Below are 121,896 nucleotides of genomic sequence, written 5' to 3' on the forward strand. Positions count from 1 at the left end.
GCCACCACGCCCCCCAGAGGTAAGGGTTCATGAAAGCAAGCCACTTACCCTTTCCAGAAGTGACATCGAACACCACCCCCTTGACTGCCATGTAGATGGGCTCATCTTCCTAGAAAGCAAGAGGGAAGGTATGAGGAGGAAGCAGAGAGCCCTGCTCTTTTGGCTCAAGTTAGTAAAGTCTCTTCCCATCATGGGCAGCGCAGGGGGCGGTGGGTGAAGTTACAAAGCAGCCGCTGTCAGCCAGCCCTCAGCCAGCATATGACCCTACCCGCAGAAGCACGCCCACCCACAAAACCTGGGAAAAGTTACGAAGCTTCACGACAAGTCTATGGCAATACCTTTCTTTTAAAGAAAAATCGGGAGCTGAAGCAGCTCTATTCAGATAAAAATTCAAAAGAATATTGAAGCTACTTAAATCGGTTTAAATTTCCTCTCATTTTCACCACACGTGGATGTAATCAGTGCAAATGAGCTATGATATGTTTTGCTTCTTATAGGTAATATTAGTTCATACAAACATTGTCATGTGTTGAAATAACCAAAACAGCTGTCACTTAAACAGCTCTATCGTATTTTAGTTATGCTGTACCTGTTTGTTTACTATTCTTCTATTTTGGCTTATCTGGATGGTTTCCAATTCCTTAGGACCATAATGGCAGCATTACGAATACCTTTCAAGTCACTTTCTAATGTGTTGAGCTATTTCCTTGAGGCCTATTTCAATATATCGAATTCTGGGGCCCAAGTAGATGAACAACATAATCACTTTTTATATTTTACCAGTTTGTCCTTCAAAAAGCCATCTATGGTGCTAGAAATATACAAGCAATGCCGTTTCCTTGCAGCTGTAACCATGGGTTTTACATTTTACTTTTTGCTATATTTATGGGTATTCAAAAGGAAGGACAGAAAATAAAATGTAGTTCCTAAGTGACAGGTAAGGACTCTGGAGGAATTTTAAGTTAAAAACAGATATTGTATATTAACACATATATGTGGAATCTAGAAAAACAGAACATGCTAAGTCTCTTCAGTCGTGTCTGACTCTGCGTCCCTTTGGACTGTAGCCCGCCAGGCTCCTCTGTCCATGAGGATTCTGCAGGCAAGAATACTGGAGTGGGTTGTATGCCCTCCTCCAGGGGATCTTCCTGACCCAGGGATCGAACCGGCATCTCTTGTGTTTCCTGCGCTGGCAGGCCAGTTCTTTACCACTAGTGCCACTTGGGAAGCCCCCAGGACACAGTAGGTTCTGTGAAAGACCCCAGCAGCTGGGACCCCTGTCTTTCGAGATCTCCAATCTGAAGCGTCCACCAAAGATTCTGTGCAGCTCCCTGCCGGGAGTCCGAGCTCTCAGCACAAAGTGCACCGCAGAGTCTGGGACACGAGGGTCTGCCCTGGCTCTCATCCAAAATGACTATCATACAAATGAGACTCATCACTAGATGTTTCAGAGAGACTTGTTTACAAAGTCCACCATCCCACAGCAGAAACTCTTGGGAGTCAGATGTGTTTTGCAATTCAGAATTTGTCAGATTTAGAAAGGTGTCATGAGGCACATACCAGAACACCTACGGGGGTCTGAGGAAGCACCCTGTCATCAAGGATATCAGCATTTCACAGTAAAGCATAAAGGTGAATAGTCACACTAAGTAGGATAAATAAAGTCTATAAATAGACTTGCGTAGCTCCAGCAAGGTTCCATTACGAAAAGCGTTCAGATCAGGCAGGGTTTCGCTGTCAAATGATATTAAAAAAAACCTTCTGCTTTTCAGAGCTCCTTTTCTTCGATTTCTGAACGGCATAAGAGGATTACGGGTCTGTTATACAGCCTCTTGTTTGTATCTTTAATAATAAACTAATAATAATATTAATACCAGCTAAGATTGCCTAAGGTTTACTGTGCTAAGACTACTCCAGGCCTCAGCTAAGCACTTTGCACACCACCATCTCATTTAATTCTCACAAAACCCCCACACAGAATAGGAACTCTTATTATAGCCAATATGATGGCCAGTTTTATGTGTCAATTTGGATCGGTGACAGTATCCTTATTCAGTACTTATCTAGGTATTGTACAGAGGTATTCATGTAGACGCGATTAATATATACAACTGTTGACTTTGTGTACAGAAGATTATCCTGGATAATCTAGGTGAGCCTGATACTATCAGTTGAAAGGCCTTAAGAGCCTTTGAGGCTTCCCTGAGGAGGAAGAAATATACCACCAGTGGACTGCAGGATCTGTTCCTGCCCAGAGGTTTCTCGCCAGCCCTTTCTGACACCCCGACCTACTCAATTTAGACTTACCTAGCCAGCCTGCATGATCACATAAACCAATTCTTGCAATTAAAAAAAAAAAAAAATATATATATATATATATATATATATATATATAGGGACTTCCCTGGTGGTCCAGTGGTTAAGAATCCAAGCTTCCACTGGAGGGGGCATGGATTTGCTCCCTGGTTGGGGAACTAAGATCGTGCATGCCATGTGGTGCAGCCAGTATATACATATTTATACAATAGATACACACACATACATACATAGATAATTTTTTAAACTGGTTCTGTTTCTGATGGAACCCTGACTGATAACAAGTATCACAGATTAAAAAAAAAAATTGAGACTTTAGCTATTTGCTCAAAGGGACTCAAATCCAGATATGATTCAAACGTCTAATGCTCTAATGAGCATTATACAAACAGTTAACACTTCTGAGAGTGAAAGGCGATGCTATTAATAATTATCCCGGGACAATAGGCATAAACCAGAACTACCCAGGGCAAACCTCAGCACAAGGCAGTTAAAACCAGCTGCACTGAACTGCCTCTTTCCCCTCTTACTACAGACATCCTCTGGGCTCCATACCCGAAACAGTTTTTCCCTTAACCTGCTACCATCTCAAGTTTCCCTCTCTCTTTCCCACAGCTGAGCATCCATCAATAATACCTGCATAAAAAACCAAGGGTCTTTATCTTGCAGCCTAGGCATGGCTGCTGGATATGACAGCCACTTAGAACTCCTTCTTCCCTTGGGTTCTGTGCTGGGGGTCCCTAGGATCACCCCTAGATTTGGAGATTCATGAGAAGGACTCAGAGAATTTGGCAGAGTTGGACTCAGAGCTAGTTTATTACAGCAATGTAGCAAGGATACACCGCTGGATCTTAAGGGGAAAGGACACAGAAGGAGCCTAGAGGAATCTACCTGTGGACTTTCTTAGGCTGGCCCTCCCAAGAGGGGGTCAACAGAGCATGTTCTTTCCCTGCAACAAAATGCAGTAACTCATGTATGTTTCTGCCCAGGGAAGCCCTGGAGAGCTTCAGAGCCCAAGGTCTTTACTGGGGGTCCACCATGCATGGTGCAAGCCCTGTCTGCCCAGCACTGTTCAACATGAACACACAGTTTGTACAAAGAGCCCAGACTGAGCCCCCTTCATCTGTTAGGGAAGTACAGAACACCTTGGAAATCCAGACACCAAGCCAAGAGCCACTCTTGCAAGCGGGCCTATCTAAGGATGGCAGGCCTGCAATGTTAACTCTTCCCTGCACAGATTCCCTGTTGCTCCAAACGGGGGTCCTTTAACATCCTGCCACATCTTTGTCACACTCCTTTCGCATTCTCAGTGACTCAGGCTTCTAACCAACCTCTATGTACAGTGATATCCAAACTAGCACCATTGCCTAGGGCCCAGGTTTCTAAGTCCCTCTTGTGAACCTAGGCCCGCTAAGGCTACTAAACTTGGGGGTTAGGGAGCCCACAGCAGAGGGTTTTAAAGAGAGAATATTAGGTTGCTTCCTTCTTCTACCACTATCTGGTGGCATGCCTCCCTTTGCTCACAGTATAAAAGCAGGAGGTTGATTCCTATCTGCTCTGAAACGCTATCCTTCCCTGATTTCCCCACCTAACTCTTCCCGCATCTCCTGACCTAATTCCAGCTCCCATGGTCCTTCTCCTGGGCAGCACCCTGTTCGCAGGCTCCACAGCCATCACACTGGGCCCCACCAACCAGAATGGTCAGGTGACTGTGAGGGGTATCCTGGAGTGCTGACCGGCTGACGGGGTGGGATATCTCTGTTTCTAACCTTGGATCTCCCCCTCTGCCGGCTCCCCCAGCTCTGGTCTAGCCCTAAGAGCACCAGTACTAAAAGCCAGTTTGAGGAGTCCGGGAATAGGGAGGCTGGAAGACAGAAGAGCAGGGAGAGCCTGGAGCAGCCCTGGGCCTGCCCCCACGCCCGCCTAGCCCAGGGGCAGGCCTTGCTGCCCCTTCTCCCTCCCCGGGAGGAGGCAAAACTGTCTGTCCCCAACTGAAGCTCACACTGAAAACAAAAAAGTTTCTCCATTTACTGTACTGACTGAGAGTCAAAATGCGTCTCAAGGAAACAGCTCCAGGAAAGAGAGAGAGTGAGAGGCGCGGGGTGGCTGTTCCGGCCTGGGAAGCCGGGAGCCAAGCGCCCCGACAGCTGGGGACCTCCCCGTGCCCCCAGGCGGCGATCAGGCCTGGACAGAAGGTCCGGGCAGGCCTCGCGCCCCGCTCGGGGCCGGGACTCCGGGAGGAGGCGCTCCCCGAGGCCTGCGCCTGCCCCCCCGCACCCCGAGATCTCTCCCGCGCTCCGCGGCCTCCCGGGGGGTCTCTGCCCCCGTCTCCGCTTGGCTAGACTCGGCCCAGTCTCCCGGCCCGCGCTCACCTCCTCCCCGCTGTAGCGGGCCAGCTCCTCCTCCGTGAAGAGCCGCACCGGGGGACCTCGCTCGGCGGGACGCGGCGCCTGCCCGGCCCGGGCTGCGGGGAGCCCCGCGGCCAGCGCCACGACCAGGGCCAGCGCGACCAGCCGCCGCCCGGGCGCGGGGCCCGCCATGGTGAGCGCGCCGAGCCCGGCCAGGGTCGGCCTGGGCGGCGGAGCCCGAGCGCGCCCGCCCCGCGGCCCCGGAGCCCCGCCCCCGCGCGCGCCGACCCAGTGGCCGGGAGGCCCGCGAGCCTGGAGCCGAGAGCCGGACTCCGTGCCTCCCGCGGGCGGCGTCCCGCGCTCGGCCACCCGGACTGGAAACTTGGAGCTGGGATGCTGGGGTCTACAAACTACAGACTGAAAATTTCGCCAAAGAGTGGCACGTGTCGCAGCAGTCCCTTGTGTTAAGATTACAGGGTTGACTCAGCCCAGCATTCCAGCACCAAGGAAGATGTATTTATAACCTAGGACCCCAACTTTCTAAATTCATTTTTACTTTGGGCTGATTTTTTTCTTCCCAGTTGTGTTTAAATTTCGGGTCTCCAAAGGATTTTTGCAAAGGTGGGGCACATCAAAGACATACCCTGAAATAATAATAGCTAACATGGGAAATAGATGGGGAAACAGTGGAAACAGTGGCAGACTTTATTTTGGGGGGCTCCAAAATCATTGTTGATGGTGATTGCAGCCATGAAATTAAAAGACGCTTACTCCTTGGAAGAAAAGTTATGACCAACCTAGATAGCATATTCAAAAGCAGGGACATTACCTTGCCAACAAATGTCGGTCTAGTCAAGGCTATGGTTTTTCCAGTGGTCATGTATGGATGTGAGAGTTGGACTGTGAAGAAAGCTGAGTGCTGAAGAATTGATGGTTTTGAACTGTGGTATTGGAGAAGACTCTTGAGAGTCCCTTGGACTGCAAGGAGATCCAACCAATCCATCCTAAAGGAGATCAGTCCTGGGTGTTCTTTGGAAGGACTGATGCTGAGGCTGAAACTCCAATACTTTGGCCACCTCATGTGAAGAGTTGACTCATTGGAAAAGACTCTGATGCTGGGAGGGATTGGGGGCAGGAGAATGGGACAACAAAGGATGAGATGGCTGGATGTCATTACTGACTCGATGGACGTGAGTCTGAGTGAACTCTGGGAGTCGGTGATGGACAGGGAGGCCTGGCATGCTGTAGTTTATGGGGTTGCAAAGAGTTGGACACGACTGAGTGACTGAACTGAACTGAACATTTGTGCAAGGGTGTCTTAATTTATTCAGCAAATGCTTTTTGAGGGTTTCCACATACCAGGTCACTGGAGACACATTGCTGAAGAAGGCAGATCCATGCCCAGCAGAGTCTACGTTCTATGGGTGAAATAGACAAAAGTAGTGTGAGGTGGTGATGGATGCTAGAGAGGGGGGAAAAATGGGCAACTGAATAGGGAGCATTGGGAATTGGAATTTTAAATAGGCTGAGGGGGGAAAGCCCCAGGGAAGACAGTATTTGTATAAACGTCTAGAGGACATATGCTCAGATGGTAAAGAATCCACCTGCAATGCAGGAGACCTGGGTTTGATCCCTGGGTGGGGAAAATCCCCTGGCAAGGAAATGGCAACCCCCTCTAGTATCCTTACCTGGAGAATTCCATGGACAGAGGAGCCTGGCAGGCTACAGTCCATGGGGTCGCAAAGAGTCGGACACGACTGAGGAACACACATGCGCACTATGGGAAATGAGGGAGGTAGCTCGGGGGCGCGGGGAGCAATCCTTACAAAGGGGAAACTACAGAAATGCTGAGGAAGGAGAGTGTCCTGCTTGTTGGAGGTACAACAAGGAGGGAAGAAGGGTAGATGGTGAGTTTGAGGGGTAAGGGGGTACAGGGAGCTGGAGGCAAGGGGCAGATCTTGTGGGGCCTCACAGCTTTTTTTTTTTTTTAATGACTTTGGCTTTTAGGCTGAGTGAATGGAACAGAGGAATGAGTTAAAATGTTTATGGAATGACTTTGACTCCTGTGAGGAGAAAAGACAGAAGTGGAAGCTACTGTTAGAATCCAGGCGAGAGATGATGGTGCTTTGGCCCATCAAGGGAGGTGATGAGAAGTGGGTGGATCACGGATTTGTTTTGCATATGTGGCTCACAAGATTTGCTGACAGATGAGATATGGGGTCTGAGAGACAGAGAGGAGCCAAGGATGACCCCAAGGGTTTTTGGCCTGGGCAGCTGAAGGATGGAGTCTCCACTTACTGAGATAAGGAGAGACAGTAGGAGGAGCAGGTTTGGGTGAAGATCAAAATCAGGCTTGTTCACTCTGAGAACACTTAGACAGCCAGGTGGAAGTATCAAATAGACCGTTGGCTGTATGAGTCTGGAATTAGAGGGAGAGCTCAGGCTAGAGAGAGAAAATTTGGAACCCTTGGCATTTAGTTTGTATTTAAAGCCACGGAATGGATGAGATCATCAGGAAGGGCATGTAGATTGAAAAGAGGCAGGAACAAGGACTGAGTTCTTGAGGCTTGCCAACATTTTGTGGTTGGGAGAACCAGCCACCAAAGATGGGCGTGCTGTGCACTAAGCACTTTTACGTGTATTAACTCATTTAATCCTCACTGTAACTCTATGAGGCTCCTCTGTCCATGGGACTTCTCAGGCAAAAATACTAGAGTGAGTTGCCATTTTCTTCTCCAGGGCATCTTCCAGACCCAGGAATCCAACCAGGGTTTCCTGCATTGCAGACAGATTCTTACTGACTGAGCTACGAGGGAATCCTATTCCATGTAGTAAGTAAGAGCTGTTATTATCACCCATTTTACAAATGATGAAACTTAACTGCACAGACCTTAAGTGCCTTGCTCAATGTCACTCAGTAGGTGGAAGAGCTAAGATTCAAGCACTGGCCCTATGTCCCAGAGTCTGCCCCTGACCACCCGTCTATACTTCCCTTCCCTGATTGTACCAAGTTCTCAGCTCTGTACTTCTTCAACAGAGTGGACTTTGATTACAGAGCAGCCTAAACAAGACCTGTCCACAAACCATCTGAATCTTAATTTCCACATCAGTAACATACCAGCCTACCTCCTAGATAGGACTGTGCTGAAACTAAAAGTGATGCAGGTGTGAAAAGCTGCGTAAGCTGTGCAATATCCACGTTACACCGTGTCACCACGTCTCCAGGTAGGAAGAGGCCCTGCTAAGCCCTTAGAATATCACCCCTTTCCTGATGCAGCCTGTTCCTTGGCATACAGAGTGCAGCATCTCTACTTGAGCCCTTTTCTCTCCCGACAGTTGTATTGTTAGGAACTGCTTTGGGCCCAAGGAAACTCCCTATAATTTCTACTGATCAGATCTAGCTTCCCCGTCCCAGAGACGCTGAGTGTGAGTCTGTAATGGAATAGCATGTTCACATGCCCTTGGATTTCTCCAGGCCTCCTCCTGATGGCTCTCCCCAGATTGAAGAGATTTCTACTTGAAATTCAGAGGTTTCTGCTTGAACCCAGATTTGTTTTCCCAAACGAATCAGTTACCTTCAAGGAAAACAGAAACTACTCTATGGCTGTGCTGTAGGGAGGTGGTTATACAGGTGATGGAAGAGGCTAAGAAGCAACCCTGAGGGAGCCCAGAGATTAGCAAAACAGGAAGATTGGTAACATCCGGGAGTGTTTTAGAGCTTAGGAGCCTGGGTCACCTGACTGAAGCTAGAACCACACACACACACACACACACACACACACACATACACACACACACAACGTTTGCCTCGGGGCTAGAGCTGTGGAAGGGAAGCTGCTAGGGCAGAGCACAAGGGAGAGAAAAACCGTGGCTTCCCACTTGCCCAGTTCTGCTCCAGGCTTCCAGCAGAGCTTCCTCTTGGCTGAGCCCAGTGGAAACCCAGCCTTCAGGACCAGTCCCTGTAACCCAGAGCAGGAGAGGCAAGAATGGGATCTGAGAGCAAATAAGCCCAGGATCAGCCCAACCCAGCCTCCACCGACCTGGCTTCTACCCGCTCATCTTGTTACCAAGTCCAAGCTCTCTTGGCTCGCCGCACGACAGGCCAGTGAATCTGAGAGACCAGAGATTGAGGCATGGAAGAGACTTTAATCAGGGAGCCAGCAGACGGAGAAGATGGCAGGCTAGCACCTCAAGATAACCATCTTATGGGGGTCTGGACGCCAGGTTCTTTTGTAGATCAGAGAGAAGTGTCAGGTGGGTGTATGCTCCTCAGTTCTGTCTCGTCACAACAAAGATTTGCAGTGACGGAAATTAAAGCCCCCCTCGGCGTGTCACAGCTCTCGGGTCTTGGACAGACTGTGTTATAGCTCTCCGGTCTCAAACGGACCATGTTATGGCTCTTAGACAAATCAGTGTTACAGCTCTATTTTATTTAGATAATAGCAGGAAAATCCATCTTCGAGGCGTGATGGCACGTCAATCCAAAGATGCAAAGAGAAGAACGCTCCAGTGCGCAGGAGAGAGAGAGAAAGAAAAAGTGTATGCACGCGGGGACGGGGTGGGAGTGGGGGGAGAGCCCTTTGGCTCCTCTTTTTATATGTTTTTTTCTCCCCCCTGGGCCTGCCCTATGCAAATTGGGCTTAGCCAGGAGTGCTGTTCTGCTTGTCCGGTCCTCTGACCTTCCTTTGACTTTCCTTTGTTCTATTTTCGCAGGCTTTTCCCTTCCTTGTCTTTTAGCCACCGCCATTTTGGACTCCTCCTATTCTAACTACCTAACAGAAAGAAGCAACGAGGAACTAAAGTCAAAAGGCAGAACAGAGAGGGAGAGGCAATGGGGCAGTAAAGTGAAAGGGTCTCAGTTCAGTTCAGTCGCTCAGTCGTGTCCGACTCTTTGCGACCCCATGAATCGCAGCCCGCCAGGCCTCCCTGTCCGTCACCAACTCCCGGAGTTCACTCACACTCACGTCCATCGAGTCAGTGACGCCATCCAGCCATCTCATCCTCTGTCGTCCCCTTCTCCTCCTGCCCCCAATCACTCCCAGCATCAGAGTCTTTTCCAATGAGTCAACTCTTCCCATGAGGTGGCCAAAGTACTGGAGTTTCAGCTTCAGCATCATTTCCTCCAAAGAAATCCCAGGGCTGATCTCCTTCAGAATGGACTGGTTGGATCTCCTTGCAGTCCAAGGGACACTCAAGAGTCTTCTCCAACACCACACTTCAAAACCATCAATTCTTGGGTGCTCAGCTTTCTTCACAGTCCAATGCTCACATCCATACATGACCACTGGAAAAACCATAGCCTTGACTAGATGGACCTTTGTTGGAAAACTAATGGCTCTGCTTTTCAATATGCTATCTAGGTTGGTCATAACTTTCCTTCCAAGGAATAAGCATCTCTTAATTTCATGGCTACAGTCACCATCTGCAGTGATTTTGGAGCCCCCCAAAATAAAGTCTGCCACTGTTTCCACTGTTTCCCCATCTATTTCCCATGAACTGATGGGACCAGATGCCATGATCTTCGTTTTCTGAATGTTGAGCTTTAAGCCAACTTTTTCACTCTCCTCTTTCACTTTCTTCAAGAGGCTTTGTAGTTCCTCTTCACTTTCTGCCATAGGGGTGGTGTCATCTGCATATCTGAGGTTATTGATATTTCTCCCGGCAATCTTGATTCCAGCTTGTGCTTCTTCCAGCCCAGCATTTCTCATGATGTACTCTGCATAGAAGTTAAATAAGCAGGGTGACAATATACAGCCTTGACGTACTCCTTTTCCTATTTGGAACCAGTCTGTTGTTTCATGTCCACTTCTAACTGTTGCTTCCTGACCTGCATATAGGTTTCTCAAGAGGCAGGTCAGGTGGTCTGGTATTCCCATCTCTTTCAGAATTTTCCACAGTTTCTTGTGATCCACACAGTCAAAGGCTTTGGCATAGTCAATAAAGCAGAAATAGATGTTTTTCTGGAACTCTCTTGCTTTTTCCATGATCCACCAGATGTTGGCAATTTGATCTCTGGTTCCTCTGCCTTTTCTAAAACCAGCTTGAACATCTGGAAGTTCACAGTTCATGTATTGATGAAACCTGGCTTGGAGAATTTTGAGCATTACTTTACTAGCATGTGAGATGAATGCAACTGCGTGGTAGTTTGAGCATTCTTTGGCATTGCCTTTCTTTGGAATTGGAATGAAAACTGACCTTTTCCAGTCCTGTGGCCACTGCTGAGTTTTCCAAATTTGCTGGCATATTGAGTGCAGCACTTTCACAGCATCATCTTTCAGGATTTGAAACAGCTCAACTGGAATTCCATCACCTCCACTAGCTTTGTTCGTAGTGATGCTTTCTAAGGCCCACTTGACTTCACATTCCAGGCTGTCTGGCTCTAGGTGAGTGATCACACCATTGTGATTATCTTGGTCATGAAGATCTTTTTTGTATAGTTCTACTGGGTCTACAGTCTTGCAAAACATCTCCAAGGGAGTGGCCAGCCTTTGGAAGGGGTGTGTTAATCTCTTCTGTTCACAGATGGGCAGGGACAAACCATCACTCCAGGAGCTGAACAAAAGCACTTTAGTTTACAGTCAGGCCGAGGGGGCAGGGTCCTCCAGGAAAGCCAGGAAGTATAATAACAAAAGCAACAAAAAGCAAGTCAAAGAAACAGTTTCCAACACAGGAGTCAGAATCAGCTTGCTTCCTGCAGCCATCTGACTATCTCCTAAGGGCCCCTACATCAGCCCCCTCCAGCAGCCCCCTCCAGCCACACCACCTTCTGTTTGGGTCCCAACCTGGGCCTCTGTACTGGGGTACAAGTCCTCATGGGCTTGGGGCGCAGGTCATCATGACCCTGTTGTCACTCAGGTCTCAACTCACAGGAATCTACCATCTTGAGGCCTTTCTGGACTCCCCATGATCAGCACCTCCTCCCACAGCCACCCTGGCACTCGCTATGCCATCCCATATTCTCTTTTCCTTTATTTAGACCTCTGGTCACTATGTGCAATTACTTTGTTCATTTCTTTATTCAACTACACTGGGTACCAGCAACTGCCAATCATATCCTTGTTGGAGGCCCTGGGATGCAGAAATGAGCCAAACACGTAAGCACCTCATCTTCAAGGAGCTGAAACAGTACAAGGAGGCTGAAAATATTGGTGGCCTAAAAGTTCGTACGGGTTTTTCCGGAAGCTGGTACAGAAAAATTCTGTTGACTTAAAAGTACTCACAACCTAAAAGTTGAGTTATGTTTTATTCAGTGGGACTTTTTAGGACTTCCAGCCCAGGAGATAGCATCTCAAGTGACCCTGGGATAGCTGCTTTGAGGAGGCGAGGGGAGGAGCCAGGTTATATGGAAGTTTTGCAACAAAGGGCAGGTAGTCTGAACATCAAAAGATGATTGTTAATTAAAGAAAGCCAGATAACCCAATTAAGGAATATAGCTCTTTTCTATGTATGGGAAGATGCGAGATCTGGGCTCACTGAAATCATTCCTTTCATATGCACCTCAGCTATCTGGGGCAGTTTCGGTATTTTCATGTCCTATGCTTTCTTTCCTCAAGGTTTATCGTAGGAAGAGGCTGCAGTGTGATGGCTGCTAGATGGCAGACATTCTTCTCTTTCCTGAGTTCCCTTAGAGCTTACTGGCTCATTTGGGAGAGCTGGAATGGCTGATGACTATGACATCCTTGTTGTTTACTGATATAGCAGGAAATATTCAATTTTTCAAACCCAATATAAGAAACTCAGAAGGTGGTACATACTAGGGCAAAATGTAAAGCCGCATAGGGGGATGAGCTGGCAGTGGGGTTCGCTGTTTTAACAGGGTGCTCAGAGGAGGTGATACTGATATAGATAAGGAGATATTGGGAGAAAGACCTGAAGGCAGTGAGGAAGTGAGTCATAGAGCTCCCAGGATTAGAGCAGTCCCAGAACAGGGAGGAGCCACTGCCAGTCTCTAATGCTCAGCATGTTAAGATGAGGAGAGAGAGAGTGAGGGGAGGAAAAACAGAACGAGGTAGGCATTGCAGGACAGATCCTATAGTGCCTGATAGGTCCGTGTCAGGACTCTGGCTTTGGAGGAGGCGAAGCAGAGGAGTGACATGATCTGCCTTTGTCTAGCAGGCTCTTCCTGACTGCTGTGTTGGGATGGTTGTAGCCAGGGTGGAAATAGAGAGGGCCAGCTAGGAGGCAACTGAAAATAACCTATGAGAAATGCTAGTGGTTTGTACCACGATGGTGATGACAGAGGTGATGAAAAGGGGCCACATTCTGAATACAGTAGAGCCAGCAGGATTTGCTGATTTAGATGTGGAGTGTAAGAGGAAGAAAAGAACCAAGGATGACTCCAGAGTTTGACCAAAGGAAATGGGAAGATGGAGTTTATGACACTGAGGAAGCCTGAGAGGGGACTGGGTTTGGGATAGGAAGATCAATAGTTCCACTTAAAGCTTGCAGTAACCACTGACACTAATACACCATATCCTTACAGTGTGCCTGGTGGCATTCCAAGCACTTTCCAACTGATGACTCAGTTAATCCTCTCAGAGCTGTAGGGATAGGTATTAATACTCCTAGTTTTCATGGCAGGTAATGGATGCACAGAGAGATTAAATAAAGTTCCCATTCAGTAAGTGGCAGAACCAAGACTTAGAACCAGGCAGTTTGGTCACAGCTACCCTCTGCTGTTGCCAGGTGGACATCCAGTGAAGAAGTTGCTTAGGCACCCGGACGGGTGAGCCTGGGCTCAGGGGATAGCTGGAAGCTGGAGATATGCATTTGAATTCACTTGGAATACAAAATTCACACTAGAATTGTGCTCTGGTCCTAAGGCTGCTATATCAAAATGCCACAGACTTGGTTGCTTAAAATAACAGAAATGTATCCTATCACGATTCCGGAGGCTGCTGCTGCTGCTGCTGGTAAGTCACTTCAGTTGTGTCTGATCCTGTGAGACCCCATAGACGGCAGCCCACCAGGCTCCCCCGTCCCTGGGATTCTCCGGGCAAGAACATTGGAGTGGGTTGCCATTTCCTTCTCCAATGCATGAAAGTGAAAAGTGAAAGTGAAGTCGCTCAGTCATGTCCAACTCTTCCCGACCCCATGGACTGCAGCCTACCAGGCTCCTCTGTCCTTGGGATTTTCCAGGCAAGAGTACTGGAGTGGGTTGCCATTGCCTTCTCCTTATGGAGGCTAGAAGTCCGAAATCAAGGTGTCAGCTAGATCATGCTCCCTCCAAGACTTTAGATAGAATCCTTAATTGTCTCTTCTTAGCCTCTGGTGGTGGAGAAGGAAATGGCAACCCACTCCAGTGTTCTTGCCTGGAGAATCCCAGGGACGGAGGAGCCTGGTAGACTGCCGTCTATGGGGTCGCACAGAGTCGGACATGACTGAAGCGACTTAGCAGCAGCAGCAGCAGCAGCAGCCTCTGGTGGTGGCTGACAATCCTCGGGATACTGCCCATTGCCAGGCTAAGGATGGAGCCTGGCCTCCTGAACCAGCAGGTGAACTACAGCTTACCATGGACTACAGATGCATTGGGCATTCTCCCAGTATGTGTATCTTAATATCCTCTTCCATCATCTTGTAAGGTCATGAGTTATAATAGATGAAGGGATTGCCTTGCTTAGCACGACCTCGTCTTGATTACTGACATCTGCCACAATCCTATTTCCAAGTAAGGTTACATTCTGGGATACCAGGGGTTAGGACTTCCACGTACATTTTGGGAGAACATGACTCAACCCATAACAGGAATTCGCAGGGTATAGGTGGTAATTCAAGCCATGAGACTACAAGAGACCACTTTATTAGTTCCTTGGGAGTGAGAAGGAAGATCAAAGACCTAGCTTGAGGAAGGCCATCCTGTAGAGTTGAGGGGATAAGGAGAAATCAGCATAAAGAAGTCTTGAGAAGGAGCAGCAAGTGAGGTGAGAGGCAAAATGGGAGTACGTGGTGTCCTGAAGCCAGAGGAATAAAGTGTACAAGGAGGAGGGTGGAAGAGCTAGGCCAATGTAGTCGATAGATCAAGAGAGAGGAGGATGGGAAAATGGCCATCTGATTTGACAACTCAGAGGTCAAACCTTAATCAGCACCCTTTCAGCAGAGTGGAGAACATAAAAGCCTGATTGGTGTGTGCTCATGTGGAAATGGGAGGAGAGGACTCAGGTGCCGGGAGCCAGCGTGAGGAATCCTACCCGTGGCAGTGGTATTGAGGAAGGAAGCCAGACAAAACGCAAAGAAGTGATCTAGCTTCAGGGGTTGCCCCTGAGTTTTCCTGAGCATGTACCCCAAAAACCAGAGTCGGCCTGATTTTATTGTTCTGTGCTTTCCACTCTTCTGACACTCTCTGGAAAGAGTTAACTCAGGGCTTCAGGCAACAGTCTCCTGCAAAAGGAGTGTCTCAGCTCAAACCCCTCTGATGGCTCTCTAACTTGCCTGACAGTTAGAGACTTTTACAATTTGTGGATTGTTTACAGCCCCCCAACTACAAGAGGCACAAAGCTTAAAGCATCTTAGGATACAGAGCCTTTTCTAAGAGCTAAAAATCATATTGGTGATGGGTTTTCACTGTTGACTCAATGACTGCTGCCAGGCCTCCATATTCTTTATCTTTTAGACACCTGAAGGATATTAATCAATGTAATAGGGATATAGAAATAGGAATGTAGTAGTTTTGATGTTAGCAACACTAGACTTTTGAGTTAATTACTTTTCTTTGTTATATATCACTGCACTCCTCTTGTGTCCTTGCTATGTAAGAATGTAACTTTATTTAGTGCTTTCTGAGAGTGGCACCAGACTTTGGGAAGAGCAAGACAAGTCTTCTGGTTGACAAACCCTTATGAGAAAAGGGCTGTAAAATGTTAATTGGCCCTCTGGCCAGAAGATGATGTAAATCACCTAAGACTTATGTATACAACTAGGTATGCAAAAAGAAAGCCTGGTTTTGATAAGAGTCAGGGCTGCTGATGCTGCATAATTTTATATTATCCATTGATGTCTATGTACAAAAAAAGGTATAAAAGGCCTTTCTGGACAATAAGGGGTGGGCCAGTTGCTGGACTAGTTTCCCCCGTGTCTCCTCTTTACTCTATTTTCTGGCTGAATTCCCATCTGGGGCATGGAGGCTCGCCATGTATACTTACTTGCCCTGGCTTCTAAGATCCACACAAGAGGGAGCCCAATGTGGGGCACCCCCCGCTATTCAAGAGGACGCTGGTGGCCTAACGTAGATGGTGCAAGTTTCTTGCCTGAAACTTTATTGGCTTTCCACGTAAACCAAGTTATTCAGCATCTTTTCTCCACTAAATTTTACTGCTACACTATTTCTTCTTAATCTAATCTTATATTTCTAAATAAATAAGCTTTCCTCGCCTATGCTGTTCACGCGTCGAATTCCCTAGATCCACCAGGGCAGGACCCTGGCACTCAGGGACATCAACTATGGAAAATTCCATTTACACGCACATGGTCTGTTTCTTGACTCTAGCATGGAAGAGCCACGAGAGCAAGGACTTTGGAGTACCCTATTCATGTCTATATCCCAGTGCTGACCACACTGTATTTAAACCATGTCAAATATTGTATTCATCAGTATCTCCTTCGACTGCAGGAACCCATCATTTTCCAATTTGGTCATACCAACAGAGTAAAGAGAAATGATAAGGCTGAACTAGACTTCTCTGGTTCTTTCTAGTTCTAAATTTCTATGATTGCATGACTTGTTCTATCAACCCCCCTTGTAGTAATGTAGTAAGGCATTTAATGAATTGTTTATTATTGTCCATTTGTTTTGGTAAGCAACTGTTAAATGAAATGGCTGGAATAAGTGTTCCATTCATAAACTTAACACGTTTTTGCTGATTGCCTATTATGTGTTAGGTGCTATATATATTGTCCCATTTAATAATGTGAGAGGGGAGTTAGTGATGGACAGGAAGCAGGGCGTGCTGCAGTCCATGGGGTCTCAAAGAGTCAGACACAACTAAGCGACTGAACTGAACTGAGAGGGCCTAGGCTGGGATGGAGCGGTCAGAAGAGGTGGTGGAGGCCTCCCACTAGGAATACTCTGGAGATTCAGGGCGCTCTGATGTGGCTGGTGCCACGATGGTTGCCACTGAGGAGGGAAGAGGCCCTGAGTGGCTGCGTGCAGGGGTCTGTAGAGTTGCAGCTGCATGGAACACAGAGCAAGCATTCACCAAGGCATAAGCAACCTCTATCTGCTGCACTGCTGAGTAGCCCAGGGCACCACGCAGAACAGCTGTTCCGGTAGTGGGAGGAGGGGAAGATGTGAGTCCGCCCCGCTACAGGGCAAATACCCAATTTTCCACCACATTCAGGGCAGGAGGCTTTTTCTGCTGCAAACAGCACCTTTGGGTTTTGCTGCATGACCTATTTTGATTCAAAGAAGGCTCTAGGAAGCAGGTAGCATTTAGCAGTTGCATTCTAAGGCGAACAGAGGACAGCTCAGACCTGCAGGATAGGGGCAGAGAGCCAGGATGAGGAGCTAGAAGTCCTGACTCCAAGGGTCTGGCCCAGCAATAATGAAAGAACTGGGTTCTGTCACTTGTCTCTGGGTTAAATAATCTTCATTTGTTCATGGCCTTCTCCCAATCCTTTCCGAAACAAAGTACCTCAGTTTCCTCATCTGTAAAACGGAAAGAAAAATGCCCTCCTTTACCGGGTTCCTCCTGGGATAAAAGGCGTAATGGCCGTGAACTTGCTCGGTAACAAATTGCTCTGCAGATATTGACAACAGTTATAAACCACCAGGCTAGGCTTCCTCTTGCAATTATAGATTAGGATCTCCTACCCGTCTGATTTGGCCCCTTTGTTCCACTTTCCACTCATCTTCTCCGTCCTTCCCCCTCCAATAAAGAGAGGAAGTAAGAGATGAGGAAAGCACGTGCGTGGCTCGGGGTAACCCGCAGGCATCGCTGTCCCAGGAAAGCGGAGCGCGGTCCCCTGCATCTGGTTCCATCACTTCATGGCAAATAGACGGGGAAACAATGGAAACAGTGACAGATTTTATTTTGGGGGGCTCCAAATCACTCCAGATAGTGACTGTAGCCAGGAAATTAAAAGACGCTTGCTCCTTGGGAAAAACAGTTATGACCAACCTGCTTTATTAAAAAGCAGAGACATTACTATGCCAACAAAGTTTCGTCTAGTCAAAGTTATAGTTTTTCCAGTAGTCATGTATGGATGTGGGAGTTGGATTATAAAGAAAGCTAAGAGCCGAAGAACTGAGGGTTTTGAACTGGTGTTGGAGAAAACTCTTGAGAGTCCCTTGGACTGCAAGGAGATCCAACCAGTCCATTCTGAAGGAGATCAGTCCTGAATATTCATTGGAAGGACTGATGCTGAGGCAGAAACTCCAATACATTGGCTACCTGTTGCGAAGAGCTGGCTCATTAGGAAAGACCGTGATGCTGGGAAAGATTGAAGGCAGGAGGAGAAAGGGGACGACAGAGGATGAGATGGTTGGATGGCATCACCAACTCAATGGACATGAGTTTGGATAAACTCTGGGAGTTGATGATGGACAGGGAGGCCTGGTGTGCTGCGGTCGATGGGGTCGCAGAGTCGGACACCACTGAGCGACTGACCAGAACCGTCCTCCGCCCAGAACTACATTTTCCAGCAGGCCTTCCGCGGCTCCGGCTCCCGTGGGGCGCGAGGCGCATGCGCCGAGTGCGGCTCCGCCTTGGTCCCGAAGCCGCTCCTCCCTCCGAACAGGTTTCGCGTCGCCGCCGAGAGCCGGCGGATCTCGGCGCTGCGGCGGCGGTTCTCGGGGAGCTGCCTCTGGCGAACTCGAGCGGGCTCAGCTGTGCCTTAGCTCCGGTCAGGGCCATGATCCGCCAGGAGCTCTCCACATCCTACCAAGAGGTACGCGCACGGCAGTGGCGGGGAGGGCGCCACAGCACAGTTTGCCGCGAGGCGAAGCGGGTCTCGAGGGTCCGGGCGTCTTCTGGGGTGCCCGGGGTGGGGGGCTTCCGGGTGGGCAGAGCGCGCCGCCGAGGAGCGGTCGGGGGAGGGGTCCCTCGGCGTGCTGAGCTGCGGCGGAGCAGGAAGGAAGCGGGGCGCGGAGCCTCCTCCGGACGCGGCCGTGGCTGGGCCGAAGGATGGAGCCCCGGGGCCCCGGAGCCGCGACCCGTAACCAGCCGGTGACTGATTAAAAGCCTCGTCCGGACCCGGGCGGCAGCGCGGCCCGCCGGGCAGCACTCCGGGTCGCCTCGAGGACCGTGGGGTTCTTTGCAACAAGTGGAAGAACCCACGCCCTTCTTTCTCCCCGGCCGGAGTAGAGGCTCGCTGGGCGGCAGCTCACTTCCATGCCCAGGGCCTCGTGGCCCCTCAGCTGCTAGCGGTAGCGATCATCACAGCCCGTTCGGATGGCCAGCAGGCTTTGAAAATGTGCTTTCTCCCACAGAGCTGCTTCTCGCTCCGCTCCGTTTCTCTCTCCTGTCTCACCTCCTCCCACGACTGTAACTCTCACTTTCCAGTTCTTTGTCTTTTCTTGCCTGTCCTGAGCTACCGACGAGCGGTTCCATCTCTTCCCCCAGACCAGCTTCTCCTGACTCCAGCTCTCCTGTTCCTCCTCGAGGGTCCCAAACCCTGGTCATCTCCGGTGCTCTCCCCTCCCCTGTGCCCCTCACCGTGCCCCCCCTCCCTTGGCAAGTTCAGGCAGCTTACATCTTCCATCCTCAGGTTTGAGTCCCTGATTCTGCCCTGATCACTTCTCCCTGTTTGGTGTCTCCCATACTGTGCACATTTGCTCAGGGTCCTACCTTAATCCTGGGCTTCCCTTGTGGCTCAGCTGGTAAAGAATCTGCCTGCAGTGTGGGAGACCTGGGTTCCATCCGTGGGTTGGGAAGATGCCCTGGAGGAGGGAATGACTACCCACTCCAGTATTCTGGCCTGGAGAATTCCATGGACTGTATGGTCCATGTGGTCGCAGAGAGTCAGATACAACTGGGCGGCTTTCACTTCACTACCCTGATTCCAGAGCATCCCTTTATACGTACACCTGAAGCTGCCACTGGTCTGCCCAGAACGGTCCAGACTTCTTCACAAGCTCTGACAGCCCTGCAGCCCTATCCTGTCATCATCTGCTCACCCGCCTAGGTTCTGACCACACTGGAAACTCACCATTTCAAAATGTGCTCCTGCTATGCTTGTGCTCACACTGCTGCTTCAGGTCCTTTGGTTAAAATTCCCTTATTTTACAAGGAGGGATCTCAGATCTCACGTATTCCATGCAGTCTGACTTTCCAGAGTAGTCTGAAGTTTCTGTCAGTCCCTCTCATGTGAGCTGCTGCTGCCTTGAGCAATACTGATCAATACTCATGTACATTTCACCCTTTGTAAATGATACTGTGTGGAGTCGGTAAAGCAGATGGCTTCGCCCTATAGTAAAAAGGGAAGTCAAGTTGAAAACAGATGATATATTTGCCTGAGGTTTGCCATTTTTTAATGCAGGATCTGAGCTAGAATCTGACTTTGGGACAAATTTCTGTGTTTCTCCTACCATTTCCTTTATCCCAGAGGAGCCTGTTGGATTTTAGCCAGTGCCTGGGATTTTGTGGCCCCTAGATTCTGTACCCAAGACAGTAGAGGAATCCTGGGGAATGAGCTGTGACTTTTCCTGACTGCAAGTTTTCAGGTTTATAGGGAATAGAGCATAATGGATAAATACTACGACTTTAAAATTTTTTGATTTATTTATTTTTGGCTCTGCCGGGTTGTGGATGCGCGGGCTTTCGCTAGTTGCGGTGAGTGGGGGCTACTGCTCGTTGCGGTGCACAGGCTTCTCATGCTGGGGCTTCTCTTGCTGCTGGGCACAGGCTGTAGGCCGTGAAGGTGCCTTAGTTGTGGCTCCTGCGCTCTAGAGCACAGGCTCAGCACCTGTGCACGGGCTTAGTTGTTCTTGGCCTGTGGAATCTTCTCCAACCAGGGGTCGTACCCGTGCATTGGCAGATATATACTTCACCACTGAGCCACCAGGGAATCCCCAAATGCTAGGACTTTTAAGTCAAAAAGCCCAAGTTCCTATCCTTGCCTCACCTCTTGCCATTTGTGTGGCTTTTGTCAAGTCACTTCTCTGAGCCTCCAGTTCATCTGTAAAATGAAGCTAATGTAGTCCTTATCTCATGGGGCTGTGAGGATTAGCTGAGTTGGTATGTAGGGTGCTTAGCTCAGTGCCTGGCAGTAGTGGCCCCTCAGTGAGTGCTAGTTCTTGTTAACAGGGTGTGGGCAGCTCCTGCTTCTGGGAAGCACTGGGGTCCTGGTTTACAGGACCCTGTCCCTCATCTGCGCATAAACTCTATCGTCCTCTTCTCAAGCAGGGCTCCTAACACGTTTGCTAAAACATAGGCAGTTATCCTGCTTGCAGGGTCAAGGCCAAGGGTGGATTCAGTTTCTGTTTCCCCATGGTGGGAGATACTGGAAGGACCCCTCCCCTTGCCTTCCTCAGTGGCCCATTCTGAAGGTCCTGTCTCTCACCTTCAGAAGACTGCGGCCTCCTGACTCTTTCTTGCAGGCGTCATGCTGGAGAACTTGGCCAGGGCCGGGCAAGGAGGTGGGTTTATTATGGCTTCAGGTAGTCAGGAGGGGAGCTGGGTTAGGACCCTGTTAGGGTTATAGGCTGAACCTGTGTGAAGCTTGGATCCGAGAGTGCTGGGCCTTTCCAGGACTTGTACCTCCCTTTCCCTTTGGCCAGCGAGAGCCCTGGGGCCCTCTTGGTCTGTGTTCCCACTGGGGTCCTGGCTCTTGTGGTATGTTCTTTAAGCTCCTAGCCCTCTTTCACGTGTTGGTTTTCCTTTTCTTTTGGGCTTGGAAGACTTTAAACTAGAAGTTTTCCCTGATTCTAAAAGGTCAGGCGTGGAGGAGGAGATGGAAGAGTATTAGGTACATAGAAGCTTTATTTTAGCTCAAGGCTCCTAGAAATGAATTTTTAATGAAAATGTCTTGAGGGACTTTCCTGGTGGTCCAGAGTTTAAGAATCCACGTGCCAATGCAGGAGACACAGGTTCAGTCCTTGGTCTGGGAGGATCTCACATGCCAGGAAGCAGCTAAGCCCACGCACGGCAAGTACTGAGCCAGCGCGCCTGGAGCCTGTGATCTGGAACAAGCAAAGCCACCGCGATGAGGAGCCCCCACTTGTTTCAACTAGAGAAAAAGCCTGAGCAGCAGTGAAGTCCCAGCACAGCCAGAAATAAGTAAAATTATTTTTGAAAAAATGAGAAAAATATTAAAAAAGCAGAAAAAATCTTGAGACCTTGAGTGTTGACACTGGGAACCTAAGAAAATACTGGGAAAATCTATCCCTGCCCCCACCCTTCCAATCCAGGGGACTGCTGGCTGCCACCTGGAGTGAGACACTCTGGTCCTGGTGTTTCTTGCTCTTCTTAATACTGTGGAGCCTTGTTGGTTACCACTGTTCATTGTCCCCATTTGACAGGTGAGAACACTGAGGAAGTGAGGTGGAGGTTGCCTGCTATTAGGCTGCTAATTAGCACCTGTCTCTGGGGTGGCCTGCCCTCCCCACTTTGTTCTGCATTTGCAGCCTGAGTTGGTGGACTTTAGCTCTGATGCCAACTTCACTGTTCCATCGTCTGCCTGAGCAGACGCTAAGCTTGCATTTCCTCCTCTTCCGGAAAGTGACTAAGAGCGTGGGTTTTGGAACTAGACTAACTTGGATTTGGCTCCTGTCTCTGTGGCCATGGAAAGTCTTGTGAGTTGAATTGTGTTTCCTGAAAAGATACATCGACATCCTCACCCCCAGCACCTCAGAGAGTGACCTTATTTGGAAAGAGGGTTATTGCAGATGTACTTAGTTAAGACGAGGTTGTACTGGAGGAGAATGGCCCTTCATCAGCCTGCTCGGTGTTCTTATTAGAAGCATGACCGTGTGGAGACACAGACTCCATGTAAAGGTAGAGACGGCCTGGAGAGCGGGTGCACCTAAAAGCCAGGAAGCACGCGGAGTTGCTGGCATCACCTGGAGCTGGAAGAGAGGCATGGGAGAGGTTCTCCACCTCAGCCTTCAGAAGGAACCAGCCCTGCGACCACCTTGACTTCAGCTTGCTAGCCTCCATAACTATGAGGGGATAAATTAATTCCTGTTGTTTTCAGCCAGCTAGTTTGTGGTACTTTGCTGTGGTAGCCCTGGAAGACTAACATATAAGAAGTTATTTGAAATTCCTGAACTTCATTGTGTTCATCTGTAGAGCTGGTATAACATACCCTGCATCATGGGCTTCCCCGGTGGTGTTAGTGGTAAAGAACCCACCTGCCCGATCAGGAGACGTAAAGAGACATGGTTCTATTCCTGGGTATGCAGGAGACATAAAGAGACATGGTTCGATCTTTGGGATGGGAAGGTCCCCTAGCGGAGGGCCTGGCAACCTACTGCAGTATTCTTGCCTGGAAAATCCCATGGACAGAGGAGCTCGTCCGTGGGGTTGCAGAGAGTCAGATAGGACTGAAGCGACTTCACGTGCATGCATGCACATAGCCTGCAATGTATGATTTTTTTTTTTTGATAAGTGAGAAGCAGCCTCTGCTTTCTTGTTTTAGTCTAGAAAGGCAAAGCTGATGTAGCTGACTTCTTTGTGCTCTTTGTTCCTCCTTTTAGCTGAGTGAGGAGTTGGATCAGGTGGTTGAGAACTCAGAGCAAGCGGACGAGCGGGACAAGGAGACGGTCAAGGTCCAGGGTCCAGGAATCTTACCAGGTGAGTGGACTCAGCGCTGGGGGTGGACGTGCCTGGTGCTGAGCCATTGCTGCAGCTGCAGGCCCCAGTCCAGCCAGACACCTGTGTCAGAGGGGTGGTCCTGCCTGGTGTTGGATCTCCAGTATCACCGTCATTTTGCAGCCATGCATATTGGATACAATGGCAGGGACTTTGGGTCTTTGCTTTTCTGTTTCTTTTTCCCTGGGAAGCTGTCGGCAGTTGAGCCTCTGATACCTGGGTCACTTCCCAGGGCCCTCTGGGAGATTATCTGGTAGGCTCATGTCTCTGACAAGAGGCCTCTTCAGTTTCGTTGCCCAGCTAGCTGGTCTCATCAGTAAGGTGGCATCCTGCAGAGCCTGGCAGTGACAACCTCTGGTACCTCCACCACCTCTTCCTCCTGCCTACGCTCTGCTCCCTTAGCTTCCATAACATGACCCTGTGCTTCTCAGACCACTCCTTGCAGCCTCTTTTGCAGTCACCCTCCCGCTCTTGGGTGTTAAATATTCGTCAGAGGCCTCCTTCTCGCAGTCTCTGGTGGGTGGCCTCGCCCAGGCCCCCTCCCCTGCCTCAGTCACTGTTTGCACACACGTGTCTGCTGTGGTTTTATCTCTGGCCTAGAGGTACCTTTTTACATATGCTGTGTACCCTGATTCCCAGGAGATGGCTCTGCCGAGATGTCCCAAAGTTCCCCCGAACTCCACATGTCCAAAATTGACCTCATGGTTTTCCCACTGCCAGCTTGACCCTCTCCCAGTGTTTCCTGTTTCCAGGAACAATGCCATCACCACCCAGTTGGACCTGAGAGTCATTCTTTTTTCCTTCCTTCCCCGCTTCCCCGCTTTCACTGCCCCTTGACCCTACTGACGTTTTTCTTCAGGCCTCGCTCCGGGCTTTTTGGTTGTTTTATTCCTCTGCCTGGAGTTCTCTTCTGTCTGTCATTTAGTTAATGCATAATCATCTTTCAGCTGTCAGCTCACTCTTTTTTTTTCCTGCAAAGCCTTGTCTGACTGCCTGGCTAGATCACATCCACTGTGACTGGTAACCTCTGCGTCTCTGGGCTTGGAACTGTGGCTGATGGAATGGTGTAGGAGTTTGCCTGACTGTTGGGTTAATGTCTGTGTAGTCTACTAGACTATAAACCCCACCAAGGTGGAGACCAGTCCCTTTTGCTTCCCCATTCAGCTCTGGCCGTGCAATAAGGATTTGTCGAATGAATGCCTGAGTGAGTGAGTGAGTGGAGTCCTGCCTGACTCCAGCTTCTTGGGTGGATTGAGGGGGGTGGGGCTCTGCTCCTCTGGATTCCCATATTTGGAGGGGAGGGGATGGGATTGGAAATTCTGTGATTGTGCCTAATCCTTAGAGAAGACTTTGTAGAAGGAAAGAGGCAGGAAGGGTGGCTAACATTTACTGCTTCCCCTGGGCCAGGCTCTGTCATCCCCATGGCCCATCTAATTCTCATGACAGCCCTGTGAGGCGGTCATCCTCTTGATTCCACTTGAGGCCCTAAGGCTCAGGGAGATTAAGTGCATTGTGGGAGAATCTTGACGCTGGCCTGCAGACTGACTGCATCAGGTGCTGTCTGACTCCAGATGCTTTCTACTGCACCTGTGATTTAAAAAAAAATAACTTATGAATCCTTCTGTTAAAGTCCAGTGTGCTAAAGCTTGTAGCAGGACTGCCCCGACTCTGACTCTGGACATTGCCTCCGAGGGAGACAATGCCCTAAGGTCCTAGGGAGAAGGTTTTGAAAGCCTTGTGTATTAGTTTCTATCTTTTCTGTAACAAATTACCACAAACATAGTGACTTAAAACAGCTTAGTTTTGAGTTTATCTGACAGTCCTGGAGGTCAGAAGTCCAAAATGAGTCTCCCTAGGCTAAAGTTAAGGTGTCAGCAGGCCGCAATGCCTTTCTGGAGGCTCCAGAGAAGAATCTGTTTCAGTGCCTTTTCCAGCATCTCAGGGCTGCCTGCCTTTCTCAGCTCATGTCCCTTCTTCCACCTTCAGGTCTTTCTCAGATTTGCTCGTTCTGACACTGACTTCTGCCTCCCTCTTCCATGTTTAAAGGGCCCTTGTGATTATACTGGGCTCATCCAGGTAATACAGAATCATTTCCCTGTTGTTGTTTTTTTAATTAGTTATCTGTGCGTTTTTTGGTTGTGCTGGGTGTTTGTTGCTGCGTGTGGACTTTGTCTAGTTGTGGCGAGTAGGGGCTACTGTTCACTGCACTGACAGGCTGACGCTGCGGCTTCTCTCGTGTTTGAGCATGGGCTCTAGGTGCATGAGCTTTCGTAGTTGGCGGCTTGCAGAGCCCAGAGCACATGGGCTTCAGTAGTTGTGGCGCACAGGCTCAGTTGCCCCAAGGCATGTGGGTTCTTCCTGGACCAGGGATTGAACCCATGTCCCCTGCATCGGCAGGTGGACTCTTAGCCACTGAATGGAAAGTCCCTTTTCCCCGTTTTAAGGTCAGATAATCAGCAACTATAATCGCATCTTTGCCCTGTAACTTGCCGTAATTATAGGTTCCGAGCTTGAGGACGTGGACACCTGTGGTGGGTCATTATTTTGCCTGCTGCACCCTGCACGGCCCTCTTGCCCCGAGGCTGAAGAGGATGGATGGAGGCAGCAGGAAGAGGATGGAGGCCAGACTTGGAAGGCGAAATTTCCTGTTGTGTTTCCTTTCAGAGATAAATGCCAGGCAAATGAGGACATGGCCATGATGACCTTCAACCTTAGCAGCCTCTCTTTCTGCCTCAGATTCCTGGGGCCTCAAAGCCCGAGATGAGGCAGAGCAGGAAGCCAGCCCCCAGGCAGAGCGGATTTTGGGTAGTTTGTTGGCCAGCAAGAGCCTTCCCTGATTTTGGGAGACTCGGCTGGATGCGTGTCCTGTTTAGACTGTAGACAGCCCGGTGCTCAGAAGTCCCTTCAGCCGGTCTCAGCAGTGACTTTGACGATGTGGGGTATAACTTTCCGAGCCCGTGCTGTAGCCTCTGAGTCCCCTCACGGTAATAAAACTGATGGTACTGATGATAGCAGCCACACCTGCTAGGTGCTTTCCTGTTCCAGGCCTGGGCGGGGCTTTCTGTATAGACTGTACCCCTGCTTTATAATCCTCCTAGCCACGTTCTGAGGGAGATGTTTAGTCCCAGTTGATAGACAAACGGGCACAGAGAAGCACTGTGCTCCGACTGAATGAATGGCAGGACTCCCGATGAACCCGGGCCTGTCTCTCTGAATGTATTCTGACTCTGGCTCAGTTGTTCCTGGATGAGGGGCTTTCTTGTCCCAAACTCCTGCCTGACATCCACCAGAGTCACTCACGGACTCCTTCATCTTTGCACCAAATGCCAAAACCGCAAAGAAGGGGAGTGAGACGTGGCCTGCTTCCAGGAGCTCAGGCCACGTGGAGAGAGAAGGCAGGTTACCCCGAGAAGGACTTAACCCTCCTGCAGAGCCTGCCCTGAACAGCCGAATGGGGTCTGTTTCTCCCTGTCGCCTGCGTTCCTAGCGTTCATTACTCTTCTTTTGTAGCATTTAGCACAGCTGAGAGGGCACGTCTATCGACTGTTTAATTCTTCAGTTGTGTCAACCCCTTGGGCCTGCCCCGGAGTTCTGTGAGGCACGAAGGTCTGTCTCGTCTCTACTCCCGCTGTAATTCCAGTGCTTAGTAGCCTGGCCCTGTCTAGGAGCCCCGTGTATATCAGTGCTCTGGGAGAGGGAGGTGGGGCTTTAGAGCAGGAGAGCACCATATCTAAGCCAACTTGAATGAATGAGTGAACAAAGGCCAAAGAAATGGTAGAGACGGGGCTTCAGGAATGAATGAGCAAGGGCTAGTTGGTGAAGGAAGTGGGATTAATCCAAAGGAAGGGTGATGTATGGGTGGAAAAGAAGGGCTGGCCAGGGAGGAGGGGTGGCATGTGCGAACACATAGAGGTGGGAATGAAAATAGGACATTTCAGAATCAGTGGGAAGCACGGCGGTTGGAACAGAGGGTTGGTGAGAGAAGCAGAGGGAGGTGAGGTAGGAAAGCCAGGCTGGGCCAGACTGGGGGTGCGGTTTCAGCATTGGCGGTTTGGCCTTTCTCTAGAGAGCAGCAGTATTTAAAGGAATTAGAACAGAACAGTAAGGAATGAAGTGGGCATTTAAGGAAGGTGAGTGTGGCAGGGTGTGGGGCTGGATTAAGCTGAAGCAATCCAACTGGAAAATTCTGAAAGAGATGGGAATACCAGACCACATTACCTGCCTCCTGAGAAATCTATATGCAGGTCAAGAAGCAACAGTTAGAACTGGACATGGAACAACAGACTGGCTCAAAATTGGGGAAGGAGTCCATCAAGGCTATATATTTTCACCCTCCTTATTTAACTTATATGCAGAGTATATCATGCAAAATGCTGGGCTGCCTGAAGCACAGCTGGAATCAAGATTGCTGGGAAAAATATCAGTAACCTCAGATATGCAGATGGCACCACCCTTATGGCGGAAAGTGAAGAGGAACTAAAGAGCCTTTTGATGAAAGTGAAAGAGGAGAGTGAAAAAGTTGGCTTAAAACTCAACATTCAGAAAATGAGGATCATGGCATCTGGTCCCATCACTTCATGGCAAATAGATGGGGAAACAATGGAAACAGTGAGAGACTTTATTTTGGGGGCTCCAAAATCACTGCAGATGATGACTGTAGCCATGAAATTAAAAGACGCTTGCTTCTTGGAAGAAAAGTTATGACCAACCTAGACAGCATATTAAAAAGCAAGACATTACTTTGCCAACAAAGGTCCATCTAGTCAAAGCTATGGTTTTTCCTGTGGTCATGTATGGATGTGAGAGTTGGACTATAAAGAAAGGTGAGTGCCAAAGAATTGATGCTTTTGAACTGTGGTGTTGAAGAAGACTCTTAAGAATCACTTGGGCCTCAAGGATATCAAACCAGTCAATCCTAAAGGAAATCAGTCCTTGAATTTTCATTGGAAAGACTGATGCTGAAGCTGAAACTCCAATACTTTGGCCACCTGATGGGAAGGACTGACTCCTTGGAAAAGAGGCTGATGCTGGGAAAGATTGAAGGCAGGAGGAGAAGGGGATGACAGAGGGAGAGATGATTGGATGGCATCACTGACTCAATGGACATGAGTTTGAGCAAGCTGAGGGAGTTGATGATGGATAGGGAAGCCTGGTGTGCTGCAGTTCATGGGGTCAGACTTGACTGAGCAACTGAACTGAACTGAAGGCAACTGTGCCATGTCAGAGGCAGGAGGCTGATATGATAGCCTGTTTTGATGTGGGGGAGAGGGAGAAGGAAGAATCAAAGAAGATTCTGAGGTTTGAAGCCAAGTGGCTGGATGAGAAGACAAGCTTCAGTGGGTGTGGTGTCTGGGTGGAGTTGGCCCAGAGGCAGTGAGGATTGACAGGAGAGAGTTGAGGACTGGACCCATAGCAGGAGGTTTAGGGGCCTGGAAGAGAGCCAGGGACACAGAATGTGGAATAAGCAGGGAAGGGCCATGAGCTTGGGAAGCGTCCTCATTTGGAGGCCAGAAGAGGAGGTGGGCTGGAGCTCTGGGTAGCAAGACAGGAAGACAGTACAGAGCAGCCGAGGTTCGAGTTAAGCACCTGGCGTTCAGGATTGTATTCCCAGTGTTACTCTCTGAGGGAAGCAATTTGATGCCATAATGTGGTTAAAGCCTCAGTCTGTTCATTTCCTCTCTATCAGGGGAAGCACAACTGCTTATTATTCTTTTCAAAGGAAAAGATGAGACCGGACATGCTAATTGAATAAGCAGTTTATTGTATTAGGGATGTAATCAAATTGAGAACATTTGGTTAGTTAGTTCTCCACGGAAACAACTGTATATTAATAGAACAGACAAAGATAAGCAACCAAAGAAAAAGTAAATTGAACCTCATTAAAATGAAAAACTTGCACACCAAAGGATATTATCACGAAAGTGAAAAGATAGCCCACAGGATGGGAGAAATTTTCAAATCATATATTTGATAAAGGACTTGTATTTAGCAATTATAAAGAACTCTTATAACTCAGTAATAAAAGACAACCCAGTTAAAAGTGGACAAAGAATGTGAATAATGTTTCTCTAAAGAAGGTATACAAATGACAGATAAACACATGAATAGGTTCTCAACATTGTTAGTCTTTAGGGAAATGCAAATCTAAACCACAATGAGGTGTAATTTCATACCTACCGGGATGACTACAATCAAAAAGATGATGATAAGCAAGTTTTGGTGAGGATGTAGAGAAATTAGAAACCCCAGATGTTGCTGATGAAAATGTATTAATAAAATGGTACAGCTACTGTGGAAAATAGTCTGGCAGTTCCTCAAAAGGTTTAAATATAGAGTTACCATATGACCCAGTGGTTCCACTCTTAGTTATATATCCAAGGGAAATGAAAACTGTTATGTCCACACAAAAACTTGTAATGAATGCTTATAGCAGGATCGTAATAGACAAAAAGTAGAAACCACACGAATGTCCATACACTGATGAGTGGATAAATGCTGTGTTCACGCAATGGAATATTATTGTGCAATAAATAGGAATGAAGGACGGATACATGTTACAACATGGATGAATCTTCAAAACATTGTCACGTGAAAGAAGTCAGACACAAAAGGTCACATACAGTATGACTCCATTTATGAGACTTGCCTGGAATAGGTAAGTCCATAGCAACGGAAAGTAGACCGTTGGTTGCCAGGGACTAAGATAAAGATGGAGTGACTGCTAATGGGTATAGAGTTTCTTTTTGGGTAATGACAATGTTCTGTAATTAGATAGTGGTTGTGACTGTACACTTTGTGAATATTTTAAAAACTACTATATTCACTTTATAAAGGTCTGTTTTATGGAATATAAATTATATCTCAAAAAAAAACAAAATGAAATTAAAACAAGAAACCCATCACATCACTAAAAAGAAGAAAAGGATAAACAAAGAATTCATTTCTTCTTCTCAATCTGAATGCATCTTAGCCCAGTGCTGTCTGCAAGGTAGAGTTTTGCAGAGTTATGGTAGTCAGCCAGTTTCCTTTCCTGTGAATAAAGGTCTCAGCGATGTTTTCAGAAGTTGAGTTGCTCATCACACATCTTCTTAATGGACTGACTTACCAGTACATTCTGGGGCACGTTTGGTTTTTGAAACAGTTCTGTTATGGGTTTTACAAAACTCATAAATTAATTTTCTCAAGAAAGTCTCGTACATTCTTTTTGTCTTTCTCATACTGTGAGTTTGCGTATATATGAAGGATGCATGGGCTCCCCAGGTGGTGCTAGTGGTAAGAACCCACCTGCCAGTGCAGGAGACCTAAGAGGCATGGGTTCAATCCCTGGGTCAGGAAGATCCCATGGAGGAGGGCATGGCAACCCACTCCAGTACTCTTGCCTGGAGAATCCAGGCAAGAGGAGCCAGACAGGCTACAGTCCATAGCATCACAGAGTTGGGCATGACTGAAGTGACTTACCACAGGCACACATACTTTTGAAAAGCATTCATCCAATTTGCCACAGAATAGCCAGTGTTTGGTTTTTCTGACTGAAGAGTACATGGGACATTTTATCAAATATCTAGCACCTTTTTAAAATAATGGTAAAATGTAACAGTGTCTACTTCTAGCATTCAGTGAGTTCAGTCACTCAGTTGTGTCCGACTCTTTGCAATCCCATGGACTGGAGCACACCAAGCTTCCTTGTCCATCACCGACTCCCAGAGCTTGCTCAGGCTCTTGTCCATTGAGTCGGTGATGCCATCCAACCACCTCATTCTCTGTTGTCCCCTTCACGTGCCTTCAATCTTTCCCAGCATCAGGCTCTTTTCTAATGAGTCAGCTCTTCGCATCAGGTGGCCTAAGTATTGGAGCTTCAGCATCAGTCCTTCCAATGAATATTCAGAACTGATCTCCTTTAGGATGGACTGATGTGATCTCCTCGCAGTCCAAGGGACTCTCAAGAGTCTTCTCCAAGACCACAGTTCGAAAGCATCAATTCTTTGGCACTCAGCTTTCTTTATGGTCCAACTCTCATATCCATGAAAATAGCTTTGACTATGCGGACCTTTGCTGGCAAAGTAATGTCTCTGCTTTTTAATATGCTGTCTAGATGGGTCATAACTTTTCTTCCAAGGAGCAAGCGTCTTTTAATTTCATGGCTGCAGTCACCATCTGCGGTGATTTGGAGCCCAAGAAAATAGTCTGTCACTGTTTCCATTGTTTCCCCATCTGTTTGCCATGAAGTGATGAGATTGGACGCTACCATCTTAGTTTTTTGAATATTGAGTTTTAAGCCAGCTTTTTCACTCTTCTCTTTCACTTTCATCAAGAATGACAATCACTTTCACTTTATCACTTTCATCAGGATGAACTTTAGTTCCTCTTCGCTTTCTGCCATAAGGGTGGTGTTATCTGTATATCTGAGGTTGTTATTTTTCCTGGCAATCTTGATTCCAGCTTGTGCTTCATCCAGCCTGGCATTTTGTATGAAATACTCTGCATATAAGTTAAATAAGCAGAGTGACAGTATACAGCCTTGACGTACTCCTTTCCCAGTTTGGAACCAGTCCTTTGTTCCATGTCTGGTTCTAACTGTTGCTTCCTGACCGGCATACAGATTTCTCAGGAGGCATTGGAGTGTCACACATAGCATGTGTGGATGATAAACAGTTCCATGGTTTTTTATTTACATTACATGCCAATCTGTAGATCAATGAAAGCCCTGTAAAGAAGTTAAATTTGGAGTCTAGGAGTCAGTATTCCAGGACCCTCATCCGATGTCCATTGATGACTGCGGGGCCAGGATCGCTGCACAAAGTATGGAGTTGGACCAGATGGCCTTTTAGGTCCCTAACAACTCTTAGAAGATTCTGTTCAGATGTTATTATGCACCAATTCAGTCATTCAGAGTTCCTTCCCTCTCATCTTGTGATCTTAGGATATAGCACCCTGATTGCCTGTTGCCACCGCAGTTATGAGCCACTCAGACAGTGAGTGTGCTTTTAGCTGCCTTGTTCTGAAGTGAACCTGTGGTCCCACATGGACCGTAGGGGCTGGGGGTGCCTTCCAAGCAAAACGGCTGCGGGCAGGCCCCTGTGCACAGACCACCGTACTTCCGGTGACCGATCAGGGACCAGCACCTGAGCGAAAGGAAGCCATCTGCAGTTGAGTGTGAAGAAGGGCCGTGTCTGTGACATGCCCAATGGGGAACCCTTTCCTATACACGATACTCTTCAGGAGAAGGTCTGGATGCGAGCCTGAGAGAAAGACTTTTGAGAGTAAAATGGAGCAGAGTTACGAGAGAGGCATGGCGAGAAGGCAGGTTGCAAAGCTGTGAGGGAGGAGAACTGACACAGTCCCTCGTAACAGGAAGCAGCAGCAGTAGACTCAGAGGCAACAGAAGTTGAGAGCAGGAGTTGCCTTAATTCCTTTCGGAGAACTGGAGCTGCTCTGTGCCTTGGCTTCACTCTCAGCTACCCAAGGGGTTTCCTTGGGGCTTCCTGCTTCCTCTTAAAACATCCATTGGCTAGAGTAACCTGCTCTTCACGACCTGAAGGAACCACACAAACCCTTCTGCGAATTGGCATTCTTGTAAAGGAAGAATTTTTTAAACTTTTTGCCATTAATAGTAAGGCACATCAATTGGTTTCTAGTTCTGTTTGCCTGAAATGTACTGACCAGTTGAGAGGTAGCTAAGTTGGCATTGCACAACTTAATTCATCTGTTTTTTGGGCTGTTCATCCATTTAACAGACATGAAAACAATACATGCCTATTATGTGAAACACTGTATTCTGTCCCACCTCCATTTTATCTTCTTGTATTTTTTCTCATTAATTATTATGAGATAGTTGTTTCATGGTCTTCATCTTTGTTATCTTCATCGCTGAGGGCTTCATTTTTTGAGGGGTAGAGGGTACATTCTCTCTCTCCAGTGACAGTAATTCATGGGGCAGGTACTCTGTCAGGCATTTGAAGCAAATTTGTCATTTGCTTCTCAGAAATGCTAGAAAACTGAAATGATTTCCTTTTCACAGGCAGCAGGTGAGCCCTAGGAGCGCCAGATAGCTTGCTGTGGGCCACAGAGCGGTCATAGTCAGCAGCAGAGCTGGGTTTGCAGCCCATGCTGCTGCTGTGCCTCTGGGCTAGAGAGCTGGTCTTCAGTTCACCAAACACGTGAATAGTGAACAGCAGATGATGCCTTCCTCAGAAGCCTCCTGGGGTTTTAGTCCCAGAGCTAACACAGCCTCCTCCACAAAGCCTCTGCTGACCTCTGCCCTGCTCCCTGACTCCCCTTCATCCCTCTGAGGAAAGGAAATCTCACAGTGTCCACCTGCAGGGCCTTCAGAGTTCTGTTGCGCTTGGAGCACAAACCATCGATCCTTCTTCCCTGGGTCCTCTCTCGGTATCTCCCTGAAGCCCGCAGCACAAAGTGTTGCACGTAAAGCTGGTGCTCGATGTTGGATTGTGGGCGTAGAGTGAATGATTTCCTTCTTTCTGACCAGCTAGGGCCCTTTGTAGTTCTGTGCCCCTCTTGCTTTTGTGCTTTCTAAATAAAAGAAAATGAGATAGTTACAAGCAAATACTCTTGTGTCTTTGTATTTAAAGTCCATCTCTTAATTACGGCATTTGGTTGGGTCTTGGGTTTAATCCAGACTGGTGGTAGTCTCTGCCTTTCCACTGGTATCCAGTCTGTTTACTGCAGGTGCTGGTGCGGTCGCCTGTGGCTCCACCGTTTTATTGTTCTCTGTTTGTCTCATAGGTTTGTTGTTTCTCTGTTGCTTCTTTCCTGAAAGTTAGAAAATTTGCAGTATTGTTGTATAATTTTTGCATTAGATAGCCTTAAGTTTTAAAAATTATATAAGTGGCTTTTTATATTTACCCACATAGTTAACATTTCCAGGGATCTTTATTGCTTCGTATACATCTGGGAGTTGCCATCTAGTGTCATTTCAGAGTTTTCTTTAGCATGCATTCTAGTGCAGATCTATTGGTAATGAATTCTCTCTGCTTTTGTGTTTGAAAATACCTTTATGTCCCCTTCATTTTTAAAGGTTAGTTTGCTGGAATTTAAACATTCTTGAGTTGATGGAATTTTTTTTTCTTTCAATACTTTAAAGATATTCCCTTGTCTTGTAGTAGTGGTGTCAGTTGCTCAGTCGTGTCTGACTTTGCAACCCCGTGGACGCTAGCCCACCAGGCTCCTCTGTCCATGGGATTCTCCAGGCAAGAAGACTGGAGTGGGTTGCCATTCCCTTGTCCAGGGGATCATCCTAGCCTGGGGATCGAACCCGGGTCTCCTGCATTGCAGGCAGATTCTTTACCATCTGAGCTACAGGGAAGCCCCCATTGTCTTTCGGCCTTCATTACTTCTGATTAAACATTAACCTGTTGTTAGATTTAATTTCCTGTATGTAATATGCTCCCCACCCGCCTCCATTTTCTCCTGGGTGCCTTCAAGATTTTTTTTCTCTTTGCATTGGCAGTTTCAGGATGATTTGCCCAGAACTGGTTTATTACTTATCCTGCTTGGCATGTATTGAGCTTCTTGAATCTATAAATTGATATTTTTTTCTCCAGTTTTTGGGAAGTTTGGGCCATTCTTTTTTCAGATATTTTTTGCGATCTATTTTCTCTCTTCAGTTACCTTTTGTTAGACTGCTAGATGTCGTCCCACAGTTATCTAGGCTCTGTTAGATGTTTCTTCAATCTTTCTTTTTTTAGATTGGATGATTTCTGTTCATTTAACTTCAACTACGCTGTTTTTTTGTTGTTTGTTTGTTTGTTTTCTGCCATCTTTTGCTGTTAAAGACTACATAGTGAGTTTTTCATTTTATTTATTTTTCTTTTCAGCTCTAGAATCCCCATTGGTTCTTTTTTTATAGTTTCTATACTTCTCCTCTGTTCATTCCTTATCCATACATTTTCTTTTAAGTCCTTTAGGTGCTGTAAAATTCCTGTCTGTGAATTGCAACATTTGGGGTCATCTTGGTGCTGGTTTGTATGTACTACTTTTTTCCTCAAGTGTGGGTCACATTTTCTTATTTCTTTGCATGTCTAATGAGTTATTTTATTGAACACTAGACATTTTCAGTGACATTATAGAGGTTCTGAATTCTCTTATGATCCTGTGGGAGAAAAAATTTTTTTTTAAGTATAGCTTCCATTTTATTGTCTTTTCAGAGAAACCAATATTTCTTCAGTCTTTAAGGACTTGGATCCTTACATGGGCTTGGGTGGAGGACGTGGGGCAGCACCCGCAGGCCTAAATCAGGGTGGAGGTGTTCGGTCCTTCCAGGCTTCCCGAGAGTGATTCCTGACCACCTTGCTGTGAATCGCACAACTCACGCAGTAAGGTAGTTTCACATACAGCTTGGGAAGCACATGGGCGTCGAAAACACTCGCTTCAGAAATGTCCCTGATGGCTGCGGCCTCTACGATGTTCCGAACGATGAACTTCTTAATGGCTTTCTCCTTGGGCACGCATGGGCACAGTTGGTACAGTGAGTAGGCTGCATGTGGCAGCGGCCCTTTTTGGCACGACCGTTGTTCCTTCTTTTCTTGGTCATCTTGGAAGCACTGAGGTGAGAGAGCCTCTGAAGAATTTTTTTTAGCAAGTAGATAAAATAGCAAGACTCAAGTTCTAATCGCCTGTATTCCTTGCATGAAGAGCAGCTGAACTGTATTCTCAATCTTGCGGTTTCTAGCTGCTGCTTTTTCCTGGCCCTCCTAGGGTCTTCAGTGAGAACTGGAGCATGTTTTGTTTGCAGCTTTGGGAGTTCATTCGCCCATGTAGCTCCCTCCCTTTCAGAGTTTTCCCCTAACTTTCTGGCTGCTTCCCCAGCCTTGGACTTTGTCCACTGTCTCCCTGCACCACACCTTACAGAGACTGTTCAGAGCCCTCAGGCCAAAAGCTGCAAGTTTACAAATCTCACCGGACGCAGTTTATTTTTTTCCAAAGGGGTAGATTCTCTTTTAGTTTCAGCTTGCTTTTGATCATTTTCCAGCGCCTTCAAATAATTTTAAATTATTTCGTCCAAGTTTGTAATTGTGTTCTGTAGAAGGGTGATGTGACCGCGCAGCCTTGTCACTGTTGGAAGCCAGAAGCCAAGCTCGTGCCTTCTGGGGCTTCCATTCCAACCCGGCTTCCTCCTCAGCCTGGTGCTCAGCTGCTGGGGAGGAGACAGGCTTTTCCTCAGGGAGCCCACGGTTTCAGGAGCAGAGACCCTCCAGGAGCACTGTGGGAGTGTCTCAGCTCGGCCTGTCCTCAGCAAGTACCTCAGGCTGGTGGCTGAAGCAACAGAAATGTTTTTCCCGGTTACGGAGGCTGGAAGTTCAGGGCCCCGGCGTCGGCAGGTTTGGAGTCTCCCGAGGCCCCTTTCCTTTGGCTTTCAGTCGGTGCGTTCTCATGTGTGACTTTTTCTCTGAGTGTCTGCACCTTCTTGTCTCTCCCTCTTCAAAGTATGGTTAATTTACCGTGTTTTGTTAGTTTCAAGCATACAGCAAAGTGAATCAGCTATGCATATATGTTCTTTTTCAGAGTCTTTTCCAGTGTAGGTTGTTCCCTGGTGCCAAGTACAGGTCCCTGTGCTATGCAGCAGGGCCTTGCTGTTCACCTAGTTTTTTTACAGTAGTGTGTATATGTTAATCCCACATCCCTGATTTCTCTCTCTCCACACCCCCTCCTGCTCTCTCCTTTGGTATAAATTTGTTTTCTAAGTGTGTGAGTCTATTTCTGTTTTGTGAGTAAGTTCATTTGTATCTTTTTTTTTTTAGATTCCACATATTAATTATGATTGTGTTCCTCTGTCTGACTGATTTCACTTAATATGATCATCTGTGTGTCCATCCACGTTGCTGGAAATGGCATTGTTTCATCCTTTTTAATGGATGAGCCGTGTTCCACTGTGCGCGTGTGCCTCGTCTTCCCTGTGCATTCACCTGTTGGTAGACTCAGGTTGCTTCCATGTCTTGGCTGTTACAAACAGCGCTGCAGTGAGTACTAGGCTCCATGTTATCTTTTCGAATCAGAGTTTTCCAGATGCGGGCCCAGGAGTAGGATTGAAGGATCGTATAGAATTCTGTTTTTAGTTTTCTGAGGACCCTCCGTAGTGTTCTCCATGGTGGCTGTACCAGTTTACATTCCTACCAGTAGTATGCTGCTAAGTCGCTTCAGTCGCGTCCAACTCTGTGCGAACCCATAGACGGCAGCCCACCAGGCTCTGCCGTTCCTGGGATTCTCCAGGCAATTGCCATTGCCTTCTCCAATGCATGAAAGTGAAAAAAGAAAGTGAAGTCGCTCAGTTGTGTCTGACTCTTAGCGACCCCATGGAGTGCAGCCTACCAGGCTCCTCCGTCCATGGGATTTTCCAGGCAAGAGTACTGGAGTGGGGTGCCATTGCCCATAGGCCCTCCCTTTTCTCCACACCCTCTCCAGCATTTATTATTTGTAGACCTCTTACAATGATGGTCATTCTGTACAGGTGAGAGGTGATTATGTTGTTGTGGTTTGATCTGTGTTACTCTAATATCTCCTGAAGAAAGAAATGGCACCCCACTCCAGTATTCTTGCTTGGAAAATTCCATGGACAGAGGAGCCTGGTAGGCTACAGTCCATGGGGTTGCAAAGAGTCAGACACGACTGAGCGACTTCACTTCACTTCACTCTAATAGTTAGCGATATTGAACATCTTTTCATGTGTCTTCTGGCCATCTGTATGTCTTCTTTGGAAAAATGTCTGTTTAGGTCTTTTGCCCATTTTTTGATTGGGTTTTTTTTTTTATTATTAAACTATATGAGCTATTTGTATGTTTTGGAAATTAATCCCTTGTCAGTCTTGTAGTTTGGAAATATTTTCTCCTAGACCATGAAATTGTCTTTTCGTTTTTAAGCTTTTAAGTTTAATTCAGTCCCAATTGTTTACTTTTGTTTTTATTTTCATTACTTTAGAAGGTGGATTTAAAAAAATATTGCTGCGATTTATGTCAAAGAGCGTTCTGCCTATGTTTTCCTCTGGAAGTTTCATAGTATTTGGTCTTACATTTAGATCTTTTATCCATTTTGAGTTTATTTTCGTGTATGTTGTTAGAGAATGTTCTAATTTTATTCTTTCACACGTAGCTGTCCCATTTTCCCAACACTGCTTACTGAAGAGGCTTTCTTTTTTCTTTTGTATACTCTTGCCTCCTTTGTCATGGATTAATTAGCCACGAGTGTGTGGGTTTATTTCTGGGCTTGATATTCTGTTCTTCTGACCTGTGTTTCTGTATTTATGCCCATATCATACTGTTTTGATTACCTTGTAGCGTAGTCTCAAGTTGCTAGGAAAGGTAGAAAAAGGGAGGAGAAGGGGACGACAGAGGATGAGATGGTTGGATGACATCACCGACTCGATGGTCATGAGTCTGAGTAAACTCCAGGAGTTGGTGATGGACAGGGAGGCCTGGCGTGCTACAGTCCATGGGGTCACAAAGAGTCAGACACTACTGAGCGACTGAACTGAACTGAACTGAACTGATGGTCTCAAGTCCGGGGGTGTGACTCCTTCAGCTCTGTTCTTCTTTCTTAAGATTGTTTTGACTGTTCAGGGTGTTGTGTGTGTCCATACAAATTGAAAATGTTTTGTTCTGTTTCAGTGAAAAATGCCACTGGGCTCTTCCTCTTCTTTATAGTCATTCGTGCGATTGGATTAGGGCCCATCCTTATGACCTTCTTTAACTGCCTTAGCTCCTTGACTGCCCTGCTCCAAACACTGTCACCCTGTCTTAAGTCTTCACCTTAGGGCTTTTGGGGAGGGGATGACCTCAGGACACATGCAGTCATTCACCATTTAGTTACAGAAGGCCTGCCGTATTCCAGGCGTCGCATGAAGGGCTAGGGGTGCAGTGTGGACAAGAATGGCCCCATATCCACCCACGTGGAGCTCACAGCCTGGGGGATAAAAAGACATGTAGACAGTGACATTGCAGAGTGATAACAAGGGCCATAGGGTGTCCTGGGAGCACTGGGAAACGGGTGCCAATCAAGTTATGGGGTCGAGGGGGCTTCCTTGAGAAACATGCCTTTCTAAACTGAAACCTGAAGGATGAATTAGGAGGCAGCCATTGGGAGAACAGTGCTTCAGGCCAGGCTTGGGGTGAGAGGGGCTTCAGGGCAGAGGAGGGCACACTGATTCGGCTGCTCAGGGGTGGGCAGCGCCCATGCTGGCTTGAAAGTGTCTCCTGGGGGAGTCTCCTCCAGCTCGGGTCCCCATCCTGGCAGAGCAGGAGTGTGGTGTATGTTGACGGGTGCCAGGTGTTGGGCTTTGGGGTGGGGGGGTTGGGTGTGCAGACAGCCTTGCCTCTGGGGTGAAGCAGGTCAAGGGCCTGGAGACGTCCTCTGGGTCATGTGTGTGTTGTTGTTGCTCAGCCCTGGACAGTGAGTCGGCCTCCAGCAGCATCCGTTTCAGCAAGGCCTGCCTGAAGAACGTCTTCTCAGTCCTGCTCATCTTCATTTACCTGCTGCTCATGGCCGTGGCTGTCTTCCTGGTCTACCAGACCATCACGGACTTCCGCGAGAAGCTCAAGCACCCTGTCATGTCGGTGTCTTACAAGGAGGTGGATCGCTACGACGCCCCAGGTAGCGCCTGCCCCGGGACAGGCATCGGGTCCCAGGCAGTGACTTCTAAATACCCCCCAAGCCTCTGTTGCATTCCTGGCACGGTGCCAGCCACCATGGGAAGGGCAGGGGAGTCTGAGACAGTCTGGGTGTGGGTTGCCCCACCCCATGAGCTGCTGTTGGTACCCATCCAGAGGGTCGTGTGCCGAGGAGCAACGCAGACCAAGCCTGGAGTGCTGGCTGCAGGGCTGGAGTGGGCACCGAAGACTTCATTCACAGCAGGATTTGAGCTGGGCTTTGGCAGATGGAAGAGTTTCTCTGGGAGGCGGGTCCATAGGAGCAGAGATGAACTTAGGGAGACAGGGCTTCTCTGGGAAGATGAGTCTAGTCTGGCTGGAGCTGGGCCTCAGTGACCAGGGGAAGTGGGAGTTCCGGGAGGCAGGGGAGGCGCGGCCATCCAGAGGTGGCTGGGGCCTGCCGGGAGAGGGGACCCCCGGGCCACATCACCCACTGGGAGCCATCTCTACCGAAGAGGGGACTGTCCGCTCCAGGGTGGTGGCGCTGGTGCTGGGTTCTGGTAGCGTGGTGTGAACGGTGGAGGGGGCCGTGGCGTGAGGTCTGGGGGCTCGGGCTCTGCCCGCCCAGCCTGTGCCTCCGTCACTCTGCCCATGGGACACCCCCGAGTGACCCTCAGGACGGACTGTTCACAGTGCAGAGCCGGAGTCTCGAGTCCCCTCTCCCGGGGGCTTCTTGACAACATGTGCCGGTCCTAGCCTCTTCGCCCGCTTCGTGATTGTCCCTCCTCTCTCTGTCCGCTGTGGTCTTTCTCTCTGTGGGTTTTACTCTGTATCTGGTCCCTTTGTCTCTCTGACATTGCCGGTGTCCAGGGTCCATGTGCAGCTCTCAGTGTGGTTAGAACAACTGCCATCCTTGCAGCTTGGAGTGCGGCGCCTTGGCTGGGGAAGGGGAGGGACTTTGGAGATGTGACTTGCACACGTGGAGCTCCCAGTCGGAGCAGGAGATGAGAGACGGGAGACCTGGGGAGTCCCACCACCGAGGGCCGCCCGGTGAGCCTGCAGGCAGGCAGCGGTCCTGGGGGCCTGGCCTCCTGGCTTGGGGGACCTCCTGGGAGCACGTGGAGCAGGGCTCTGAATGGGGTGGGTGTTGCTATAGGCACCGGGCTGACTGCATCCCCACCCAGGAGAGGGGCTAACTGAGAAGGCCCTGGCTGCCTCCATGAGAGCGGGGCTTTCTGAGGGCAGGGCATGGGGCTCCCCACCCTCTGTAAACAGCCCTTTTTTTCTTCCTCCTCTGCAGTCACCCCGGGAGTCCTGGGCTTAGGTGATTGATGAGTGTGAAAAAATACGCATGACATGCGTGTGTTCACTTCTCCCTGTCCCGCCTCCAGGCATCGCCCTGTACCCCGGTCAGGCCCAGCTGCTCAGCTGTAAGCACTATTACGAGGTCATCCCGCCTCTGAGGAGCCCCGGGCAGCCCGGAGACGTGAACTGCACCACCCAGAGGATCAACTACACGGACCCCTTCTCCAATCAGACCCTGGTAACGCTCGTCTCCTGGGCAGTGCGTACCCCGAGGGTCCCCATCTTCTTTCTGCCAGCTAGCCTCCCTTGCCCTTGGTGTGGGCCCTCACCCACAGCAAACATGAGGCTGTCCTCTGGGGTCTGGCCGTGGCTGGCTCGCCTGCATCCAGGGCGGCAGTGGGGCCTCATCCTTCTCTGAGGGACCCTCTGCGGTTCCCTCAGTGTGGATGGAAGGAGGCAGGGCTGCAGAGTGGAGCTGGTGTGATGTCGCCAGGCGGGCCCCATTTCCGAGTGCTCAACAGAACTGCCAGGATCGTTTCTGATAATACAGATTCCAGGTTCCACTTGGGCCCACTGGAATTGTGGTTCCTGGGGTCGGGGCCTGGGAATCCGTGTTCTGGAGTAACGGGGCCCCCTGTGAGAAGGAGCGCTGGTCCGGGAACAAGGACCCTGGCCCGGCCGTCACGGAGGCTCAGCTCAGCAGGATAGTGGATGACAAGGGTACTGGAGGCAAGGAAGGAATTCTGTGTATATTTACATCCTCTCCTTTGCATCCCGTATCCTTGTTTCCAAAAGGACAGGGCTACGTTAAGTTTTCCAGCTCGAAACAAGGAAGGAAAGGGTTTCTAGGCAGAGGAACTCTGCACCAAAACATAAAGGGAGTTAGCAGCATGCTTGTTTGTTCCTCTGAGCAAAATTTCACAGGTGGGTGTCTCTGGAGAGCCAGGGGCCCCCAAAGGGTAGCAGATGGCGAAGCTGTGGACAGAAGGACCGGCTGGATGAGGCAGCTTGCGTGTCGAATACGGAGCAGGACGTGCCCCTTGGGTAATACAAAGGCCCCAGGTGGACCTTGAGATGAAAGAATTCCTCTGAGACTTTTTGTTAATATGTATTCTAGACCTCCTCCTGAAATCCTGCTGAAATAATTCCCATTCCTGCACATGATAGAGTAAGGTACAATATTGATAATAAGAACGGATAGGAGGACTAGAGATTTTGAGGAACTGGTGTAAGGTATAAACAGCCCGTTGGATCAGATCTATGGAGCGGGGCCAGGGAAAGCCCATGCCTGAAAGCAGGGGCCACGGAGTCCCTGTTGTCGTGGTGAAGGCTTTCCTCCCACTCCCAGCTCTCTTTCATCACGAAGAGCCAGGCTGCCCATTGGGCAAGTTGGGATCCTGGCTCTGGGCCCGGCGGCCCGGCTTGCAGCCTTCGCAGGGCTTCTGGGGACAGTGTTTGCTCTGGGCGAAGGCCCCGGGGCCCTTCTCTGCATAAGCTCGGGGTGGGGGTTCCTGCCTGGGCACTGGGTTAGCAGAGAGAAACAGTAGAACTCGAGACGGGATGTCCGCGGCAGGAGGAGGAGAGTGCTGGGATAAAGGACTCTTTATGGGAGATAAGGACGTGGAGCACCTGGCCCGCCGGCCTGCACAGCCCACTGCCTCGGGGTGTCCTCCCCATGAGCCCCAGGCTGGGGCCAGCCTGCAAGAGCCCCACCTTAGGAGGAAGCCCACACCCCAGACCCATGCTAGTCAGCCCGACCCTACACTCAGAATGGAGAATTCAGGGTCGCCAGGAGACCAACAGCAGAAAAGGCTGGAGAGGAACTGACAGAATTGACTCCAGGAAATGGGAGCTAATTTAAATGAAAAGAACTGTAAGAAATTTGAACGAGGAGCTGGATAGTACAGTGCAGACACCATCCGGATGCCGCTCTGTCTTAGTTCCCTGGGTACCAGCCTGTGCCCACTTAGATGGCGCTGTGGATACTGGCTCCCTGGCCTGCCTTCCTCTTGGCTCCCCTCTGAGTGGGACGCTTACCAGGAGTCATCGTGGCCCACACCCATCCAGGCCGGTTGGATTTATTGTAATAGTCAGAGTTTAACTGAATATCATAGAAATTCATGAAATGAGGGCTCAAAAGGAGAGTTGTTTCTGTGCAGATGGAAGCTGACTACAGTTACTGCCTCCAGCCCCAGGTGGCTCCTTGCCATCCACAGCCGTGGACTAGAGAGGAGGCACCTGATCCCCGGGCCCCGCATCCCTCCCTGCACCAGGCAGAGCGGTGAAGGAGCGGAGGCCGCGGTGGAGCTCCCCCGAGAGGCACGGCCACCTGCCGAGGCCCAGTGACGCCCCTGGGGTGGGACCTGTGAGGTGTGTCCTACCTTGGCCCTGGGAGGAGACCCCTGCGTCCTGGGTTGCCCGGGCCTGGTCCACTGGGGAGCCCGCGTCGGTGGGTGGGCGCGTGTGCCCGGCTCCCCAGGCTGGCACTCTGGGCTCTCTGTCTCTGCAGAAATCCGCCCTGATTGTGCGGGGGCCGCGGGAGGTGCAGAAGCGGGAGCTGGTCTTCCTCCAGTTCCGCCTGAACCAGAGCAGCGAGGACTTCAGCGCCATCGATTACCTGCTCTTCTCGTCCTTCCAGGAGTTCCTGCACAGGTGCCCTTCAGAGCCCGCTTGACCCCCAGGATCTCACTCTAGCCGTGTGCATCCCTGGGCTGGGGGTGGGGGGCAGGTGCAGGGAATTGGGACGCTAGGCGGCCGCCGGGCAGACGGAGGGCCCCCTGAGAAAGTCCGGGGAGCCTGGGAGGGTGTTCTGACCCCACATGCAGAGCTGGATGCGCCCCGGAGGGTGGGCACTTGGGTCCCCCACTCCCTGACGGCGCTGCAGAGGATAGGCTGGAGCTGCCCGGTTTCTGTAAGGCCCCAGGCGGCCAGCCTCCGCCTGGGGCTGCGTTTCCCCCGTGTCCAGGGACGGGGGGCTGGCCCTAAGGGAGGGCCCAGTGCCCCCCTGCCACCCATTTCTAGCGAGAGGGTGAAAGTTCTTGTACATCTTGGGACACCCCTGTTGCGCCATCTCTGGGGCCCAGAGTGGTTGTGGGTGGCGGGAGCGTGTCCTGCAGGGGGTCCTGAGGGGCTGGTGACTTGGGTCCTCCAGGTGCGGCGGCTCCGTTTCAAGGAGCCGTGGCCAAAGGGAGGCTGCCCCTCCACCCCCGGGCTGACGTGGCCATGAGCTGCCTCTGCTGGTCACACTGTGGCCCTTTTCTGGGGCTCAGGGCCTCTTCTGCCCCTTCTAGCTGGAGCTCCCCTCCTTTCCCTGCAGACATGGGCTGCGTCCCCTCCTTGCCCAGCGCCTCCCTGTACCCCTCTGAGCGTTCTCAGCGCTGCGCAGCGGTTTCCTCTTGGCCCTGGGCGCTCTGTGACCCTTGGGTGGGCGCTGCAGATGCCTCCTCTGGCTGAGAGCTCCCAAGGGAACCCTCCTCCCCTCTCCGGGCCTTTAGGGAGGCTAATGGCCAGGGAGGGCACCTCAGGGCTGCTGAAGCTGAGTTCTCCAGGGTGCTGGGGGGCCCAGCCCAGTCTGCAGGCCTCTTTGCTGGGAGCAGGTGGTGGAGAAGACAGGGAGAGGGGTGGGGTAGGGGGCTTCTGCTGGGAGCTCCAGAGACCATGCTTCAGCCTTGAGGCAGGCGGCAGCTTCCCCTCCAGCCGTGAGGAAGGAGGGGGTGGGCCGCGTCCTGCCAGTACCAGCAGAGGAGCTGGCTGCCGGTAGGGGCTGGAGTTTGTCTGGCTAAGTTGGAGCCCTGCCTGATTAACGCGGACCTTCCTTCTCTGCTCTCCAAGCCCAGACAGGGCCGGCTTCATGCAGGCCTGCGAGAGTGCCTATTCCAGCTGGAAGTTCTCCGGGGGCTTCCGCACCTGGGTTAAGATGTCCCTGGTGGAGACCAAGGAGGAGAACGGGCGGGAGGCGGTGGAGTTCCGGCAGGAGGTAGGTGGCGCTGGGCTCACCTTGCGCCGTCCCTGGGTCCACCCTTGAGTCCTGCGTGCAGGGAAGCCTCTCGGAGGGGTCAGCTTCACCCCGGGGTCTTAAGGGTGAGTGGATGTTCGATAGGAAGTGAGTGGGCCCGCCGCCGGGGGATTCGCTGCGTGTTTCTTCTGCAGGCCCAGCCTGTCCCAGACCCTTTGCTTTTGTCCCAGTGGCTCCCAGAGCGCACACGGTGGAGCATTTCACAGAGCAGTGCCTGGTCCAGCTGGATCTGAGCTGGTTTGTAGCTCTGCTCCACTCCCTCCCACATAGCTGGCAGCTGCATTTGAAAAAAAAAAAAGACTTCGCAGGGCAGAGGTCAGATGCAGGGAGGGGCTCTGAAGTGTTAGGTGCGTGGTGACCCATTGGGACACAGGAGGAAAATTTCTTTTTATATTTTTAAAATCTCATTCTAATCTGTTCGGTTTAAAAAAAAAAATCTCATTCTTTTTGTCTGAGTGTTTTAAAACACAGGTACCGTTATGATAGTGATAGTGATGTCACTTGTAAGAGTGATAAATGTGTTGGGTACATGCTCAGAACGCTTTGCTAATGGGAAGGAAATGTGATAGGAAAGCTTTCAGCCCTCTGACCTGCAGCCAGAAAGCATGCCATGATCCAGGCAGGAGAGTGAGAGGCTCTTGGGAAAAGGCGTGGAGCTGGGGTGGAGGGAGGGGACCCTGGGGTTGCCTCGGCTTCAGCCCCTGCGGGGGCTCAGTCCTCCCGCTGGCATGCACGCCCAGGGCCCGACCACCCCGTGTGTTGTGTGTCGGTGGTTGGGGGTCTGCAGGGGCGTGGAGAAGGCTCTGTTCTCGCATCCTCTGCTCCCCCATGGAGGAGTTCCATTTGGGCTGGGCTCCGAGGGGCAGCGTTAGGAAGGGGCCAGGTTGAAGTAGGAGGACCCACTCCAGCTGACGGACGGGCCAACGGAAGCCAGGCACTCAGGGCCTCTCTGGGTCTGCCCCTGCCCGCACCACGGTCCTAGGACTTCTCCAGGTGGGAGGCCTTTGGGAAAGGCTTGAAGCCAGTTTCCTTTAAGAGACAGGATTCTTTTTTTTTTTTCCTGCCATAGGTGGTGATGACCCCCTGGCAGTAGGTCCTTAAAATATTTCTCTTTTGCAAGATGGTTGTCATCGCCTAGATTTTTACACCACACTTTTCTGCCAAGAACTCTACAAGTTCTTTCTTATCTGGCCCCCAAATCAGCTGAGAAAGGAGACTCGGCGTGTCCACCTTACGGTTAGATCTTCACAGGCTTCCCTGGCTCCCCTGGGAGCTCCAGCTGTGATCTGAAACCATGGGGCCAGCCCCCTCACCCCGAGAGCCTGTGCGCTATGGAAGGCGCGTGTGCCTTTCAGCATTGTCTGTATGGGAAGTCTTTGGCAAGGGATGTGAACACTCCTTGGAACAAAAATGTTTTAAAAATTATTTTCTTAATGTTTTTATATCATGTTGTAAAGTTCAAAATGCTTTTCCTGTGTGTTTTACGAGAGCCTTGCTACAGCTCAGTGAGATGGGCGTTTTGTCCTGTTAATGATTGCAGAGGAGAGCTGACTCATTTGAAAAGATCCTGATGCTGGGAAAGATTGAAGGCGGGAGGAGAAGGGAATAGCAGAGGATGAGATAGTTGGGTAGCATCACCGACTCAGTGGACATGAGTTTGAGTAAACTCCAGGAGTTGGTGATGGACAGGGAAGCCTGGCGTGTTGCAGTCCATGGGGTCGCAAAGAGTCAGATACGACTGAGCGACTGAACTGAACTGAACTGATGAGTGCAAAGGAGAGGCTCAGAGCAGATGATGGCCCATCCAGGCTTCTGCCCCTGGGACCTGTCTGCTCTCCATCTCACCTCCCAGCCTCTGCAGTTGCTGTAACCAGGCCTCACCAAGCACGCCTGCTAACTGTTTACAGGGAGTGCTCAGCTGGGCCAGTCTGTGAGGCTGCACTTTGTCCTGCAAGACTGGAAGGGTTGTAACACTCAGCTCTTCAGGTCAAGTATTTTGAAATGTGAGATTTTTATGTTGTGAGTTGAGTCTTACACAGTACTTTGAAAATGATTTAATCAGGAGTAGAGATATCTGGCTTTTCAGGAGGCGCTAGTGGTCAAGAAACCCGCCTGCCAGTGCCAGAGACGTAAGAGACACAGGTTTGATCCCTGGGTGGGGAAGATCCCCTAGAGGAGAGCATGGCAACCCACTCCAGTATTCTTGCCTGGAGAATCCCATGGACAGAGGAGCCTGGGTGGGCTATGGTCCCTGGGGTCACAGAATCGGGCACGATGGAAGTGACTTAGCATGCACAGGTATCTAGTGACAGATTTCAGTGACAGTCCAAAACACCCACTGTATACTTCAGATCCTATGGGAACCAAGCTGAAGCCTGGGCTCTGGGACCAGTCTCAGGACATGGTGTAGAGGAGGTTTTTGTCTCTCAAAAGATGGAGCGAGGGGAGCCGGGGTGTCAGACCCCCTAAACTGCCCTTACCTTCCCTGGAGCCCCGGCCAGGGCGGCACACAGGTGCTAACACTGCTTTCTCTCCTCTGTACCTAGACCAGTGTGGTTAACTACATTGACCAGAGACCCGTGGCCGAGAAAAGCGCTCAGTTGTTTTTTGTGGTCTTTGAATGGAAAGATCCTTTCATCCAGAAAGTCCAGGATGTGAGTATCGCCTAAGGTCTTGACCGTGAGCTTCCTACCTGAGCTGTTTAGGCTCATCCTCGCGGGCTGCCCTCATCTCCTTCCATAGCGCTGATCTGCTGCTTGTATTTGTGACATGCACGTTCTCTTTCATTTGTGTTTAATTTCGTCTTCAGCGCTGGACCGTCTTCCCTGTGAACACGGGGGCTTCGTCTTTGTTCACTGTTAAAAGTGTGCGGCACGGTGCTTAGTCTGGAGTAGCCACTCTGCAGTGGTGATGAGTGACTGGAGTAGAAAGCATGAAGTTAATCGTCTAGTCACTGCTGCTGGAAGCCGTTGTTGTTTGTTTTATTGCTCTGTAGAATAAGAATCTTTTATTTGTCATCAGTCAAAGTAGAAAGGTACTCCTCAGGGGACTTCCCTGGCAGTCCAGTGTGGTTAAGACTCCATGCTTCCAATGCAGGGGGTGACGGTTTGATCCCTTGTTGGGGAACTACTATCCCACCTGCCCTGTGGCGTGGGGCCAGAAAGAAAAAAGAAATTAAACTAATCAGAAATTAAAGAGAGCATCAATTAATGTCAGATTCTAGACTCACCGTCTCAGAAGGGGAGGAGTAATGGGACAGCTTTGCCAGAACATTCCTGAGACACCATCCCCCAGAGCTAGTCCTGTATCTGATAAGCAGTTTTTGTTTCAAGATCATCATAAAGTATCTTGATGCGGTTGTGGGCTGGGGGAAGACATCGCAGAGCTGAGGCTCAAACCCGGAGGGTCTCTGACGTGGTGCGTGATCCCACCACGCTGTTAGTTGTGGGCCTGGCTGGGCCATGCACACATTAAGTGTGTGCGGACCCCCTGAATAAAAGACGCTGCATAGAAGAATGAATAAAGCCCTGAGCTCAAGGTCCCTTGACTTAAGTTATCCGTCAGGTCCACAGGCATCCTGAATGGTGGTGGTGGAGTAACCCCTTTCATAGATGAGCCCGAGGTCCCCCTGCTGAACTGGGACTTAGAAGTGCTATGTGTTGACCAAACGGGGAACTCAGACGTACAAGCCGTGACCTCGGCCTTGAAGGAGTTTCAGTGGGTCAGAGGACCACCTAAGCCATAAAGGAAGTAATTGCAGACCGCGAGGAACTGCCAGGGCAGACTGTGGGAGAAGTCTCTCTGCTCACATTGAGAGGGTTAGGCTTAGTGGTCATCGGGAGCTGTGAAGGGCCTGAAAGCATCAGTGACTCGGGGAAGCGGCCAGGGCAGGTGAGTCGGGGGGTCCTGGCCTGCAGGCCATCAGTGTTGTTTGGAAGCAAGGTCGCATTGTGAATTAGGCCAGAAATTTAAAACTCAGCACTGATTATCTTATTTGTGCAGAGCTTTTTTGAAAAATTTTTCTTTTTCTTTCAGGGTCACTTTATTATCAAGAGGGGCTAGTATTTTTCTCCTCAAACTGGAGCTGTGAACAAAGTATAGAGTTATGGCAATTTAATAATTTCTTGGCTGCACCAAGTGGCATGCCGAATCTGTTTCCTGACCAGAGATCGAACCCGTGCACCCTGCTGTGGAAGCACGGAGTCCTAACCACTGGACAGCCAGGAAGTCCCAAGTTATGGCAGTCTTAAAAACCGGTTGTTTTTCTCGTTGTGCCAGTAATCTGGGGGGCTCTTTGACAGTAACACTGAGAATCAAAAATGGAAGCCAACTGAGAAACTTGTGTTTGTTTCCATTTCACAGATAATCACCGCCAATCCTTGGAACACAATTGCTCTTCTCTGTGGGGCCTTCTTGGCATTATTTAAAGCTGCAGAATTTGCCAAACTGAGTGTGAAATGGATGATCAAAATTCGGAGACGATACCTTAAGAAAAGAGGTCAGGCAACAAACCACATAAGCTGAAGTTGCCGATGTTCTTCGCAGAAACTGCCCGAGTTGATGGAAGTTCTCATCACTTCCCCTTTGGTAAACCAGGCTGCCAACGATCCAGTCCTCACTTGAAGAAAATGGGCTTTGCCAGGGGCTAGCCTGTCACACTGCAGCTTCTAACCTGGCCCCCCAGCGAGACTGTCTTAGAGCCCAGTGGAACAGATCCAGTGGATGACCTAAACGCTATTTAAGTATTTAAATTATTAATGAACATTTTGTGACATATGACATGAATATGTCAAATGGAAGATGGACTCAGATAGAATCCAGTTTTCTGAAAGTTTGTGGAAGCCGTCTTCCTTCTTCCTTGGTTTGGTGTATAGTTAAGGTCCAACAGGATGATTAAGGTTCTGATCGTAGGTTTTCTCCTTGAGATTTTTTTTAAATGAACAGAAAAGTGTGTGACTTTCTTCTGCCCCACTGGTGACTCTCCGGCGGTGATCACAGTGTGGAACCAACCAGTGTGCTATTCATGAGAAACACAAAACCCCTCATATCTCTGGTGCCATGTGCAAGTCTCTGACACACTCACTCATGTGTTAAATATTAAATGAGACTGTTTTTTAAAACTACTGTGGAAACTATAGTAATTAGATCACTTGGACTGAGCAGCCACCTACCTACCTGTCTGGCTAGAATACTGACTGATGCATGTATGAGTTTGGCGTGATTAACATGCAGAAGCGCTAGGACATGTGTGCAGAGTAGGTCCCTCCTCAGTGATTTGATGATTTCATTAACAAGTGAGTAAAAGTTAGGTTGATACCGAAGGAATCAGTGAGCCAGTGTGTGCATCTGCTCCATCAGTAGGCACTGGTATGCTTTTATCCCGTGACCTCCAAATAAAAGGGGGGGGGGGTGAGCCTGGACTCCCACAGTACATCACAAGCACGTGCAGGGAAGGGCAGGGTGGGCAGGAAGTGGTGGTGAAGCTCTGTGAATAAGCTGTGTTAACTCTTCTGTCCTGCAGCCCACCCATCTGAGAAAGGCACCCTCAGCATGGACCCTCAGAGCTTTCAGCCTAGCCTGAAAGGAGTACCGTCTGGGTATTTTTCACATGATAGCCATTGACTGATTTAAGGTTTTGGAAATTATTTTTGGGAGTTCTAAACTGTTTACATGACCTTTGCATCCAGAGAGGACTTGGGTAGTATTTCAATTTTGTGGGTAGCACTTCTTCAATTTCATAATTTGGTTTTAGGTAATTCAAAGAGAAAAACTCCAATGTATGAGGGGGCCAATTTTAATCTCATGTCTAACTTAGCAAGAAACTGGTTTTTGGTTGAATTATTAAAAGTGAACTTGTGTAAGGAAATATTCTGTGCTATTTTTCTGTGGCACTGAAGCAGGCATACCAACTTTAACCAAGGTCTTGTAACACTTTTCTGTAAGGCAAATACAAAGCCTGGCATAGAAGCTTACATTAACAACAGTATTGAAAAACAAGTGTGTGTATTTTTAAAGTATTTCTAAAGTTGACACACCATTTTCATACTAAGTATCTCACAAAATTGGCTCCAATGAACATACTGAAACTGCACTTCCTGTTATTTTAGGAAGTTGAGAGACCTCTTGAATATGCTTTAGAGTGAGTACCTAGGTCAGAAGTGAGCGTTTCTAGCTCTTTTAACAGCTGTTAACTGCAGCCTGTCAAAACCTGCTCTAGCTGCTCTTAGTAAAGGATATATGCTTAGACCGGCAAAATAAGACATTAAGACCCAGCCTTCTCTTCTAGGGGGGCTGGGTTTGCCTTTTGTGGTGTTCAGTAGTAGGATGGATCCCTTTTCTTCTGCGTGTGCTGCCCCCAGCTGTCAGTAATCCTAGCGGGCCTTGGGTTAGCGTGGAGCATTGGGCAAGAACACTGGGTCTGGATGGTTGTGGTAAGGCTGCCCCTTGGAAACAGTGTAAAATATGAGCCAATTCCCGAAAGGAAGTTTCTCCTGGGGCCACAGTGAGTGGAATGAGCTGCCTTCGCAGTGACCTAGAAGAAATGTGCTAGAATTTCTGCTCGAGTTTTTTATGGTTGTGAAAGAGCAGAAGCAGGTATCAGTAGTTGAAAGCCTGGTAAGTTTCTGATTCTGCCACAATCTCCCTGCCCCCCATAAAAAACAGTGCCATTACTTACAGATTTTGAGATTTTGCTCCTGGGTCTGTTTTAGTTAACACTGTCTATGTATGTATACACATTTAAGGTAAGTTAAACCCATCCTGTGAACATAAAGGGACATGAAGGAAGATGGAGAGGTATCCTCAAATTTAGAATTTTATGTACAAATTCTATAAAATAGAAGACTTTGGGAAATGGCTGGAACACTCGTCTCCAGCACACAGTCTTTCTGTTCTTTAACTGGCATACAACCTGCAGTTTGCCTTACAAGTTTTCTGTGTATACATGTATGTACACATATATGAGTGAATGGAGGGGGCGGGCTTCTGGATGTCTCAACTCAGTGCTGAAAAAAGCAAAGGTGACGTAAGGCAAAATACAAACATAGACTTTATTAAATGCTGCTCAATCCCCCAATAAAGATCTTTCATTACAAAACAGTTTTCCACACAACTGCAAGTTAAGAGATTGGAATGGTACTCTGATAATAAAATGTGAGAAATACTTGACCAAGTAAAAACATACATGACTTCCTACAGGCCGCCTTTTCAGAACCCTACAGAGGAAGCCTACTGCGTTTCCTTTAAGTAAAGCCAGGCAGTGACAATGCGCGCTCTGCACCACCACACCGTGGGACTCAAAGCCTCCGTCCCTGTCAGGAGGAGCCGGAGAAGGGCAGGCTGTGAGGACTGGGAAGGCCCTGCCTTCAGCCTTTGGGAGGAAGAGGAGGAATGAACGGAGAGGCAGGCTGTGTTCACCATGCTGCCTCCACTAGTCTGTGCTCATCACCCTGGGGAGTTGCAGATGAAGGGGGAGATGCATAAGGACTGATCTGAAATCTGGTTTACTTTCCCAGCTTTTATTTATAATTTGTGCTTTTTAAAGCCTGGAATTAAGTTTTTGCTCAAATTCCAGAGTACAGTAATATATCAAAAGGAAGGCTTAGGGCAAGTAGTTCCCTCCATCATACTTCTGGAAGAGATGAAGGGAAGGATAAGAATTACACCTTAGTTTTAGTTTAGGAAATAGTCTTTTTTCCTAGGATGTAACTAAGGTCTGCAGCGATGTGAAAAGCACATTATCAAAGGGAAAAATATACAGAGCAGACTACTACGCCTATGTGCAACACAACCAAAACCAGGATTCAAGCCATGATTCCTACCAATCCCGTAATTATTTCACTCATCACATTGATGAGAAAGTTCATTCATTTCTGTGAAACTTCAGAAGTGACACAAATCAATGATTAGACAAGGGTTACAATATACTGTGGCCATGATACAGCATAGGGCTATGTTTAGTCCATATATTTTTTCATTTACAGTTGCCAGAAAAAAAATTGGCCTTTTAATTATACTGATGAGGTTTGTTTCATAATTTTTACATATTTCAAAAAAGTGTACAAAACTGCCTAGCCAACAGAGGTGGCAGGCTTTTTTTTTATCCATCATTTGTATTGCTGAGAATACTGTGCATGTTGTAAGCACTGTTCTGCTTTTCTAGAGCTTTCTTTAGCTTTAGCTCCTCCAATTTTTTCCATAATTCTTCTCGTTCCAATTCCTTCTTTTTCTCCCTTTAAACAAAGCAAGAATTTTGTAGTTAGAAATTTATTTCATAGCTTGAAGAAACATGCTGTTTGGCAGTTTGCTGGAAAACAGACTTGCTGACTCACATTTCACTTAAACCCCCCCACCTAAAGCATTTGAGAGTCAGGTCTACCTAGGGCACTGCGTTATTTGCCATTACTCTCCTCAGCGAAATTAACCATGTCCGTGCGTCTCCTGCACCAACTGAAATGTATTGCCATCGCCACGGCCACTGTAAGTGCTTCATGGCTGACAAACCACTCAACGTGGACTCAGTCATGTAAACCCCATGCAGTGGCTGTAGTCGTCACGATCGCTCTTTTGCCACGAGTCGGTCTGGGGTCGTTTCCTGGTGGATCTGCATCCTTCCGCATCCCATCTCTAAGCTACCGACCAGTCTGTGTCTTACTATCTCTTGTCTCTTGCATGTCAGATGGAAACTTTTAAAGTGTGAATAATCTCTTAACCCCACAAAACTCAAAACATGTTGCTTCAATTATTAATACTTAATTTCAGTTCTAAAGAGAACATTTTTGAATAATGTGGACACTACTATTCTGAAGGGCTATATAAATGTGTGAAAAACCCACAGGTTTACAGTTCCACAGTTACATATGCTTTAAGGGGACAAAAGTGCTGATTCACGCAGATAGTGAGATACAGGATCAGTCTTAGTTATGTGAAATATGCATTTTTCAATGTAAGTTTCATATGATCCTAGTCACCTCTTCCTTGTTCCTATTGCTTCCAGAGCTCTTAACTACCTACTTTGTTTTCCTGCCTGAAAGGTGCTATTTAAAATAAATAATGCATTGAGTTAGTTATTGATGGACTAGGATGACTTTGAAGAAGAGAGATCCTTTCCCTACTTGACACCAGAAAACCAGGACTAAGAACTTAAAGTAGATCAGTTTTTCCAAACATAATAGGTGATACAATTATTAGAAATAAGTGGGCTCAGGTACATCAGTTATTGTCCACCTTAAGTTTAAATATTGTGCAAGGAACAGTTAAAGAATAAGCTCACTATGGAAGCCCATGTGGACAAAATCAATTCTCATAAATGTAAAAATAAAACTGATTAAAATAGTATTTAAAATTTAATATAAAATGTATTTCACAATGTAGATATTACCAAGACTGATGAAGTCTAAGGCTCACAATGAGATCAGAATTTATGATCCACATTAAAATCATAATCTAACCATTAGGAGTTTACCTGCATATGACTTTAAAGTATTTATTATTGTTGTTATTGTTTAATCTCTGAGTCCAACTTTGCAACGCCCTGGACTGCCAGGCTCCTCTGTTCACACGCACTGGCAGGCGGAATCTTTCCCCTGAGCCACCGGGGAAGCCCATCAAGTGTTCATTATGCTAAGCCGCTTCAGTCGTGTCTGACTCTGTGACCCTATGAACTGTAGTCCACCAGGCTCCTCTGTCCATGGGATTCTCTCCAGGCAAGAATACTGGAATGGGTTGCCATTTCCTCCTCCAAGGGATCTTCCTGACCCAGGGCTTGAACCCGTGTCTCTTGCGTCTCCTGCATTGGTGGGCAGGTTCTAAACCATAACACCACCTGAGATGTTCAAATTGTAATGGCGATGTAATTGGCTTTTTAAACATAATTTTAACTTAGAATACCTTATTGGACTGAATCACATTCAAGTAATCTAAAATGTACAGTTAACTTTGTAATTAAAAATGTCAAATACCTTTGTCTTTCAGCTTTGTATGAGCTAGTAAGGTCATCGAAAAGCTTGCCGTTCATCTCCATGAGGGTTTTCAGCACATTGTACACCAGTGCTACAATGGTCCTAAAAGGAAATAAGCCAGTACTGGGTTACTGATGCTACTAACAGATGGGAAATGTATCACTATCATCTCTGAAATGGGTTTGACACTGACTGACTCAGTCAATCCACTAGTGAGGATAAACTGAAGCTCAAGAAGTTCAGTAATTTGTTGAAGGTCACCCAGCCAGTGGTAGCAGAGATAGTCTATCTGATTACAAAACTCATGTCCTTCCCACTGTGTCATGCTTGAGTTAAACCCTAAAAATGTTATGGCCAGCTTCCTGTCTGCTCTAGAGTCTGATTTGATGATTTAGTCACCAGGTCGTGTCCGACTCTTGCGACCCCATGGACTGTAGCCTGCTAGGCTCCTCTATCCATGGGATTCTCCAGGGAAGAGTACTGGAGTGGGTTGCCCTTCTCCAGAGGATCTTCCCAACCAGGAATCGAACGCAGGTCTCCTGCACTATAGGCAGATTCTTTACCAACTGAGCTATGAGGGAACACAGGGACTACTCTAGAGTCTACTACCACAAATCCTGAATAACAGCATTAAAAGCAGCTGGAAAAGATGCAATTACTATGACTTGTAAGAAGAAAAGTAGACAACAGGATAAGGATGTTACAGAATTTAGAACATACGCAATCTAAACATCACTGACGTGACCCTGAGCACTGACGCTTCTCCCTGGGCTAAGCCAGCTGAGATGTGAGCCTGGATACTGGCAGAATGTCCTATCAGACAGTCCTTAGATTTGCAATTCTAAACAAAAATTAAGAACATGCAGGAGTTCAGAGTTTTTAAAGATAAGCCACCCCATTCATTTGGCCCTGCAATAAACCTTTCTCTGCTACAAACAAACAAACATACAGACCCACATATATGTACAACGTCATAAAACTCACTGCACAATAGAACCATGTGATGTTAACCTTGGGAGTTCCAAATCTGTATAGGTTTCCTATGTATGGGTTATGAGATCAAATGACAAAGACGTTAGAAAAACAAAAATGACACAATCAACATAAAAGACACTTACGGATTCCAGTGTTCTTTGGAGATTTTGTACAAACTGCCAAACATAATCGGCAGAATTTTATCAATATTCTCCTCAATCAAACTAAGAATATATTCATTGTTCCAGAAGTACAGTGCCCTTTCTGCAACCTAAAAAAGACATTCAGAAACATCAAAACTAAGAAAAGTAATAGTGTAAAATAAAAATGGCTTCACTGAAAACACCATACCTGAAAATGAGAACTGGATACACACTTGGATATCTGCTTAAAAAGGGGCTCTTCAATTTTTTTGAATTGTGTTGGTTCAATGACATCTAAGATTTCTTCAATTTCTCCTAAAAACATCACCTAGGTTAAAAAAATTTTCTTTTAAGAAACATAATATGACAAATTATATGATGTTAATATAGAAAACACAAATGAGAAGGTTAACAGTGGACGAAAAATACCTTGACAGTATATGCAACTTACCATAATGGACAGCTCTTCCACCAAGTTTCTCTAAACCCCACAGAACAGTGCCTGCTTGGTAGGTAGTGGTGGTGATACCCGCAACCCAAGGAAGCACAGGGTATAGCCCTCAGATTGAGAAGTTCTAATAAAATGCACTGTTTTTGTTAAACAAAACTCACCTCTTTCTGACTGCATGTTTTTGGCCAAAATTTCAGCAATCCTCTGATCACCTTCAAAAAAGGGAAAAATTTGGCATGAATTAAGCAATGAAGCTGGCTAACCTCAGGAAATTTTAAGTAACTGTGATAATATCAATATTCATTCTGAAGTAGCAGAGTATTATTCAGTACCTCTGCATCTCCCCTCACTCTGCTCAGCTTTATTTAGGCTTTTACCCTTTCAACAGATGCCTGCTGAGTGCCTCTGTACCAGATACTGCTCTAGATCAGGGACACACTGATGGACAAGACCAAGATGGTCCCTGATTTTCATGAAGCAGGAAGACTGACATAGTTAGCAATTAAACTTATAAATAATTTTAAGAGTAGTAAGGGCTACTTCCTACTAAGTATGAGCTAATGACTTGGTGGGGTGAGGAAGGGAGGTTATTTTATGGAAAAATTAAGGAACAGATAATTCCTATTTTTCAAACCATCATGAAGCATCCCCCAAAAGCCAGAAAGCTTCCAAATTTGTTTCATGGCTAGCACAGTTTTGATAAGCCAAATACAGTGAGACAAGAAGTCATGAATTCAAGTAAACACAGTTGTAAAAATCTGTATTAAACTGAATGTAACAGTATATAGGAAAAGGAGTATGTACTGTCACCCTGCTATACGCAGAGTACATCATGGGAAATGCTGGGCTGGAGGAAGCACAAGCTGGAATCAAGATTGCCGGGAGAACTATCAGTAATCTCAGATATGCAGATGACAAATCCCATGGACGGAGGAGCCTGGTGGGCTACAGCCCACGCGGTCACAAAGAGTCGGACACGACTGAGTGACTTAACTTACCACCCTTATGGCAGAAAGTGAAGAAGAACTAAAGAGCCCCTCGATGAAAGTGAAAGAGGAGAGTGAAAAAGTTGGCTTAAAGCTCAACATTCAGAAAACTAAGATCATGGCATCCAGTCGCATCACTTCATGGCAAATAGATGGGTAAACAGTGGAAACTGTGGCTGACTTTATTTTGGGGGGACTCCAAAATCACTGCAGCTGGTGATTGCAGCTATGAAATTAAAAGACGCTTACTCCTTGGAAGGAAAGTTATGACCAACCTAGACAGCATATTAAAAAGTAGAGACATTAATTTGTCAACAAAGGTCCGTCTAGTCAAGGCTATGGTTTTTCCAGTAGTCATGTACGGATGTGAGAGTTGGTCTATAAAAAATTGATGCTTTTGAACTGTGGTGTTGGAGAAGACTCTTGAGAGTACCTTGGACTGCAAGGAGATCCAACCAGTCCATCCTAAAGGAGATCAGTCCTGGGCGTTCATTGGAAGGACTAATATTGAAGGTGAAACTCCAATATTTTGGCCACCTGATGTGAAGAGCTGACTCATTTGAAAAGACCCTGATGCTGGGAAAGATTGAGGGCAGGAGGAGAAGGGGACGACAGAGGATGAGATGGTTGGATGGCATCACCGACTCAATGGCCATGAGTTTGGGTAGACTCCAGGAGTTGGTGATGGACAGGGAGGCCTGGCGTGCTGCTGTTCATGGGGTTGCAAAGAGTCAGACATGACTCAGTGACTGAACAGTATATTAACAGAATAATACTATCTACCCCATAAGTTATTCCAGAAATTCCAGAATGATTCAACTCATTATAGGTTAAAAGGGGTGAAAAAAACCTCAAAAACTATATGATCATCTCAAAAGATTTTGAACAGTTGTTTGATTGACTATATATTTTGATAACAATTTTGTAAGTCTGAACTAAGAATTTATCAGAAACCATCAGTAATCAACTTACATACTGATTCCTGGAAATAGGCAGTAAAACATTGGGGTGCTTTGGTAGAGGTAAATCTTTGACAGCCTTTTAAGTAAGTTTATAGTTATTGGTCTCATCCAATAATGAACACTCATTCAAATTAAAACTGGGGAAGAACACTGTTCTGGAGCCGATCTAGTAAGAAGAATTTGATAAATAATGCTGGAAAGGAATACCAGAATTATACTTACTTGCCTAAGTGTATATATAAATATTAAAAGAACTGAAAAAGTACTAAAATGAGTAGGAAAATTCAGTATGTGGTTAGATAAAAGATAAATATATAAAAATCAATACCTTTTAAAACAAAATATCAGTTATAATAATCAGATAATAATTAAAACAAGGTATTACCAAGGAAACTGACAGAAAAGATATGACATAGAGGAGTGTCTAAACAGACTCAAGTATATACAAGACTTAATATATGACAAAGGTGGCATTTCAGTTCTGGAAAACAGCTAAATTAGTCAGTGAATTGGTGGTAACTTGAACCAGTTAGAAAAAAAAAAATGTCGCTCCTGTGGGAGGCAGATGCCTGAAAGAATCTCCTATGGTCCTGATTTCCTGAACTCATCTTCTTGTGTAGTTGAGCCCTTCCCTTAAGTGTGCACTGGCCTGGGGACTTGCTTCTGACCAACAGAATGTGGCAAAAGGGACAGAATGTCATTTCGATGGGAAAGTTAGAAAAGATGTGACTTCCACCTTATGAACAGATTCTCCTGGGCCTTCTTGTCTTGCAAACTTTGATAGAGCAAGTTGCTATGCTGGAGAGGCCCATCATGCTAAGTTGCTTCAGTCATGTCTGACTCTGTGTGACCCCATGGACGGTAGCCAGCCAGGCTCCTCTGTCCACAGGATTCTCCAGGCAAGGATACTGGAGTGGGTTGTGCTGCCCTTCTCCAGGGGATCTTCCCAACCCATAAATCAAACCCATGTCTCTTACATTGGTTGCACTGGCAGGCAGGTTCTTTACCACTAATGCCACCTGGGAAGCCAGACAGGCCCAAGTACCAAGGAACGGAGGGTGGCTGCTCGCCAACTCCCAGTTAGGAGAAGCAGTCCAACAGTATGTGAAGAACTGGATGCTACCACCAACCATCACGTGAACTCAGAAGCAGCTCCTCCCTCATCTGAGATTTTACCCGGCCAACACCTTGACTGCAGTCTTATGAGAGACCCTGAGGCAGAGGACCCAGCTAAGTTGTGCCTGGATTCCTGACTCGCAGAAACTATCCAATAATAAATGCTTGTTGTTTCAAGCCACTAAACTTCATGACAATCTGTTACACAGCAATAGAAAATGAATACAATTTCTTACCCTTGTCACATGAAAATTTCAGTTTCCAATAGTGTGGTGGGTTGAATGGTGGCCTGCAATCAGATATGTTCATGTCCTAATTTCTATGAAATCTATGAATGTGACTTATTTGGAAAATGGGTCTTTACAGATATAATTAAGTTAAGGATCTCAAGGTGAAATCATTCCAGGTTATCTGGATGGGCCCTAAATCCAAAATGACAAGTATCCTTATAAGAGATAACGTTGGAGGAGAGACAGAAGAACGGGCAGCAATGTGATATTGGAGAGATGCAGCCACAAACCAGGAATGCCTGGAGACACCAGAAACTGGAAGAGGCAAGGAACCGAACCACCCTTAAAGCGCCTGGCAGCCCTGCTGACACCTTGATTTTGGACTCTGGCCTTCAGAACTGTGAGAGAACACATTTCTGTCATTTTAAACCACCGAGACAGTGGTAATTTGTCATGGCAGCCCTAGAAAAACACTATAGATGGAATAGTTTTTACATGTAAAAACTAAATCCGTTAAATAACTAGAACATAATACTAGAGAGTGTTTTTATAATCTCAAAAGGCAGAAGGATTTTACTTAGCATGACACCAAAGCCAGAAGCTATAACGATGAATAAATTTCCCAACATTAAAAATTTTCTTTAGTTCTTTAAAAAAGCAAATATTAAGAACAGTATATTCAAGTTAAAAGGAAAACTCCAAATGGTTAAAAAAAAATACTTGCAAAACACAATAGGCAAAGGCTTAAAAGTAGGGAAAGGACACAGAAATATAAATGACCAATAACTTTATAAGAGTATGGCTGTGATAATTTTTAAAATCCAATTAAAATATTTCATGCTTATTGGACTAGCAAAAATTTAAAACAGTATTCAGTACCGGCTGATGTGGGGAAACAGGCACTATCACACACTGTACTCTGACCCAGAAACAGGTTTTAATTTCAATAACTTGGTTTATTAAAAATGTTACATACAGTAAACCTTATCTTTTTTTGGTGTGCAGTTCTGAGGATAATTTAATACACACATTAAGATTTTTTTTGTAAGCCAACACTACAGACAGGACAAAGAATAATTTCAACACACTAAAACATCTCCATACCCAGCAACATGTTAATAGCAACAAAAACGCCAATAACTCAAGTGTCCATGAATTGAGGATGAATTAAATATGTCAATCCATACAATGGAATTTGATGCTACCAACGAAAATATGAAGCAGACTAATATGGCAAGATATCCATGTTATACTGAGAGGTGAAAAAACCCAGTCAGCATTTCCCACTGTTTTAACTACACACAAACATACATGCAGAAAAAATTTATAGCAATGTATTCACCAATTTGTATGGTTATCTTTAGGGGAATTTCAAGGAATTCCTTCACCTTATGCTTTACGGTTTTGTCTTATGTGAATCAAATTAACACATTATTTTGATAAATGGATATAACAATAAAGTCATTTCCATTCTGGAAAATAAAATAATTTCAATACAAGATCTAGGAACACGAAGAATGTAACAAACCAACCAAACCTCTGACTTATTTACAATTTGTAGGAAGCTTTGATATGAATGCCAGGCTTCTAGAAAATGATTATTAGGGCTCAAACCCAAGTACTATGGCCATAATTTTGGTGCTAGGATGGCCTAGAATAGTAATTGCAAGATCTCTATTATCTGCAGATCTTAATGTATTAAAAAATATTTTCCTTTGTCAACTTGGACGTTTTACCTCCTCATGCTGCTCCTATCGCTATTAACTCACCTAACTCAAATGTCTGGCCCTCATCCCTCTCCCTAACCTTTCACTCTTTAAAAAGAAATCAGCAATCTCCGAAATCCACTCCATATTAACTTAACCATATTTAATGCATATCTGTTTATTAGCCACCAAGCATAAACCATATTATGGGCTTTCTTTTTCTAAATTCTAATATGTTATCATGGATTTCTATTAAGTTTTAATCCACTTTAGAGGTTAATGTGGTTTCATGTAAGTATTGGGCTTCTAATTCTATTTGTCTTTAAAAACTGTTTTTAGCTATTTCAGAAAGAACTGCAAATCTAAAAAGTCTAAAGCTCTAAATATCAGCGAGCGGAAAAATACCTTTTGTTCCTTTACACACACAAAACTCAAGTCAAAGGAGGACCAAGTATGTAATTTTTGCAAGTGCCCCTTGCCTCAGAAAGTTCTAATATGAAGAAAATTACATAATTTAAATCCTTCAAACCCTGTGCTGTTCGTCAAGAACTCTTTAACTATTTAGATTTAGAATACCTAGAAAACACTCTCTCAGAATACTTATATTCACCAAGGTTAAAACGTTGTTTTCTAAGTGTTTATCCTTTTCTGTTTCTCCCTAAACTTATCTCTTGTTTTTCTTCAATCTTCAATTTTCATGGTAAAATTTTTGTTCTCTCCTGAATCTTTGTATTAATAGATAATTAGTAAGCAGGAGAATTCTAAGACTGAATTGCTATGCTGATTCATAAAGTAAATAATCTTTACTCCAAGATTATAGCTCAGTCACTCAAGACAAGGAAACACATGGTTTATCATAACTAAGAGGGAAAATCCTATTTCTAAAGATAAAACAAAATTCAAGGAAATATAAGGAAAATTCAAGGAAATTTGGAATCCTTACAGTATGTTTTAATGTTTTAATTTTAAAAGGTGAATGAAGATGAAAAGATTACCACTGAAGATAATAAATGTATAAATGATTTCACTGTAGTCATCTGAGCCTGTCATCACACATCTTAACTACTATATATTAATTTTAACCTATATTTAAGTTATTTAAGACACATAATTCATGAGAACTTGCCATCCCATTCTTATTCTTTAAATACAGATTAACCTCACTTTTCTTCTTCCAAATGATTTTAATTTAAAATATATTACTACGACTGTTTGGTAGAGCTATAAGAGTATAAAGGAAGCTAAAATAAAATGCTATGATGTAGACCAAAAACATAAAAATAAGTAAAACACTTACAGGTTCTGTTAGTGTTGTATCTTTCTCCAGGAACTGTACAACACAGTAGGCTAGCTAAAATGAAAGGGACAGTTTATAAATGTTACTGAATGAAGTAACATTTAGTAATGCAGGATTTTTATATTTAGCTAACAAAACTACTTCATTTTAATAAACTTCAGTTTATGGCAATATATAAAAATAAATAGACCCATAATTATGTAAATAAGTTCTACTTAAAAAAGATGTCCTTTTTTAGTAGTAACTTCTGAATATTAAGTTAACTGAAATATTAAAGAAAATGTAGTTGGGCATATCAATCTTTCCATATTACTGAGGCGGTAGAGCAGTTCTTTGGGGAATTAAAAGTAACTGTCTTTGTCTTATAAATCAAAAATGTAACCATAGCCCACTAAACAAACAGATAAATAAAGCTGAGTGAAATAAGTCTAGCGCTAACATTTTAGTTTTTTAGCATGTTTCTAGCATGTATGCCTATACTGATATGATATTCTCTGAGTGTTAATAGAAGAAACCAAAATCATTCTCTAACTAGGTCACGGAGGCTAGACAGAACAGTCTGCAAATATGTGGGATGTATTCAAAGTCACACAGTTAATTAGGTCAGGGCCTGGACTAGAAAAGAACTTGATTTTTCCTATATCTATACTTAAAATGCATTGAGCTTATTTAAGAATACTAAATATCATCATGCTTTAAAAATTATGATATAATTAAAAATTTGCTTTGGGCAACTTACAAAGCAAATTGCTTAAGTATACTTAAAATTGCCACCTCAGTATTTCTCAGTTTCTCTGCCTTTATATCAGTTTTTGAAACAATGTTCATTTCACGTGAAATCTGCTACTTACCTGAGCATGAAACAAAGCTAATCCTTTTGCAGTATGCATAGGAATAAGAACCTTCATTAGAAATTGTTTATGTTCTGCTTTCAGTGGCAATGCAAAGCCATTGATAATACTGGAGGGAAAAAAAGGCAGGGGAAGGGTTACGTAGTTACTACTTTATTTCTAAGTTAGTACATCCCCAAGTACATAGGAACTGCTTTGCTTCAGGCCTGGTGTTGAATGACTTACTTATCTGCAACCTAAGTTAGACAGACTATCACTAGGAAGCCTGTTCCTCTAAGTCACACAATGGTCCCAAAAGAAAATGAGAACTGCCAATTTAATGTCCCAGTAAGAAATTTTACATTTTCTATAAAGTCTATCACTTATTGATGCCTTTATTTTTCTTCTCTAAAGTACAGGAGAGTCAGTATCACAATATTGTTAGAATTTTCAATATATTCTGAAGTAAACGGGTAGTTTCTCTTACTTTATTGAAAGTTCTGAAATTAAGAACAGTTCTCTCCATAATCATGCCCTAAATATTAACAGAGGAGACTAAAACCATTCTTTAAATAGAGGGTCTAAACTCTCAGGTTAATACTGCTATGTGGTGAACAAGAAGGCAAAAAAGTTCATAGAACTAAAATCAAAGGCTATAGATTCTTCTAAAAAGAACAGATGTACGGGAATGGTTTATCAACATTGGAACAAGAATGTAACTTCCTGTAACTTCATCAAAAATTCACTATAGCTTATTTCATCTCTTCCCAATCAGATCCTGGAAATTTCTGAGGCGGTCTGGCAAGATTAGGCATAAAATATGCCACAGTTTCAAAAGCAGGAAGTCTACTCTGAAACAGATGCTTTGTGTGGCACTACTTTAATATGCTGACCCCCTAAGAAGTTACAGTAAGAATTCAGTTGAGAAATTATGCCTTATACTGTATATTCAAATTATAAAATGTGAAATAATTTCTCTAATCCCAGCTAATATATTAATACACAAAACATTCAAAGTTACTTAATTCTTAAAAAGAACAAAAAACTGACTTACCTTCCTAAAATTTCAAGGAGTTCAGCAACACCATTGAAATGTTCTGTTTCATATATAAACCTGAATTTCAAACAAAGATATAAAGAAAAATATCAGAAAACTAAACTGAATGAAAGATGCAGGAAGGTACAAAGATTAAAGCAAAACCCCCTAATCGGAAGCACCTACTTAATGATTTCATTTATAAAGTAGTCAAGATAGGGCCCACATATATTTAATTAGCTTTGTCAGAACATCAACTGAAAATACTTTAAGAGCTATTGATTTAAACAGTATTTATACAGGATTTTTTAAAATAAGTGCTCAAACAGACAAGTTCTTCTCTCAGTAAAATTTAACCGTGAATAACATTTGTATTATCTATTAAAAACTGTCATTAGTACTATCCACTTAGATGAGAAGTTACAAGAAAAAGTTAGATGCAATCAAATGATATCCACAAAATAGGCTAGAAATGACTCGACTACTATCAGTTAAGTTCATAAGTTTCAGACATTAAAAACTAACCTAAAGAAATTGGAATAAAAAAATATGGAAGGGAAAAAAGTGCTATACATGAATATACAAATAATATACCTGAGGAAAATGTTGTTAATTTGTTTTCTGATGAATGCTCTTAATCCAAGAAATTTCCCATAAATTCGATGTAGAACAGTCTTCAGGAAGTCACGTTCTCTGGGATCTTCACTATCAAAAAGCTCCAGGAGCTTTAAAAAAAATCTGAGAAATTACTTTGTAAAAATAATTGAGCTAACACTTCACTCTAATTTTGATTCCCAGAAAATCTTTAAATTTTTTACAAAGACTCTGCACCCTATCAGATTGACTTTATTATTGCTAAATAATGGCACTAAAGAAGTGGCACTAAAGAATGGCACTAAAGCTTACGGAGTTATTTATTTTATTTCATTTTGAAAAAGAACGCACAATAAATCAAATGAACACTTCAAAAAAAAAGTGCAATTTTTTTTTGCCTTCCTACTCAATTTTAAAATTCTGTCCTACTCCTGGCTACTAAACATAGCTTATAATTTTAAACTGTTGAAATCTGAGATTTTTTAAAAATGCTTTTAGAATCTTAAGCTTGTAGATTGCAAATTGTTAAATAAATAAGTTTATATTACTGTGTTTTAAATAAAAAGTTGGATTTTCTTAGCAAAAAATAAAAATCTATTTATAAAATACAATTACCTATGAAGTCATCAAGGAATTTCATGTTCTGTACTTTGGGATTGTTATTAGATTGGTGCAAAAGTAATTGCTGTTCTGCACTGTTGAAGCCTGCTGTTTGGTATTGACATTGGAATACATTTTTAAGTAAATGTGGTTATGCTATACATCATTTTAATGTGTGTTTCTTGCTTTATGCTTTTTTGCTAATAAAAGCCCAATGACTTTCAGACTATGGAAATGATGTTAGACAAAAAGCAAACTTGAATGATTTTTCTATTTGAGTTCAAAATGGGTCGTAAAGCAGCAGAGACAACTCACAACATCGACAATGCATTTGGCCTGGGGACTGCTAACAAATGTACAGGCCGTGGTGGTTCAAGAAGTTTCACAAAGGAGATGACAGCCCTGAAGATGAGAAAGACAGGAGCTGGCCACCGGAAACTGACAGCGACCAGTTGAGAGCAATATTGAAATGGATCTTTTTACAAGGACATGAGAAGCTGCTGAAGAACTCAACACTGACCATCATACAGTCACTTGGCATTTGAAGGAAACTGGAAAGGTGAAAAAGCTCGGTAAGTGGATGCCTCGTGAGCCGACCATAAATCAAAAAGATCATCATTTTGAAATGTTGTCTTCTCTTATTCTATAATTCGTCAACAAACCATTTCTCGATTGGATTGTTGATGTGTGATGAAAAGTGGATTTTAAACGACAGCCGCTGATGACCAGCTCAGTGGGTGAACTGAGGAAAAGCTCCAAAGCATCTCCTAAAGCCAAACTTGCACCTCAAAAAGGTCATGGCCACTGTTTAGTCTGACCCACCACAGCTTTCTGATTCCCAGCGAAACCATTACACCTGAAAAGTATGCTCAGCAAATCAATGAGATCACCAAAAACTGCAATATCTGCAGTCAGCTTTGGAACAAAAAGGGCCCAATGCTCCATGACAACGCCTGACTGCAAGTCCCAAAAGTTGAATGAACTGGGTTACAAAGTTTTGCCTCATTCCCCATATTTACCTGACCTCCTGCCAACGCACTACCATTTCTTCAAGCATCTCGACAACTTTTTCAGGGAAAATGCTTCCACAACTAGTAGGAGGCAGAAAATGCTTTTCAAGACTTCGCTGAATCCTGAAGCATGGATTTTTTAGGAATAAACAAACATATCTCGTTGGCAAAAACGTGTTGATTGTAATGGTTCTTATTTTATTAATAAAGATGTGTTTAAGTATAGTTATAATGATTGAAAATTCACGGTCCAAAACTGCAATTACTTTTTCATCAATCTAATAATTACTGTCATGATAGGAAGCTCTGAACCTTGAAGTTTTTTTTCCATTTTGTCTTTAATTATATGTAATTGTTAATTTGTGTATCTCTTCTACACAAGTGCGTGTTCTTTGAGAATAGTGATGACTTCAGTTATAATCCTAAAGTGTCTTGTTTATTGTCTGCATTTGGTGTTTGCCAGATTAAGTACTGCATGAGGCTCCAGCTAAAAATATCCATAAAGCATGAGAATTTGTATTATTATACCTAATTGAGTCACTTCAAATTATTCTAATAACTATTCACTTAAGACACTCAAATACAAGTTTCTGATGTTGAGTTTACTTGGAAGATATGTTTTGAAATTAATAAAAGCAATCCTTAATTATTCAGGTCACTATGTCTAATTCAAGAACAAATATAATACAAGTCGATCCTCGGGGTCAATGTGAAATATTAGAGAACAGTTGTTAGCTAAGTAGAAAATCTATTTAAGTAAATATTTTGAAATATTATAATCTAAATAAAATAATTTGTTTTATATAATCACATTTATAACCTATTATATATAATCAAATCCTGATTGTGTCATCTTTCAGCTCTGTAAATTTGGACATGATCTAGCTCTTTATGTAACAGCAGATAAGGGCAGTGCCTGGCACATAAAAAGCACCAAATAATTCTTAGCTTCCTCCTTCAGGAAATGATTTGAGCACAACCTGGAATTACATATTTGTTTTCTTCTCTTGCAATAACAAACGTCCAAATTTATACTTCAGATTTTTCTCCTATACCTCTACATCTTAAACTTACCACCTAATTAAATAATTTCAAAATATAAAAGCTGAGAAATGTCACAGTAATATTTATTGAAGCAACACACTAAGAATACCTCAGAGCAGTGATCTGTGAAAGCACAGTGATGTAAACTGTTAGAAACAAATAATGAGGCCTTGGCTTCTTGGACAGTTCAGGCATTTAGAGTAGACGGTAGAAAATGGGTCCTATCCTACCAGTTTTCTTCCTGCTGCCCTCCAAACCCACTGAATAATCCACCAGCCAAAATACCTCAAACTCCAGGGTGAAGAAGCCCTACAGCAATTGTTCCACTCAACCTATTATCTTAAATACAATTTAACACAGCATTACTAAAGTTCCTTCGCTACTGCTAAGTCACTTCAGTCGTGTCCGACTCTGTGCGACCCCACAGACGGCAGCCCACCAGGCTCCCCCGTCCCTGGGATTCTCCAGGCAAGAACACTGGAGTGGGTTGTCATTTCCTTCTCCAATGCATGAAAGCGAAAGGTGAAAGTGAAGTCACTCAGTCATGTCCAACTTAGCGACCCCATGGACTGCAGCCTACCAGGCTCCTCCATCCATGGGATTTTCCAGGCAAGAGTACTGGAGTGTGGTGCCATAAAGTTCCTTAATACACTGTATTTCTTCTATAGCACAAGAGAGCTACAGAAGGAAACGTGCATTCATCTCTAATACCAAAATAACAGAGCTCCATTTAATGACTGTTTCTAACTTGGTATTGAAATGAAATCAACATTTTACAGTTAACACACATCTAGTATTTCGTCATAGTTTCTGAAGAACTACATGAAAGGTTAAAGGACAATGACAATGTTCTTCATTTATCAATACTTCACAGCACTAGTGAAAATACTTTACGTGGTAGCTGTAGCAGATGATCAGAAATTAACTCCAATACGTGGAGCTCATGAGCTTTATCCTAGGGGACACATAATGGTGGGAAGAAGGCAGCAAAGGTCCTTGTAATGATCTTTAATCCTGGCCTCAGCACTTCGTTACTGCCCTTCCACTCGTCCTCTGCCTTTCTTTAAAATGCTAATTACTTTAGAAAAGGAGAGTATCAAATTCCTAATGAGACCTCACTCACAGCTAAGTACTTCAAAAGAGAAAATGGACCCAGAGAAGTTTGCTCTACTTCACAATTTTGTCTAGGGCCAGTGAAGTCCTTTGTATTTGGAAGATGCCTGTAAGTTACTGAAAAGATTTTGAAAATAAAAATGAACACATTCTAAGAAACGAATTTTAAGTATTAGGCTCCAAAATAAAAAAAAATCCAGCTAACAATCAACTTATAAAAAGAAAGAAGGTATCACATATATTTAGCTCCTTTCCTTCTTAAATATTTTATCTGTGGTTTAGGAACTGGGTGGCTAGAATTCGTAAGGTGGGAAGGAGTAAGGGAGAAAAGGTAGTGACATAAAGCCCAAACTTCTGAAAATAATTTCATATTTATTTTCCCCCTCTCTGTCACAGTGCTTAGAACTATATGTCAAGTTCAAGCTCAAAGACTAAAAATTTTTTTAAATGGTTTTCCCCTTAGTTATACCAAATTTTCTAAGTTACACATTCCAACAAGGCTTGCTTTTCTGGTCTTTATAAAACAACTGTGAAAATTTAGGATTTAGACAGGATAATTTAATTGATATAACAGAAGGCAAACCTTGATTAAAAATACTCCTGTATTCTCAAAGCTACTTTACTTTTAGTTCTCATCATCTGGCAAGAATATTAGGTGCTGTTAAAAAGAAATCCTTAAACTTTTGAAAGACTATTTTAATCACAAGTTAATAAATCACTGCTGAAATGAATATAAGGAAATTTAAGACAGAAGAATTCCTTACCTGTTGTACAAATTTCTGATCAATGTATCGCTTTGCAATGCTAGGCTGGAAATCAGGGCTCTCCAAAAATCTCAAGAAGAATTCATACACCAACTGTAGGACAAAATGAAATAAAAGCCAAGATGAAGCCTATAAAATTTTACTGCATGTAAAATTCATATAAAAAACATACCTCCCTTAACAACTTAGTAATGAGATTTCAGATCTCATTATAAAATGTGATGAATTGGTAACATTTTTTTCAGAACTAAATATATACACACAATTTGTCTCCCAAGTTGGTACATTTTGGATTTATTGCTTTGCATCATTCATTGAAAATATTAACTTACAGGAGCCAGAAAACAAAGACGATGCCTATAAAATATTTAAGTTAGAAGACGTTGCACTCCATACTCACTGGGAACCTTTCTTCAGTGGTCTCCTAAACTACTTCACCTTAATTTCCAGAGTTACTTAAATGCAGGATCAGAAACCTCCAGATAAGAATAAACTGAATTGTAAGGAACAGTGTATCAGTATCAGTTTTAAAAAAGAGAAAAAGTTCAAGTCCTTCTATAAAACTACAGAGGGAAAAAAGTAACTAAATCGAAACCAGGATATCTTATCCACACTTTAGAAATAATTAACCAAATCCTCTACGTGCAGGGCTCAGAAATAAATGTCTGTGCACCACAGTGAATAAACTAAAAGCCCTAATAAGCCTTTACTTAAAAAGTGCTAAGCATCTTAAAAATACAGTACTGCCCTCTTAACCTCGAGTGCTAAGTTCTAAGCACCACCTCCCCATGACTGAATGGCACTGGACCCTTTTCTATTCATGGTTTCCATCCACAAATTTAATGCCTTTTCCAGCTTAACTGAGCACTTACCACGCACTGTGGCCATACCTTTTGTAGTCTGAGGTGTAACAGCAAAACCAGCGTGATTTTTTTTTTCCTTCCTCAGAATTTCACAGATAGAAGATTTATTACCACAAATAGCAATGTCAGCATATGCTTTTTTTCTTTCCTTATCCAGTTGAGAACTTTTACCTTTTCCTTAAAGTACTTCACAACTTCTCTCTGGCATCCCTAAAGGTTGTTGTTGTTTAGTCGCTAAGTCGTGTCCAACTCTTTTGCGACCCATGGACTGTAGCCTGCCAGGCTCCTCTGTCCGTGGGATTTCCCAGGCAAGAATACTGGGGTGGGATGCCACTTCCTTCTCCAGGGAATCTTTCCAAGCAAGGGATCAGACTCCGGCATTGGCAGGTGCATTCTTTAGCCCCACATCAGGGTTTCTTGAAGACAAGTGTTGCAATGCTGTGACAGTCAGCTTGGTAACAGAGGTAGAGTTGGACACGACTTAGCAACTGAACAACAATCGTCACCACCTGGGACCATCAGAAACCTAAGCACAGGAGTCTGAAGAACTTCTGGGCTGGTGAACACATCAAAGTGCTAAGAGGGTGGCACATGGAAAACCCGAGCCCTTTGCCACACCTTACCACATGCCTCGCTTCTATTTGGCTGTTTCTGAGTTTTATCCTTTATAACAAACTGGTAACAGTAAGTAAAGTGATTCCTTGAGTTCTGTGAGCTCTTATAACAAATTACTGAACTGGAAGAGTGGGTCATGGTAACCCCATATTTATAGCCAGTTAGTTAGACGGATGGGAGGCCCAGAATCGTGACTGTCACCTGCAGTGAGCAACAGTCTTGATGGACTGAGCCCTTCACCCTAGAGGTCCCTGCTAACTGTGGGCAGTCAGTGTCAGAATGAATAAACCGTAGGACACGCAGTGAGAATTGGAGAATTTCTTGGTATAGAAAATCTATGTATTTGGCATCGGAAATGGGGGTAGAAAAGACAAGTCTTCCTTTAGCTATGTTTAGTATGAATAGATAGTAGGCACTGTAAAGCTCATTCACATATTGGGGAAGTAAGACAAAAATAAAAACATAAAATGGTATATACACAAGAACTATATGGCAAAACTATTGAGTGCAGGAGACATTTAGAAAAGGGCTATATCACTGTGGGATAAGGTCAACAGGAAAAGTTTTAAGGACACACAATTTGAGCCCTGCATTAGACTTAATTTTGGACAAGAAGAAAGAGGAGGGCTTTTTATAAGATAAGTAGAAGAAGACAGTGTAGGGTAGAAGCTGGTGGGTATGGAATCAGAGATGCGGAATATTTACACAGATCCCGAGTTAAAAGCAGTGGTAAGGTGGGACCAAGTCAACCCTGAGTCAGAAATGGAGGGCTTAAGGCTTATTAATTTTAACAGCAATAGCATGTCTTCTGGGAAACTTATTTGACATCAAGCTCCAGATCAAAATGCACCCTCTAAATCACATACCCAGTTGAAACCTGCACCTATCACAGATATGACATGTATTTCTTACAGAGCTTTCATCAGCACTGTTTACCTGACACAGTGACCATTAATTAAGTGACCAGTCAGGATTAGCAGCGAATTGCTTTTATGCTACCAACTTAGCACCACTGAAGAGATGACGACGAAAAGTTAAACACATGTTGAATAATCCCAAACGGGCAGAATAAATACGAGTGATCTACAGAGCTAAAAATCTTCAATGTGGCACAACTAAGACCACATTTCTATAAAATTGCATCCTGTCTCCATTCACTCTCTCTATACCCTCTATCCTGCACTATTGTTTTTAATTCTATCTATCACACCCTGACATAGTATTAGTTATTCTTTCCCCCAAGAATGTAAGACAGTTTGCTTATCAGTTCAATACTTAACCCCCAATATTTAGAATAATGCCTAAAAACAACAGATGACCAATAAATATTTGCTGAATGAAATATCACAGTTGTTGAGAAACTGTATTTCTGTATTAAAGTTTCTCTATCTTATTCCACATGAAAAACTGATTTGCCCCAAGAACCTAAGAAACCATGCTGCAAAGGACAACAGATACTTTCAGCAATGAGTTTAACTCTTTAATAAAATGGCAAACTTCATGCATGAGCGGTGTATGGCTGGTCTTCCTATTCCTATAAGCCAAAAAGCACCCTAAAAAATGATAACTAACATAACTAAAAACTATAAGGAATGAAGGATAATCTTTCCTTTCTACTCAGTACTCACTGTGTCTTTCCTATGGTAGGTAAAATAAATAAAATTCTGGTCTTTACCAATAAAAGAGCTTAGAAGGCACAACACAAAACAGCAAAGATTCTTAATGTATTTGTAATATATTACTGTATTTGAAAATAAGACCTATACCAAAAGCTAAAGGAACTAGAAATGTTTGACCTAGAAAGGCAAAGATTTAAAAGCAACTTTAATGATTTACAAATATACAAAAGGCTCTTTTTCAAGGAATATGTTGACTGAATGTTTTCCAACCTCTATTAAGAGGAAGCTAACTCAAATGGAGTTTTAAAAATTCATCTAATATTTGAAAGAATTTATATAAGAATTAACATATACTAAGCTAAATGAGAGATAGTAAGTGCCTAGAACATTGCCTGCATGCATGCTAAGTTGCTTCAGTCATGTCCAATTATGTGCGACCCTATGGACTGTAGCCCACCAGGCTCCTCTGTCCATGGGATTCTCCAGGCAAGAATACTGGAGTGGGTGCCATGCAACCCAGGGGATCTTCCTGACCCAGGGATCAAACCCACATCTCTTCTGTCTCCTGCACTGGCAGGCAGGTTCTTACCACTAGTGCCACCTGCTGCCTAGGACACAGCAAACAGTAACAAAATCTTAGTTCTGTAAGAATCTTTTTCTCTCCTCTGTAATCCTTTTAAAAATAAGACATATTCTGTGTGAACCCTGAATAGCTTATATAGGATCAACCTGTTTTCCCTCCTGCTCTTTTAACTATAATAATTAAAAAGATAATTAATAACAAATAACTATGATAAAAAGGTTAAAGTAATAAAAATGTTTCTCAATCTTAAATAAGGATAAAAGATGTTTCTTTTCTATTTCTGTGTATAAGTGTTAGTGCATTAAGCTATGGTCCCTATAATTTTAGATTCTTGGAACATGCAAATATTTAAAATATAGTATCTGGTCAAGAAGTATTTGAACATGAAGGTGTACATTATAAAATATATATGTCCCCAGTTTAAATTTCTACTTATACAGATCATAAAGAAGAGTCTCTAGTCCCTAAAGCCAAGTTATCTTAAACAGGTCTATGTTCTATTCAGTATACTACATAATTGCATCTTAATTATCTGTGCCAAAAAGAGAACTGATAAAAGAAAACAAAAATACTACATAATCTGCCTGTATTCCAGGCTAGTAGAGCAGTCATGCCTCTCTATCTGTAACTACCTACATAGAAAATTATGTATCTTTTTGGTCTTCAATAAATATAAAGCAATAATATTTAGGAAAGAAAAATTTAAAATAACATAACTGTTGTATATTAATAATTATCATATAATATTTAGTAAATTAAAAGATATGACCAATCCACCAATCCCCTAGTACTGAAATGGCCTTTCTTTTGTTCTTTTCTTCTGTGTTTCTTTATTCCACTGTTCATTAGTATTTCCATTACAGTGTGGAAAAAAAAGTAAAAAGAAATTGTAAATTAGCACATTTTAAGAAAACTCATGAAAAGGTTGAAGAAACAAAATTTTGAAAGGTTTTGAAATTATCTGAGATTTTTCCCCTCATTGACTAAATTTAATGTTTTTTTTCACCCTACCAAGTTAATCTCTAGCAGCAAAGATCCAATAAGCTAAATGTATTAATAAAATGCAAACTTAGTACCAAACAAAAAATTTCAGGTGGATTCAAATAATATTAACAACCAGGACAGAAATTTTAATTGAGCAAATTTCATCAGTGCTACACTATAATTTCACTCATCAGAACAGCTTTAACATTTTACTGTAAAGAAAATACGATGACTAAATAGTAACAAATCCTACCAATCAGTTCACTTCATATTTAGCAGGCCATCTGACTGCCAGATTTAAAAACTGTATATCAAATTTAATTACTAGAAATATTTTAAACTATAAACACTTATATTTAGAGCAGAGCCTTTTAATCAGAAGACTATGAATGTATATTTCTTGTATGTCTCTGTGAATTTATCTCAGTGAACACACACTTTTTAAAAATCATATTTTGAAAGTAACTCACCATCCCCTAAAATTTAAGAACCATTAGTTTCAGCAAATTTAAGTGAAATCTCAGACCATACCAGTGAAAAACCAAAAGCACATTGTATGTATGGCTGAAATTTTAGTTAATTCTCAAGGGCATATAAAAATGTCTTAATGGAAAAACTATTTTTCAAAATTCAAAGACTGAAGAGATTCTTTTGAGATTATCCAACTACATGTGATCAAAAATATGTACAACTTAACAGCTAACGAGAATTTCATGCTTTTAAAACCTCTTTATTATTAAACCCAGTATTGCTGATTTTACAAAAACCATGGTATAAATTTCAGATGAACTGTGTGCAGTGCTACTAAAAAGTAGTTTACCACTTCAGATTTTCTATTCTATAAGCGCTAATGTGCTATTAAATCTTGAAAGTTTTATCAATTTACACTAATCCTAGAATTCTTCTTTCATTCTATTTGGATGTATAGGTGCTAGACAGATCAAATAAATAATGAAGCAGACTACTGCTTTAAAATGTCCCAAGTAGTTTAGAATATTAATTTCTTTCTCTTGTCTTTTATAATAAAATATAAAATGAAATGTCACTAAAAAATTCAAGTCCTTGCAAAATAAAAATCAACAATATAATCTGGGGGAATTCCCTGGCGGTCCAGTGGTTAGGACTTTGCACTTTCACTGACAAGGGCCTAGGAGGAACTAAGAGCCACATGCAAGCCACATGATGCTGCCAGAAAAAACCCAACCTTCCCCAAACTAAACAATATAATCTGAAGCAACACCGAGCACCCATATATGAAGCACGGTTCTTCTCTATCTCCCAGGGACTATGTAGAAAATAGCTGATGTTATCTATCCTATTGTCATTAACAAAGCTATCATTTTTCATTTTATTCAGGACAGACTCTTGTCTCCAATGGTTCAAGCCTGTGGCAGGCATTATAGATAAGCCAGTATAACACCCATTCCCTTCCCCCCGTATGTCTCTACTACTGAAGCTGGAAAAACTAAATATTCATTCCGTCAGTCTGCCTTTCAACTACAGTAATGGAAAAATTAAAGAGTAAAGAAAAAAGGGAAATCAGAAACAGTTCAACAAAATACAGAAAGAGATGAGAAAAACAAAAAGATTTCAAGGGAAAAGATACAGAGACAGAAGAACAGAATCAACATGAACAGCAGAAAGAAGAAGAAAAACGTGGTAGAATGAAATAAATACTAAAAAGTATACTGAAGAAAACGTTTCAGAAATAGAAGTGGGCTTTTACAGTGAAAGAACACCATTCAACTAGGAAAACTGATGTGAAAAGTCAACACTTACATATAGCTCAATAAAAGCAACTAGCCGTTAAAGGAAAAATATCTTTTGGGCATCCAAGCAAAACCACCAAGAATTTGAGAGAAAAAAAAATCAGACTGAAGACAATGGAATATTTAAGGTACTTAAGGAATTTAAGGAAAGAAGCTAAACCAAGGATTTTACATCAATTCAAGCTGATCTTTAAACGTGAAGGCTACAGACAAACTGCTATGAAATATGCAAGAACTCAGAGACCTTCTACTAAAGAATGAGCTTCAGATTACCAAGAAATGATCAGAAAAAATTTTCATAAGGATTGACAGTAAATATTAAATAAGTTTCCTACAGAACTAATGACAAGTGATGGGCATATAGGTATTTACTGTGAGAGTAAAAGTGTATTACTTATACTAGATGCTAGAGAGGCAGGAAGTAGAGGAAGAAAAGACTACTTACTAATTTCAATACTGTTCACTCTGGAGAATCAATAAACTAGCTACAAAAGAAAGCACCAAGGGTATTTCTTAAAGGTATCAGCATAAAGGCAACCATTATATACATATATATATATAATGTGTGTGTATATATGTATATATATACCTCTTTCTAAATATCAAAAGTACATCTTTTTTAAAAAGGGAGAATGAAAAGAAAACAGATACTATAGTTTAAAAAAAAATTGTGCTATGTTTTGTGCATGTGTTATCCCATTCAATTTTTATATAACCCCGTTTTATGCCAGCTTTGTAAAGGAGGATGCAGAGAAATTTAGCAGCTTAATTAACGTCATTTCCACAGGTAAGTTATCAAAACTGAGATTTGAGTAGAGGTCTGTCACCAGGATCATTTCCACTTCACCATACTTTGTAATAATAATTTTCTTGTATCTTGTTAGAATGTGTATATATAAACTTCTGTACCATTTAACTAAGGCACATCTGTACCTGTATAATTATACCTTTAAAAAGTCACTTATGAGGTCTAAAAAAAAAAAAAGTGATAGCTAGTGGGAGACCTTATTTAATGGTGTTAAATGAAGCTAAAAAGGTATGAATTAAAACTTCATAAGAATTTGTATATATCTGTCTTGGACCATAGGATGGTATCTAGGGGAAGCAGTAAAGTTTTTAATAATGCAGAACAAGGACACTGGAGCAATATTTTGCTATAAACCTTATCCTAACACTTACTTTTTGCATAATCTTGGGCAGGATTCTTGATCTATTTTAGCTTAATCTTAAGCTTATCCATAAAATATGAACAATAGCTACTTTTTATAGTGTTATTACACAACCTGCTCCAGTATTCTTTTCTGAAAAATCCCATGGACAGAGGAGACTGGCAGGTTACAGTCCATGGGGTTGCAGAGTTGGACACGACTGAGCACACACACAGAGACATACATAATTACCTAAACACGATCAGCAAGCCATCTGATAAACTAATATTATTGGTTGTATGTAGGCAAGTACAGGCTTCCCCTGTAGCTCAGTCGGTAAAGAATTTGCCTGCAGTGCAGGAGACCGGGGTTCGATCCCTGGGTTGGGAAGATCCCCTGGAGAAGGAAATGGCAACCCACTCCAGTATCCTTGCCTGGAAAATCTCATGGACAGAGGATCCTGGTGGATTGCAGTCCATGGGGTCGCAAAAAGTCGGGCACAACTGAGCGACTAACATAGGCAAATACATTTAATTCTCTAGAAAAACATTTCGTTGTGCTTGCCTGCAGATTTTAGGTCACTAACACTATCTTAGCTGGTTTTAGAAAAGTCAGAGGAACCGGAGATCAAACTGCCAACATCCAATGGATCATCGAAAAAGCAAGAGAGTTCCAGAAAAACATCTACTTCTGTTTTATTGACTATGCCAAAGTGTGGATCACAATAATCTGTGGAAAATTCTGAAAGAAGTGGGAATACCAGACCACCTGGCCTGCCTCTTGAGAAACCTATATGCAGGTCAGGAAGCAACAGCTAGAACTGGACATGGACAACAGACTGGTTCCAAACAGGTAAAGGAGTATGTCAAGGCTGTGTAGTGTCACCCTGCTTATTTAATTTATATACAGAGTACATCATGAGAAACGCTGGCTGGAAGAAGCACAAGCTGGAATCAAGATTGCCAGGGAAATATCAATAACCTCAGATATGCAGATGACAGCACCCTTACGCAGAAAGTGAAGAGGAACTAAAAAGCCTCTTGATGAAAGTGAAAGAGGAGAGTGAAAAAGTTGGCTTAAAGCTCAACATTCAGAAAACTATAAGATCATGGCATCTGGTCCCATCACTTCATGGGAAATAGATGGGGTAACAGTGGAAACAGTGTTAGACTTTATTTTTCTGGGCTCCAAAATCACTGCAGATGGTGATTGCAGCCATGAAATTAAAAGATGCTTACTCCTTGAAAGAAAAGTTATGACCAACCTAGACAGCATATTGAAAAGCAGAGACATTACTTTGCCAACAAAGGTCCGTCTAGTCAAGGCTATGGTTTTTCCAGTGGTCATGTATGGATGTGAGAGCTGGGCTGTGAAGAAAGCTGAGTGCTGAAGAATTGATGCTTTTGAACTGTGGTGCTGGAGAAGACTCTTGAGAGTCCCTTGGACTGCAAGGCGATCCAAGTAGTCCATTCTAAAGGAGATCAGTCCTGGGTGTTCTTTGGAAGGAATGATGCTAAAGCTGAAACTTTCAGTACTTTGGCCACCTCATGCAAAGAGCTGATTCACTGGAAAAAGACTCTGATGCTGGGAGGGATTGGGGGCAGGAGGAGAAGGGGACGACAGAGGAGATGGCTGGATGGCAACACCGACTCGATGGATGTGAGTTTGAGTGAACTCTAGGAGTTGGTTGTGGACAGGGAGGCCTGGTGTGCTGTAATTCATGGGGTTGCAAAGAGTCGGACATGACTGAGCGACTGAACTGAACTGAACTGACTGAACACTATCTTAAAAATACACAAATCATCCTTTCAGAATGGCTACCATCAAAAAGACCACAAACAACAAACGTTGGTGAGGATATGGAAAATAAAAGGAAGACTTGTGCACTACTGGTGGAAATGTAAACTGATAAAGTCACTGTGCAGAATAACATGGAGGTTCTACAAAAAACTAAAAGCAGAATTATCATACGACCCAGCAATTTCACTCCTCAGTGTATATCCAAAGAAAACAGAAACGCTAACTTGAAAAGATACATGCATCCCAATGTTCACAGCAGCAGTATCTACAATAGGCAAGATACGGACGCAACTTAAGTATCCATCAACAGATGAACAGATGAAAAAAATATAGTGTTATATTATGTGTGTATATATATATATATATATATATATATACACACACACACACACATACAAGGGAATACTACTCAGCTATAAAAAGAATGAAATTTTGCCATTTGCAACTACATAGATGAAACTGGAGAGTATTATGCTAAGTGAAATAAATGAGAGAAAGACAAACATCATATGATATCACTTAAGCATGAAATCTAAAAAATAAAGCAGACTAGTGAATACAACAACAAAAAAAAGCAGACTCACAGATATAAAGAACAAATGGGTGGTTACCACTGGGGAAAGGAAAGAAGGAAGAGGCAAGAAAGGAGTAGGGGACTACAAGGTACAAACAACTATTTATAATAGAAATAAGCCACAAGAATATATTATACAGCACAGGAAATATAGCCAATATTTTATAACTACAAATGGAGTATAATTTATAAAAAATACTGAATCACTGTTTATATACCTGGAACTAATACAATACTGTAAATCAACTATACCCCAATAAAAAATATTAAAGTCATTATAGTTGAAGCATTAGGCAAGAGTACCTTTTACTTTCTCCCTCATAGCTTTGCTTATTTTAAAAGTAAGAAAATATCTGTAAACTGAAGGCATCATATGGGTCTTCTCAGGGCATTTTAATTAGACATTCTGGAGAGCAAAAATAAAACCTAATGTATATAATAAAAAAACCAACAATCATAAAGACTAGCCATATAAAAACATGTGCGAAGAAACCCTGTAAGGGCTTCCCAGTTCGATTCCTGGGTTGGGAAGATCCCCTAGAGAAGGAAATGGCAACCCACTCCAGTGTTCTTACCTGAAAAATTCCACGGACAAAGAAGCCTGGGGGGCTACAGTCCGTGGGACTGCAGAGTTGGGTATGACTGAGCACCTGAGCACACACCCCGCCCCCCATGGCATGCATGCACGCACAAGAAACCCTAAGCACACATCAGTGTATTTCATAGCTATAATGGAACCTTTGTAACAGTTCTTAAATACAGCATAAGAGTTACAATATATTCTGCTCTGAATCTTATCTAAAGAGCCCTAGTTTTTTAAGTATTAAGTGTGGTAGCACCAATGTAATTCAGTTAACTGAGTGAACCTCAGATGACCTTATACTAAAGCCATGTATTTGAGGGGAATGTTTGAATAAAGAAGTTAGGGCTAGAAAGAATTGGCTGGAGAAGGTTTAATGGAAGAAATGGTCCTTCTCATAAAGTAAGTTTTTTATTACCAGTTTTCCAATAATTATGAGGAGTTGTCACACAGTGGCATTAGGGCAGGAAGACTATCCCTCCTTCAGTCTCAACTAAAAAGATGTGCTTCAGAGAGGACTTCTGCAATGGCAGAGTGAGGACTTCAGTATATTTGCTTTCCCACAAAAAAACAATGAAAATCACTTTGAGCTGGCAGAGAGAGAGGTCAGTAGAGATTATCTAGTTTGAGGTGCAAAAAGAAAGACTGGATACAAAACAACAGAGTTTCAAAGACCTGTGGGATACCATCAATCATACCAACGTACTACACATAATGGGAGTCTCAGAAGGAGAGGAGAAACAGGAAGGATTAATAGTTGAAGAAATGGCTAAAAACAATTCAAATTTGATGAAAAGTATTAATTTATACAATGAACTCAACTGGAGCTCAGTGGAGCTCCAACTAGAATAAAGTCAAAGAGATCCATATCTAGAGACATCATAATCAAACTGACAAACGTTAAAGACATGGAAAATTTTCAAAGCGGCAAGAGATAATGTATCACATACATCAGATCCTCATAAGATTAAGGACAGAAAACTATGGACATCAGAGGATCAGTGAGAGGACACCTTCAAAGTGTTAAGGGGAAAAGGCACTTGGCCAAGAATTCTATATCCAGCCAAACTGTCCTTCAAAAATGAAGGGACAATTAAGATATTCCCAGATTAATTGACGTGCCTTACAAGAAATATTACAGGGAATCCTTCAGGCTGAGAAGAAAGGACACCATATGAGTTCATAAGAAGAAAGAAAGAGCATGGGTAAAGGTAACTACATAGGTAAATACTGTGTTTTTATTTATAACTCTTTCATTTTGTTTTACAAGACAACCAAATAAAGCAATAATTACAAAACTGGGTTGATGGATGTACAATGCACAGGCATACTTCGGAGATATTGCAGGCTTGGTTCCAGGCCACCATAATAAAGTGAATTTTGCACTAAAGCAAGTCACATGAATTTTCCTGGCTTCCCAATGAATATAAAAGTTATGTTTATATTAGAGTCTATTAAATATGCAATCAATTATGTTTTATAAAAACAATGTACATACCTTAATTTAAAAATACTTTATTGCTAAAAATGCTGACCATCATCTGAGTCTTCAGCAGGTTGTAAACTTTTTGCAATAATAACATCAAAGATCACTGATCACAGATCATCATAAAAATATAACAATGTAAAAGTTTAAAATATTACAAGAATTATCAAAATGTGACACTGAGACATGAAGTAAGAAAATGGTGCTGATAGACTTGCTTGACACAAGGTTGCCACAAACCTTCAATTTGTAAAAAAATGCAATATCTGCAAAGTTCAATGAAGTAAAGTGCAATAAAATGCCTGCATAAAGATCCAATTTGTATGACAGTAACAGCACAGAAGAAGGGGGAGGGAATGGAGGTATACTGGACCAAAGTTTTATATACTACTAAAATTATTAAAATTGAATACTACTACTATTCAATCAAACTAGTTCGTTTTAAAACGTAATCCCTAGGGTTAGTACTAAGAAAATACCTCAAAAAAGTATAGTTAAAGAAACAAGGGAATTAAAATGGTACTCCAGAAAATCGTATTTAATACGAAACACAAAAACGGAGGAGTAGAGGAATGAGAAAGACATAAGACATAGAACAGCAAAATGTTGTTCAGTCGCTAGATTGTGTTCGATTCTGTGACCCCATGGAGCCTGCCAGGCTCCTCTGTCCATGGGAATTTCCCAGGCAAGAATAAGGGAATGGGTTGCCATTTTCTTCTCCAGGGGTTCTTCCCAATCCAAGGATAGAACCCACATCTCCTGCATTGCAGGCTGATTCTTTACCAATGAACTACCAGGGAAGGCCAAAACAGCAAACGTAAATTCTACCATACCAGCAATTACATTAAATATAAATGGATTAAACATTAGTCAAAAGCAGAGACTGTCAAAACTGATTAAAAAAAAACAAGGTTTCAACTACATGCTGTTTACAAGAGACAGTATTTCTTTAGCCACACTGTGTGGCTTGCAGGATCTTTGTTCCCTGACCATGGATTGAACTTAGGCCTTTAGCAGTGAAACTGAAAAGTCCTAACCACTGAACCACCAAGGAATTCCCAAGAGACACAATTTAGATTTAAAGAAACAAATAGATAAGAAGTCAATGTACAGAAAAGATATATATATCATGCAAACAGTAACCAAAAGAGAGTTAGACAGTAGCTGTAAAATACTATATAAATACAGTATTTATACAGTGGCTATAAATTTTTATAGTATTTATATATGTAAATTTATTAGTATTTATATAAATATAGTATTTAAATAGTGGTTATAGAATACTATTATCAGACAAAATGAATTTTAACAAAAAAACTGTAAAATGATTATAAACATGATTTATAAGACCCCAAAATACATGAATCAAAAGCTGACATAACAGAAGAGAGAAACAGACAATTCAACTGTAACAGTAGGAAATTTCAATATTTCATTTTCAATAGTGGAGAGAACTAGACAGAAGGTCAATAAGGAAACTGAAAACTTAAACAACCAACTAGATCTAAGAGATTTTAACACAACACTCCATCCAGCAACAACAGTATACACATTCTTCTCAAGCACACATGAAACATTCTCCATGATAAACTATATGCTAGGCCCAATACATTTAAAAGGATTGAAAACTTCAAAGTATATTCACCAACCACAATGGAATAAAATTATAAATCAGTAACAGAAAGAAATATGGGAGCCACAAATATGCAGAAATTAAGGCAAAAGTTGCTCAGTCCTGTCCGACTCTTTGTGACCCCATGGACTATACAGCCCATGGAATTCTCCAGGCCAGAATACTGGAGTGGGTACCCTATCCCCCCTTCTCCAAAGGATCTTCCCAACACAGGGACTGAACCCAGGTCTCTGGCATTGCAGGTGGACTCTTTACCAGCTGACCCATCAAGGAAGCCCAAGAATACTGGAATGGGTAGCCTATCCCTTCTCCAGTGGATCTTCCTGACCCAGGAATTGAACCAGGGTCTCCTGCATTACAGGCAGATTCTTTACCAGCTGAGCTACTAGGGAAGCCCAGTCCCTCAGTTGTACCCAACTCTTTGCAACTCCATGGACGATAGTCCATGGAATTCTCAGGCCAGAATACTGGAGTGGGTAGCCTTCCCTTCTCCAGGGGATCTTCCCAATCAAGGGATCAAACCCAGGTCTCCCGCCTTGCAGGCAGACTCTTTACAAGCTGAGCCACAAGGGAAGCCCCAAAATTAAACACATTAGTAAATAACTAATGGGCCAAATAAGTCACAGAGGAAGTTAGAAAACACTTTGAAAAGAATGAAAATAAAAACACAGCATGTCAAAACTTCTGGGAAACATGTTAAACAAAGACTTACACATTCATACCAGTTCTAGTCACAAAGGCCAAAAAGCAGAAACCACCTAACTGTCCATCTACTAATTAATGGATAAACAAAATGTGGTATGTCCATACACTGGAATAGTATTCAGCCATTAAAAGGAATGACATATTGATACATGTTACAATATTGATGAACCCTGAAAATATTATGTTAAGCATTTAAGGCAAATCCATAGACACAGAGAGTAGATTAATAGCGGCCAGTGGCTAGGTGGTAGACGGCAGGTAAAGAATGGGAACTGACTGTTAATGACAAGGGTGTTTCCATCTGGGGTGATGAAAAGATTGTGGATGATGAAAAGGTAATGAAAAGGTGCCTATTACACTAGGTAATAGTGATGGCTGCATAGCATTACGAATGTACTTAATGTTATGGAATATACTTTAAAACTGTTTAAAAGGTAAATGTTAAGTGTAATTTACAATTAAAAAAATGAAAAGCAATATTTTGGGAAAAGGAAATGTTAAGAAAATGTATTAAAAATCTAGTACTTTAAATAGACACTCAAATCTAAAACTGAGTTCCATGATTTCAGCAAAACAGCATAAATGTAAAAATTTTTTAAATAAAATTATGTTCCATACTTGTATGTGAGGCCAAGAGGCCTCAAGTGTGGGTTCATCCTCTTCTGGATCAAAATCTGGATTATCACTTGGAGGAAGAGTTCGGAAGATGTTAGCACTGATCTGTAAAGAAAAATAAATTTAGACTTCTATTCTCTGTTGTTCAGTTAAACTTAAAAATGCAAAATGAAATATTTTAAAGACAACTTTAAGAAAAAAGCTGTGACTATAAGTCTAGCTCAAAACCTATAAACCTCTTCAAGATATGAAGGCAGCCATTTCTTTCTTTCTTTTCTCTATCCCATAACTCTGACCTCTAAAGACATCAAATTTCATACAGACTACCTCCAGATTCCTCTTTAAATCACAAATTTTTTTTTCAAAGTTTTGCTTAAAAAAAAAAGTGGAGGGGAGGAAACTGCGGGAGGGGAGCATAAAGTTCCTAACTCTCCCTATCCCTAACTTATTCTTTTCATCGTTCCACAACTTCTCCCATACTTTAACCCAGACTTTTACTTACCTTATAACCCAAAAGAGTTTGGTAAAATATCTCTAGTCTTACACACACACCACATTTTATAAAGAGAAGGAGGATGGGGGTATATAGCCATTACAGACACAGTTTATAATACCTCATGATGATTTGGCATCACCGACTCAATGGATATGGGTTTGGGTGGACTCCGGGAGTTGGTGACAGACAGGGATGCCTGGCGTGCTGCGGTTCATGGGGTTGCAGAATCAGACACAACTGAGAACTGAACTGATGATGATTTGATTTAGATGATTTGATTTCATTTACTCTGAGCCTTTTAAAAAATACTACTCTCTCTGAAATAAAAGTATGCTTTGAGACTCTTTATTTTAGATTCTAACTCATCTTGCACACTGTCTTAATACCAAAGTACGCTACAGTCCTTCTCTAGCAAAGAATAGATTGTGAGCCCAACTCAAAATTCTTTGAAGAATGATAAACAGACTGACAGACCAAATGGTTCAGTAAACACGTAAGACTAACATTTGAGGCATTGGTCATTTAAGATAAATTACTTGGGGAATAGAGGATGAGACAAATGTTTGGTTCAGTTCAGTTCAGTTCAGTTCAGTGGCTCAGTCATGTCCGACTCTTTGCAACCCCATCAATTGCAGCACGCCAGGCTTCCCTGTCCATCACCAACTCCTGGACTTTACTCAAACTCATGTCCATCAAGTCAGTGATGCCATCCAACCATCTCATCCTCTGTCGTCCCCTTCTCCTCCTGCCCCCAATCCCTCCCACCATCAGGGTCTTTTCAAATGAGTCAACTCTTCACATGAGGTGGCCAAAGTACTGGAGCTTCAGCTTCGGCATCAGTCCTTCCAAAGAAATCCCAGGGCTGATCTCCTTTAGGATGGACTGGTTGGATCGCCTTGCAGTCCAAGGGACTCTCAAGAGTCTTCTCCAACACCACAGTTCAAAACCATCAATTCTTCGGCACTCAGCTTTCTTCACAGTCCAACTCTCACATCCATACACGACCACTGGAAAAACCATAGCCTTGACTAGACGGACCTTTGTTGGCAAAGTAATATCTCTGCTTTTCAATATGCTATCTAGGTTGGTCATAACTTTCCTTCCAAGGAGTAAGCATCTTTTAATTTCATGGCTGTAATCATCTGCAGTGATTTTGGAGCCCAGAAAAATAGTCTGACACTGTTTCCCCATCTATTTCCCATGTTTCCCCATCTATTTCCCATGAAATGATGGGGCCAGATGCCATGATCTTAAATTTTCTGAATGTTGAGCTTTAAGCCAACTTTTTCACTCTCCTCTTTCACTTTCATCAAGAGGCTTTTTAGTTCCTCTCCACTTTCTGTCATAAGGGTGGTGTCATCTGCATATCTGAGGTTACTGATACTTCTCCTGGCAATCTTGATTCCAGCTTGTGCTTCTTCCAGCCCAGCATTTCTCATGACGTACTCTGCATATAAGTTAAATAAGCAGGGTGACAGTATACAGCCTTAATGTACTCCTTTTCCTATTTGGAACCAGTCTGTTGTTCCACGTCCAGTTCTAACTGTTGCTTCCTGACCTGCATACAGATTCCTCAAGAGGCAGGCCAGGTGGTCTGGTATTTCCGCTTCTTTCAGAATTTTCCACAGTTTATTGTGATCCACACAGTCCAAGGCTTTGGCATAGTCAGTAAAGCAGAAGTAGATGTTTTTCTGGAATTCTCTTGTTTTTTTGATGATCCAACGGATGTTGACAATTTGATCTTTGGTTTGTCTGCCTTTCTAAACCCACCTTAAACATCTGGAAGTTCACGGTTCACATACTGTTGAAGGCTGGCTTGGAGAATTTTGAGCATTACTTTGCTAGCATGTGAGATGAGTGCAACTATGCGGTAGTTTGAGCATTCTTGGCATTGCCTTTCTTTAGGAGTGGAATGAAAACTGATCTTTTCCAGTCCTGTGGCCACTGCTGAGTTTTCCAAATTTGCTGGCATACTGAGTGCAACATTTTCACAGCATCATCTTTTAGGATTTGAAATAACTCAACTGAAAATCCATCACCTCCACTAGCTTTGTTCATAGTGATGCTTCCTAAGGCCCACTTGACTTTACATTCCAGGATGTCTGGCTCTAGGTGAGTGATCACACCATCGTGATTATCTGGGTCGTGAAGATCTTTTTTGTACACTTCTTCTGTGTATTCTTGCCATCTCTTCTCAATACCTTCTGCTTCTGTTAGGTCCATACCATTTCTGTCCTTCATTGCGCCCATCTTTGCATGAAATGTTCCCTTGGTATCTCTAATTTTCTTGAAGAGATCTCTAGTCTTTCCCATTCTGTTGTTTTCCTCTATTTCTTTGCACTAATCACTGAAGAAGGCTTTCTTATCTCTCTGCTATTCTTTGGAGCTCTGCATTCAGATGTTTATATCTTTCCTTTTCTCCTGTGCCTTTTGCTTCTCTTCTTTTCACAGCTATTTGTAAGGCCTCCTCAGACAGCCATTTTGCTTTTTTGCATTTCTTTTCCATGGGGATTGTCTTGATTTAAAGGACCAGATCTGATGAACTATGGTTGTTTGGTGGTATAAGCAAATTCGCAACCATTCTTATGAAGTGGCATCTATGGTATGCCAAATAACTGTTAACTGTCCCCAGTGGCTTGGCAGCCAAGAATATGCCTGCAATTCAGTAGACACAGAGGATGTGGGTTCTTTCTCTGTGTTGGGAAGATACCCTGGAGAGGGGCATGGAAACCATTCCGGTATTCTTGCCTGGAGAATCCCATGGATAGAGGAGCTTGGCAGGCTACAGTCCACAGGGTTGCAAAGAGTTGGACACAACTAAACTGACTTAGCATGCACACACGCACAACCCTAAGACTTAGAAAGTAAAAATCTAAAATTTGATTTGCTAAAACTCAAAACCTATAAATGGGGAAGAGCCAATAGATAGTTTAATAGATATCATTTTCACAACAAGTGGCCAAAAGTCATAGCTAGAACTCAAAAAGGGAATATAACCCATAGAAGGGCATAATTTGCCTTTGAAATCATACTTATTATTGTTGGTCCCAAATACACCAAAAAGCTTTAAAGAACTAAGTGAGTAGGCTTCTTAACTAGAAATGAAGTACCCAGAAGTTAAAAAAAAAAATTTTTTTTAAGACAAAAAACACACCTTTTGCTTGGGAATACAAATTAAACCCCCAAATTTATTAACATATGGCAAATTACAGAATAATTTGACTTAAATATGTACATAGAGCTTATTTTGTTGTTGCCCAGTAGCTAAGTCAAGTCTGACTCTCTGCAACCCCATGGACTACAGCATGCCAGGCTTCTCTGTCCTTCAGCATCTCCTGGAGCTTGCGCAAACTCATGTCCATTAGTGATGCCATCCAACCATCGCATCCTCTGTCACCCCCTTCTTCTCTTGTCCTTAATCTTTCCCAGGATCAGGGTCTTTTCCAACAAGTCAACTCTTTGCATCAGGTGGCCAAAGTATTGGAACTTCAGCATCTGTCCTTCCAATGAAGATTCAGGGCTGATTTCCTATAGCATTGACTGGTTTGATCTCCTTGCTGTCCAAGGGACTCTCAAGAGTCTCCTCCAACACCACAGTTCAAAAGTGTCAATTCTTCAAAACTCAGCCTTCTTCATGGTCCAACTCTCACATCCATACATGACTACTGGAAAAACCATAGCTTTGACTAGATGGACCTTTGTTGGCAAAGTAATATCTCTGCTTCTCAATATGCTGTCTAGGTTGGTCATAGTTTTTCTTCCAAGGAGCAAGCGTCCTTTAATTTCAGGCTGCAGTCACCATCTGCAGTGATTTTGGAACCCAAGGAAATAAAGTCTGTCACTGTTTGCATTGTTTCCCCATCTATTTGCCATGAAGTGATGGGACCAGATGCCATAATCTTAGTTTTCAGAATGTTGAGTTTTAAGCCAGCCTTTTCACTTTCTTCTTTCACCTTCATCAAGAGGCTCATTAGTTGCTCTTCACTTTCTGCCATTAAAGTGGTATTATCTGCATATCTGAAGCTGTTGGTATTTCTCTCTGCAATGTTGTTTCCAGCTTGTGATTCATCCAGCCCAGCATTTCACATGAAGTACTTCCACGTAAGTTAAATAAGCAGGGTGACAACATACAGCCTTTCTCGATTTTGAACCAGTTCGTTGTTCCATGTCCAGTTCTAACTGCTGCCTCTTGACCTGCATACAGGTTTCTCTGGAGACAAGTAATATGGTCTGGGATTCCCATCTCATTACAAATATTCCACAGTTTGTTGTGATCTACCTAGTCAAAGGCTTCAGCATAGTCAATGAGGCAGTAGAAGATGTGTGGTTTTTTTTTTTTTGGAATTCCCTTACTTTTTCTATGAGCCAGCATATGTTGGCAAAACACCCTCTTCCAACAACATAAGAGATGTCTCTACACATGGACATCACCTGATAGCCAGTATCAAAATCAGACTGATTGTATTCTTTGCAGCCAAAGACAGAGAAGTTCTATATGGTCAGCAAAAGCAAGACTTGGAGCTGACTGTGGCTCAGATCTTCAGCTCCTTATTGCAAAATTTAGGCTCAAATAGAAGAAAGTAGGGAAAACCACTAGGCCATTCAAGTATGACCTAAATCAAATCCCTTGTGATTATACAGTAGAGATAACAAATAGATGCAAGGGACTAAATCTCGTAGACAGACTGCACGAAGCACTATGGATGAAAGTTCGTAACGTTGTATAGGAGGTGATGACCAAAACCATCCCCAAGAAAAAGAAATGCCAGAAGACAAAGTGGCTGTCTGAGGAGGCCAAATAAATAGCTGAGAAAAGAGAAGCAAAAGGCAAAGGAGAAAGGGAAGGATATACCCAACTGAATGCAGAGTTCCAGAGAATAGCAAGGAGAGATAACCTTCCATAACCAACACAAGTTTAAACTGTGTGCCCGGTGACTCTAATAATTCCAAATGAATTTTTAAATATTTTGTTATGCACTAAAATACAAAAATAATACATCCTAAACAAATTTCTACAGTTTGAAGAATATGGTTAAATAATTAATAAACAGTACCCTGAACAACATTTCTTCAATAGTTGTTTTTTTTTTCGCATCAGATATTTCAAATGTTTGTTCATATCATTTAAGGGTCCTGAGTTTTGATTAAAATTCAGTGCTATAGAAGCTACATTATGATATCAAAATGTCCTAAATAAGAATGGTCTATATTTGACTCCCTTATCTACTTCTGAGATGTGGAGAGCCCCGTATTTTTTCATTAGTCTTTCCTTCCCCCTTTAGCTATTCTTTCTCCATTCAGCTGCACAACATTAATTACCTACCAACCCATATCATCTTGAGTTTACATCTTTCTCCTAAGTTCTAGATCCACACTCTCCAATGTGGTAGCCATCAGTCATCGTGGCTACTGAAGTACCAAACGATCATAAAGCAGTGACAGCATCACTGGGATGGATAATCTTTCAAACGGACTATTTTAAAAAACAATTCTTTTGAGTACATCAACTATTGTACATTTACTAAAAACCAATCTCATTAAATTGTAATTACACCTCAGATCTTACTTGAATTTATATAAATCTGAGGAACTTAAGTCTAGAAGCTTACCATTTTTACTATATCAGAATACGCTGATTCAACAATTACACCACGATTAGTTGAAACATACTCAACCAGTTCATTCAATGTTGCTCTTTTAATTTCTTTGCTCTTCAAGTCTGAAACAGAGTCCATGAAATCAAACAGTATGCAACACTGCTGCAACTTCTGACAGAAAAGCTCTTGCTGTTCATTTGAGGTGGCATCTATAAATAAAAATAGAGAGAAACTTAGAAATGACCTACTCAGAAGTTACCTTCATATGTTTACTATTTTGTAGAAGCTATTCACATACATAAAGTAAAATTTCTCTCAAAAGCCTAGTGTGAAATTTACCACATAATCCCATTATTCATGCCAGGAATGAAATTTTACATTCCTCCTCTCTCACTACCCATTATCAATCATTAAGCATTACTGATCCAATTCTTTTTATCTGGAATCTATCCTCCTCTTGTCACCCCTCTGTCGCTTTCATGACTCACACATTCGTCATTTAGACTACAGCCGTGATGTCCTAGGGCTTCCCACATGACATGGTGGTAAAGAATCCGCCAGCTAACACAGGAGACTCAAGAGACATGGGTTCAATCCCTGGTTGGGAAGATCTCCTGGAGTAGGAAATGGCAACCCATTCCAGTATTCTTGCCTGGAAGATTTCATGGACAGAAGAGCCTGGTGGGCTACAGTCCTTGGGGTCGCACGAGAGTCAGACATGATTTAGAGACTACACAACCACCACCACCACCACCACCTACCAGTGCCCTCCTCCAAGGGATCTTCCCAACTCAGAGACAGTTCCTCAAGGGCAAGGATCATTCACTGAGCAGGCTTTCCTTTTCATCTCTTTTACTACTAACATGGGATATACAGGGGGTTTCCCAGGTTATTTTTTTCCCAGTGCTAAAGAATCCACTGGCCAATGCAGGAGTCGCAAGTTGAATCCCTGGGTCAGGAAGATCCCCTAGAGAAGGAAATGGCAACACACTCCAGTATTCTTGTCTGGGAAGTCCCATGGACAGAGGAGCCTAGTGAGCTAAAGTCCATGGGGTTCTCTTACATGACAGGCTAGTAGCCTACAGCTAACATGTTCGAAGACACAATATGATCTTCAAGACTAGCAAACAGTAGATTCAGGAACATGTTACATATAAAAAGTAAGTTTCTTTTTCTGGGCACCTATCTCTTCAGCCTCCTTTGAGAATAAATTCATGTTTTTCATAGCTTCTCAATTCAGTAATGTGCTACTTAGCCTAAAGACTTCTTTCAAGTTGCTTTCTCCTCCAGAATTATGTCCCAGCATTAACTAATATTTGGATGCAAGAGGTCACCTTCGGATTTTACCAAACATTAGATATATTTAGAAAGCAGTTAACATTTCAACTCATTTGGCACTGAGTTAAAACACAAATGTCCAGTCCTGAAATTTTTGTTAAGTATTGAGAAACAGAAAAATCTTTTCTTACCTAAACACCTCCTATAAGTACATGTTCTATAGAGTAATCTGAACATAATAAAACATAACACTGGCAACATTAGCATTTCCTTCATGCCAAATACAATTCTAAGTGTTTCCTATGTCTATTTATTTAACTTTAAAACAGTTCTTTGAGGCTAGTTTTGAAAGTTAGAGATGATTTCCTGTCTTCAAGGGCTTAGAAGCAAGTTGAAAAGGCAAGATAAAAAACCTTAAAAAATATAACCTGGAGTCAAAAAGAATTTGAGAGTGCTTATAAGATTAAATATAAATAGAACAATTATAAATAAAATCAGGATTAATTAAAAGCAGGAAAGCTATACAAGGTATTTGACTGTTGTATTTAAGCACTCTGCATTGAGTCTCTTGGAAGCTAAGGTAAAACAATAGTGGAAGAGTTGATCAGATTGGAAAAGGTTAAATGAGAGAAGAGAGGATGCTCCTATCGTCTACTATCAGTTGGCTTACTTCTAGGTTCAAGACACATAACGTTTTTATATCAGTCCAATTTTTATAATGGTTATCCTAGTAAAAAAAGATCAATGGTTTCACCATTAAAAAATTATAAAACAGATATTTAATATAGCCTAACTCTTAGGGATCTTTCTGAAACATCAATTTTCAGAATTTCCTTGTAAGAAAGAGAGACAAAAAATATATTTCAATTACCTGAAAAAATAAGACTATAGCTTGGCTGTATTTCATAAATATGAATAAAAAGTAATTTGTGAGAAAAATGTTTTACATTTGTTTACTAAATGTAAAAAGTACTGACAGTGTCTACACTGATGACTTTATACTTCAGTTTCCCCATTACAAGCATGCTTGCAAATGAAGTATACTCAGTGGTGTTTCAATATGGCAATTTAGCACTTTCAGGTGGTAAGGTCACATTTTGTTTTTACTTGGCTATTTTTACTAGGCCAATATAATAGACTTGAAATACCAATATATTCATACTTATTGTCATTGCTTCAAAATACCTCTGATATTGATAACAAGGTTCAGTCAGTTCAGTCTCTCAGTCATGTCTGACTCTTTGCAACCCCATGAATCTCAGCACGTCAGGCCTCCCTGTCCATCACCAAGTCCTGGACTTCACTCAAACTCATCTCCATCGAGTCAGTCATGCCATCCAACCATCTCATCCTCTGTTATCCCCTTATCCTCCTGCCCCCAATCCTTCCCACCATCAGGGTCTTTTCAAATGAGTCAACTCTTTGCATGAGGTGGCCAAAGTATCGGAGTTTCAGCTTTAGCATCAGTCCTTCTAGTGAACACCCAGGATTAATCTCCTTTAGGATAGACCGGTTGGATCTCCTTGCAGTCCAAGAGACTCTCAAGAGTCTTCTCCAACACCACAGTTCAAAAGCATCAATTCTTCTGCGCTCAGCTTTCTTCACAGTCCAACTCTCACATCCATACATGACCACTGGAAAAACCATATGACTAGACGAACCTTTGTTGGCAAAATAATGTCTACTTTTGAATATGCTATCTAGTTTGGTTATAACTTTCCTTCCAAGGAGTAAGCATCTTTTAATTTCATGGCTGCAATCACCATCTGCAGTGATTTTGGAGCCCAAAAAAATAAAGTCTGACACTGTTTCCCCATCTATTTCCCATGAAGTGATGGGACCAAATGCCATGATCTTCATTTTCTGAATGTTGAGCTTTAAGCCAACTTTTTCCCTCTCCTCCTTCACTTTCATCAAGAGGCTGTTTAGTTCTTCACTTTCTGCCGTAAGGGTGGTGTCATCTGCATATCTGAGGTTATTGATATTTCTCCCGGCAATCTTGATTCCAGCTTGTGCTTCTTCCAGCCCAGTGTTTCTTGTGATGATAAGTTAAATAAGCAGGTGACAATATACAGCCTTGACGAACTCCTTTTCCTATTTGGAACCAGTCTGTTGTTCCATGTCCAGTTCTAACTGTTGCTTCCTGACCTGCATATAGGTTTCTCAAAAGGCAGGTCAGGTGGTCTGTATTCCCATCTCTTTCAGAATTTTCCACAGTTTGTTGTGATCCATACAGTCAAAGGCTTTGGCATAATCAATAAAGCAGAAATAGGATACAGGTTCAAAAAAGGTACTTTCAGACATGCAACTACTTGGAAAACTTAGCACCCTCAAACAACCTTTTATAGGAAATTCTGAGGACATGCAGCAATAGGGAGAAAGGGAAAGGAATGGAATCCAGGAATTACAGAAATTCAAGAAAAGCAGACCTAGAGAAAAACTGGATCAGTTTAGGGCAGGAGGAAAGGCCCTAAGAAACTGGTCTCTAAAACAGAATCATTAGGGTATCTTATCACATGGAGATTTGGAGGAAAAAACTGAGAGTATGTTAAAGGTGGGAAAAAACAGATAATTAGAAATTCCAGGAAATACTTTAAAAAACTAAATAAGAAAGGATATATATTATTTAGCTCTAGAGCCTACGCAGTCACACATAAACCCTGCCCACTGGCTTTCAACTTTTAGAATTAACTTAACAATTTATATAAAACTTAATTATGGCCATAGAAAATATTAACCTTAAAAATGTAAAGATGACAAAAGCTGAGGGTGAAAGGAGAGAAGGAGAAACTGAGGGGCACTACCTTTCCAACTTCACTTCCCATCATTCCCCCTTTACATCCTAAGTTCCATTCATGCTGACAGTTCCAAGTTCCCCAGGTGGCCTGTTTGCACATATACTGGCTGGAATGCACTTTCCCATCATTATTTCTTCATTTTCTTTAGAAGCAAATAAAGACAGTGCCCATGCAAACACTACTCAATGAGTAAAAAACTTCATTTTTTAAAATTTTTAATTGGAGGATAACTGCTTTACAAAGCTGTGTTAGTTTCTGCTGTACAAACAGCGTGAACCAGCTCTAAGTATACATATATCCCCTCCGTCTTGAGCCTCCCTCCCACCCCTCTAGGTCATCACAGAGCACTGAGCTGAGCTCCCTGTGCTAAACAGTAGCTTCCTACTAGTTATCTACTTTAAACATGTTACTTATATACGTCAGTACTACTTTCTCAATTCATCCCACTCTCTCCTCTTACAGTAGAAAACTTTAGTCAAAGGATTTGAAGTCTACCAGGACCTAAACACAACTATACCTTGTATTGTGAGACACAGAATCAGGATATGTTAAGCCTAATATCATTAATTTATAAAACTTCCTTTGTACTAATTTCAAGCTTATCAAGTGCAGTAGTGTTAGTCTCTGAGTTGTGTTAGACTCTTACAACCCCACAGACTATAGCCCACCAGGCTCCTCTGTCCATGGGATTCTCCAGGCAAGAATACTGGAGTGGGATGACATTTCCTTCTCCAGGGGATCTTCCTGACCCAGGATAGAATTCAAGTCTCCTGCAGTGCAGGCAGATTCTTTACCGTCTGAGCCACCAGGGAAGCCCAGAGCTACTGCAAACTAGCAAGCGCAGTAGTTCTAAAATTTGTCCACAAATTATTTGATACTCCTTTCTTCAGAAAGTGGAGTCTACTTCTGCCGTCAATGTGGGCTGGACTAAAGTGACTTGCTTCCAGGGAACAGAGTGAATACTGCGGAAGTGATGCAACATGACTTCCAAGGTGGATTTCTGCTGGAGTCACAAGAGATCTCAAGGTTCACAGAATAAACTATTTGAGAAAAAAGTAACACCTATATAGTTGAGTACAGAACCTAGCTTATCCCCTGACTCATTTGATATTAGCGAACTTTGTAAGAAGTTTTTGAAGTAAATTAGAGTCTTTAGAAAAATGTAAGGAAGTTTTACACTGTACTCATTGGTGTCAATTTATCAAACCTATTTAGAAAGACTGTACCACCAAATTACAGGTATTTAAGACAAGTTCAGGTTTTTTAACATAGTACAAGTTGTATCTGACTATATAAGTATCATGGAATACATGAAAACTTTCAATCTCAACCACATTGGTATGTTAATTCATTCTCAAGAGAGGAAGGTCAGTTTCTCAAGAAACATGATGTTCATGATGAATTTTCAATGAGTTTATTCCTCGGCCTTATACATGCAGATACATGATTTCTTATCATATAAAATACAAATATAAATTAGCCAAGCTCGTGACATAGTAACAAATGCTAGTTTATTAATTTAGGATGAGAAATTATTCCAAGTACTATATCTGTCCATGGGATTTCCCAGGCAAGAATACTGGAGTGGGTAGCAATTTCTTCCTCCAGGGGATCTTCCCAACTCAGGGATTGAACCCACGTCTCCTGCATTGGCAGGCAGATTCTTTACCACTGGGCCACCAGGGAAGCCCAGTTAAACCTTAAGCAGACCTATCAGTTCAGTTCAGTTGTTCAGTCGTTCAGTTATGTCTGACTATTTGCGACCCCATGGACTGCAGCACACCAGGATTCCCTATCACCAACTCCTGGAGCTTGCTCAAACTCATGTCCATAGAGTTGGGATGCCATCCAACCATCTCATCCTCTGTCACGCCCTTCTCCTCCTGCCTTCAATCTTTCCCAGCATCAGGGTTTTTTCTAATGAGTCAGTTCTTTGCATCAGGTAGCTAAAGTATTAGAGCTTCAGCTTCAGCAGCAGTCCCTCCAATGAATATTCAGCACTGATTTCCTTTAGGATGGACTGGTGGGATCTCCTTGCAGTCCAAGGGACTCTCAAGAGTCTTCTTCAAGACCACACTTCAGAAGCATCAATTCTTCAGTGCTCAGCTTTCTTTACGGTCCAACTCTCACATGTGTACACGACTACTGGAAAAACAATAGTTTTGACTATGTGGACCTTTGTTGGCAAAGTAATGTCTCTTCTTTTTAATATGCTGTCTAGATTGGTCATAACTTTTCTTCTTAGAAGCAAGTGTCAAATTTCATGGCTGCAGTCACCATCTGCAGTGATTTTGGAGCCCAAGAAAATAAAGTCTGTCACTGTTTCCATTGTTTCTCCATCTATTTGCCATGAAGTGATGGGACTGAATGCCATAATCTTAGTTTTTTGAATGAGTTTTAAGCCAGCTTTTTAACTTTCCTCTTTCACCTTCATCAAGAGGCTCTTTAGTTCCTCTTTGCTTTCTGCCATAAGGGTGGTGTCATCTGCATATCTGAGGTTACTGATATTTCTCCCAGCAATCCTGATTCCAGCTTGTGCTTCATCCAGCCTGGCATTTCACATGATGTACTCTGCATATAAGTTAAATAAGCAGGGTGACAGTATACAGCCTTAATGGACTCCTTTCCCAATTTTGAACCAGTCTGTTGTTTCATGTCCAGTTGTAACTGTTGCTTCTTGACCTGCATATAGATTTCTCAGGAGGCAGGTAAGGTGGTCTGGTATTCCCACCTCTTGAAGAATTTTCCAGTTTGTTGTGAGCCACACGGTCAAAGGCTTTCGCATAGTCAATAAAGCAGAAGTAGATGCTTTTTCTGGAACTCTCTTGCTTATAGGAGAAGCCAAATCATAACCAGAATGGTATCCAGTGTATTAATTTTCTACTGAAAGTGAAAGAAGTGAAGTCGCTCAGTCATGTCCGACTCTTTAAGACCCCATGGACCCCACCAGACTCCTCCCTCCATGGGATTCTCCAGGCAAGAATACTGGAGTGGGTTGTCATTTCCTCCTCCAGGGGATCTTCACAACCAGGGATCGAACCCAGGTCTCCCACATTACAGGCAGACGCTTTAACCTCTGAGCCACCAGGGAAGCCCAATTTTCTACTGCTTAACAAATTATCCCAAACTTTAGAGGCTTCAAACAAGAATTATTATCTATCACAATTTCATTGGGTCAGAGATTCAGACAACTTATCTTTGCTTCATGGTATCTAAGGCCTCAAGCTAAAAAAACTAGAAAACTAGGGACTGCAAACATATGAAGGCTCAATCACTCATATGTCTTATAGTTGATTCTGGCCTCTGGCTGAACGACTAGTTAGGGCTAGTGCCAGAACCCCCGTATGTGACCTCTCCATATGGCTTAAGCTTCCTCATCATATGGTGACTTGGTTCCAGGGGCAAGTGATTTGAAAGATCTAACAAAGAACAAAACATGACTTTTATGAGGAAAATTATAAAACTCTGAAGAAATATATCAAAGACATAACTAACAGAGATACATTTTGGATTACAACAGGGTGTTTTGCTAGAACTTGAAGAGTTGCTCTCACAATTCATCTGGAAAACCAAACAACCAAGAATAGCCAAGATGATTTTCAAGACAAAGAAGGGAACAGTGATCTTATTACACAAGGTAATTAAAACTAAATGGTATTGTGCAGGAATAGACAAAAAGACCACAGGCTAGGGAAATAAGGCACCTACAAATACGTGCACATACATAGAAGATATACAATAGAATTGGTGGTTTTTTTTTTTTTTAAGTCAATGGGGAATTTCAAAATAAATTATGTGAAGACTACTTGCTATTCATATTAAAAAGTTAGATTCCCTCACTTATTTATACATTTAATTCCAAGAGAACTAAAAAACTAAATGTGAATAGGAAAATTATAAAGTATTTATAGAGTTTTCTGAACAATTCTGAATGGCATCCAGCACACACATACACAAAAAATCTATAAATCAGTAAGATAAAGAAAATAAACCTACAGAAACGCATGTGAAACACAAAGCACCAATAAAGAAGAAAAGACATTTAACCACACTAGTTAAGGAGAAAAATGTAAATAAACTGTATATATGAGTTTATGTATGAAATGCCATATATCATTTCATACTTATTGCATAAGGTTGACAAAAACTGTGGGCAAGACTTCTGTTTCTGGCAGACCAATCTTCCTATAGTAAACTACTAAAAACTGGACAAAATACATGAGGTAATTGTCTTCAGATGCTGGAAAACAGGTAGTACAGGACTGCTATTTCTGAGAGAAGGAAAAGAGAGTGAGTTCCACAACTGCAACAGCTCTATTTGTAACTGCAGTACAGGAAGAAACAATACAGGTTCAAAATAGCAAACGCCAAATAGACTGAGCTAAACAGACATTACAGATCAAGGCTCCTGAATGGCTGGAATTTGCATGGAAAAGTACTAGAAAAAAGCTAACTATACAGAAAAGGAATTTTCTACTTTTCTATTTGTACTGAAGTAACAGTAGGACATTTTTATTCTATCAATATTTATTCAGCAAATCATTTTGAATGTAAACCAACCTTAGCTTCCTGGCATAAATCCCACATAATCATGAGGTATTATCTGTGTGCTGCTAAATTCAATTTACTAATCTTGTGTATAAGATTTTTCCATCTATGTTCATAAGGGATATTGGTCTGTAATCACCTTTTCTTGTACTGTCCTTGCCAGGGTTTTTAATTAGGACTCAGTTAAATAGATGTAAGACTTACTCAGACTTTTGTTTCTTCCTGTGTCAGTTTGAGAAAGCTGTTTGTTTATTTCAAGGGATTTTCCCAACTCCTCTCCTCTAAGTTTTCAAATTTACTGGCATTATTATATACCTGCAAGCTATGAATTTCTAGATAATTGTAAAGTACAAATTATTACTATAAAAGAAGCTAAATCTTTTAGTCCACAGGGAGATCAACTTTTAGCAAAACAAGCTTAAGAGCTCCAGACCTGCTCTCCAGTGAAACTGATGAAAATCGTTTAAAAAATAACTTTTTAAAGCCTCTGGAAATAATCCTAAGGCGAAAAGTAAATGAGGAATCATCTATCCAAGAGTATCTATGAATATCTGAAGCAAAAAGCCAATCTTAGTATCTGAACCAAGATAGCTTTCTCCCTTTCTCCTGTCAGCTCAGCTAGGCAGAAATTCCACTCCAGAGAGGTACACCCAAGGATACCTCTACCTCCAGCTCCCAGTCAGACAGCTTTCTTCAGGTATGGAACAGAATGCTGGCAGTTCTCATTCTGCCCACAGCTACCTGTTGCTGAGGTCAACTCCCAGGCCAGTGTTGTCAAGAACGGTAGAAGTGCTTCTCCTACCTGGGTAGAAGTCCGATCTTCTACCCAACCTCGATCCATGGGACAAAGACTCTACTCTTGGTGCAGAACCACTGAGAACACTGGGGCTCCAATTACCTTAGTCTTGGACTATAAGGTTGTAGTTCCATACTGGAAGAGGAAAGCCAACAGAATCTCAGACGCCTGCCCCCTCTCCACCTCACATTCAGCTCCTAAAATGGGTTGTTCCTCAGAGAGAAGCATGCCATTTTCCCCACTCCTAGCTCCAGAGCTCTGGCTCACAAGATTTTGCCTGGGGAAGAGGGAGAAACAAGCCATAAATCAGCTGTTTTGTCTCTTCCCAAAGGAACTGGCTTCATTTTCAACAGAGCATGAAAAGTTCAAGCTTAAATTTAAGCTGAATCTCTCAAGACAATGGCAGTTGTGGTAAAAGGTAACAGAGAGATCTGTAGATTCAATGAGGATATAAGGTTAAACTCTAGTCTGGAGAGTTTGCAAGATAATATCAGATAAAGGAGCAGCTTAGAGGAGCCCTCCTGGTGTCAGAACAAATATCGAACACTAACATCAAGAACTATCCCTTCAAAGGAGCCTGAATTTGATTGGATTGCTGAACAATGATGCTCCACTGCACTGTTGAAAACAAGATAGCAGTTAGCGGAAAGTCACTGGAATTTAAAGTTGAGGCTGTGGTCAGGAAAAGACAAAAAGTCCTAGTCAGTTGGTCAAGAATCTGCCTGCAATGCAGGAGACCCAGTTCAATTCTTGGGTCGGGAAGATCGGCTGGGGGATAGACTACCCACTCCAGTATTCTTGGACTTCCCTTATGGCTCAGCTGGCAAAGAATCTGCCTGCAATGCGGGAGACCTGGGTTGGATCCCTGGGTTGGGAAGATCCCCTGGAGAAAGCAAAGGTTCCCTACTCCAGTATTCTGGCCTGGAGAATTCATGTATAGTCCATGGGGTTGCAAACAGTCCGACAGACTGAGCGACATTCACTTTCACTTTCTTTTCTTGTCACAACTACTGCCATTTCCCTGGAGAAGGAAATGGCAACCCACTCCAGTATTCTTGTTTGGGAAATCTCATGAACAGAGGAGCCTGGCAGACTATGGTCCATGGGATCACAAAGAGTCGGACACAATTGAGCACGCCAAAAAAAACAAGGGAGGCCATAATTGTATGCTTCCATTCATGCAAAATGTTTAGAATAGGGAAATCTATAGAAACACAACATAGGTAAGTGACTGCTTAGTGTAGGGATGGCAGGGATGAAGGGATAATGGAGGTGATAGTTAAAGAGTATAACTTTTTTTTGAGATAATGAAAATGTTCTAAATTGACTACAGTGACAGTAGCACTTATCTGTGAATATACGGAAAGCCACTGAATTATATACTTTAAAAGATGAACTTTATAGTACATAAATCATATCTAAATAAAGATGTTTAAAAAATTTAATCCAGTCCCTAAAATACTTTTATGTCAAATAGCTAAGATATTATTCAAAGAGAGTAAAAGTTTAAAGATAAATTACAGTTTAAAGATCATATACACATAATAATCACATAAACTTCATTCCACCATAAATGTACATGTTTATAACAGATGCTTAGAATATTCTTGTTTTGTCTTTATATTGCCTATACTAATTTAGCATACTAAATTAGACATTTTCATGGAACATGTAAACGAAAATTAAAAACCATCATGTAAGAGTTAATAAGAACACAGGCAAAACATTCTCTGACATAGACAAAGAGAAATACTGTATGACATTCCTTATATGTAGAATCTAAAAAGAAATGATACCGTTGAATTTATAGAACAGAAAGAGAGACCTACAGACTTGGAGAATGAACTTATGGTTGCTGGAGGGATGGGATAGTAAGGGAGTTTGGGAAGGACAAGTACATACTGCTACATTTAAAACGGATAATCAACAAGGACCTACCTTATGTGCAGTGCATGGAACTCTGCTCAAAGTTATGTGGCAGCCTGGATGGGAGGGGAGTTTGGGGGAGAATGGATACATACATAAGTATGGCTGAGTTCCTTCCTTGTTCACTTGAAACTATCCCAACACTCTTTGTTAACCAGCTATACCACAATACAAAATAAAAAGTTTTAAAAAAATTCTCTGACAGAAATTTTACTGGGGCTTCCCTGGTGGCTCAAACTGTAAAGAATCTACCTGTAATGCAGGAGACCGGGGTTTGATCCCTGGGTTGGGAAGATCCCCTGGACAAAGAAATGGCAATCCACTCCAGTATTCTTGCCTGGAAAATTCCATGGACAGAGGAGCCTAGCAGGCTACAGTCTACAGGATGGCAAAGAGTTGGACACGACTGAGAGACTAATTTTCTTTTCTTTTCTGACAGAAATAATATCAGTGACTGGTCAGTCTCCCAAAGCAACAGAAATAAAAGCAAAAACAAATAGGACCTAATCAAGCTTATAAGCTTTTGCACAGCAAAGGAAACCATAAACAAAATGAAAAGACAGCCCATGGAGTGGGAGAAAATATTTGCAAATGATGCAACCAACAAGGGCTTAATTTCCAAAATAAACAAATATTAAACCAACAGCTTCTACAATTCAGTAACAAACAAACAACCCAGTTGGAAAATGGGCAGAAGACCTAAACAGACTTTTCCCCAAAGACATACAGATGGCCTAAAGGCACATGCAAAGATGCTCCTCATCACTAATTATTGGAGAAATGCAAATCAAAACTACAATGAGGTACCACCTCACACAGGCCAGAAGGGCCACCATCAAAAAGTCTACAAGTACTTCCCTGGTGGCTCAGACGGTAAAGCATCTGTCTACAATGTGGGAGACCTGGGTTCAAGCCCTGGGTTGAAGATCCCCTGGAGAAGGAAATGGCAATACACTCCAGTACTGTTGCCTGGGGAAAATCCCACGGACTGAGCCTGGAAGGCGACAGACTATGGAGTCGCAAAGAGTCAAGACCGAGCGACTTCCCTTTTCACTTTTACACTGTTGATGGGAATGTAAATTGTGCGACTGCTATGGAAAACAGTCTGGAGTTTCCTCAAAAAACTAGAATTGCCAAATGATCCAGCAATCTCCCTGCTGGGTATACACCCAGACAAAACTATAATTTGAAAAGATACGTGCACACCTATGTTCATAGCAGCATTATTTACAATAGCCAAGACAGAGAAACAAACAAAATGCCCATGAACAGATGAATGGGTAAAGAAGCTGTAGTATTTTATATATACACACACATGCACGCACACACAAACACACAAACAATGAACTATTATTCAGCCATAAAAAAGAATGAAATAATGTCATTTGAAGCAACATGGATGTACCTAGAGATTATTATAATAAATGAAGTATATTAGAAAGAGAAAGACAAGTATCATATGATACCACTCACATGTGGAATCTAGAATATGACACAAATAAACATATTAAATCCAACAGGCTACAGATATAGAGAACAGACTTGTAGTTGCCAAGGGGAAGAGGAGAGTGTGGAGGGGAAGGATTGGGAGCTTGAGATTAGCAGATGCAAACTATTATATATAGGATGGATAAACTATAAGGTCATATTTTATAGCACAGAGAACTATAATCAATATTCTGATAAACTATAAACAGTTTCAGTTCATTCGCTCAATCAAGTCTGACTCTTTGCGACCTCATGGAATGCAGCATGTCAAGCTTCCCTGTCCTTCACCAACTCCTGGAGCTTACTCAAACTCATGTCCATCGAGTCAATGATGCCATACAACCTTCTCATCCTCTGTCATTCCCTTCTTCTCCCGCCTTCAATCTTTCCCAGCATCAGGTCTTTTCTAGTGAGTCAGTTCTTTGCATCAGGTGGCCAAAGTATTAGAGTTTCAGCTTCAACATCAGTCCTTCCAATGAATATTCAGGACTGATTTCCTTTAGGATAGACTGGTTGGATCTCCTTGCAGTCCAAGGGACTCTCAAGGGTCTTCTACAACATCACAGCTCAAAAGCATCAATTCTTCGGCGCTCAGCTTTCTTTATAGTCCAACTCTCACATCTATACATGACTACTGGAAAAACCATAGCTTTGACTAGATGGACCACTGTTGGCAAAGCAATCTCTCTGCTTTTTAATATGCTATCTAGGTTGATCACAGCCCATAATATTAATGATAATATATAATACTGTCCCTAATATTAAAGTTAATATATACATATATACATGTATAACTAAATCACTTTGCCAAACAGCAGAAATTAACACATTGCAAATAAATTATTTCAATAACAGTTTTTTAAAAGAGATGATAATAATAGCTTATTAATATGGCCATGTAAGGCTGGTTTTAAGAACAGTACACTGAATAAAATAATTACATTCAGAACAGCAATATAACTTGGAGTTTTCCCTTGTCATATGGTTTTACTGGTACTGTCTTAAATGAATATTATCAGAAAATCTAGTCTACATTCATTTCTTTCAAGACCTCAAATACCGAGAACATTGAAATCTTAAAATATTCATTATCATAAAATCTTCCTCTTCTTGTCCATTGTCATAAAAGTTAATATGATATACTAAACTTCAAAGAGATAACTAAATTATTTCAAGTTGTTCATTATTTTACATCTAAGAACAGTTTGAAGGTCTAGGTATCAGAAGTCATAACAGAAATAAGTTTTATAGGTATAATTTTTCTTAAAAAGAAAAAAGGTAACATATTCCCAAATACTGCTGCTCACATATTTGAAATCTAAAGTAGGCGCTCATATAAGATTCATGCTACAAATTATAGAACAAGCACCGTATCATAGCAACCCAGCAATACCACTACAGTGACACGCTGAGGATGCAATCCAAGATTCTAATTTAAGAAACTGGCACAGAATATAGGACATGTAGCTTTTTTTGGCAATACCCCTAGAACATTAATAACTAGGAGTCTAAAATCAGCTTTTATTTGAAACTTTAGAGGATCAAGCTATTACAAAGTAACAACGGAAATGTTTATTAACAAATGATTCACAGCATTGTAACTAAATATGACTTAGTTAAGGGTCTATGATTTCCTTAAAATTGAAAATGCTGGGAAAATTGTAGATATCACATTTTACGAATCTGAATATATGCACCCTACCAGTCTGATAATACATTCTAATATACAACTGTATATACCATTTTAAGAAAACCCCTGGAACACCATCTAAAACTTTAAAGACACAGATATTAAAACATAAATATTAACATGTCTTACTCAACTACCATTCAAATATGAGTATGTCCAGAACTACTACACTACAGAAGGGTTTAAGTAACTGCTCAATCTTTATCTCAAAAAATTCACTATGTTACTTTTTTTTTCCCAATTAAAAAACCACTTTAAAGTAGATAAGAACAAGAAATGAAGATAAGCTAGTGAAGATAAGCTTAAATGAAGATAAGCATGTTACATGGATTTCTCAGAATGTAGAACCTTGAGAAGCAGAATACTGAAAAACAGGCTCCTAGGAGAATAAATGGAATATCTCTATCAATCTGCTTAATTTGATTATAAAGCCTACTATTCGTTAAATACAGTAAAGGTTTTTAGAAGCACTCTTGTTGATGAAAGTGAAAGAGGAGAGTGAAAAAGTTGGCTTAAAGCTCAACATTCAGAAAACTAAGATCATGGCATCTGGTCCCATCACTTCATGGCAAATAGATGGGGAAACAAAGGAAACAGTGGCTGACTTTATTTTTCTGGGCTCCAAAATCACTGCAGATGGTGATTGCAGCTATGAAATTAGAAGATGCTTACTCCTTGGAAGGAAAGTTGTGACCAACCTAGACAACATATTAAAAAGCAGAGACATTACTTTGTCAACAAAGGTCCATCTAGTCAAGGCTATGGTTTTTCCAGTGGTCATGTATGGATGTGAGAGTTGGACCATAAAGAAAGCTGAGTGCCAAAGAATCGATGCTTTTGAACTGTGGTGTTGGAGAAGACTCTTGAGAGTCCCTTGGACGGCAAGGAGATCCAACCAGTCCATCCTAAAGGAGATCAGCCCTGGGTGCTCATCGGAAGGACTCATGTTGAAGCTGAAACTCCAATACTTTGGCTACCTGATGCGAAGAGCTGACTCACTAGAAAAGACCCTGATGCTGGGAAAGATTGAGGGCAGGAGGAGACGAGGACAACAGAGGATGAGATGGTTGGATGGCATCACCGACTCAATGGACATGGGTCTGGGTAAACTCCGGGAGTTGGTGATGGACTGGGAGGCCTGGTGTGCTGCAGTCCATGGGGTCGCAAAGAGTCGGACACGACTGAGCGACTGAAGTGAATTGAACTGAACTGTTTCATTTGGGGCCTCTGGGCAACAAGAAGTATTAAGTGTTTTTATAGATGGTTCTGATAGCTGTGATGAGTTTCCTCTTTTAGCTAACTCTACCTGCACCCCATAGGAAACACCTGCTACTGTGTTAAGAAAAAGGATTACTTATTTTAACAAGGTTGTTGAAGTTTCTAGAGCAAGTCCTAGGATAGTCCACAAAATACCCTACCCACTCCCCTCCTCTATCTGACCAGAGATGGGCTTCAGGGTGGTGGTGGTGCAATTCAAGGACCCTGGAATTATATATAAAATACTGTATATATTTTCTGAGAAGATGATGGATTCCTTTAATTAAATTTTCTAAAAGATCCATGTACAATCTCCCTAAAATAAGGAACCACTACTCTTAGAAATTATTTTATCTCCTTTTATGGATAATATAAGGAATTTTCATAATCAAGGTTTAGAATTATTTGACTCAGCATTTCCAAAAATAATAAAATATAGTCAGAAACAATTCTAAATAGATTTCATTTTTTGTTTCAGAAATGTGCTATTTATAATATTTTATTAAAGTCAAAGTAATGAATTATAAAACAGCATACATTATTATATGATCTCACTAATGGGAAATCTAAGATGATGCTCAAATTTTTAGAAGTTTCTTCTGGCTGGGGATTTTTACTTTCTATCTTTTAAGATTCTCTTTTGGCTTGTTTTTTAAGAGTGAGTCTGTAAGTTTATACAAAAATAATAAAGCCATTATACAAGAAATACGGAAGTTAAGAATATGACATTTCTTACTGCATAGTCTTTAAATGAGTTTATTTTAGAAAACCATGAAAACTGAGATTACTCATGACTCATTGCAAGTATTGTATCCTAAAATAGTCATTCTTATTCCACAGAAGAAACTACTTTCCTAGATTTTTTTTTAAAGCAGTTCTCAAAATATTAAAATATGTTATGTGTAAGCTTACCCAGGTGGTACAAATTAAAAACAGAATTATCAAACTATATGAAGTACCAAAATCAGTGCCTAGGTATCTGGTAGGTATGTAAAAGCTGGGTTATTTTTTTAACCTCTCTTACATGAATCATAGAGATTTCCTATGAAGAAAATACTGTGAAAATTAAATGCACCTTTAAAATATTTCATTGTTACATTTGCTACTTTATTTCCACTTCGGATTCAAATTTAGTCTGGGAGCACAAATGTATGTAGACAACTACTTAAGGAGATGACATATTGTCTAACTTCAGTTTTGGGGGTGGAATTTAGCAGTCAAGTGATAAGATGAATTGGCCCAGCTGACTTTTATTATACTCAAGTCTCAATTATCTGACTCCAATTTATTTTCCTTCCTCGAATTGGGAAATAATGATTAGAAAGTACAATGTTAACGTGGTCACAGTTAAAAAAATTTTTTTCAAAACTATTTGTACATAGCATGTGTAGCAGGGAACAGAGAGGAAAAAAATAAGTGGACAGAATTTAATCAGTTTGTGATATCCCATAACAATTCCGTAATTCCTCAAAGCTGCTAATTACAGATTATAACTTTTAACTGAGACACCAAATTATAAATCTAGCTGACACAAATGTGCTGATAAAAGTTCACTTCATCTTGCTTCTCAGTACTCATTCATAAAACAGATACTCTCCAATTTCTTCTACAGAAAAACTTTATGTTACTTAAAAAATGGAAGAACTGTGCTGAAAGGAAGACCTGCAAAGAAGATCAACAAAGCATTTTTATTCCAGGAGAATTTGAGACGTAAAGATCTTTTGCTTTACAGGGTCTTGGAAAAACCTATGTTCAGTACTGGCCTACCTGCCCAGGTCCTGTAAGAAATCAGTATCTTTCTTGTAAGGCTCTCAACTATTTCTCCTTTGCACTGTTTAGAACATAAAGTGCTAAAAATAAAAAATAAAGTGCTAATTTTGCTTTACTGCAAACAATACATATCTTCAGTTTCACATTAAAGAGGAGGAATTAACTGAGAAGATGAAGTTATAAATGACTTGCACAAGAATATAACCTATATGTTCTGGTTTCTTTATCAACAAAATGCTCAATTTGGAGCTGTACGTAAACTATCACTCAATAATAAATCATTATAAAATTGTAAATTACTGCATGGCACAAAATGGTGTTTTTCTTTAAATCAATTTAATAGCATTTGCTTCATTATTTCACTCAATAAATATTAAAACCAAGCACTGAATGCCTAAATACTGGGAAGGAAGTTATGGATCTTAGGTCCTAAAGTATTTAACTTCTAGTCTAAAGGCAGAAAACGGTCAATTAAATAACTTACCCTATTCACGCACCTGTCCCAACATATTTTGTGATCACCTCACACATATATCAAGCATATCTTACCACTATATGATGTCTTGTACAGACATTGCACTCAATGGGGCTAGATAATCCCATTTTGGCCAAAAGATATAGTGGTCAGCATCTCAAACTACTAACATTTTCTAATAAACAATCTCAACATCTTTTAATTCATGTTTAGAAGTTACAGAAATTACCAATGGGCACTCTCTGACTCACACATCCAAAAGTCTATTTGATATTTATACCCAGGTTTCTGAAAGACATCTCAAACTTAGAATGTCTAAATTATAACTCTGAATTTTTCCTCTTTATTGGTTCTTTTCCTAATGTATTCCTTCTCAGTGGTGGTAGATCTATGCACTCAGCTAGCTGGAGAAGGCGATGGCACCCCACTCCAGTACTCTTGCCTGGAAAATCCCATGGGTGGAGGAGCCTGGTAGGCTGCAGTCCATGGGGTCGCCAAGAGTCAGACACAACTGAGCGACTTCACTTTCACTTTTCACTTTCATGCATTGGAGAAGGAAATGGCAGCCCACTCCAGTGTTCTTGCCTGGAGAATCCCAGGGACAGGGCAGCCTGATGGGCTGCTGTCTATGGGGTTGCACAGAGTCGGACACGACTGAAGCGACTTAGCAGCAGCAGCTGTCCAAGCTAAAACACCTGGGAAATATCTCTGACTCCTACCTTTGTCTGTCCATCTCCTCCATATAATTCATCGACAGGTCCCAGCTTAGCTGTACTTTGAACACATCTCTTTTTCTCCATCTTTATTGCTACCACCCAGCCCTAGCCATATCATATCTCATCTAGCCTATTAAAACAAACTCTTGACTGGCCCTCCTTCTAAAAACCTAGTTCTGCTACAATCCATTCTCCACCCAGCAGCTCGAGTGATACTTTTTTTGGTCAAACTTCTTGAAAGAGATGTCCATACTTACTGACTTGGCTCGCCATTTCCATTCACTCCCCACCTTAGAGAACTCTGGTCTCAAGATCATCAGCCCTCTGAAATGCATCTCGAGTCACCAACGTTCCCATGGAAGGTTTTCAGTGCTTAAATATTTGGCCTGTCAGCCACTCTTCTGACTGCTACTGGCCCCACCTCATCCCTATTTAAACCACATTTTCTTCCTTTGACCACCTTGTCCCTACCCTCTCCTGTCCCTACTCTCTCTTATCTTCCACTCAAGCTGCTGCTCCTTTTCCTCTGATCATCATCTAAATGATGATATTCTTTGCCCTTTTCTTGTACTGTACATTTCCAGTAGGCATCTGCTTCTACTTGCATGTCTTCAAAAATCATCTTTAATCTAAAGTTTCTAAATGCTGATTCCTAGCACAGCTCTTTCTACTTAGCTCCAGACCCAAATATCAAATTTCCTACTTGACTCTTCACTTCTATTTCCACAGGTAGTTCAACCCGTCCCACATGTAGAACCACTATCTTCTCCCACATCTGATCGTCTACTCTTTTTCCCTGCCAGTAAACTGCTGCTATACATCTAGTTGCCCAAGTCAGGAATGTATCATCATTGATTTTTCCCTCTTTCCAAGTCCCTGCTGTGATATCACTCACTCCTACTTAGACAAGGAGACCATTAGCTTTTGCTTGTGTTACTGTGCCAGCATTTACAGGCTTCCCTGGTGGCTCAGATAGTAAAGAACCCTGCAATGCAGGAGACCAGGGTTCAATCCCTGGGTCAGGAAGATCCCCTGGAGGAGGGCATGGCAACCCCCCTTCAGTATTCTTGCCTGGAGAATCCCATGGCTACAGCCCATGGGCATGCAAAGAGACAAGCACATCACAGCCACTTACTTACCTCTAAGGATGCCCACGTTGTCCTTGGCAGGCCTCTTAGAACCCACCTGTCTTGGTCTAACACGTCTAGCCTTGCAGGTCTCAGCTTACCTGTCACTTTCTCCAGGGAGACTTCCCTGATCTTTCTCCTCTTACACAAAATTGACTTGGGTCCCTTACACACTCCCCTAGGCTTTTACTGCTTACTCTTATCACAACACTTGTCGCTAATTGAAACCACCAGTTTACATGTCTAGATGTACCCCACCAGACCACAAGCTCCTAAAGACATTTCAAAAGAAAAAGCATTCATCATTTTATTAACTTTACTGAGTAAAATTTTAACCTCTACAATGGTTCACCTAAAATTTAAGCACTATGAACATCAAAGAGGAAAATATTTCTGTATTAGATTTTTTCTTTTTTTATTAAATTTTAATTTTTACTTTATTTTACTTTACAATACTGTATTGGTTTTGCCATACATTGACATGAATCCATGTATTAGATTTTGAAAGCAAAGCATATTTCCAGTTTCACAGCAGGCAAACAAAATATTTTTCCTCTGGCTAATTAAAAGAAGAATGGTACTGCAAGTGAAAAAAAAAGCATATATCCCTATAGAAGTTATATTTTATTTTACTTATGACTTCAACAAATGTTTATCTTTAGAAAAGTCTGTTTAGAAAATTGTTTTAAAGACACCCCTCTTTGCTAAATCAAAATTCAGAGCTTATGAGAAAAACTGTCTCATCATTTTTACTTTATAAATTTAAAGGCATAGGATTAACCATGAGTTCAAATAATTATCATCATCTGATAATAATTTTAATTCTAGAACATCCTTTATCAGTGAATGCGAATCAAAGGCAAAGACCAATCAAACAGAGAAAATGTATCATTCCTGAAGCTAGAGTTAATATTTTACACTCCTTTACTACAAGTTAAGTCCAGTCTTTAAAAAAATTCTGGTTTCATAGAGCTAACATTTTTTTAGTTATTGTCTGTGCAGTTTACTCACTAACTAAGCAGATTCTGAGGGAGCATCTAAGAGCTTAAAAACCCTATACTTTTTCTCCCTACCTTAAAGAAGGCTCTTGTGGTGAGAAAATAACATGTTTATTTTATGTGTGTGCGTGTGTGCTTAGTCACTCAGTCGTGTCCAACTCTTGCAACCCCATGAACTGTCGCTTGCCAGGCTCCTCTGTCCATGGGGAATTCTCCAGGCAAGAATACTAGAGGGGGTTGCCATGCCCTCCTCCAGGAGATCTTCCCAACCCAGGGATCGAACCCAGGTCTGCATAGATTTTTTTTTAATATAAATTTATTTATTTTAATTGGAGCTTAGTTACTTTATAATATTGTATTGGTTTTGCCATACATCAACATGAATCCGCCATGGGTGTACACGTGTTCCCCATCCTGAACCCCCCTCCCTCCTCCCTCCCCGTACCGTCCCTCTGGGTCGTCCCAGTGCACCAGCCCCAAGCATCCTGTATCCTGCATCGAACCTGGACTGGCGATTCGTTTCTTATATGATATTACACGTTTCAATGCCATTCTCCCAAATCATCCCACCCTCTCCCTCTCCCAGAGTCCGAAAGACTGTTCTACACATCTATGTCTCTTTTGCTGAAGAACAATGAAACTCTTTCCCAATGAAAGCTAAACCAGAATGACTCCTGAGGTCCCATTCAGCACTGGGAGGCTCAACTAGACACAACAGCACAGTAAGGGAACCGTAAATGCAATTAGCAGCACCATTCCAGTAGGAGGAGTGAGTTCCCAAGAAATCCCTTGCCTTCAGTATTCAAGTTAGAAATAAGTTCTCTGGATTTTATGTGAACCTATGATACTCAGCAAACTACCAGAAAACCCTAATAGGTTTCTTTAAGAAATATGATCAAAACTGCAGGATTTCTAAAATCCACCATTACTCACACAAAAACCCACATGAATAAATTTCTTCAGGGAAGAGTTCAAAAACATATACATAAAAAGTGGTCTGAAACTGCTTATTAGTGAATATCCTGCTCAGACAAGTACAACTTATTTCATATAAATGTAGTCTGTCCAGTAAAACTCTTTTGGCACATCACGCGGGTTACCTGTTACATAATAATGCACTAAAAGTAATTATATATTTAAAATCTGTTCCTTTCATCTCCTTCAAGGACATCTTTATAAATAAAGACTGAACCTTAAATTTAGAAACTACTGGAAATTAGTTATTTCAGTTTATCTGGTATTTATATACAGCTGTCCACATCTGGAAGTCAACCCAGTATTACTTTTCCACACAGATCTTACACAGTACCTTCCCCAGCAATAATGTTACATGTCACACCCGTCACTGGCAAAGCCCCAAAAGTCAAAGTGAAAGTAAAAGTGAAGTCGCTCTGTCGTGTCCGACTCTTTGTGACCCGTGTACTGTAGCCCACCAAGCTCCTCCGTCCATGGGATTCTCCAGGCAAGAATACTGGAGTGGGTTGCCATTTCCTTCTCCAGGCAAAGCCCCAAATACAGGAGCAAACAATCATCTGTTCCAAAACTATATCTACTATTTATCATGGTATTAAAAACCCAAAATTAATTTACTTAAAAAAAACCCTGAATAAAGGTGTAAAGGGAGGGCTAACAGGTAATTTCTTAATCAAAACAGTGACAGCCTACATGGTCATACTTGTCATGCACAGAACACTGTACTTTGGTACTATAACAGGATATGAAAACACAGGTGACTTCTGCTTTCACAAAAATCTTACCATCTCATTCTGGAGAGAGGACTTCACTAGGTAATGACTGAAACTGACTCAAAACAGCAAATCAGCAAACACGGGTATTATTCAAACTGGCTGGCAGAAATGCCAAAGACAAGATACGGTTATAAAATGTAAACGGCCCCAGGTCACTGCTGCCCTACCTTCAGTTAAAGACTATGGTCAAGATTTAGAGGACAGATGTGAAAACCCTCGGAAGAAAAAATTTCTCTCTCCCCCCGCCTCAAAATGCTCTGTTTATTCTGCAAAATTCTGAAATGCTTCACAAATGTGTGTCATCCTTGTGCAGAAGCCATGCTCATCTTCTATAGTTCCAATTTTAGTATATGTGCTGCCAAGGCAACCACAGGAAAAACATTACTTGATGCTAAATAAATATAAGGCATTACCAAAAACACAGTTATGATCAACAATATCTCATTTGTTCAACACCTAATAGTCAATTTATACAGTAGTTATATTAGTCCTAAATCTTCAAGAGGTGGAACACTGCTGTGAACATCCAGCAGTTTTACATTCCAGATTGGTTGGGATTATGTTACCCTGGATGACGGGATTAAAACTAGGCAAACTGCTTTCTTATGTTCTCACTTTTGCTTGACAGCTCAGCCACAGCTCCAAAAATCACAGAAAAAAAACAAACCTGATCACCTTGTATCAAAGGATAACAGCGGAGTTTTAATTACGCTAACTACAACGAACTACAAAAGATCACGCCTAAAACTCCAGAATCCAACAGCATTCTCCCCCTTCAGGAAAGCAGCTGATTAGCCACAGGGGGCAGCAAAGTTAAGAGAGTGAAAAGTAAATAGCAGCAGGTGAAGTGAGGGCAGGAAATGTTAACAGGCTGGGTAATGAGCCATGAATATCTATAGAAAAGCACAAAGTCTCAATTAATGAATTAAATCAATAGACAGATAATGTCAAACCAGTGATTCTCAACCCTGGCTGCACATTAGAATCATTCTGAGAGCTTTCAAAAATACAAATGCCTGCAACCTAGTTAGACCAATTTATTTAGAGTCACTTGAGGGTAAGACCCAGGCACTGATGTTTTTTAAAACTAAGAGCGCAGCCAGGGTTGACAACCCTGCTAAACACGTATAAATAAAAATAAGCTAGTCTTCACCCCTGTCTTTTTACAATTTTAAAAAAGTTAAAATTCAAAGAATATTCAAAAATCTATTATTTCCCAAATGTATTATTTTTGTTGATAAACCTGTCTTTGTCATCCAAAGTCTTTAACTCACTAAAGACCAATTCATCTTCAAGACTGTATCAAGGGAAAATACTATTCTTACAAGTAAAAATGATTAACTGAAGTTCAGAAGGGTTAACCAACAAGCCCAAAGTGATTGTGACTCATCAATAATGCATGAAGACAACTTCAGTCTATTTACCGGATGGTACTCTGTCCCAGTGATCACACTATTTTACTTAAACACATTTAACTGGAGTCTTACTTTACAGGCACTTCATAAAAGGATGCAAAGTTCAATTGAGAATCAGAGGAGGTAATAAAACTGGGGGAAAAAGAAATCTGACCCTAAACAGGAATTCTGAAAATGTTAAATTAAGACTTAAATGGAAAAGTTTTTCCTTCATGTGAAGGTCAACAATGACACTATATTAATTTCTCTAGAGGTATATCCTAAAAGTTTTTAAAAATTAAAATGTAAGTTGACTAGAAGAAATATGGTATTATTAATACTTCCAGAAGATAGCTGTAAAATGACTAAAATGTTATATATTCCTTTGTAAACACACTTTTAACATATTCAGGTGAATTTCAACTCTCCTTTAATGCTATCCGAATTACTAAAATGGGTTCTGGGTTTAGATGAATGAAATTAACTTTGGGGAAAAAAATCTACAAACCTTAAAAGTTGAGTGAGTAGTGTTCCTCACCAGCACAAAAAAAGTCATTAGTTAGGAAATTTCAAATCATGTCAGTGCTCTTGTACCAGATACCCTAAAGACCACACCAGTTCAGCTGCTCAGTCATGTCCGACTCTGCAACCACATACATCAAGAAAAACAAACAAACAAAAAGTGTTCCATAAAGATAAGGGAACTCTTCAAATGAACACCACTACTACAAGCCTTAATACCTCCAGGAGGACCCAACTTCTAAGAATATAACAACCAAGAAACTGAGGAAATTTGGGAAATTCTTTACCTCATCTGAAGCAGACTTTAATCTCAACGCCAGTTTCTGTTCTTTGCCATTTACGGTCTGTCTCCTATGAGAGACTCACACCTATATCATTCTACTGGTTAATTCAATTTCTTTGCTTGATTAAAAAAAAACTTCTAACTATAGCATTCAACATTTAAAAAGTCATTTACCCTATTTCCATATCCACACTTATGCTGATGTATGGCTTCACCTCAGTGCACATAGATCACATCTGAGATCTGATTATAAATAATTTATACTTTACACTAGCAAAGTTTTACTATTTATGTGAACCCTTCATTTAAAAAATACTTTTAATTTGGATTTTCAAATATCAAAGAGAATGGGAACTAATATTCTTTGCCTATTTTTAGGAACCAATTACATTATTTCACATAAGCCCTACAATCCTAGGGAGATAGAAGGTTTTATCCCCATTTTACAGATAAGGAAAGCAACTCAGAAAGATTAAACTTTTACCTTTGACCCAGGGCTGACCCCAATGACCCAACTAGATTATCATCCTGCTCAAATGTTCATAAAGCAGGTTAACAGCAAAAATACTGAAATCATTTAACCTGGGTACCAGTGTCAACTGCCATCCAGAGAAATAATCACAGGCCTGAAACTAAGCTCTTTAAGTCTCAACGTCACATCTGGGAACAATATTGGTCTTGCACAGAGTTGCTGGGATAACACAATGATATGCAATTTTTGTAAAAATACAGGGTAGTGGATTCTCACACAACATTACCTCAGTAGGTGTGAAAAAGAAACAGATACCCGGGATTAGGTATTACACAACTTTTTGGACTGTTTCACTTATTATGATCGATATTGTTCTTATAATTTTAAAATGTAAAGAAAAGTATAATTTATAAATGTTGTTATATAACTGTGTAACATCTATTATTCTACCAAACCAATTCTTTCAGAGACACAAAACAGGTTAAACAGAGAGAAAAACTTCCCATTAACAGGTTGTTTTTTTTTTTAAAGTTAAAAGTTTCCTAACTGTTGGTTACTAGAGGAAAAGTTTAAGGTAGAAAAATTAAGTACAATACTAATGTAAACATAAATACAGAGAGATGATTGATAGACTGTCCCTACTTTTATTTTCTCATACTTAGTTTTCAGAGGAACTTACAGAACTTACAGAACTAACATAACAAATTTCAAGTGTTTTGGAAAAAAAATTGTTTTTAAGCTATACAAGGCAGATTGAGGGCCTATATAACAGTTTCTCATTTTTTAAAACTCCTTTTAACAAGGCTTGTTTTTAAAATACTTTATCCAATAAAACATAATTTTCTCTGAACATTTTTACCATTAAAATTTTGCAACCCACTTACTAAGTTATTTTGCACAAATAAACTTCTTTGGATGAAAAAGTGGGACTATTTTTATTACCCACAATATGCTTTGAGGAAAATAGCTGGCACCTTTCCAGCTCAGATCCATGTGGACAAAGTGTAACATAAGCAGGTTGGTATAAACACTGAAAAGATCTTGGATGCCCACAGATATCTGAATCACTCCACTGTAAGATGGTATTTCAGAGCAGGAAGAAAAATTCTCTTTCATACACATATTACAGGGCTTTCCACTGGTTTTTGTTAAGGCCACAAATGGAAAAAACTACTACTGACAGAAAAAGCACACAACATGTGGTATCAAGGACACTGCCAAAGTTCTAAGTGAAGCAACTGAATTTTTAAAAAACCACTTTTCAAGCATTTTGGCATCTGGAGTAAAGTCCTTTTTCCTAATGGTGGGTAATCTAAGTAAGAATCTTATTCCTCAATTAAATTTACATAAATTTATCCTGAATACATAAATTTCCTTATAAAGATACTATATTTTCATGCAAAACACATAGATTAAATCTAAAATTTTAATTTTCTCTACTAGTGAGCAAAATACTATAAATAAAACACTTAATGGCACCTTCAACTTGTTGAACTATACACCATATAACTTAGATGATTACTGACTGTATATTTTTGCTAGGCTTTTAAAAGCAAAATAAAGCTGCATCTCTTGGCTTGAAGTAACTATCAATATATGTTTAATATTCAATTATTTTTATTAAATACAAATAAGTATTATATATAAAAGGACAATATAAAGATAAACTTATTTGCAAAGCAGAAACAGAGATACAGATGTAGAGAAAAAACATGGACACCAAGCAGGGAAGAGGGCGGTGGGATGAACTGGGAGATTGAAAATGACATATATACACTACTGTGTATAAAATAAATAGATAATGAGAACCCACAGGGAATCCTACTCAGTACTTTGTGGTGATCTAAATGGGAAGGAAATCTAAAAAATAGACGATATATGTAGAACTGATTCACTTTGTTGTACAGTAGAAACTAACACAATATTGTAAAGCAACTACACTCTAATAAAAATTGATAAAAAATGAAAAAGTATAAAGAACCACAATATCTTACTGAAAAGCAAAGTAAACACATATGAAAGAAAAACACTAACACTAGCACCAAACCTTCAAACTGCAAAAATAATTTGCCAATTTAATGGGGAAAAAAACCAAAAATGTAAAAAGAACTATGATGTTTTAGTTAAGTTTAAAATTTTAAATTCATGAATAGCAGTTCAATGTCCTAACAAGAAAGATAATATTGTTTTATAGCTATGACATCACTCAAGAATTAAAGTCTTGGCAACATCTACCATTCGTGGTCTACTGTAGGCTATGATGCCAATGTCTGAACAATTTTTGTATACTAAAGAGCAAATGATAAATGCAGTACCACAGGCTACTCATCTTAAATAAAACTTTCTTTCAAAAGCCAGTTTGATTCTGGCAGTGGTATGCTTAGAAGCACCCCAAGAAGCAGGGTAGCGTAGGGTGTGAATGGGGCTCCAAAGTTACTGCAGGTCAACTGTGATTTGATCTGGGGTTTTCTTTAGACTCCTGGCCAAACTAAGACTGGATTCCTAGGCCTAAAGACAAATCAGAACCAGGCTGGCCTTGAACCGGATGCAGGAGCTCTTTGAAACTGATCGAAAACCTCCTGAACATTATCTATTTCGGTACAAAAACTTTTCATTTCCTGGTCTTGCAAAACAGATGATCTAGATTTCTATCAGGTTTCTTTTGAAGAAAAAAAAAAAATTCAAATGTTTAGGACCATTATCATCTTGTTCCAAGACAATGTCTATCTCATAAAAAGCAAAGACCTTAAAATTATAAAATTAAAAGGTAGTAATCCACAAAAAAAATAAACTAGAACGTCAGGAACCAATTTATTATTTTTTTTAATCCTCTAAACCTAGTGGGAAAAGTAAGTGAGCCAGAAGGAGTGCCAAGTTCTGTAAGGCGTTAGGCATGGACACCAATTTGAATTACTGTACAAATCTACAGAATCCCTGGAATCACTGCTTGGCGAACTAAGTTCCCATTTCATTGCAAAGTACCACGACCTACTCCTTAATACTTTTCCAACTCTACCGTGTGTATCTTCTCAGACAATATTTTAAATCTTTCCATTCTTTGGGCTAAAGAGTAACATTTAAATCTAATGACCCAGTAAGTAAGACACTACCCTGGTTAGATTTTTAGGCTTTTTCTTTATAAATCAATCTAAAGGCAGGTAACTCTTAACGGGTGTACGCATTAGGATCCCTAGTCCGAAGACTCTTTGGAAAGATCAGAGGAAAGTAAAAGTTACAGTGTGCGCAAAGACGCTTTATAACTGGAAAAGCAACAGATTAACTGAGAGGCCGAAAAGAGGAGGCAGGTCTCAGAAAAGTGAAGGTCGGAACGTAAGACAGGTTGTTACAACAAGATGGGGAAGGGCAAGACTCGAGGAAGAAGACTGAAATAAGAAAAAGTCTACCCCTCCAGACTCAGGAGGAGAGTTGCAATCCCAAGGGCAGGAACCCGAGCGCGCAGGTGGGGAGGGAGGGGTGCTGGCCTCCTCCAAGAAGGGAAGAGTTAAAGTGAACCCAGATAAGTGAGGGGGGAGAAACAGCAAGACTCTTTTAACATCAAACCTGTCTGAATCATAAAGACGGTGGGAGGACGCCAAGGAAGGTTGGGGAACGCGAGCCCCAGGTGGGCAGAAGGAACCCCCCACCCCCGCGCCCGAGAAAGCAAAGGCTCCGGCAGCGCCGAGGAGAACCCGCGCGTTCCTCCCCGGGTTGCGCCCTCGGAGGTTACCTACCTTTGAGTTGGGGCAAGGGGTGCAGCTCCGGCTGGCTGCACTGGCTGCGGAACTGCGACGAGCCCTGCGAGCGCTTCTGCCTCTGCGCCTTGCGCACCGATTTCCGGGTGAAGCCGTCCACTTTCTCGGCGGCCGAGATGGCGGCGCTGGCAGCCCCCGCCGGCGGCGGCGGCGGCGACGACGACGACATCTCCGCGGCCCTGGCGCTTGGCAGCTCCGGCTGCGGCTAGCACGGAACGGGCAGCGGCAGGAGGAGGAGGAGGCGGGGGAGAGGCGCCGAGGAGCTCGCGCCCCTCCGCCCCGTGCCCCCCAGCCGCACCGCCCTCCCGCTCCCGGGCGCCCGCCAAGCTCTCTCCTCGCCGCCCGCCGACGCCTCACGGCCGCATCTCAGGGCCGGAGGTTCCCGGTCCCCGCCGCTCGGCGAGCTCCCCGGAGCTGGCGGGGGCGGAGGGGGGGTGGTGTGTGAAGAAGTTGTTGACTCCCGAGTTCCGAGGGCGCGTGGACGGGAGCCCTAAGTTCAGACAACTGAGGCGAGGACGCGGACGTCGAACGCGCCTCTCGTCCCTGGCGGCCCGGGTCCCCGGGCGGCTGGCCCGCCAGCACCTCAGTGGCCGCTGCCAGGGCAGCCCGCCCTGTCTCGAGCCTCCTCCCGAGGCGCTGCCATCGCGGGGCCCCTCTGAGCCGCTGTCTCCACAGCCGGCGCTCTTCCCTGTCAGCGCCGACCCCTCATCTCCCGGGGCGGTGACCCGCCGCCCCGGCCCTGGGCGCGCGCGCGCGCGGACACACACACACACACACACACACACACACACACACACACACACTCGCTCCTCGAAGCGCCCAGCGGTCCGGACCCCCTCCCCCACGCGCCCTTCCGCCGCCCACAGAGAACCCCTGGCGAGCGGCCGCTACAACTTGAGAAGGTGCTGGGAGAGGCGAGGGGCGGGCGGCAGCAGGGAGAGTGCGAGCGCGTGTGCGCGCGCGCGTTGGGGGCGCGCGGCCCGGGGGCGGGGCCTCGCGGGGGATGGGGAGGGAGGAGATTGACTGACAACTTCCGCGGGGTCCGGCCAGCCTCTCGGAAGCTCGGGAAGGAGTTGCGGGGTGGGGGGGTGGGAAAGCATGCCAGCTCCCTCAGCCAATCGCAGGGTGAAGCGGCCCAACGGGCTGAGGCGTGGCCTTTTTCAAGGTCTTATCAAACTGGGAGGTTGGGCGGAGAGAGGGGGCGTGGTTACGTGACGGACCTCGACCACAGCCAATCGTAAGTGAAGACGGCTTAGCGGAGTGCCCCTCTCACGTCACAACCGCGTAACTCTCGAAGGCTTGAGGGGAGGTGCGGCTCCAGCAACGAGCGTCTGTGCACGCCTGCGCGACAGCTCAAGGCTATGGTTTCGTGGACAGCCTATGAGGAGACCGGGAAACTAGAGGAGGGAGTTTAGAGAGCAAAAGAGAAGGCCCGTACCCTTTCCTCCCCTTTCTGCTGGCCAATAAGAAGCTGAAGCGACTGGTGGGGAGCTTGAGGGCTGGAGCGAGAAGGCGTGCCAAGTGTTACGTCACTGGAAAGGGGTGGAGCAACAAGCCGTGTGATTGATGGCTGAAGTCGCCCCGCGGAGGAAGGCGAGGAAACGAGCTTGTCCAATGGGAGCGAGATGCTGGACTCTTGGGCGGGCTTTGGAG

The 121,896-nt window shown here is 42.9% G+C and overlaps 3 protein-coding genes and 2 pseudogenes across 5 annotated transcripts in view; 1 reads left to right on the plus strand and 4 right to left on the minus strand.

Annotated features, from left to right (window-relative positions):
* The window catches only part of NENF (neudesin neurotrophic factor), a 7,269-nt gene extending 2,380 nt beyond the window's left edge, over positions 1–4,889 (minus strand). Inside the window, exons 1-2 of the mRNA XM_027956303.3 lie at positions 4,689–4,889; positions 49–109 (exon numbers count right to left, since the gene is read on the minus strand). Of these exons, the coding sequence (XP_027812104.1) occupies positions 49–109; positions 4,689–4,856 (229 nt within the window). The 5' untranslated portion in view covers positions 4,857–4,889. The remainder of the gene's footprint in view (positions 1–48; positions 110–4,688) is intronic.
* A 13,500-nt stretch (positions 4,890–18,389) lies between these two features.
* Positions 18,390–51,188, plus strand: PACC1 (proton activated chloride channel 1). 2 transcript variants are annotated; one of them, XM_027956305.3, is made up of 8 exons: positions 18,390–18,545; positions 23,293–23,389; positions 39,797–40,006; positions 41,394–41,545; positions 43,817–43,959; positions 45,139–45,283; positions 47,869–47,976; positions 49,685–51,188. In XM_027956305.3, exons 1-8 carry the CDS (start codon positions 18,510–18,512, stop codon positions 49,844–49,846), a joined length of 1,053 nt encoding a protein of 350 aa, XP_027812106.1. In that variant the 5' UTR covers positions 18,390–18,509; the 3' UTR covers positions 49,847–51,188. The 2 variants fall into 2 exon arrangements, with proteins under 2 accessions (XP_027812106.1, XP_042085166.1); XM_042229232.1 differs by lacking the exons at positions 45,139–45,283; positions 49,685–51,188 and having other exon boundaries at positions 47,869–47,980.
* Positions 35,538–35,966, minus strand: LOC105607669 (small ribosomal subunit protein eS26-like; annotated as a pseudogene).
* Positions 51,189–52,347: 1,159 nt separating the features above from the next.
* On the minus strand, positions 52,348–120,957 carry PPP2R5A (protein phosphatase 2 regulatory subunit B'alpha). Of its 2 annotated transcripts, XM_042229230.2 has the most exons (14): positions 120,223–120,327; positions 102,564–102,607; positions 91,218–91,414; positions 85,116–85,217; positions 70,139–70,231; positions 65,608–65,738; positions 65,032–65,091; positions 63,999–64,107; positions 63,148–63,201; positions 57,012–57,062; positions 56,608–56,727; positions 56,400–56,527; positions 55,282–55,383; positions 52,348–53,553 (listed from the first exon to the last, which is right to left on the minus strand). In XM_042229230.2, the coding sequence occupies exons 3-14, from the start codon at positions 91,341–91,343 to the stop codon at positions 53,421–53,423; spliced, it is 1,209 nt and encodes a 402-aa protein (XP_042085164.1). In that variant the 5' UTR covers positions 91,344–91,414; positions 102,564–102,607; positions 120,223–120,327; the 3' UTR covers positions 52,348–53,420. The 2 variants fall into 2 exon arrangements, with proteins under 2 accessions (XP_042085164.1, XP_004013951.1); XM_004013902.6 differs by lacking the exon at positions 102,564–102,607 and having other exon boundaries at positions 120,223–120,957.
* Positions 114,091–114,191, minus strand: LOC114108933 (U6 spliceosomal RNA; annotated as a pseudogene).
* Positions 120,958–121,896: the final 939 nt, after the last annotated feature.

This window comes from Ovis aries, chromosome 12, assembly GCF_016772045.2.
Source record: "Ovis aries strain OAR_USU_Benz2616 breed Rambouillet chromosome 12, ARS-UI_Ramb_v3.0, whole genome shotgun sequence".
Taxonomy (NCBI): domain Eukaryota; kingdom Metazoa; phylum Chordata; class Mammalia; order Artiodactyla; family Bovidae; genus Ovis; species Ovis aries.

Coding starts and splice junctions, on each gene's coding strand:
- PACC1 (XM_027956305.3), top strand. CDS start 18,510: ATGATCCGCCAGGAGCTCTCCACATCCTACCAAGAG. Junction 43,960..45,138: donor TTCCAGGAGTTCCTGCACAG/GTGCCCTTCAGA, acceptor CTGCTCTCCAAG/CCCAGACAGGGCCGGCTTCA. Junction 45,284..47,868: donor CGGTGGAGTTCCGGCAGGAG/GTAGGTGGCGCT, acceptor CTCTGTACCTAG/ACCAGTGTGGTTAACTACAT.
- PPP2R5A (XM_004013902.6), bottom strand. CDS start 120,412: ATGTCGTCGTCGTCGCCGCCGCCGCCGCCGGCGGGGGCTGCCAGCGCC. Junction 91,415..120,222: donor CCCCTTGCCCCAACTCAAAG/GTAGGTAACCTC, acceptor TTTTATTTATAG/ATGCCACCTCAAATGAACAG. Junction 53,554..55,281: donor TACAAAGCTGAAAGACAAAG/GTATTTGACATT, acceptor CTTTGTTTAAAG/GGAGAAAAAGAAGGAATTGG.